We start from the raw sequence: 144,179 nt of genomic DNA, 5'->3' as shown, positions 1-144,179 counted from the left end.
TTTGAAAAATTATGAAGGAAACTTACTGAAGATAGGGTTCTACTTCTTTGCAATTTACAATGACATATGTCTCAACAATATGAAGTTCTTCCTCTGTTAATAATCTACTATGACCTTTGCCAATAGGACGACATGGGAATTTAAAAATAGACAACTTATCATCAATTTTATCTTCACCACCATCATCATTACGAGCAACTTGAGTACGCCTTGTCTGAATGGTAGGATTAAAATACATAGAAGCAAAGTTAGAAATTTCTTCCAAAATGTATGCTTCACAAATTGATCCTTCAACCTTTGCCTTATTTAGAACCTTCCTTTTCAAGTACAACATGCATCTCTCAAATGGATACATCCACTTATATTGGACAGGTCCTCCAACATTAACTTCATATGGGAGATGTATAACCAAATGTTCCATCGAATCAAAGAATGCTGGCGGGAAAATCTTTTCAAGCTTGCAAATTGTTTCAACAATAGAATGCCTCACATTGTCCATGACAGAAGCACGTACTGTAGTTGCACAAATCTCTCTAAAGAATAAGCTAAGTTCTGTTAAAACACCCCATATAGGTTTTGGCAACATATCACGGAATGCTAAAGGAATTAGTCTTTGCATAAAAACATGACATTCATGACTCTTCATTCCATAGATTTTCCCCTCGTCTAGATTAATGCAACGTGATATGCTAGATGCATACCCATCTGGAAACTTTAGTTGTTTTATCCACTCACACACCATTTTTCTTTGATCAAAACTCAAGACATATGTTTCCTTTGGCTTTCTATACTTCCCATTCTCGACCACTAGCTCTAACCTAGGACGTTTACATATCAACCTCAGATCTTCTCTTGCATTAGTAGTGTCTTTCGTCTTGCCCTTTATGTCAATAACGGTGTTGAAGATGTTATCAAAAACATTCTTTTCAACATGCATAACATCCAAGTTATGTCTAATTAGATTAGTGGACCAATAAGGCAATTCCCAAAATATGCTTTTTTTAACCCAATTATGGGTTTTACCAAAGTTAGGTTGTTTTTCTTTGTTTGATTTCAAGCCAAAAGTAATTTTTTGAAGTTGATTCACTTTGTTTAAGACATTTGTGCCATTCAATTGTTGTGGTGGCAAAGAGTTTTCCACTACTGACTTCTTGAAAGAGTATCGGTCACGACGAAATGGATGATCAACAGGCAAAAATCGACGATGGCAATCAAACCAACAAGGTTTACAACCATTCTTCAACCTAAATGATTTATTGTTCCCCATACAATAGGGACAAGCAAATTTCCCATGAGTGCTCCACCCAGACAACATTCCATAAGCTGGAAAATCACTTATTGTCCACATCAATGCCACTTTCATAATGAAATTTTGCTTTTTACATGCATCAAAGGTGTTAACCCCAGTGTCCCATAAAATTTTTAACTCGTCAATTAAAGGACGAAGATAGACATCTAAACTTTTACCAGGTGACTTATTTGGTCCAGGAATCACAAGAGTAAGAAATATGTATTCTCTTTTCATGCACATACTAGGGGGAAGATTGTAAGGTGTCACAAAAACAGGCCAACATGAGTATGGGTTACCTGAATTATTGAATGGATTAAAACCATCTATGCAAAGTCCAAGCCTAACATTTCGTGGATCTTGAGCAAATGTAGGGTGTGTATGATTAAAATTCTTCCATGCCTCTGCATCAGCAGGATGTGTCATAATTGATTCATCTTGATGCACTCCATCTATATGCCAATGCATATATTTTGATGTATTTTTAGACATAAAGAGGCGTTGTAGTCTTGGAATAATAGGGAAATATCTCAACATTGAGTAAGGCACATCCTTGTTTTTTGTAGATACCTTAGGTTTAAACCGTGGTTCTTTACACACCAGACAAACATTTTTATCACTATTTTCTTTGTAATACAACATGCAATGATTACGACATGCATGTATCTTCTCGTATCCTAATCCCATCTCATGAACCATTCTTTTTGACTTGTATAAATTTTCAGGCAACCTTTCTGATTCTGGAAGCATACTCTTGATTATGGCAATCATTCGATCATAACAACTCACACTCATGTTAAACTCTGACTTCAAGTTTAGAAGTTGTGTTACAGCTGACAATTTTGTATGCTTCTTGTAACCATTCCATAAAGGTTCATCCGCATCCCTTAACAAATTAAAAAACTTTGCAGCTGAAGGATTTGGATCCTCTTCTACATCTTCTACTTCAGGATTTAATGTACCATTAGCAACATCCATAACCATATCCACATAGGGATTTTTGTTCTGATTAACACAATCATGGACAACAGATGTTGATGCACAATCCCTCCATGTCTCCTCACCGTGAAGGGTCCAATTCATGTAACCATCGACAAATCCATGGTGATACAAATGTTTTTCCACATTAAATGTAGTATCCCAATATCGATTCCTACATTTTGCGCATGGACAAGGAATGCGCCCTGATACATCGACAATTTTCGAGTCTCTTGTAGCAACTCGAATGAAACCATCAACCCCTTGTCTGAATTCTTCATTTACAATGCCGAAGCAATCAACTCTTCGCAACATCCAACTTCGATCGGGTCTCATGATCCCTATAGTTGCTTTAATACATTAAAATAATCATGCTTTCAAGAAAGAACACAATGACATAACAAGAAGCTAAATTGGCTTCTTCATAGATATAAATTGTGTTGTATAGGGTAGCGTTAGAGACAAAGAATATAATATAATATCCTCAATTGGGAATTTTGGATTTTCAAGGAAGGAGAAGCCAAACCAAAAGGAAAATATGTTACAGTATTTGAACGCCCTAGGTTAAAGGGATTCTTAAAGAAACTTAGTGAATTTGCTAAATTGGTGCTATTTACTATTGGTCTAGAAGGTTTGTTCCAAAATATTAAAAAAATACTAAATTACAACTAAGATAAAAGGGGAAAAGAGAAGATGGAGGGAAGAGGTTTAAAGAGAGGAAAGAAGCAAGGCATTCAGGAAAAATAATTATGAGAGAGAAATAGTGAGACGGTGGGTGGATGGGATTGGGAAATTAAGAATACTGGTGGGAGGGCAATAATTTGGCCACGTGAAAAGAGTAGTTTAATGAGATTGGTTTATTTGAAAAATATTTAATTAATTGATTAAATAAATAATTAATTCAAAGAAAATTAGTGAATATTAATTAATTAGTTGAGAAATTAATAGAAGAATTGATTGGACTTTATAATTTTAATTAAGATAAAAAGTAAATTTAATAATTTAAATAACAAGTTTATAATTATTTTAAATCATGGCAAACATAAGTACCACCCGACAGTTAAAGCAAACATATCATTGCACTTAAACAAAGTAGCCATTAAAAATAATACAAAAGCAACTTAACAAGGACTAAGAATATGCCTACACATGGTTAGGTGTAGAGTTTAATAATGTGACACCTCACACATGTACCCATAACAAAAGATTATAAGAGAAACATAAGGATCACCAAATTAGATGGATAAAAGTATACCTTTGTTGGCGAAGTTTCTCAGCCACAGGATGTTCTTCCTCCTTTACTGGTTCTACTGTCTTACCCTTCTTGTTAGTAACTTTATCAGAAGATTTTTTAGAAGCTTTTTCAATAGTTTTTACAACAGGTGCCTGAGAATATTATGCAAAGTAACAAAAAAAATTGGCAATTGATAACTAAAGAAAGACCATATTTATAAGAAATAAATCATTTCATTAAAGAAATCCTGAAATTCAATTTTAAATATACTTAAAAAATTTTAAATATACTTAAAAAGGTAATCATTGTTAAACAACTTGCATTAATTTTAGTTTTATACACCCCGTCCTTTCCTCTAAAAGATAATAGATAGATGAAACAAGCATAACAATAAACTGCAGATTTGAGTAAAAATAAATTATACTTGATAGTTACCGATAAATTATATAAAAAAATAATAATTAATAGCTATAGCAATTTTGATATTTTAGTAATCAACAAAATATAAAAGATTAATAAATTTAATACACTTTAATTCTCGCTTTCAAGTACAACATCATTATATTAAAGAGGTTTGTAGTTTATAAATTACATTATTGAAAAAACCCAAAACAACCCATGCCAGGACCAAGTTTGTACTAAATGGGATAAACTCATAACTTAGCTTCAGGACTAAATTGCTATTAAACATCAGATATCATATGCTTAAAATGTTTTGTCAATGTTGAATGTCATTTAAATTTAGGAAATGAATGAAAAAGCACCAAGCTTACCTCAACAAGTGTAGTCAGTCCAAGTAATTTGCATATCTTAACCATTTATTTGATGTCAAGATCAAGCAAAACAGCAGCAATTAAAAGGACTGCATCTGCACCTTAAAATCCCAAGTTAGTTGGTTTACCTTAAAATACTTTGCATCCGTTAAAACACTTAGGCATGCTGCTCTACCTTTCTCATAAGCTTGAGCAATTTCAACCTACCACAAAAATAGGACCGTAAAAATGTTTCCTAAACCTCAGCCAAAGTAAGCTTTGATTCAACACTCCAAGAGTAAGTAAGGGAGGAAACCCAACACTCCAAGAGTAAGTAAGGGTTCCTTGCGCGCACAGATACAACAATAATGCCAACTTCACCGTACCTTTCAACTCTTTTAAATTTTTTATTTGATAAATTTAAATAATTTTTATCTTTATAAATATTAAATTATAAATAAAAATAACAACAAACTAAATAGAAATAATACTAATAAAAATATACAAAAAGATATACTATTAAAATTCTAATATGGTATTATTTTAAATTTCAAAATAATATTAAAAAAGATAAATATAAGAAAAGAAATTATACACAGTAATAAGTTGTTATTTTAGTTTTAAAAATAATAAAATACTTATATTTGAAAAAAATTATACACAATAATAAGTTGTTATTTTAGTTTGAAAAATAATAAAATACTTGTATTTGAAAAAAATAAAAAATAAAAAATGAAGTGAAATATTTACTCTATGCAATCCGTTTTGTTTTAAATCTCATGTATTTATTACTTTTAAATCTTATAATATTAATATTGCTTTTTAATTTGAATAATTTTAAATAAAAAATTAAATTAAGTTGATTAAAATTTTTATAATTCAAACTACTGAAACGAATATTACTTAATCTTATACGCGTTTTATATTTTTTTTTTGGAGAAAAAGTAAGTGTATTTTTTTCTTTACACAATCATGCAATATTTATTAATTATAGAAAATACATTAGTAGTAAAATAAATACTTTAAAAAGTAGTATTTCTTTTCATAACATTATAATAAAATTTTCATTTAAGATTTATTTATATATGATATAAATGTACTAAAAATACAATTATATAAAAATAAAATAATATTTGGAACAAAAAACTTATAAAAACGAAAAGTATTATAGCATACTGATGTGGCGAGAGAGAAGAAAATAGAGTTATGTTTATTAAAAAGAAAACTCTCTCTCTCTCTCTCTCTCTCTCTCTCTCTCTCTCTCTCTCTCTCTCTCACACACACACACACACACACACATATATATATAATTTAATTTAATTTAATTTAATTTTCCTTATCTCCAAAACTCTCTCTATATATATAGAGAGAGAGAGAGATTTATGGAGAAAAGGTAAATTAAATTAAATTTATTAAAAAAGGTGGAGTAAAAAAAAAACATGTTGAGCAAAAAATCCCTATTTTGGGTAATCTCTTATTTGCGAGGGATTAGCGACAATACTTTTCCCTCACTAATTTGCGAAGGATTTGCGAGGGATTTGCGAGGGATATACTTATAACTCATTAGCGAGGGATTTGCGACAAGAAAAATCCCTCGCTAGATGAAAAATTCATTTTTTTATTTTGGGTCATAATTTGGAGAGGGATTTGCTAGGAATTTGCGAGGAACTCAGCTCTTCGCTAAATAAGCACTAACTTTAGTGGAGGATTTGCGAGGAAATAAAGGTTGGTCGCAAAATGTTCCTATTTAGCGAGGGATATAAATCCAAGCTATTTGCTTGCTAATTAGTGAGGGATTAGCGACAACACTTTTCCCTCACTAATTTGCGAAGGATTTGCGAGGGATTTGCGAGGGATATACTTATAACTCATTAGCGAGGGATTTGCGACAAGAAAAATCCCTCGCTAGATGAAAAATTCATTTTTTTATTTTGGGTCATAATTTGGAGAGGGGTTTGCTAGGAATTTGCGAGGACCTCAGTTCTTCGCTAAATAAGCACTAACTTTAGCGGAGGATTTGTGAGGAAATAAAGGTTGGTCGCAAAATGTTCCTATTTAGCGAGGGAATTTAGCGAGGGATATAAATCCAAGCTATTCCCTCGCTAATTAGCGAGCAACTAGCTTGGGTTTATATCCCTCGCTAAATTCTCTTGCTAATCCGCAAAATTCTTTTAGTGACTTTTCTACTCTGAAGCATTATAAATAAATATTTTTTAAAAAAAACTAATTAAATTAAATATATATTATAAAATAATTAATCATCACTTTAAAGAAAGAGGATTGAAAATTCTTTTAAAATAAAAAAAATATTTAATAAAAGGTAACCAAATAATGTATAAATTCAAAAACAAGGCACAAATCGTTTATTTACACAAACTTCCAACTTAAAACATAAAATGACATAAAAATGGAATAAACGCTATTTGTAACTAAGGAATGCATAAATCTCTCTAATTGCGATGTAACACCATCAAAGCAAGATCACGAAACAACCGTCAAAGCACTAGACTTCGCCTTCATCAAACTCATTGTGACACCCTCTACCCCAACATACATATAGAAAAATTATAAAAATAACATAAAATTCTTCATCATTAATAACCAAATCTCCAACCACATAAGGCAAAGAGTTCACATTCATAAACTTAATCTAAATAACATGTCAGGGAAATTACAAGAAAATAAAACTGAGTTTTCAAATAGTTTAATGGAAATAGCATCCTAAACTAAGCCTAGCTATGCCCTGATGTCACATATCCTATCAGAGCATGCCCAACTGAAGCCTAAGCCTCATCACCAACATCCTCATGTTGATGATCAACTGCAACACAATTTAAACACAAACAAAGAACAACAAGGGAGTGAGAAACATCTCAGTCGGTTCCAGATGTAGAAATAACAGTTAGGTAACACTCACATAAATCATACATACACAATCATTCATTATGCAAGGATGTCATGGACTCGACACATAAATGTATGCATGTGGCGCTAGTCACGTATCTCATGATCACATTTATCATCATATTATCTCATCATATCATTATGTTACATCGTGGGTGACCCTAAGGTACACCTTGTTAGCATGTTACATCACCAGTGACCCTAAGGTACACCTTGTTAGCATGTTACGTCATAGGTGACCCTAAGGTACACCTTGTTAGCATGTTACATCACCAATGGCCCTAAGCTACACCTTGTTAGCTTGTTACATCACCAGTGACCCTAAGGTACACCTTGTTAGCATGTTATGTCGTGAGTGACCCTATGGTACACCTTGCTAGCATGTTACATCACCAATGACCCTAAGATACACCTTGTTAGCATGTTACATCACCAGTGACCCTAAGGTACACCTTGTTAGCTCATATATGCACATGATGCATGTCACACGTTCACAAACTCATGGACTCATCACTTCACTTGTCATGGAATTTCATGTCTTATCACATTTCACATTCTCATGGTCATAACTTATCTCATCTCATCATATTTCACATCCCCATAGTCATAGAGTTCGCATTAGCACATTCTCATTCACATCATGTCTCATGTCATTTGTTCATATTGCACACAGTCTTATTCATAATTGTTCCTTATAGGGTTTCGCATAGGAACCCACATAGCACTATAATTCATATCAAAACATATTCATTTTCAAAATCAATCACATATTCATACATCACATCCAATAAGGAACACAACAAAAGAATCAGAAAGCAAAACAGAAAATATTCCTATTTTGCCCGTTTCTCCTAGGGTTTCCCGTAGGAACCCATAGAGCACTCTAATACATATCAAAACATGATCATTCTCAAAACTAATCACATATCTACACATCACATCTAACAAGAAGCCCAACAGAACAATAAGGAGGAAAAATAGAAAACGTTCATATGTTGCCTGTTCCTAGAAGTATGCATGCAGGAAAGGGATTGGGGGCCAATCCTACTACCCAACAATTATTTCCACACCCCCGAGCAAGGTTTCTCACTCCCTCCTTACCTGGATAAGTAGAAGATGAAGCTAGAGCGAAATCTGGTTGATCTCCTTCTCCTGGTTATCCTTGGTCTCAAGAGAGTGTGTCCAGAAACACTGTCAAAATGCTCTATTTATAGATTTCAAGAGTGGCCAGAACGGCCCGTTTCAAATCCGGAACGGCCCATTATGGATCCTTTCATCATGTGTTAAATTCTCATCTGGAACGGCCCGTTCTAAAACCAAAACGGCCCGTTCTCAACTAGGATTACAAGCCTTTTGGGTGGTTTGGAACGCCCCGTTCCCATCTAGAATTTGTAGGCCATTTTAGTAGTTTGGAACGGCCTGTTCCAGTTTGTGAACAGGCCATTCTGGACTACTAAATCACGCTTGTATTAGTAGTTTGGAACGGCCCGTTCCAATTTGAAAACGGCACATTCTGGCTACTAAGTCACACTAAAAATTACTAAATTACCCTCATCAAAAAGCATGAAAACTGGGGTGTTACACTCATCTTTTTGTACTTGGTCTACTCTTGCAATGAGAATCATCACAAGCAAAACACAACAACAGACATAGGGAGTAAGAATATATTTCATCCATGTACAACACTTATAAGGCATAAGGATAGTGCTAAGAGTACATACATCATACTTAAACCTCATATATACACCTATATTCATCTCCAATATCCAAGGCAATATTCATCTCAATAACAATAATCATTCTACATGCATATGGTATCAATCTCCTCATCATTGCCAACTTAAGGCAGCCTAGGACTCATGGACTAGATCACCACATATTGGATGACCCTCTCAATCCACTCTTAACTAGGGGATATCTACCAAAATCCAATTGAAGCATTATAGTCGGCCATGGTTACCTCACACCCTCCATTAGAGGCTCCTTATCATAACACTATCAAGGTCTAAGTAGATGACTATAGAGATCCTCGTACATAGATTCACACTACCTTGCCAAAAAGGTTTGAATGCATGGACTCCATACATAACAATGCCACATTACAACAAATACAATGACCACTTGGTGATTTTATCGCTAGACTGAATAGTCTAAACTTCTCTACAACATATAAAGCTTTACTTGGATTTCATCATTGTCATTTGTAGCTTAGTCTTACACATCTCATCATATCATCACCATCACCATCATTTCATACATCATATTATCACATACATCATCATCATAACATCATCTCACATCATAACATTGTATATTACCTTTATTCAAACTCTCATCATCATCAATGATTATCATCTCACATATTGTCATTCACCAACATGTCAAATATTACACACAATATTTTGAATTCAAACATCAACATTATATATCATATCATTTACAACCACCTCATACCACATAGAGGCAATTAAAGAATAAAACAACTCACCAATATAACTCACAAAATTATCTCTTCTAATCTTAAGCTTTTATGACGTCATGTGGCCTAAACTTGATATTTACAATTGTACCTATGTTATTAAGTTAATCTTAATTTTATTAAAAAATTTAGATAATTATCTAAAACTTCTATGTTGACCTCAAGTGTTTATTTTACCATATACTATTTTTAAAAATCACAAAATTGCAGTATTTAGGCTTAATTATGAAAACTTGACCTTTACTCACTAATTTGATCATAATATATGTTCTATACCTCATTTTTGATGATTTCAATTGTAACACCCTGATTTTCACAAATTATATGAAGGCTCAAGGCCCAAATAATGGTGATTTAGTAGCCTAGAATAGGTCATTCCCAAACTGGAATGGGTCGTTCAAAACTACTAGAAAGGCCTATAAATCCTAGTTGGGGACGGGTCGTTCCCAAATTCAATTGGATCATTCCAACCCAGGCTGTTATGAGTGAAATTCGAACCCAGAACGGGTCGTTCCACTTTGGGAACGGGCCATTCCAAACATGGCCGCCATTCCAAACATGGCCGTTATGAGTTAAACTCAATCCCAGAACGGGCCGTTCTGGCTTAAGAACAGGTCGTTCTAGATGTGAATTTTACACATAACGAATGAGTCCAGAACGACCCATTCTAGATCTGAAACGGGCCGTTGTGGCCACTCTTGACGTCTATAAATAGCATGCTCTAGCACTCCCAAAAGCATATATATTTCACTTCTGACTTCTTTTTCTTCTACACTCTCTAAAGACTAAGGGGAACCTAGAGGAGGAGACCAGCAAGATCCTGCTTTAGTTTCATCTCCTGCTTATCAAGGTAAGGGGGGAGTGAGAAACCTCGCTCTATGTGTGGGAATGTATGTTGGGTAGTGGGATTGGCCCCCAATCCTATGTTTGTTATATGCTCATGTATGAAAGGTTTTTCCCAATTGTATCTGTTTCATCTCTGTTTCTTCCTGAATGTTCTAATTGATGTAATTAGTATGTATGTATGTATGTATGAGTAGTGTTTGTGTTTGGATTATAATTGCAGACTTTGGTGTTCCTATGGGTTCCTATGGGAAACCCTAAGGGAATGCATTGGTGATTGTAAGAGGAGATTGTTTGAAGAGGCAATTATATGAATAAATTGTATTGTTTTAAATGTTTATTGTATGAATTAGAGTGCTCTGTGGGTTCTTGAGAAAACCTATGAGAAACAGGCAAAATATGAATATTTTCTATTTTGCTTTCTGATTGTTCTGTTATGTTTCTTGTTGGGTGAGATGTACGAATATGTGTTTAATTTCGCAAAAAAAAACAAGTTTTGATATAAATTAAAGTACTCTGGGGAGACTATGTGAATATGATGAGATAATGTAAAAGTGAATATGAGACATGAGATATGAGGATATTGTTGAGATTGTTGAAGCCTGAGCTTGATGAGATCACCTTTGAGGCTTAAAGAGTTTTGATGATAACAAATGTGTGCCAAGGACAACAACAACTTAGAAGGCAAAAACAAAGTCAAAAGAAAGTGCTATGTAATAGGAAATAGTTTATAAAGTTGTTTTGATTGAGTTTATTTGTTGTGTGTGCTGTGTGCATAAGCTAAATCTATATCTAATCTGATTAGGGAGTGTATGATGATGAGTTTAAAGTTTAAGAAGTTATTTTGAGACTTAAAACAAAGTTTTGAAAACTAACTCAAAATAATCAATTATCATTAAATATAATCGATTATTCCAGCAACAGACAAAATGGGATGCCTTGCTGCAATAATCGATTATTTGTGAAATAATCGATTATCCCAGAAATGACTCTCTGGAATAATCGATTATCCAGCAAAATAATCGATTATATTGTTCTTGGTTGGTTTCTAGAAAACCTGAAGAACAAAATAATCGATTATTCTTTAAAATAATCGATTATCTGGTTCTGAAACTTTTATAAATAGTTTGAACTTTTTGAAACTTCAGAACAGAGTTAGAATTGAGAATCAAAATTAGAAAAGCGTTTTTGTGAAGTCTTTGTGACAATCTTGGAGAGTTTTCTTTGTGAATCCAAGAAGAAAAACGTTTGTGAAAAACTTTGAAAGGATCATCATCATCACATTCTTGAAAAGGAAAAGATTAAGATTTGCTTCTGAATTCCAGGTGAATTCGTTCCTTAATTCTTTGTGAATACTTGTAAATCTTGAGAGGGTTTCTCAAGTGGTAAAGAATTCTTGTAGTGGGTTTCTACAAGGGGTGCTTTCTTGGGGTCAAGAAAGTGGTTATCTTGAATGTAGGAGTATATGCATGTGTGGTATGCTTGTAAACCTTCTTCATTAAGATAGTGGAACAAATCTTGATCAGGTTATGATTGAGGACTGGATGTAGGTCACATGTGGAGTGGCTGAACCAGGATAAAATGTGCAATCTTCTCTTACCCTTATCTTTTACTTTGTGTAATATCTTGATTGTGCATTAAAAGAAGATTGTTCTTGATTAACATGTGTGCATGAATAATGTTGGTTTAAACTGAATTAAAGCATTACATATTGGTGTTAACTTTGAACCTCATTATTGTGTAATCAAGAAAACATATAGGTTTCATTCTTCTATAACAAGTCTTTAAGAAACTTCATTGAAAATTCATTTTTAGCAAAGTTTAATTGAAATAAAGATCCTAAATACTCTGAAAATTTTTAAAGTGTCATAGAATCCAATTCACCCCCCTCTTGGATTGAGCCATTCTTTTCTAACAGATATGTGATAATGAGACATGATAATGTTATATGATAATGAGACATGATAATGTGATATGAGAATGCATAGAGTCTTGATTTACATGCATCATTTGCATAAATTTTTTTAAGGCACTACAAGAAAAAGTCAAATTTCCCACGGATTATTTCCCACGGAGCAAAATCCGTCAGAAATTTCCCACGGATTTAGATCCGTGGGAAATTTCCAATGGAATTTCCCACGGATTTTTACATGAAGGAATTTCCGACGGAATTTCCGACGGATTTAAATTCGTGGGAAATTTCCGACGGAATTTCCCACGGATTTATATCTGTCTGAAATTTCCGACGGAATTTCCCACGGATTTATATCCGTCTAAAATTTTTGACGAAGTTTCCCACGGATTAAAATCCATCTGAAATTTCTGACGGAGTTTCCCACGTCTGAAATTATTAAATAAAATTTAAGCTAATTATTTTTCAAATATAACCAATCCTAATCGCATCAATACACACAACAATGCACTATATAATGTTTTCATTATTATATGGGTGTTTTCAAAATATAAATAAGATAAATATAAATCAAAGTGTGTGAGGTATGACTTATATTACCTATATATAATTATATGTTTAGGTTATTATAAATTATAAACTAATTAGCGTAAATGTGTTTTTTGTTACTTATCTTGAAAAATACCAACACATGATGTTCAAATTTAAGAATAACACACATCTTTTCTTTAATTTTTAAAAATCACTCATCTCTTTGAAAATAACGTTATTAATTAAATAAGGGGGAAAAAGTTAAATTATGTTCTGCAAATCATATATATGTATCTATCATTTATTTCTAAGTTACATCCAATACTATGTCATTTTGATGAAAACTTTCATTGATCTTCAATTTTGAAAATAAGATTTTTTTCAATTCATTTTTAAAATTATTACTTAAATTTAATATATTTTTTTAAATCACAGTGTGCATGATATTTAAAATAAATTTCAAAAAAGTTGAAATAATAAAATAAGAGATCAAATCTCATTTAATTATTGATATTTGTATTAATAAATTATTTTCTCTTAATAGTATATAAACAGTATTATCTTATATAAGTAGTTGTATGTGCCTCTTAAATAAATAAATAAGAAAATTAATACTCACTTAAAAATTTGAGAAGAGATATATGTATGACGTTATTGAGAAAAACTTCAAGTAGGGGTTAATGAAATTTTTTCTAGATTAAATCTTCTTTATTTAAAACTTAAAACATTAAAGTTAAAATAATTACACTAAATAATTATTTTTGTTCCTAATAATTGATTGATTTAAAAATCTCTTTAAGTTGTAGTAATTTCTTAAATTTACATTTTATTGATTTCTGAATTTTATATTTAAGTAAATCAGTAAAATACAAAGTAACGAGTATAAATATGAGTATTTAAAACTTCAATGAATCTATATATAGAAAGTAGAGATAAAGACAGAGAAAATGAATAGAAGAAAAATAGTTAAATATATAGTTGTTTGATTATCTATAGTAATAGATAAAGGGTAATATACGTCATCTTGTAACTGATTTTGTCTAATTTTATTTGTAATAATATGATTATATATTTAAATAGTTTAATTTTAATAATTTTTTAAGTATATTTTTGTCTTTCACTTAAAATATTTGAATTTCTATATTTTAATTTGAATTATTTTTTAAGTATATTTTTGTCTTTTTGTCTTAAATTTTTGAATTTCTATATTTTAATTTTAATAATTTTTATTTCTATTATTTATTAATTCTTTTCATTTTAAATATTTTATAACATTAATAAAATTTTATAATTTTAATCTCTCTAATTTTATCTTACTTTTTATTTTATAAATATAATTTGGATTATTCATTTTATAATTAAATTAAATTTTTTAAATTTTTTATGAGTTTACATTCTAAGAATGTATTGAAATTCCTCAATATTTGATTATTAGATAGTAACAATATAGATATTCTGATTATTAGACATTATGTTATAATTCTACTACTGATCGTACTATATGTTATTTTTAAATTTGAACTCCTAAACTTTATTTGTTATGTATGATATTTTATTTTGTATGAATGAATTTGTTTTGATTTACATAATTATGATTGATTTAATATCTTTAAATAGGATAATTATTTAATAAAATTTTGAATTTAAAAAAAAATAATTTTTCACAGAATTTCCCACGGATTTATCCGTGGGTAATTTCCCACGGACAAATCCGTGGGAAAATCCGGGGGAAATTACCCACGGACTAATCCGTGGGAAATTACCCACGGATAAATCCGTGGGAAATTCTGTGAAAAATTATTTTTTTTTAAATTCAAAATTGAGGAGTTTCAATACATTCTTAGAATGTAAACTCATAAAAAATTTAAAAAAATTAATTTAATTATAAAATGAATAATCTAAATTATATTTATAAAATAAAAAGTAAGATAAAATTAGAGAGATTAAAATTATAAAATTTTAATAATGTTATAAAACATTAAAAAAGAAAAGAATTAATAAATAATAGAAATAAAAAATTATTTAAATTACAATATAGAAATTCAAAAATTTAAGACAAAAAGACAAAAATATACTTAAAAAATAATTCAAATTAAAATATGGAAATTCAAATATTTTAAGTGAAAAGACAAAAATATACTTAAAAAATTACTAAAATTAAATTATTTAAATATATAATCATATTATTACAAATAAAATTAGAATATATAAAATAAAAATCAGTTAAGGGTATGATTATCTATTATTTTTTAGACAAAATCAGTTACAAGATGACGTATAACTTTATATTAAATGTGAATTTTGTAAATTCAACTGTTAAATTAAAAATATTTTACTCTTAAATCATATATACAAAATTTTATATTAATCAAAGATGATTTCTTATAAAACAAAATTAAATCTGTTGAAAAATTTATATTTTCGATGAGAAAATTTTTTGTAGGAAAAGCTATATTATTGATGAAATATTTCAGACAAATTTATATTTGTCGAAAATGTAAGAACTGGTTTTAAATTTGATATGAAAATATTATGATATTATTAGATAAGATTTTAAGTTAGTATTTTATTAATAGTTGATAATTAAAAAATAAAACAAGGATAAATACATTTTTTGAATTTTATATGTTTGATTTAAGATAACTTATAAAATAACTCTTTGGTAAAGTTATTCCGCTTAGTAACTCATGGCGTGTGTTGAAATTTATCGATCTAATTAATTGTTAAATTAAAAGTTACTAAATTTTACTAATAATTAATATAAAAAATTAATTAGTTTTGGAATAAATTATTTGTGAATTAACAATATAATTGAAACATTAATTATTTTAAATTATTTAACTAAAATCTTATTGAAAATTTACTATATGATCTTAATATTTTTGTATAATTAATATCTGGTTTTACTATATGATCTTAATATTTTTGTATAACTAATATCTGATTTTAAATTTGATATGAGAATATTATATATAATTAGATAAGATTTTAAGTTAGTATTTTATTAATAGTTGATAATTAGAAGGAAAAAAAAACAAGGATAAATACATTTTTGAATATTATATGTTTGATTTAAGGTAAATAAATATATTAAATTAATTAATAATTTATTTAAAATATTAAAATTTAATTTATAAGTATGTATTAAATAAATATTTATAATTTTTTAAATTATATTATCATTATAAATTATAAAATAAAATAATTTAAATTATAATTTTAAATAAAAATAAGTAGACGTTAATTATAAAAGTAAGTACATATAAATAAATAATAATTAAATATATTATTATTATTAATTATTATTATTTGTAATATAAAATTATTATATATTATTATTATAGTACAAATATGAGATTGTATATTTGAGAATGACTTAAATGAATTAATTTGTACAAGTTATACTGACAACATACATATACATTTCGATAGCTTACTCATAAGAACTTCACAGTTAAGCGTGTTTGACCTGGAGTAGTACAGGGATGGGTGGCCTTCTGGGAAGTTTCCCAGAAATTGCATAAGTAAGGATAAAACACACTAAACAATGAAATATCGTGAAATAGAACCCTTGAGAGGCCAAATATGAGGGTTGTTACATTAATAAATTTATTAAAATTAAAAAAAAAATTATAATTTTCGGGTAATTTCCCACGGATTTATCCGTGGGAAATTACCCACGGATAAATCTGTGGGAAAATCCGTGGGAAAGTTACCCACGGATTAAAATCCGTGGGAAAATTTCAGACGACCAATTTACCGACGAATTAGTGTCCGTCGGTAATCCGTCGGAATAATGCCTCATTACCCACGGATTTTGGGCATTTCCCACGGATTTTTGCCGTTTGAAATACCGAATTTTCTTGTAGTGAGGGTATGATATGGAATACACCGCCAGGGAAGGCCCCTTTGTGTAAAAGCTTGGGGACTAGTCCTTGGGGATAGCTCGATTTGGAAGTCCTAGTCTCGCCCATTGTGTGCATTGGATGTATCTTGCGCAGGCTTAGCTATCCCGATTAGACCCTGGTAGTATGTCCTTCTAGTGAGAGTGCGCAGAGGGTGTGACTCGGCATGTACTCCTAGACTACTCTCATGTATTGCTAGTGGCAATACACCATGTGATATGTGTTATTGGCGCCACATGCATGATAATATGTAGTCCGTGTCCATTGCATGTTCATTTTAATGTCTATATTAAAGTGATTTTTTAATGTCTTTGATGAGTGGAATGATTGTTGTTAATCTATCTATGTTATGTACATATATACATGTTTGTTTGTGTTTGGTTATCCGGTGTGTATTCCTACATCGTGAGCTAGAGTGAGATGTTTCTCACTCCCTTTTCTTTTGTGTTATTTTCCTTTGCTTGTTATACAGGTGATTATCAGCATGAGGCCGAGGATGTTGGTGAAAAAGCTTAGGCTTCAATGTTGGACTTTGTTCTGATAGGACATGTGACATCGGCGCATAGATAGGATTAGATTAGGATGTTGTTCTTATTATTTTGGAAACTTTGGCATTATATCTTTGTAATTTCCGTTGATTAAGTTATTTGTTTAAGTCATGGATGTGGTACTCTCTATCTAAACACGTTTGGTATTTCAATTATGAAAGATTGTGTTATTCAAATTTTATTATTTATGTGTTATGGTATGCGGGGTAGAAGGTGTCACATCAGTGTCATCGAAAAGCTAACGTCCAAGGCTACATTTCTTATGAAGACATCAAAAGGTAATTCATATTTTAAAAGGATGCACAAGCATGCACAAATTAAGCATAGGTGTGCTTTACTAAAATCAAGCATGCACGAGCATGGTTCATTAAGCAAAAATGTGGTTATTCCCTCAAGTTTGGCCACGCACAAGCGTGCTTTCTTAAGCATAGTTGTGGTGCTTCCTACACTGGCATGTTCCCTTAACCATGGTCATGCTTATCAGTCTAGAGTCATATATGTAACACCCCAGCAACCCGCATGTGGATATTGTCCGCTTTGGCCGCAGCCCTCACGGTTTTGCTTCTGGCAATGGCACGCATGCCACCCCAAAACGCGTCCACACAAGGAAGGTATCCACACCCATATATATGGCATGCTTCGTTCTCCTTCCTAACCGATGTGGGACTTCACAATCCACCCCCCTCAAGGGAGTCCAGCGCCCTCGCTGGCACACCGGCCCGGGTCCAGGCTCTGATACCACTAAATGTGACACCCTTACTACCCCAACATATATATATATTGTAATAATAAAAACTTATAAATAAATTTTTCAATTTCGGTAAAAGGGTTCACATGAGAATCTTAAAAAAAATTATCCTTCAATAACCACAATAACAAAAAAAATGAAACGCAAGAGTTCTCAAATTACTTTCAAAATAACATTTACAATAAAAACCTATGTTCTAAACAAAATCCTTTTTGCCCCGATGTCACAATATCAGAGCATCCCGATATATCAACCGTTGGCATTCTAGATACCACTCGTAGCTAGATCTTCCTCACCTAAAATATCCACAAATCGCACGGTGAGAAAAGAAAACATCTATATATATAGCACATAAGAAAAGATAATATATTATTTAATATTCGTAAATATTTCAACATATCGTATTTCAATCAATCATGCATTGTCATCACGCCATAATTCTCAATCAAACCAATATACACAAATCTTGCACTTCACACTATGCCAAGGTCACGCTACCCATTTAACAATCTCGGGCCGTGCTCACCCCTGATATAACACTGTGCCAAGGTCACGTTATCCTTATCTTAGGACCGTGCTCACCCCTGACATGTTAACCAAGGTCACGATACCCACGTAACAATCCAGAGCCGTGCTCACCCCTGATATAACACTGTGCCAAGGTCACGTTACCCCTAATCTAGGGCCGTGCTCACCCCTAACATGTTAACCAAGGTCACGATACCCTTGTAACAATCTCGGGCCGTGCTCACCCCTGGTCATAGGTGTTACATTTGGTATCAAAGCAGGTCGATCCAATCGACCGTGAGTTATGAGTCTACTATGCTTGTTTGGTAGATAATTGATGAAATGATTGATTGTGAATTTTGTTGATATGTTAGTTTATTACTTATAGTTTAATTGTTAACTTTTCTGGTGATCAGAAAAGTAATGGCAGGAGGTAGGAACGATCGTGCAATCGCTGATGCTCTACAAGCGATGGCTCAGGCTCTTGGTAATATGAACCAACAATCAGAGATAGATTGGTTGGAGAGATTCCAACGAAAGAATCCACCAAGCTTCCGTGGGGGTTATAATCCTGATGGAGCTGCTGACTGGATATTTGAAGTGGAAAAGATATTCCAAGCTATGGGGTGTCCTTTGATACAGAAGGTGACTTTGGTTGCCTTCATGCTTTCTGGAGAGGCTGGCATCTGGTGGCAAGGTGCTCTGCAAAGAATGATAGCTGCAGGTACCCATGTGAACTGGGAGAATTTCAAGCAGCTATTCTTGGAGAAATACTTTCCCCGAGATGTAAGACATAAGAAACAGGTGGAATTCCTTGAATTGAAGCAAGGAGAAGATTCTGTGGCTGATTATGTGACTAAGTTTGAAGACTTGGTTAGATTCTGCCCTATGTATGATGGTGTGGGCAATGAGGAGGAAAAATGTGTGAAGTTTGTGAGTGGTCTTCGCCCTGAGATTAAACAAGTTTTCAATTATCAAGGGATCACTCACTATCATGAATTGGTAAACAAGTTCCGAGTATATGATGAGGACAACCGTGCTAGGGTAACTCATTATAAGAGTGGAGGACCCATGAGGAATAATAAGTTTGGTTCATCTAGTAAGGGTAAACCTTACACCAAGTTTGCCGGGAATTCGAGTTCTAAGGTGAATAATCAAGGTTTTGTGCAACAAAGAAGCCAAGGTCCCACGACTATCCAAACTTCTAGAGGAGGGAGTGTGGGTTCTGTTTCACACTACAATTGCTACAATTGTGGGAAGCCAGGTCATAGGGCATATGAATGTCCGTTACCTAGAGAAATAACGTGCTTCAAATGTCAAGAGAAGGGACATAGAGCTCGTGATTGTCCCAAGAACAAGACAACAGAGGTTGGAGGGAGTGCTAGCAAACCTCGAGCGACAGGAAGGGTGTTTGCCTTGAGTGGTGCTGAAGCTTCGCAATCCAAAGACTTAATCCAGGGTATGTGTTTCATTAATGGAACTCCTCTAATTGTTTTATATGACTCTGGTGCGACTCACTCTTTTATATCACATGCGTGTGTGTCCAAATTAAAATTTCCTATTTCTTCCTTGTCTTTTGAGCTAATAGTAGAGACACCAACTAGTGGTTCAGTGTCTACTTCTGAGGTCTGTTTAAAATGTCCTTTGATTATTGAGGGTAGAGATTTCATGGTTGACTTAATTTGTTTGCCTCTAAGTCAGCTAGATGTTATTCTGGGTATGGACTGGTTATCTTCCAATCATGTCCTTTTGAATTGTGCTGATAAATCTATTGTCTTTGGTGAGCCTGTTGAAAAAGTGAGTAAGGATTATTTGACTGCCAACCAAGTTAAGTTATCTTTAGAAGAGGATGCCCAAGTGTACATGTTGTTAGCTTCTTTGAATTCTGAGAGTAATGTTTTGGTGAATGAACTGCCCGTTGTGTGTGACTTTTCGGATGTCTTCTCTGATGATATGAATAGCTTACCACCTAGAAGAGAAGTAGAATTTTCCATAGACTTAGTACCAGGTACAGGACCTATTTCTATTGCACCTTATAGGATGTCACCCGTAGAGTTAGTGGAGCTTAAGAAACAAATAGAAGACTTGTTGGAGAAGGGGTTTGTGAGGCCTAGTGTATCACCTTGGGGAGCACCCGTACTATTAGTTAAGAAGAAGGATGGTAGTATGAGATTGTGTGTAGATTATCGCCAGTTGAACAAGGTGACTATTAAGAATAAATATCCATTGCCTAGGATAGATGATCTTATGGACCAGTTGGTGGGTGCTTGTGTATTTAGTAAAATTGATCTTAGATCGGGTTACCATCAGATTAGAGTTAAGAGTGAGGATGTACCTAAGACTGCATTTAGGACTCGTTATGGACACTATGAGTATCTAGTAATGCCTTTTGGTGTGACAAATGCTCCTGCAATTTTTATGGATTACATGAACCGAATTTTTCATCCGTATTTGGATAAATTTGTAGTTGTCTTCATAGATGACATACTAGTTTATTCCAAGACTAAAGAGGAGCATAAGGAACACTTAAAGGTAGTACTTCAAACTCTTAGGGAGAGACAACTTTATGCCAAGTTGTCTAAGTGTGACTTTTGGCTAGAGGAGGTGAGTTTCTTAGGACATGTGATTTCAAGTGGAGGTATAGCAGTAGACCCATCTAAAGTTGAGGCGGTACTTAAATGGGAGACACCTAAGTCAGTTAGTGAGATTAGGAGTTTCCTTGGATTGGCTGGATATTATAGAAGATTCATAGAAGGATTCTCTAAGTTAGCATTACCCTTGACAAGTTTAACCAGGAAAGGAGTTGTGTTTGTATGGGATAGTAAATGTGAGAGTAGTTTCCAAACCCTTAAGGAGAAGTTGACTAGTGCACCTGTTTTAGTGTTGCCTGACCTTAGTAAGACTTTTGTGGTTTATTGTGACGCTTCTAAGATGGGTTTGGGTGGAGTGTTAATGCAAGAAGGAAAGGTTTTATCTTATGCATCTAGGCAATTAAAAATACATGAGAAGAATTACCCCACCCATGATCTTGAATTAGCGGCTGTGGTATTCACACTTAAGATTTGGAGACATTATTTGTATGGTTCAAAATTTGAGGTATTTAGTGATCATAAGAGTCTTAGGTATTTATTTGACCAAAAGGAATTAAATATGAGACAAAGGAGATGGTTAGAGTTCCTTAAGGACTATGATTTTGATCTTAGTTATCATCCGGGTAAAGCTAATGTGGTGGCTGATGCATTGAGTAGGAAATCTTTGCATTTGTCTTCTCTTATGATTAGGGAGATGGACCTTTTGGCTCAATTTAGAGACTTGAGTTTGACTTATGAGGTGACCCCTAGAAGTGTGAGACTAGGTATGACTCGGGTGACTAGTGAGTTGTTGAGGGAAATTGGAGAAGCACAGTTAATGGATTCATTTCTAGTGGCTAGACATGATGCTATAGGACAAGGTGTTGGAGGAGAATTTACCTTGGGTGTAGATGGAGTGTTAAGATTTAAAGACCGAGTGTGCGTGCCTAGTGACCCTACACTTAGACGTTTGATCCTAGAGGAAGGTCATAGGAGCAAGCTTAGTTTTCACCCAGGAGCAACTAAGATGTATCAAGACCTTAGGAAGATATTTTGGTGGCCTAGGATGAAGAAAGATATAGCTGAATTTGTGAGTGCCTGTTTAGTGTGTCAGAAGGCTAAGATAGAACATCAGAAACCTTCAGGACTACTTCAGCCTTTGAGTATACCCAAGTGGAAGTGGGATAGCATTTCTATGGATTTTGTAGTTGCTTTGCCTAGGACTAGGAGAGGGCATGATTCTATTTGGGTTATAGTTGATAGGTTGACTAAGAGTGCTCATTTCTTACCTATTAACATTAGGTATTCTCTAGAGAGATTAGCTGGACTGTATATTGATGAGATTGTGAGATTGCATGGGATACCATCTAGCATAGTTTCAGATAGAGACCCTAGATTCACCTCTAGGTTTTGGGAGAGCCTACAACGAGCTTTGGGGACCCAACTTAGACTTAGTTCAGCTTACCACCCTCAAACTGATGGTCAGACTGAGAGGACTATTCAATCTTTAGAGGATTTGCTTAGAGCCTGTGTGTTGGACCAAGGGGGTAGTTGGGATACTCTTTTACCTTTGATAGAGTTTACCTATAATAATAGTTACCACTCTAGTATAGGTATGGCACCTTATGAAGCCTTATATGGTAGGAGGTGTAGGACCCCTTTGTGTTGGTGCGAGCCTGGTGATAATATTATCTTAGGACCTGAGATTGTGCAACAAACCACTGATAAGGTTAGATTGATACAAGAGAGGATGAAGACAGCTCAGAGTAGACAGAAAAGTTATGCTGACAAGAGAAGGAAGGACTTAGAATTTCAAGAAGGTGACCATGTGTTTTTGAAAGTCACTCCGTGGACTGGGGTTGGTAGGGCATTGAAATCCAGAAAACTTACTCCTCGATTTATTGGTCCTTTTCAAATTCTAAAAAGAGTCGGTAGTGTTGCCTACCAAATTGCTTTGCCTCCTAATCTATCAAATCTCCATGATGTCTTCCACATTTCCCAACTTCGGAAATACATCCATGACCCTTCGCATGTGATTGAGTCGGATCATCTTGAGGTTAAGGAGAACCTAACTGTGGAAGCTGCCCCGGTGAGAGTCGAGGATCGAATGGTGAAGCAACTTAGGGGTAAGGAAATTCCTTTGGTGAAAGTTATTTGGGGAGGAGCTGCACCTGAAAGTGCTACTTGGGAGTTAGAGGAGAAGATGAAAGCTTCATATCCATTTTTATTTGCTTCAGGTAATTTCGAGGACGAAATTTCTTAAAGGAGGGGAGAATTGTAACACCTCAGTTTTTATTCCACTTTTTATTGAGGGTATTTTGGTAATTTTATAAAGATGATAGGGGTGATTTAGTAGCTTGGAACGGGCCGTTCCGGAATTGGAACGGGCCGTTCCAAACTACCAAAAAGGATATAATTTAGTAGCTCGGAACGGGCCGTTCTGGAATTGGAACGGGCCGTTCCAAACTACCAAGTTGTGTGTGAGTTAATAGCCCAGAACGGGCCGTTCTTAAGATGGAACGGGCCGTTCCGGACTATTAAATATGCCTTTAACCCTAAATGAGAACGGGCCTGGAACGGGGCGTTCCCAAAATTATGGCCGTTGGGGGTAATTAATGCACACCAGAACGGGCCGTTCTGGTTTTGGAACGGGCCGTTCTGGATGTATTTTTTAGCCACGTTTTAAGGGTCCGGAACGGGCCGTTCCGGATTTGGAACGGGCCGTTCCGGCGTAAAAAGCCTATAAATAGAGTTGTTTGCCACTCCCAAAAAGGCACACCTCTCATTTCTGATTTCTTTTCTTCTGCTTTCTCTCTTCTTTTTCCTCCTTTCTGCTTCAGAACGAGGGGAACCCAACGAGGGGGACCAACCAGATCTAGTGTAGATTCAGCTTCTTCATATCCAGGTACGGGGGAAAAAAGGAATTATTTATATATAGAGTTACATGAGGGAAATTGGGTAGAGGAAGAACCCCTTAGAATTATGAGTAATTTTAGAAATATTTCTGTTTGAAGAATTATTGGCATTATTTGATTCTGTATATATTTAGGACAATAAATATATAATTTGTTAGTAAAAATGATGCTGTAGGAGGGAGAACGAAATTATAGAAAAGTGCCTGTAGGTTAGGTTTTGGAAAAATTAGATTATTTCTGTTTGAGGAATTAATTATACCATTAGATTCCGTATGTGCCGAGGATTAGAAATATATATTTAAATCGTAAGAATGATGATCTGGGAGAGAGAACAAAATTGTAGAAAAGTGCCTGTGAGCTAGGTTTTGGAACAATTAGGAGTTTTACTGTTTATGTTGAAATTATATTAAATTGGTAATTTCGTTGTTTGTTATATTAATTTATGAATATCATTGTTATATTATTTAATAAAAATTGATGATTTAAATGTGAATTACTTGATACGTGTGAAACCCATTATTTTGGACATATCTGATATATGTACGAAATTAAATTATGAGATGTTGTGTGGAATGTGAATGAGATGTGGTTGTGGTTCTTCACACCTATGACCAGGGGTGAGCACGGCCCGAGATTGTTACAAGGGTATCGTGATCTTGGTTAACATGTCAGGGGTGAGCACGGCCCTAGATTAGGGGTAACGTGACCTTGGCACAGTGTTATATCAGGGGTGAGCACGGCTCTGGATTGTTACGTGGGTATCGTGACCTTGGTTAACATGTCAGGGGTGAGCACGGTCCTAAGATAAGGATAACGTGACCTTGGCACAGTGTTATATCAGGGGTGAGCACGGCCCGGGATTGTTAAATGGGTAGCGTGACCTTGGCATAGTGTGAAGTGCAAGATTTGTGTATATTGGTTTGATTGAGAATTATGGCGTGATGACAATGCATGATTGATTGAAATACGATATGTTGAAATATTTACGAATATTAAATAATATATTATCTTTTCTTATGTGCTATATATATAGATGTTTTCTTTTCTCACCGTGCGATTTGTGGATATTTTAGGTGAGGAAGATCTAGCTACGAGTGGTATCTAGAATGCCAACGGTTGATATATCGGGATGCTCTGATATTGTGACATCGGGGCAAAAAGGATTTTGTTTAGAACATAGGTTTTTATTGTAAATGTTATTTTGAAAGTAATTTGAGAACTCTTGCGTTTCATTTTTTTTGTTATTGTGGTTATTGAAGGATAATTTTTTTAAGATTCTCATGTGAACCCTTTTACCGAAATTGAAAAATTTATTTATAAGTTTTTATTATTACAATATATATATATGTTGGGGTAGTAAGGGTGTCACAATATAATTGCATCAAACTCAACTAATTCCCACACAATTATCACCCTCTTCTTCTCTATTTTGCATCATGAAATTATCGATTTGATACTAATATAATCATTTCAAAATTAAACATCATATTGCAATAATTTTTAGAGTTTAAACAAATCACACCAGACCCCCAAATCATACATATAACCTTAACCCTCAAACAATTAAATTTCACACATGATCAATTCGGCCAAAAATTCATATTATAGGTGTTAAACGAAATCCAACCAACAACTTAAAAGGCTTAGGGACTATCTTACTACTCATTCCCTCATATGTGCTCATAAATGAGACATTCTCTCCCTTTTACATAGAGTGACAATCTTCGTAGCACTCCCACTAGGTTTTCCTTTATTGTTGCTCTTAGGATTTAGAACAAATGCACATGAATGACCTACCCCTTATTTTTTCTTGTTTTTAAATAAGCTTTCAGATTGGACTTAAGAGTCCAACCCAAACCTCCTTTTTTCACTACAACCCCCTTTTAGTTTATTTTAGTTAATAAAATATTTTAATTATATTAATAACCCAATTAATTTAATTAATTAAGTTAGAAAATATAATTATTTTATTAAACACTTGTTTTTATTTTATTTATGATTAAATTAACATAATATTTTTATTGTAGTAAAACATTCTTTTTAACTCAAGAATGTTAGATTATCACCTATCCCATAAGAACAATTTGATGGAAACTTGTATAAAAAACATTTATGAAAAATCATGTTTCTTAAGAATGTTATTTTTTAGATGATATATCAAATGTGAGAAGCTAACATTCTCAACTTCAGATTCTTGACAAAGTAAAAGCAGATAGTGTACAAACCATTGCCTATATTTTGTGAAAATGATTATGAATTTTCTATATATCTTTAGAAAACCCTTATATGTGTTCCCTATTCTTAGTTAATTTTGATCTCAACTCTAATAACCCTAAACAACTTAATTTTTAACTTGATATATTACATCGGTTATTTCATTATCAAAGTTGTATAACACACATTATAAGTGGTTAAAAGTTATAACATAAATTAACACCTAAACTTTTAACCAATGTATAGTATGGAACTTTTGACAGGAGTTCTTGTTAACTCAGTTTCAAATTAAGGTAAGTTGTAGTTCATAAATGTTTTATTTGAATTTCATACATGTTTAGCATATACAAGTGCTCATTTGAAACAACAACACTCGACTTCCTCGAGATGAATTATCTCGCATGAACCTCCTTTCTCAAAGCCTTTTTTACGACAACTGTCTGGGCATGCCCACGGATCGAGTTGTGCGCATTCGTCTGATCCTTTTTGGCATATTTGTTTTTCTCCTTCTCCTACATATTCAACATAGTTAAATAAATAAATAAAAAATATCTTTGTTTTTTTTTTTTGCAAAAATCATTCTTTAGATATACATTATTCATGAGATCTATTTATCTGAATGACATCTATCTTTATAATTAAAAAAGAAAGTTATAATTTATTAGAGAAAAAAAAACTTGTTTAATCATATCTAACGACTGAAAACCATGTTTACCCAATCAAAAATAGATATGCAACTTAACTATTTTCTTTTTACCTGAATCCAAAAGCAATGCGATGCATAATAGTCCCAAAAGGAAAATTTGATTGGTGCGGGAAGCCATTTTGCAATTTTCACCTCCTAGTACTTCTAAGAAGATTGATATGGGAATATTTTGAATTTTTACCAATTGTTCTAAGGATATATATACCTGTTAAAATTAAATAAAATTAATTAATTATTTAAATATAACATTTAATATATTGAATACTTTTAACATTTTCTTAATTAATTCTTTTTATTTTTGACCAAGATTTAATATACTGAATACTGTTAACGACTTAAAGGTTTTCTTAAATTTTTTTTTTTTGAATAGGCAACAATGTTTTAAAATCAATAACAAATATTTAACAAATAAAATTATTTATTAAAATATAACATATAATACATTGAATATTTCAATATTTTAATGTTTTCTTAACACTTTTTATTTTTTAAATAGTCAATAAATGTTTTAAAAATATTTGTTAATGTTTATCATATATTAATAAAATATTTCAATTGAAAGCATGTCATACTTTTCTAGAATGATTTGACCGAGTGATATTAACTCTATATAAATACATTATTAATAATATAATAATAATAATAATAATAATAATAATTTGTGTTAATGTATTTAATACTTATTTTTATAAACCACTAATAAGTAATTTTTTTGGTGTGTACCAAAATAAAATGATTCTTTTATTTGTGATTGTGAACAATGAACACAAAATTTACGATCTCAAGTAAATTGTTCAAATTTCACAATTAATTGTAAATTATCCAAATTTCACAATCACTAAAAGGAAATTTCACTTTTGGTAGTTATTAATATGTACTTTAGTGATCTTAAAGTATATCTAATTGATAGTGATTGTGATTTGATGGTGTGATGTATCTTATTAATAAGCAATATGATGTTTATTAACATCTTTTTATTGGAATGTAATAATATAACATAAAATATTATTTAAAAATAAGTAGCAATCCTTAAATAAGTTTTGTTGTTTATGAATTAAAAAATAATATTTTTTATTCTTGATTCTTTCAACAAACAATAGAGAACACAATCTCACAGATAAAAAAGTACTTGAGTCATCGATCTTTCATCACCCTTGAATAGAAAACTAGTTATCCATCATCGTTATATATTTTTCATGAATGTAATTTCTTTGCTTTTATTATTTAATATTTTATATATGCACTAAATTAATTATGTAATTTTTTTATTAGTTAAAATATTATTTAATATGTTTAATTAAATTAATATTGAATTATAATATTTAATTTAATTTTTTAAGTTGTAAAAAATGAAGTGTATATAAAAAAATTATAAAAGTGTATATTTAAAATAAAATATGAACCGTAATAAATTACTTATAAGAACCACAATAGAAGAATCTCTAAACAACTACTAAAATTTTACTGACAATTAATTAAAGGTTGGTCCTCTCAAAAAAAAAAAATAAAGGTTGGTGTATCAGAGTTAATAAAAGAATTACCAACTTTTATATTAAATGTTGGTATAAGTCCACTAAAACTAAAAGAATTACCAATCTTTAATTTTCTTTTAATTACTCATTTCCACCTACTTATAAGCCTTTATTTATTACTAGTGAAAGTTACTTGAGGGCGTATGTGAAATTCCTAGTGTCTCCCATATACACGATCACCTTAGTATATAGATTCTTGCTAGTCAAGATTATTTAGTTTGAATATTAGGGTATGGATGTTAGTCTCATACTTCCAACTTATAGCACAAGGTAACTATACAAAGATATTTAATATTTTGACCTTTTTTTTATTTTTCATTTTTTTTGGATTAATATTAACTATATCCAACCACAACATGTTAATTGGACAAAACATTTCAATTAAAAACATTTTAGATGTTTTAAAAACATTTGTTAATATTTATCAAATATTAATAAAATATTTCAATTAAAAGCGTGTAATTACATTTCTAGAATAATGAATTGACTGATATTAACTCTCTACATAAATACATTATTAATATATAATAATAATGTTAATAATTTATGTTAATGTATTTAATACTTTTTATTTACAAACCACTAGCAAGTGATTTTTTGGTGTGCACCAAAATAAAATGATCCTTTCATTTGTGATTGTGAACAATGAACATAAAATTTACAATCTCAAGTAAATTATCCAAATTTCATGATCACTACAAAAAATTAACTTTCGATAGTTATTAATATGCCCTTTAGTTGTGACACTCATATACCTTCAAGTATGATACCATTTAAAAGATAAAAATATAGCTTCAAAATTCTCATGAGTGGTTCATAAATCTCCTTTGAATCCTCACACAAACATAAAAATATAAAGACAAGCTAGGTCATCAAAAGGTAAGTAAACGAAGTAGTGATAAACAATTACAATTCAAACTTTTGAAACTAAAACAAAAAAAAATAACAAAATCCCTAACTACTTCAATCCCCGGTATCACATTGGCAGCAGAGCTACACACACCTAGACCACCCCTTTGCTCCTCCCAAGGCTGAGGGTCATCGTCTGGAAAATATACAAAACATGCCAACAACAAACAGTGATTGAGAACAATCTCACTCTAGCTATAAGGAATGGGTCGCAACCCTCGACATCCCATCCCTTCGTGATAAACAATTAGGATGATAATAGTTCATACTTCGAACTATAGAAATCACAATTCATACTTCGAACCATAATAGCAACAATTCGTATACTTCAATTTCAATAGCAACATCATCCATCTCATTCACAACACATGCACATAAATGTAATGCAATGTGCATCTACGTCTAAACGCATGGGGTACTCAACCATCATCATCATCGTTATCTTAAATATACAGTTGGTACCTAAGTCTCGAGTTAACCTGAGGCTATCAACACACCAGTGTTCCCACTAGAACACCAATAGGCTCCTACCAAAACCACAAATATGAAAGTATGATGCATGTCACCATCATGCAAATGCTTCTATAATATCACACCATGATCATCATAACATCTATGTCTATCCACATCAAGATCATCCATTAATATAAAAATCATCTATCACAAGGCATGTACGTTCATTCATCATCATATCATCATCCATCATTCGTCAACATCTATACTCATGCACATCAATTCTCATCCATCAAGATAGAAATCATCATTCATCAAGCCCATATATATATATATATATATATATATATATATATATATATATATATATATATATATATATATATATATATATATATATACACATACACACACACATTCATCATCATATAAATCAATCATAAACATCATAAAACACCATTTGAAACACCAAAATAAACTTTCAGACCATCCACACCAGGCTTGGAAACCCACGCCTGGTGACTAACCACAACAGAGAGCATTACATATCTCTCACGCCCAGCGCAATACCTCGCGATCAGCGAATAACCACAAACAATCATACAATTTATAAGTGGTTAGAATTAATTTTACATCTAGAAAGTCTCCAATTTTAACGCCTACGACTCTTATCCCTTTAATTAAACAACTAAGATCCTTTCTCTATAATTCATTGAATTCATCTCCCTTAGGGTTCCAACCACTTCCTATAGAGCACTCAATTAATTATATAGAAACATATGATTATCAAATAAACCACATATTCTGAATCCACTCATCAAATCAAATCAAACGCACACAACATCTCATCAAACAAAAAACTTATGGGATTGGGGGCCAATCCCTATAGGGTTCTAACTCCCTCCTACAAAGAACTCAATTCATTATCTAGAAACCTCTGATCTTCAATTAAATTACATATTTGGAATCTACTCAGTAAATCACATCAAACACACATCTAATTTCATCAAATAGAAAACTTATGGAATTGGGGCAAATCCCTCTAGGGTTTTAACTCCTTTCTATAGAGCACTTAATTCATTATCTAGAAACATTTGATCGTCAACTAAATTGCATATTTGAAATCTACTCATTAAATCACATCAAACGCACATCTAATTTCATCAAATAGAAAACTTATAGAATTGGGGGTCAAGGGTTCTAACCCCTTCTACAAAGAACTCAATTCATTATCTATAAACATCTGATCAACAATTAAATTGCATATTTGGAATCTACACATTAAATCACATCAAACGCACATCTAATTTCATCAAACAAAAAACTTATGGAATTAGGGGCCAATCTCTCTACCCTTCATATTAGGCTGGCTCTCCCCTCTCTTCTTTTCGGCGGCTACCGTCCCGGCAGCCACCGCCTTGCCGCGTGCCTTACCCTTGCCTTTGGCAGGCGCAGAGGGGGCGGCATCCTTGTTACCAGCCATCAAGAAAATCAAAAGATTTGAAAAGAAGGAGAAAAGATTTCAGAAGAGATCGAAGTACCTGGTACTCCTTTGATAAACAAAAAGACAGAAACGAGAGGAGGAAAACTCGGTTGCCGGAGAGGGCGACGGAGGAAAACGGAGATGGAAGAAGCAGGAAGACAAAGAAAATCGGCATGCTCAAGAAGCCAGAGGGGAAAGAGAATGCAAAGAGTAAAGTGAAAGGAGAAGAGGCGCGAGAGTGAGAAAAGGGGTTCCAAAAAATTCAAACGGCCACAACACGTGTCAGCCAAGGGACAAAACTGGCGACGCATTTAATGAGCCCCATTATGACAAGAACGACCATCATTGCTTAACCGTCACTCCCCATTAACACGCCGCCTGCACGTTTTCGAGAACGATGCAACGGTTACGACACATGGCATCTTGACAGACAGGCGTGTTAGAAAAGAATGGCCAAATCCAAGAGGGGGGGTGAATTGGATTCAATGACCCTTTAAAAATTTTATCAGAGTTTCTGGATCTTCACATTCAATTAAAACTTTTCTATGACAGAATTTTCAAAATGAAGCACTTCTCAAGACTTGTTATGATAATATGAATGCAATATGCTAACTTGATTACAACATTATGAGGTTTACTAATAATGTTCAATTACAGATTTAAACCATCAAGAATTACATACACTTGTTAATCAAGTTTTATCTTCTTTAAAGCTCAACCAAGAAATTGCAAAACAAGAGATAAGGTTGAAGAAGATTGCACAAGTCTTTTATACTGGTTCAGCCACTCCACATGTGACCTACATCCAGTCCTTAATCACCACCTGATTAAGATTTTTCCACTATCTTTAAGCAAGAAGGTTTACAAGCAAACACACATGCATATACTTCACTACTAAAAGATAATCACTTTCTTGACCCCAAGAAAGCACCCCTTGTAGATCCCACTACAAGAACCTTAATCACTTGAGAAACCCTTCTCAAGATTTTCCACAAAGATTCACAAAGAAACAAAAATGAAACGAATTCACCTGGAATTCTTGAACAATTCTTTGTCTTTCTCTTTCAAGGGTATGATGATGATGATGATTTTCACAAGTTCTTTCACAAATGTTTTTCTTCTTGGATTTTCACAAAGAAACCTTTCCAAGACATCACACAGACTCTCTAAAGTGTTTTTAGAAGTTTATTATCAGTTCTTACTCAATTGTCTTTTGTTTCAAAATAGTTCAAGTCTATTTATAAAAGTTCAAACCCAGATAATCGATTATTTTAAAGAATAATCGATTATTTTGTTCTTCAGATTTCTGGAAATCAACCAAGAACAACTTAATCGATTATTTAGCTGGATAATCGATTATTCCAGAGAGTTGTTTCTGAAATAATCGATTATTTTGACAAATAATCGATTATTACAGCAAGGCATTCCACTTAGCCCATTTGCTGAAATAATCGATTATATTTAACAATAATCGATTATTTTGAGTCAGTTCTTAAAACTTCATTTTAAGTCTCAAAATAATTTTCCAATGTTCTCAACTCATCATCATCACCTACTCCCTACTTGATTTTAGACAAGATTTGCTCAATGCACAAAGCACACACACAAGTATACACAAAAATAAAAATTCATCTCCTAAGTTCTATTACATAGTCTTAGATCATATCATTCTCTTGACTCTTCTTTAACTTTGTTTTTGTGTTCTCCAAGTTGTTGCATGTTGTGATCATCAAAACTCCTTAAGCTTCAAGCTCTCCTAAGCTCAACAAGGCGTACACGAAAGGTCACGGCCCCTTGGAGAGCTCGGTCTTAACTCCTCGACCCATGACTTTCGGAGCTCGGGGGGCTAGTGTACTATCCGTACCGCGATGCCGAGCTCGAGCTCGGCATCACAGCGTAGGACGACCTCGGACACGCGCTGGGAGACCTCGGCCAAGACGAGGTCCGCTATCTAAATAGGTCATAACTGATCTCAGGCCCAAGGCCCAACAAAACCCTAATCCACACAAAGGTACGTGCATTACTTATACGAAACTCATACACCCACAAACACTAACTTTAGCATTGGAGTCTCTTTTGCAGGTACCACCCCCATCTTGGAGCAACCAGCGTACCCGTGAAGGAGGCTCGCCGATCTTACCCAGCAGATCGTCCCCTACGATCGGTCTCCGGTAAGAACAATAACCAAAAAGAAAAATATTAGTACACCAAGCATTGCATAAACTTAACAATTATACACTACACCGTCTAGTTGTAAGAAGATCATGAAAACATCAAACACTTCAGAAATTACATAAACTTAGTACACCAAGCATTGCATAAACTTAACAATTGAAACAAAACAAGATCAAATTGAAGAGACAGTGAGAAAATCCTGATATAGGTAGTGGCTCATGCAAAGTTCCAAAACAAATAAATTACATGTTCCAAATATTTGGACTATTTCCATAATCCTTAGCTATAAACCAACACTACGACTCCATTTTTTTGTCTATTTTGTTTTACTCTGCCAACCTTCACCAAATCCTACATGACATAACTAATCAGCAAAACTACAAGCACATGATAATCAATTATAGCAAGTCCCCTTATGGTACAAATCGAACTTCAAAGACAAATAGAAAAAAAAAAATTCCATAATTTTTTTTTATTTTCTTTCCATACCCGAAGCTGCCAAAGCTAGCATTAGCAACCATCTTCCATAGTATCCACAACCATGTTTTATTTAATAAGACAACAAAAACACAAACACGCCACTTAGTTATGGCATTCAAACTCCAGAATATTCAATAATAACAATTCAATAGAAAGATCAATAAAATAGGAAAAAGTGTAAATGCAGAAGTAAAATATCAAATCACCTGCAACTGTTCACGAATAGTAGGAACATATGAATAGAAATGCAATCTTTGTCCCAGCATGCAGACAAATAGATTTTGTGACCTGGTTATGAAGCAGAGGAAATTGTTTATCAGTGAAGTGAGATTAAAAGAAAAAAAGAAAAGAAATAGTTTGTAGAATGAAGGAGCAAGAAGAAAAAAGGGGGAAATGGTAAATGAGAATAAATAGGGAAAAGCATGAAAAGCGGGTACACCCCCATTCCCATTCCCATTCCGTTTTATTTATTCATCAAGCACCGCCAGAGAGGATGAAGCGTCCAGCGAGCGGTGAAGGTGAGGGTGAGATGAAGAAGGCGAAGAGAGGATGAACAAACCTTATGTTCGAGATGCTGAAACACATGGACGCGCAGACGCTGGGGATGGCAGGTTCGTGAGGCTTTTCGTGAACTAGAAATTGTTTTTTTTTATTTCTTTTAAATTGATTTTATAAGTTTTTTTTAATTTCATAAAAGAATTAAGGCACATATAATTAACTAAATAAAAAATTATTGAACGTTCTGGCGGTTTAAAACTACCAGAAAGTGCCAACACTGTAACGATTACCATTCCTGCGGTTTAAAACTGCCAGAAAGTGTCAATAATTTGTAGCATTTGCCATCCTTTCCACAAATGTAATATTTTTTTGCGATTTATGGAAACTGCAAAAAAAATTTGCCAATAATTACTTATTTTTTTAGTGATAATGAGAAAATAATTCCATTAATTATGCAGGAATCAAACTGATTTTTTTTATAACTTTTCATTAATTCTCTTTTTCCAAACGAACAAATTACCATTATATAAGGTCAACCAAAAAAGCTTGTCCATCAATACTAGCAAACTACTAGACACTAGTGCAAAAATAAGCTTTTACGTCACCTAATTTACGTCGAAAACACGAAAACCCGACGTTATAAAAGTGCGGTGGCATGTAGCGTAATTTTGTTGAATTATTTACGTCGACCCTAATTGGGTCCGACGTAAATTTTAACATCTATGTCGGTTAAGCATTGTGTCCGACATAGATGTTAAAATTTACGTTGGACCTAATTAGGGCCGACGTAAATAACCCCCATATGCTGTTAAAAGGTGAGGCGCACTAGTTAAATTTCAAAATTTTCATGGTTGTTCCTTCTCCCGCGCCTCCTCCTCCTTCTTCTGTTTTTCTTCCTTCTCCCGCGCCTCCTCCTTCATAGCGTTCATCTGCACCTTCTTCTGTTTCTTCTTCGCGTGGTCATGGGCTTCTCCCGCAGTGATGGAGGACCATCCTTGGTACTTCACTTCATGTGAGACCCATCACATGGTTCATGGCTATGGCCAATTTGAGTAGTATAGAATTTATTGCTTTATTCCAATTTTACCCTTGTATTTTGGGGTATTTTAGTCATAGGATTTATTTTCTTTGTATTTCCCATTTTACCCTTGTATTATGGGGTGCTTTAGATGATTAGGGTTTTAATTTTGGGCTAGGGTGTTACATGAGGACGTGACGCATTTTTGGTGAGCATTGGACCTATTTTTGGTGTTAGAAAGGCTTAGGCCCAAGTGGAGGGCAAAGGTTGCATGGACTTATCATGCACCTAGAAATAGCCAATCTAACCCCTTAGATTCCATCCTTGGCCACCAAGTAGCATCTAGGGTTCATTTGGCATTTCATTTGGAGTGCATTTGCCTTGTGAATTTCGGCCATGCATTGCTCCAAATGCAACCCTAGATGCCTCCTCTCCTATAAATACCCAACACCCCACCACTTGTAAATACTTTGGATTATATGATATTGAGTGAGCCTTTTGTGCTTCAAAATCCATCCTTAGTCATTAGGTAGTTTCGGCTAACCTCCTCCTATCTCCACCCTTGGAGAATAGGAAACCTAGAGTGGCCTCCACCTACACTTGGAGTGAACCAACTTGAGCAACCATACACCAACCCCTCTAAACACTTCCGCCCAAACACCTCCTATTCATGCCTATCTTCATTCCTTCACCATAACCCTCCCTTTGTCTACCCTTTGGTGAGCTTAGATCAAGGGCAAGGTCTCCTCCCTTCACACTCTACATCAATCATGGAAGAAGGAAGCCATCACGCACCTTCTCCTTCATGGCGTTCTATGAGGTAGCATCTTCCATCAAGATTGTGTTTTTTGTGATGTTTTTTTCGTTATAATACGCATATTTTGTGGGTATAAGTTATTGTGATGTTTTTTTTCTAAGAGGTTCGAGTTTTTGAAGCTGTAGAAGGAGAAGGAAGTGATGAAGTCCAGTTTCGCAGAACGCACTCCTGGGATTATCAAGCAGAACGGGCCGTTCTGCTGCACTTGTTTCCTTTTTTTTTTAAATTTTGTATGACTTTTTACGTCGGACCTTGGCATGTCCGACATAAATTTACGTCAGTTTTCGCGCCCCGACGTAAAATTTACGTCTCCCGCTTCTACGTCGGAAGTTTTTCTGACGTAAAAACCCCTAAATAACCGACGTAAAATGCTTATTGTGTACTAGTGAGAGAAAGATATTATATAAAAAAAGCAATTGCAGAGAACATGGCCAATTGTTTTTCCTCATAATATGTTCTTCACTTCTTCTCCTCATTTTATTCACATTGGGTAATTTTGCAACACATATTCATATTCTAGGATAGTGCTTGTGCTTATGTAGAAGAAGCTTGTTAATTATTATTTACATAATAATATTGTTGATATTATAATTACTTTATAAGTTCTAATCCTTTATGCATATATATTGAATGATGGTTTTTGTGACATAGGAACTGTGATGGCTAGAGAGGTTAGTGATGGCAAAGGAGGTAAAGGATTATGTGAGACAGCATTGCCCTATATAGGATGCGTTCTCAATCGATGCATTGCTGATTGTAAAGCCAAGTATCCACGCAAAAATCCTACTGGATTTTGTGTTGACTTTGGTCAGCCCAATAGTGTATGTCACTACAGTACCGTTGTTAGACAATCTTTTGAGGATATATATGTATTTATTTGAGGATGATGATTTCAAATATAATAAAACTTGAGTTATTGTTAACTTATATTTATAGTTTCTGTTCTTTTTCTTCCTTTTTTTATCATATTAGTTAGCTTGTTTATTTATTTTTCTTTCTATCTCTTTCTTTCAATTATCCCAAAAATAAGAAAAATATTAAATAATTCTAAAGCACTATAAGATTGTATAACACATTATGTCAAGATTAATTAAAATCGTGTCTTATACTATATAATAATTTATCCATATATATATATATATATATATATATATATATATATATATATATATATATATATATATATATATATATATATATAGTTAGTGTGTCTTATGGAAATCATAGAAAGGAAAAAGAGAAAAGAGAAAGTGTATAGAAGACCAGTTGGTGTTAAAGTCTCGCATGTATCATTTTTATTGTAAAAATCTGATAAAGGATAAATAATTCAAACTCGTATTTAATTTTTATAAAATATAATCAATTGTTTTAATGGCTATTCAACTCACGCTGGCGCAAAACTTTTGACTTCTGCCAATGGTTGTTGGAAAAGAAAATTAGGTTGTCATTATTCAAATAATAATCTTACTAATTAATGACAATTAATTGAGTAAAAAAAATAGAAATAAAAATTCTTGGACAAAGAAAGAAATTTTGTACTTAAAAATATCCATTGAATTAACACATAATGATGTGAAGTAACACCTTAATGAATTAAAAATGAAATCCTTCTAGAAAAAACACTAATTCAAGTCGCATAAAATGAAATCTACTTAGCAATTAACCATTCCAAAAATTTTAAAAAAATTATAGCACCACTTTCTTTTTCTTAAGTTATAATTGTACGGCCATTTGTTTTTCTTGAGACTTAAGGTTAGTTTTTTACTAATATTTTATTTGAATATTTTTCCTATAAAAGATAACATACTTGATGATGTTTTCGTATGAATTTTGTATAGCCAAGTCAATCAAAGAAAATGAATTAGTGGTGCATCAATTGAGTGATTTAAAAATAAAAAAAACCTCTTCCTCCCTTCCCTCTTTCGATTCCATTGTTTGTGAGTGAATGATATTGTTATCCTACTATTAACAATTGGCATCGGAGTTTGAAAATCTGTGGTAGTGTGAGTGAAAAGAAAATATTTTGAGTGTGTGAGGAATAAGGTTTTCACTTTGTCAAAAGAAAAACAGAGTTGATTATATTTTTTTTAGAGAGATATGGCCATCGGTTAATATTTTATTTGGTCTAGTCCCAAACTAGATGAAAAATTACATATATATATATATAGTCCTTATGCTACCAACCAACGAGTAAATTAATTATCTAATATGGATAAATCTAACTTAGTCCAATATATACAATAATATTAGACACTTTTAAGTTTTAGCAAGAGTTTTGCCTCATAGTATTATATATATATATATATATATATATAGGTATCGATACGTAATTTTTTTTTCTCTTGTTTACTTAAATATTAAGCATGTGTTATTGTGTTTGGTCAATTTTTTTTAAACTTAATTTCTCATTGAGTCTTCACAAATATTTATATCTTATGATTGAGGATGGGTTTGGGTATCGAACGGATCAAAGATCTTCCTTTGTGTGATATCATTTTGGAATCGGATAGCCTCTCAAGTCACGTATACAAATTTTTTAATGGAAGATAAGATTGTCGTCCTAGATTCTTTCATCAGCGTGTTTTGACTAATGTACCTGTCTGAAGAACACACTAGTAATCTTCTCGTACTCTGAAGGTCAAACAAGAGCTCCGATCGAATATTCCGGTGAGAGGGGTGGTACCTGCAAAAGGCACTCTAACGCTCAAGTCAGGACAAGCACAAATATCGATGGTAATTAATGAATAGTGACGTTACCTCATGACGAGCTATTTATACTGACATTTATGGGCCTGATCCCCGTGGGCCTTGCAACATGCTTACCGTATTAGGTAATACGTCCTAATCGGTTTATCGGTGTAATTAACCCTTAATTATTGATTAAGGGTAATATTTGAGTACAGGCCGATCCTGGTGGCCGATTGGGTGTCGGCCACCAGGTTTGGCCATTCGGTGGCTGATAGGATTTCGACTATGCGGTGGCCGAACGCCTTTACCCGTACACTTGCCCCCAGCCTTGGAGAAGGGCGATCCTTCTTCAAGGGTATATGGAGGTTGTTGGCTAAGGGTAAGGCGAACAGTTTTCATAATCTGAACCATTGGATCTAAAAAATTGGATGGTTATATTTTTTAAAATTTGAAATTTTCCGTGCTTTTCCTTGGCTATATATAGTCATGAGTGGTAGGGCCTTTCACGCGAATTTCTTTCAACCGAGGTGTGGCAGCCGAACCACCGTGAGACCGAATCAAGCGTGCCGAGCGACCTTGTGTAGATCTTTGAAAAATTTGGTAAGTGTTTAATATCATGGCTGACGCTTCTGACAGCTCTTCGGCTAGCAGTTCTAGGTCATCCTCGTCTGAAGGGTCGTCGTCCAGTGATTCCATTCGTCCAAGCACAGTTGAGTCCCTAGTGCATGCCGCAAGGCCTGATGGGAATGCATCGTCTTCGGGGGAGACTTCTACTAGCGGGAGTCCCGAGGTTCAGCCCAAAGCGAGGCGTGTGTCAAATCGACAACGGTATGGGCCGTCTGAGGTACTTGGCTACGAGTGGGTGAATGGGGAGGTGACATCATACTACTCGCGCTATCAAGACACGACCATGATCACCAACCTTCTGGAATATACCAATTGCCTAAACTTTGATGCTAAGGAGGAGCCGTACCCCATCGGTGTTCGGTCATGCCGAAACAACGTCTTTCCGAACCCTGACACAGTCTGCCTCGACCAGCATGGTGCAAAAATGGAGTCATTTTACATATATGATTGCCTCGTTCGGGATCTCATGGTGAAGTTGCCTTTTGACGAGTTCACGATGGGTGTGTTGAGGGTTTTGAATGTTGCCCCGACTCAGTTACATCTGAATAGCTAGGCCCAATTACAAGGTTTCAAGCACCTATGCCGATACATTTGCATTAAGCCATCACCACTCCTTTTTCTCTACTATATAATAATTTATCCACATATATATATATATATATATATATATATATATATATATATATATATATATATATATATATATATATATATATTGTGTGTCTTATGCAAATCATAAAAAGGAAAAAGAGAAAAGAGAAAGTGTATAGAAGACCAGTTGGTGTTAAAGTCTCGCATGTATCATTTTTATTGTAAAAATCTGATAAAGGATAAATAATTCAAACTCGTATTTAATTTTTATAAAATATAATCAATTGTTTTAATGGCTATTAAACTCACGCAGGCGCAAAACTTTTGACTTCTGCCAATGGTTGTTGGGAAAAGAAAATTAGGTTGTCATTATTCAAATAATAATCTTACTAATTAATGACAATTAATATTGAGTAAAAAAAATAGAAATAAAAATTCTTGGACAAAGAAAGAAATTTTGTACTTAAAAATATCCATTGAATTAACACATAATGATGTGAAGTAACACCTTAATGAATTAAAAATGAAATCCTTCTAGAAAAAACACTTATTCAAGTCGCATAAAATGAAATCTACTTAGCAATTAACCATTCCAAAAATTTTAAAAAAATTATAGCACCACTTTCTTTTTCTTAAGTTATAATTGTACGGCCATTTGTTTTTCTTGAGACTTAAGGTTAGTTTTTTATTAATATTTTATTTGAATATTTTTCCTATAAAAGATAACATACTTGATGATGTTTTCGTATGAATTTTGTATAGCCAAGTCAATCAAAGAAAATGAATTAGTGGTGCATCAATTGAGTGATTTAAAAAAAAAAACCTCTTCCTCCCTTCCCTCTTTCGATTCCATTGTTTGTGAGTGAATGATATTGTTATCCTACTATTAACAATTGGCATCGGAGTTTGAAAATCTGTGGTAGTGTGAGTGAAAAGAAAATATTTTGAGTGTGTGAGGAATAAGGTTTTCACTTTGTCAAAAGAAAAAACAGAGTTGATTATATTTTTTTTAGAGAGATATGGCCATCGGTTAATATTTTATTTGGTCTAGTCCCAAACTAGATGAAAAATTACATATATATATATATATATATATATATATATAGTCCTTATGCTACCAACCAACGAGTAAATTAATTATCTAATATGGATAAATCTAACTTAGTCCAATATATACAATAATATTAGACACTTTTAAGTTTTAGCAAGCGTTTTGCCTCATAGTATTATATATATATATATATATATATATATATATATATATATATATATAGGTATCGATACGTAATTTTTTTTTCTCTTGTTTACTTAAATATTAAGCCATCACCACTCCTTTTTCTCTACTTCTACTCGTCCAGGCCTTTCATATTGGCTAAGTGGTTGTCGTTAAGCCAAGTGGGAGATCGGCAGTTACTAGATAGTTTTACTTCCTCGTATTAGAATTTCAAGGCTGGATTTTTCCGAGTGACCATCCGCTTGAACGGGCGACGTTTTTTCTTTGGCGAGGACGATAGGAGCTTGTTTCCTTTGTACTGGACACGTGCCCCTCGGCCCTACGATGTGGTGCCGAAGAAGATTCTTTCGGCCGAAGAGCGGAAGGACTTAAAGTTACTACTCCGTCTACCTTGGCATTTGCCAACAAGATCTTTGATTAACTTGGTTGAATCTCCCCAGTGGGAGAACGACCTGATAGGTATGCTATCTGTCTTGTTTCGGCTGTACGCAAAATTCCTATTGATGTTTACTTAATCATTTTTGCAAGAATCATGGTTTCCAGTGGTGTCGACGAGTTCAACATCCGAAACCTGCTTGCCGAACGAGTGAAGCAAGTCAAAGAGTCCGGAGGCGTTGGCACTTCAACCGTCGCACGCATCCCCGACCCAACCAAGATGACCGAGTGCCTCCTTCCCCGGAACGCAAGCAGCGAAGGGGAAAAAAGGGAAAGGAGGCCGAGAAAGGGGGTCAGAAAAGAAAAGGCCATGAGGAGTGTCAAGAGAATCCAAAAAAGTCGAAGCACGTGGCCGAGACATCATCACCAAATCGGACAGTGATTGTGGTGCCCCCCACTCTGATGTCCTGTGCCTTTCTGGGGGATGACATATCGGCCGATACACTGATTCGGCCAGATGCTGTGTCAGCCCATGGGCAGGAATTCTTGGACCATTTAGATACCGTAACCAAATGGAAGTATTTCTGCAAGGTGCAAGCACGTTCTTTGGCTCTCGCCCATCATCTGGTGATGGAGCCTATCAGCGAGCTGATGCATCTGAGACAAAGAGTTGAAGAAGCCGATAAAGCTACGGCTGAAGCCCTTTTGGCTACTCAAGATATTACTGCTAAGAATCGAGATCTTGCTGCCGAAATAGACACGCTTAGGAGGGAAAATGACACCCTTTGTCTGGACCTTCAGAAGGCGGCTAATGAAGAGCGTCGTTGAATGGAGCAGACAGGTACAACTAACATAAATAAATAAAAGTTTTATCAAATTCAAACGGCATGGATAAAATATTTACTAATAATTATTTTATATGTACAAACATTTTTTTTACTAACATTTAATATTTATCATTATTATTATTTTATATCTATGGTACTTATAAGATGAAGATTGTCATCTATTTATATACTCTTTAATTGTCTTATTTTTAGTTGATATGAAACTTGAGTTTTTCCAATACACCGGTTTCAAGTTTAAGTCTATCACTATTGAGTTTGTTATGTGAATAAATGGTGAATGATGTGATATCATCTAAGAATAGTGAGTTATGAGTTAATTCAATCCTATAAAACTAAATTATAACTTATAAGGTAATGATTATCCTCTACTTACATATTCTTTAATTGTCTTATCTTAAGTGGATGTGAGACTTAAATTTTTCCAGTAAAATGAATTAAAAATAACTCTTACTTTTACACTAGCCATTTTTAATAATTACTCTTATAAATATATTTTTTAGTGACGATTATTTATGAGTCATTAATGTTTTTATTAGATAATACAATATAGACAATTAATTTATTACCATTAAATAATTATAGATAATAGTAAATTTTGGTGTAGTGTAAATATATTTTTAGTGGCTATTATTTATTAGTCATTAATATTTTTATCAGATAATAAAATAGAAGCAATTAATTTATTATCATTAAATGATTATTGCTAATAATAAATTTGGTGTAGTGTTGTTTGTTTTTATGATCTCTAATGGAGATTAGTCACTACTTCTAATGATAAATACTTTATATTAATATCATGAATATGGAAGAGAATGCGTTGAAAGGGGAATATCCATATTATATACTCTCACAATCTCTGATGGTAATTAATTATTATTTCTGGTAGTGAATACTTTGTACTAATACAAAATAGACTATGTTAAAAGAAAAGTACTAACCTTGTATATATTCACGGTCCTTGATTAGTCGTTACTTCTGATGTTTATACTTTATACCAATTTAAAAAAACAAGTTTCTGTATCAATTCTTCTTTAATCGATATATAAATTATATTTTATATCTGTTAAAATAATAATTGATGTAGAAAGATGTTTTTTTTTTTAATTTAAAAAATGTTACTACATTTTTAATAAATTAATTATAATGTTACTACATTTGGAAAATATAAAAATATTCAATAATTTTGCGTAAGAATTAAAAATAGCCTTGTGATTCAAGTCTATGCTTTTTTGTTTTTTTTTTCTTTTGTTTACAAGTGTCACAAAATAAGCCTTACAATTAAATACTCTTGGCAATAGTTCATAAGCATGATCTACATGTTTGGTTGCCTGTGTTGACAATAGTTCTTTGAAAGAGAAATATACTATGTTAATAGTTTGTGAACGATACGCAATATTTCTGAACATTATTCACATGTAATTTTTATATGATGCGTAAAATGATACAGAGAATAATATTTTCATGACTAGGTAATGATATCTTGAGGATCCTCGAATCAAATCCTATCGTTTATTTAGTGATTAGTGAAAATTTAATAATATCAAATTTATATCATAGAAAACAAAAATTTATATTATAGAAAACAAAAATTTGGATCCGATTCTAATCATGTATGTTGAGTTAGGATGGTTGATTGATATGTAATTAAGTACGTAAGATGCGACTAATTCAATATTTGACTAAATACAAATATCCTGATTATTATTCATGTAGTTCACACAAATATGCAAAAAAGCTAATCATATAATTAAAGTTAATGGAGGTTTATCTGGTACTGTTATTATTTTTTAGAATAGCGAGGTCGCTTAAATAATAAAGTGAAACAAATTGAAGAGGAAATCATAAGAGGCCTTATATGAATATATTCACGATGAGTATTTCTCTCTTTTAGTACAAAAAATTAATAAATTAATTAATGACGAAAAATGACTTTACCTCGCTGCTCATGGGATTGCTAAATTTTAGTAACGGATTATTTTAAATTATATATATATATATATATATATTCTTCACCAACTTTAATTTTTTTAGTAGTAATATTTTCTATTAGTTTATATTTTTAAACAATTTAATCGATATTTAAAAATCATTACGCACAAAATATTATATTATAAATTCATTGGTCTAAGTAATATTAAATTGTCTTTCTAAGTAAGATTAATTATGTTAAAAGTGATCAATTATATTTTCTAACAACTATTAATTATCAATAAAGTCGATAAATATTTTTAATTAATTATAATATTATAAAAAAATTATTATATTAAAAATTAAAGCAATCTCATGTAGAGTTACATTTTTTTTCTCTGATTTTAAAAGTTGTTTTCTATTTGAAAAAATGGTTAAAAAAAACTTTTCATTCCTTTAAAATTAGTCCAATTTAAAAAGGTGAAAAAGTGAAAAATGGAAATTGACGTAATATATACATTTTAAAATATATTAAAATATGAATACTTTGATTACTTTCAAGTTGTTGTTCAATTTTAACTAAATTTGACATATATGATCTAAGAGATATGAACTTTCAATCTAACAGTTGAATTTTCAAAATTCACATTTAATATAAAATTATTAAGCATTGTAACACTTAATAAAAATTACATCGGTGTCGTTTGAACTCTCTTCATATATATATATATATATATATGATTTATCTATTTAGTAGTAGTTGGATAGGGATTGTAGAAATTTATTTTTATAAAAAAAAATTGCATATATAAGTTATGCTACTTAATTAAGTTGAATTGTTGTAGGTGTTATAGTAGTATACATTAGTAAACAAGTTGTATTATCGAATATTTAATTAATCAAATAATTGCGAACTGTGACGTCACCCACGACAATCTAGACTTTGAAACAAATTAAAAAATTAATTAAAAATGCGATTTCAACCTTTAATTGATAGGATCAAACTCTCTTAATTAGTTCATAAGAAGGAGAGTTTGTGTTTTGATGAAACTGAACGACAAAAGCTCTTTGAAAAGTTAATGGCTTCTTTGCATCTTGGGTCTTTCCCTGTATCCTTTTCTGTTCCTGCTGGTAAGCCATGAAACTTGTTCCATTTTTTGTGTAATATTTCTGAAAATTCACTAGTACAAAAGAGGTGTACTACGTCGGATATTTTAGGCTTTTTACGTCAGAAAACGTACCGACGTAGAAGCGGGAGACGTAAATTTTACGTCGGGGCTTCAAATCCGACGTAAATTTACGTCGGAAATTACGAAACCCGACGTAAAAAAGTCGTAAAAAAACAAAAAAAAAAAAAACTTAAGAACGCAGGCAGAACGGCCCGTTCTGCTTGGAGAACGGCCCGTTCTGCTTGGAGAACGGCCCGTTCTGCTTGGAGAACGGCCCGTTCTGCTTGGAGAACGGCCCGTTCTGCTTGGAGAACGGCCCGTTCTGCTTGGAGAACGGCCCGTTCTGCTTGGAGAACGGCCCGTTCTGCTTGGAGAACAGCCGTTCTGCTTGCAGAACAAGCCATTCTGCTTCGTAGAATAACAACAACAAAAACGTCCACTACCTACACAAATAAAACAACCAAAAAATCGAATAAAATAGATAACCAGAGTAGCAATGCTAAGTAGAAAAGTGCTAACGAAACCTTGTTTCATACCTGAGGAGCAGCAACAATGTGCAAATGAGTAACAAAGAGTTCATCCCTCTGCAAAAAACAAGAAAACGATTCAGTAACAAAGAAGAGGGAGAGGGTTTACAGAGAAAAAAATGAAAAGTGATGAAAAGTGAATGCGCGCGGTGTGCCTCGCGCTCTCTTATTCAAATTTGCGTCTTTTTTACGTCGGACCTGGTAGGGTGCGACGTAAATTGGACTTTTTACGTCAGACCTTCCCAGGTGCGACGTAGATTGGACTTTTTACGTCGGACCTTACCAGGTGCGACGTAAAAAAGTTCGCAAAAATTACAAAAATGCCACCGCATTTTTTTTACGTCGGATTTTCATATTTCCGACGTAAAAGGGGTGACGTAATATGCTTATTTTCTACTAGTGATTTAAGATGTTTGTTCATTTTCTGAAAAGAAATTTGCTGCGACTAACGTGAAGAGACATTATTTGCAGTTGGAAGTTATGGGAGGACTAAAAAATGCGCCAACAGTTACTATACAAGTATGTTTATTTATTTATTTCCATCTCTTTGGACAAAAAATTTATTGCAATGTTTCATTATGTTGATTTTGTTCACCAGTACCTTTAAGAATCCTTCAGTTTTTTTAAGAATGTGAAATAGAAGGGCTCTTGCTCTATCAGTTTTTCTATAAGGAGTAGACAGCCAATGAGCCAAAAAGGAAATTTTACACATGTAATTTGTTTTTGATTTGTTTTTTACTTTTTCACATACATAAGTGGTTATAGATTAGATAATATTACTGATTTAAATTATTTAACTTTTTAATTATCTTCCAATCAATTTAGTTTAAAATTTAAATATGGTCCAATCCAATATAATTTAATGCAATTTGGATTTTATTTTTTTTGGTTCTCTTCAAAATATTAAATAAATTGTAAGATGCACAATAAACATAATAAAAATAATTAAAAATATCACGTATATTATCTACAAGTCATTATATGTATAGATTTTTTTTTTCAAAACTTGTATGATATTTCTATTTAAAGTAATCAGAATTATAAACTCTCCTACTCATAAGCATAACTTTAAATAAGTCAGATAAATTTGTTCAATTTTTTTTTTATGGGGAGGGGGTGATTTTTATAATTTGCTAACTGTTTTTGTTACAACCTTAGCCCCCAAATGTAGTTTTTATAAAATATTAATTATAGTTATACTAAATAAAAATAGTTAAATTTAATTATTATGAAATAAAGGAAACTTTAATAATAATAAAAAAAATATAAATAGGCAAAAACTTTTACAAAAGTTCCCACTTCTAAAACTTAAACAATAATATAAGTATATAACCAGACATATAGATCAAAATAGCTAATCCTATTACAATGTCAGTCTAAAATAAGCTTTAATAATCAGTTATTTTTTTTAAAAAAAATCGCTTGCGAAATCAATTTTAAAATATTCGATGTTGTAGGAGTGACTATTTAAAATTGGGATATAATCAATTTTAAAATGTTAAAAGACAACATAAACCCATCGAAGCAATCTGCGGTGGCGCAATCGAACGCATTTTTTTTTTCACCAAACCTTGCCACACACACCATAATTTAAAAGTCACATAATTTTTTTTTAATGAAATGAAGCAACTCATGATGAAACTCGTCCTTATCATCGTTGCGAAGGCCACCAAAGCATCTCTAACATCCTTAATGTCTGCGATACTTGAAAAAATGGGAGTGAGATGGGGTTGGTGAAGAAACTATGATATCTTGATCCGTGGAGGATGGAAGAGACAAAGAACGTGGAAATCTACCAATTTTAAATCCCCTTCTTAATATATTAGTTCTGATTTAGAAAACAATTTTAAAATTGGGTATTAGTATACCTGATTTATATTAAAATCGGGTTTCCTTTATCAATTTTAATAGTATCTTCTAAATCGGTTATATCACAGCCGATTTAGAAAGTATTTGCTTTAATTTTAATTTTGTCACCGTGTTAGATATAAAATTGAAAATCTAGCTTTCTAGTAACCGATTTTATATTCATGATATTAATCTAATTTTCTACTATTGCAATCTAATCAAAGCAATCTCATAAAATAAAAGTGAAAGTTTAAACTTTTTCTCTATTAGATTTAAACTCATGTACCTAATTTACACCTGAAATGACATTTAGTCCAAATCAAGAACTTACACAAAAAACAGAGGAGTTAGAATGTCTCATACATGTTAAAAGCACATATAGAGAAAGTAAGGTAGATTTAAACACTCACAACCATCATAGCAATACACAAGCAACAACAATTCAAAAATACTTATGTGGACTTGTGCTCTTAACTCTGTATATATGTAGTGTCATTCTCTTCACATAAAACACTTGCAACTATGAGATTGTCCTAAGTACACAAACTAGATCACCACAATGGGTGATGATTTCAATCCACTCTCAACTAGGAAGAAGCAAGGTTAAATGAATCATTTGGTTACTTTCTTCGTTTTTCATGTTGTTTCCTTTTTCTTGTTATATTATTATTTCTCCTAGTTGTTCTTTTTATCTCTAGGTCGTAAACCGAGTCTTCAGCTAGAACCTTAACTCGTATAAACATGAATTATGTAAACTAGAATACACAAATCAGCACAAGATAATAAATACTAAAGAACTATACAAAGACAAAAAGTAAAACTTAATAAGCTATGAACATGAAAATGATAGATATTTGGACACAAGTCCCCAACAACAACACTTGAGACTTGTTGATCCTTTGCCAAATATATCAATATTAATTTATAATCATATCAATATTAATTTATAATTAGTAGTGAGTATGACTCATCTCCACGGGAACTTGGCATAGATTGACCAAATTTTAGATTCAAAACCAATTAAGCATAAATTACTATCCACATTTCTATTGACATATGACACAAATTTTTTTTTATAATTTATAATTCAAACTAAATAAGATGCAACAAGTATTAAAATTGGACTTAATTCAATTTATTTAGACGGTTGAGATAAAACCTTACCAACCAAGATTTAATGTACTCCTTAATCTAAGACACATGCTTTGCTCATATTTATTCCAAAAATTTAATTGATATATATTTCTAATCACCGATTCCTTGATATTTAGTTCTAAGCATCTTCATAGATCATCTATCCCTTGCATGACTAATGAAGAAAAGTTGCATGAATTTCATTAAGTTATATGACTAATGAGTTGAACTATATTCCTAGCAATTCATTAGGTGATTCAATTTAGTTATTGATCTAAAGACCTTCTTCCAATCAATCAAAGATCATAGATTATGATACAGACAATCAAGATGAGACAAGCATTAAGTGCATAAGAGAATCACTAATGAAAACTAAATAAAGGCTAAGCATAAATGTATTGATCAAGAGAAATACATATGAAGGTTGATTACATTTGATCCCAAGAAATAAGAAAGTTTGTTACTCATACTAAAGAGTGCCAACTCAAGGTTACAAAATGATCTCATCACTTGATTTAACTTCCACTCTTCAAGACTAGAAATGATGGGTATCAGTTCCCTCCTAGCACCAAGCTTCAATCCCAGAATGAGAGAGAGAGATAGAGAGAGAGAAAGAAAGAGTTAAAGTGTAGAGTGATATGCCTTTGAGGTCTGAATCTTTCTCCTTTTATAGCACAAGTAAGATGTCATACTTTAGGTCAAAAATCGCTTAGTTAAATAATTTCATTGGGTGAATTTGAGGTTTCTTCACCTTAGGGTAACAAATTCCCCAAACAAAAGAAATTTTGCTAACCATTTCATCTAAACAAAGAAAAAGGCTAGAGAATCAATTTAGATGTTTTATTTTAAATAGATAATTCATGTAAATTTGAAATTTGATTTTAATTTTATAAGTTAAGATAATTATCTACAACTTTTATTTTGATCTCAAGTGTTGGATTAACCATCATTTAAGTCTAAATTTGATAACTTAACCTTGGCTCACTAATTTGATTATATCTTGAGTTTTAAACCTCCTTTTTGAGTACTTCCAACTCTATTAGAAAACTCATATTCAAGACTACAATTATTATGAAGACCTCAAAAGCTATTTCAACAATTAAAATTGAGCAAAACCATGGTTAAACTTAGGATGGCTATGTTAAAAAATTTTAGAAACTACACAAGCTTGCTCCATTTAGCATAAGCATACTCCTTTAGCATAACCATGCTTAAATTAAGCATGGTCATGGTCACCCCCAACACAACCTTGGTACCTCCTAAGCATAATTGTGCGATAAAAAATAGAGCTCTAAAAGTGCAAACTCAATTTTGAAAAGACAAATTCTTTTCTCCAATTCTTACTCTAACACTATGAATTTCACAAAGTGTACTAGATTAACACTTAAGAACCCTAAGAAGACAAATAATTTAAGTTTATCTCAATCAACAAACCAATTTATGAAATTATACAATTAAGCATGAAGATCTTGTTTTCAAAAAATTTTGGGGTGCTTAGAATCTCTTTAGTCATATAAAAACCTAAAAAAGCTTAAGGATCACCGTGTACTATCCAAAATTCTTAACATATGCCCATACATGAGATAATTTTCATTCTCCCTCTTACCTTAGATGGTGATGTTTAAATCTATAGGGCGTGATCTTAAGAATCCAAAAGTTGCTCCTCAAGTTCTTTAGTCAAGTTCTCCTCTACAGTTCCTCTCAAGATTTAGGAAGCAAAAACACATAAGTCCTAAAGTGTAATATTTTGATCCCTCAATTTTAGTCTCTTAAAATACTAAGTGTTGATTTAGGCTTTAAAATCCAAACTCAAACTTAACTTTATACTACCACAATCCAACCAACCCAAATATTTTATTATCTTTCTATTGTAGACACCCAATTTCGTCCGGGGGCATACAAATAACAAGATAGGACATCAGAGGGCCCAAAGGCCCAAACCAATTTTTTAGTGGCCCGGAACGGGCCGTTCCCAAGTCCGGAACGGGCCGTTCTCAATCAGAACGGGCCGTTCTGGGCTTCTAAAAAGCCTAAAAAAATATATATAGGTTGGAACGGGCCGTTCTAGACCAGAACGGGCTGTTCCGAACCAATCAAGGGGGCTTAAAATCTGTACCCCAGAACGGCCGTTCTGAAATCAGAACGGGCCGTTCTGGTTCCCTGGAACGGGCCGTTCTGGTTTCAGAACGGGCCGTTCTAGGGTGCAAATGTACTGCATAACGTTCGGATCCGGAACAGGCCGTTCCGAATCCAGAACGGGCCGTTCCGAATCCAGAACGGGCTGTTCCGGCCCACATCTGATGTCTATAAATAGAGAATCTCGGCCAGCAGTTTGGGGGGCTCCAAATTTCGTCCAGAGCTCGAAATTTCTCTGTTTTTCTCTCTTTTTCTTCCTCTTTCTTTCTCTTGTATTTCTTGAGATATTGTGAGGTATTGTAGTGTGAAAGGATGCCACAAAGCACCTAGAATCACCATTAACAAAGCTTGATACGAGGTATTTCAATCAATCTTCTTCTCTCTCCTTTATTTTTTTATCTTTGTTTCTTATTTTTGATAAACATTATTATCATAAACGCAATCATGTAGATATTTTAGGGTTAATCGTATAATTTAATTTTTCAATATGTAAATAATTATCAATAAAAGGGGATAAATATCTAATTCATTATTTCTTATCGCATTAACTTCATCATAGGGTACCGATTTAAGGCGCTGTAAGGGTGCTTAATACCTTCCTTACACGTAACCGACTCCCGAACCCAATTCTGGTTATCAAGACCATTATTGGAGCTTTTAAAAATCTTTTCTTTTTCCAAGTTTTGAGTAAAACATTGGTGGCGACTCCATAGAACCTATTTTCAAAAACCATTGATTAAGGATTAATCTGGTATCCGGGCATTCCTTACTTGATGAGATTTTCAAAAGGATGTCTAAACCATAGGTCGCAAGATCGGAAATTTTCGGGTTGCGACAGATGGCGACTCCACTGGGGAAGTTTAAAGAGGGTCAGGCCCATTTAATTGATGAAGTTAATAAAATAAAAAAAATAATAATTTAAATATTTTTCCCCTTTACCTTGTCTGTTTTCTTTGTTTGGCTTTGATATCTGTTTGCTTATTTAAATTCCGCACCTATTTGAAATAAAATTGTACACAAATCTTTGCACACAACAGTTCCCCCTACACCCGGGGGCATGAGGGTATTAACCATAGGGAGTGGTTGACGTACGACCGGCCCAAGTTTGGCCTTAGAGCCTGCGAGCCTTGTCGGAAATCACACTCAAGGTGATAACCGGTTACTCTAGCCTGAAATACTGTGACAGACCTTAGAGTTTGCCAGGTGACGGCGATAGAGATACTGGGTCCCTGTAATGGGGGCACCTTGGGGGCCTTAAAGACCAGTGAGATTAGAACCGTCCTATACCACACACTTTTCTTGACAGGGATCACAGACCAAGGATTTGAACACAATCGTTCGTGGGTGTACATTGATTGAGCATGTGTGTGTGCATTTGTTTGTACTATTTCTTCTAATAAGAGTGGATTGGAATTTTAAAATGAGCAAATAGATAATAATAAAATAATAAAAATAATAATAAAAATTTTATACCCCTTCGTACATTCTTAGGTCAGCATTCCATTAACATCATATAGATAGTTTCCTTTTTGTAAAAAAAAAATCAATAAAAGAAGTCTCTTATTTACCATGCATCATTCCCTTTTAGATAATAGAAACATGATAAAGATTAGGCAAAAAAAAGATGACATGCATTCTAGATTAGCTCATTAATTTCATTCATTTTATTTTATTAGCTAAGGAGGATTAGGTTGCAGTATGTATAGAAAGTTAAGAGAAGTGAATGCTCTAATATACGACAGTACCTGTTCTCTAAAAAAAAAAGCCCAAATCGATTTTAAAAAATACTATAGTGGGGCACTTGCTTTAATACTGTCAAAATCTATTTGAGCATTCACATATAAATAAATCAATGAGACTGATATTTATTATTCTCAACTTTTTATACATTCTGCATTACATTCATTTAGAGCATATCCCTCCTTGAAAAAGAATAAATGAGAATAAAAAGGGAAATTAACCTGTGTGCGTTAGTCGGAAGTAATGGAAGCAAACCGTGCATAAAGAGTTTAGGGTAAATCATCAAGATTCCCTAAGAGGACAAAGCCGTGTCGTGCAACCGTGAAATCTAGGCGGAATAGGGATGGACGAACCCCCACTCCTAACGAGTTGTAAGAACCTGAGGATGACGAATCTCTCAAACACTGAGGCAAAACGATTAGAGCTTTCTCGAAAGGTGATTTCAAAGAGAGAAGCATTGCTTGTTAAGAAGCTGCTAGAATGAAAACCCACAAAGGGCGTTCTAGGCAAAAAAAAATAAAAATAAATAAATAAATAAAAACACTGTCTGTTCGAGCTGAAAATTGAGAGACAGCTTGAACTTTCCTCTCGAGATTTCATAGAAAGCTCTATCATCGCTTCTACCTCTTCCTACATCTCAGGAAAGATATGGGTTGAGAAAACCTTCATGAGAGAAGAAGCCAAAGGCCCTCCCTCTACACAAAATCTTCTGAAGCGCCACATCCAAGCAAGTGAAGGACTAGCTCTACAGTTAGATGACCTAAGCCTCTCTAAGGGGCAACCTCCTTCTTTTCCTTTGTGTACGAATCACGAACTTGGGGCATGCCCGGGCCCTCAAGCTACATTAAATGGGCACGTGTAAATTGACAATTATATTTTAATGCCATACACTTTTCTACTTCATTTCTCTTCTCCCTTTTATCTACTCTAAGCCTCGTCATCAAACCTTAAATGAACAAGTACATTTGAAATAAGGACGTCGTCAGAAACAATGGCTTAATACGCAATAAAAAAAAACACATAAAGATCAATCGAATTGGGCATGACTTGTGGATAAAAGTCCAAATGAAATCAGTGCAAGGGGCATCCCCCTTTAATGAATGAATGAAAGATGATCACAAATGCTGCAAAGACAAAAGCCTGGCAGGAAACCCACTAAGGGGGCTGCACAAAAATTAGGGCAAGGTCCGCTAGGAGACTCACAAACAAAAAGGGTAGCCTAGGCAAAAGTAAGGATCAAAAGAAAATGTCCGCTAGGGAACACATCTCAAGTAACCTAGGCAAAAGTTAGGACAAAGTAGCATCCCGAGCTGAAAACTGAAAGGCGGCTCGAGAAGATCATTTAATCAATATGCAATCCCAAGTCATCGCTTAACTTTGAAGGAAATAATAAGCTAACGCAGAAAATGATTTCCTCACTTTGAATGTGCTTGGTCATCAGCCTAAACCACTAGCCTACCTCGGCCAACCATTCTTCTATAAACCATTTTTGAAAAAAATCCTTTCTACCAAAACTTTTACAAAAAAATATATATGTATCCTCTTCCTCTCTTTCCTCTTGACCTATATGGCATTAAGATAAATTTGAGAGATACACGGAGTATGCACAGTGAAAACTCACAAGGAGAAGATGGAGGTGTCCTAGAACAGAGTCTAGGTACACCTAATCTAAGAGCTAACATATCATATTCGGTACAAGCAAGAGGGCAGAACTACACAAACCTCAGGTTCAAGAAGCAACACTGAATTCGACAGGGCTAAAGGCTAACAGTCCATGTCATTGATCAATGCGCATAAATTAATTTCTTGAAAGTAAAAATAGATTTGCATTTTAAGCATTAGCATAGAAGCATCACTGCATAACATGCATATGGCACAAGCGTGCACAAAAGGGTATAAGTTCATTTAAAAAAAAAAAAAAAGAAATTTGAAAAAAATCCAATCCACTTCTGCTTTGCATGTTTTTTTTTTTTTTTTTTTTTGCATTCTTGCATTCTTTGTGTGTGTCTATCCATCACTTGCTGGAGGAATCAAGAGGCCGAAGCATTCATAAAAGCTCAACAATCAAACAAGAAAGCCTATAAGCATGAAGAGGCCATCGCGCCCTACTCCTCAACCGAATGAAGGATGATCTAAGAGAATGCCAAGACCAGGAATGACTTCCTAACCAAAGCCAGGAGTGGCTTCCAAAATAACACTCATCAATAAAGATTCAACAAATAACATCATCATGTGATCCCTCCACCAATGATGACAACAAAAGATAAAAAAAAACAGAAAAAGGCAAGCTTCATACATGTTGAAAAAAGTCGAAGCATTTATAAAAATAGCAGAAAAAGGAAAGCTTCAAACATGAAAGAGCCGAAGCTAAACAAAAATGAACTTCAAAAAAAATCTATCACAAGCAGCGCCTGGAGAGGCATCACAATACTCACGTGGTAGGGGCAACACTGGAATCCCCGCCAGCCATCCACTTCTCTGCCCACCAACACAGGGGCACAACAAACATCTCCTGCCCATCCATTTAGGGGCAGTCTTTCATTCCACAACGATCAATGAATCAAAAGGACTCAGCATTTCGCCTGGAGAGGCATCACAATACTCACATGGCAGGGGCAACACCAGAATCTCTGTCAACCATCTACTCCTTTGCCCACCAACACAAGGGCACCACTTATCAACAATCCTCGTCAAGGGGCAATCACATCATCAACACCAGCAGACGGCCTGGAGAGGCTATGAAAATACTACGGCCAGAAGAGGCTACGAAAATACTACGGCCTGAAGAGGCTACGAAAATACTACGGCCTGAAGAGGCTACAAAAATACTATGGCCTGAAGAGGCTACGAAAATACTACGGCCTGAAGAGGCTACAAAAATACTACGGCCTGTAGAGGCTACGAAAATACTACGGCCTGTAGAGGCTACGAAAATACTACGGCCTGAAGAGGCTACGAAAATACTACCACAACAACGAGGGTACCGCCGAGTTCCTCGAAATTGAAACCGGGATGCCGCCGAGCTCCCACCATAGGTTGGTTGAAGCCTTAAAATCAGCCAAGCTTGATCGAGAGCCGCCGTTGAGCCTCTCAAATCAGTGAATGACAATGAGGGTACTGCCGAGTTCTTCAAAGTCAAAATCGGGATTGCCATCGAGCTCCCACCTGTGGGCCGGCTGAAGCCCTAAATATCAGTCCAGCCTGGAGAGGCTGAGCTCATAATATACTCCTTCTTCAACAAGCAACAAATAAAGGCACACATTATCACAATAGAAACAATGGAGCTCCTACTTGAAGACTGAAGATCAGGTGTATAGTTTATCAACCTTGAGTACGCAATCAATGCTCAACTGCTCTAAAGGGTGAGGATACGAGCAAATACATCTGTCCAAGGGAAGCAACGCAGAAGCACCAACACAGAGACGGGAAGAAGACCCGGACGAAATGTCTACGTCTTTACTTGCCTTTGGAAAAGCAACACAGCTATTCCAAAGGACAAGTAAAGAGGGGCAGCTGTAGACACCCAATTTCGTCCGGGGGGCATACAAATAACAAGATAGGACATCAGAGGGCCCAAAGGCCCAAACCAATTTTTTAGTGGCCCGGAACGGGCCGTTCCAAAATCGGAACGGGCCGTTCCCAAGTCCGGAACGGGCTGTTCTCAATCAGAACGGGCCGTTCTGGGCTTCTAAAAAGCCTAAAAAAAAATATAGGTTGGAACGGGCCATTCTAGACCAGAACGGGCCGTTCCGAACCAATCAAGGGGGCTTAAAATCTGTACCCCAGAACGGCCGTTCTGAAATCAGAACGGGTCGTTCTGGTTCCCTGGAACGGGCTGTTCTGGTTTCAGAACGGGCCGTTCTAGGGTGCAAATGTACTGCATAACGTTCGGATCCGGAACGGGCCGTTCCGAATCCAGAACGGGCCGTTCCGGCCCACATCTGATGCCTATAAATAGAGAATCTCGGCCAGCAGTTTGGGGGGCTCCAAATTTCGTCCAGAGCTCGAAATTTCTCTGTTTTTCTCTCTTTTTCTTCCTCTTTCTTTCTCTTGTATTTCTTGAGATATTGTGAGGTATTGTAGTGTGAAAGGATGCCACAAAGCACCTAGAATCACCATTAACAAAGCTTGATACGAGGTATTTCAATCAATCTTCTTCTCTCTCCTTTATTTTTTTATCTTTGTTTCTTATTTTTGATAAACATTATTATCATAAACGCAATCATGTAGATATTTTAGGGTTAATCGTATAATTTAATTTTTCAATATGTAAATAATTATCAATAAAAGGGGATAAATATCTAATTTATTATTTCTTATCGCATTAACTTCATCATAGGGTACCGATTTAGGGCGCTGTAAGGGTGCTTAATACCTTCCTTATACGTAACCGACTCCCGAACCCAATTCTGGTTATCAAGACCATTATTGGAGCTTTTAAAAATCTTTTCTTTTTCCAATGTTTTGAGTAAAACATTGGTGGCGACTCCATAGAACCTATTTTCAAAAACCATTGATTAAGGATTAGTCTGGTATCCGGGCATTCCTTACTTGATGAGATTTTCAAAAGGATGTCTAAACCATAGGTCGCAAGATCGGAAATTTTCGGGTTGCGACATCTATAAACACTCTTATTTTATTAAAACCATCCTTAGTTTAATTTATAAGCCTATCTAAATATAAACAATCCAACTAATAAAATAAAATATATATTATTTAGTTATATTATTTTATTTTTGAAAAATGGATGTTATAACTCTCCCTCCTTTATACAAAATTTGTCTATGAATTTTACGTGTAATGAACAACTCTAGGTAAGACTCCTTTATCTTGCTCTTAAGCTCCCATGTAACACTTTCAGTATTAGGTCCTTCCAAAATAACCTTAAATAAGAGAATTTCCTTTTATATAAGTTGTTTAACCCTTCAATCTTTAACTCTCATTGGTAAGGTTTTAAAGGTTAAGTTCCTTTTTACCTTAAGATCATCCAACTCAATCACATGTGGCAAACCATGGACATATTTACAGAGTTGAGTCACATGAAAGACATTATGGAGATTTAAGAGGTTTGGAAGCAAAGCAACTCGATATGCAACTTCACCTACTCCTTTTAAGATTTGATCGGGACTAATGAAACAAGGTGTAAGTTTTTTAGATTTTAAGGCTCTACCAACCCAGTTCATGGAGGGACTCTCAAGAATACATGATCTTCTTGGAAGTTTGAGTCTTTTTTCTCTTATAAATATAACTTTTCTGCTTACTTCGAGCAATTTTCATCTTCTCTTAGATTATCTTGACCTATTTTGTAGTCTATTGCACTACATTAGGCCCTAGCTCAAGGTACTCACTAGGTTTACACAAACACAAGGGTGTCCTACACCTCCACCTATAAAGGTCTTCATAGCGTGTCGTCCTAATACTATAATGGTAACCATTATTATAGGCAAGCTCTGCCAAAGGCATGGTACTATTCCAACTATTCCCTCAATGTAACACATATGCTCTCAATATGTCTTCTAAGGATTGGGTGATTCTCTTAATTTGGCTATCTATTTGAGCGTGATATGATGAATCAACCTAAGTTTGGTCCCCAGGGCTTAGTACAAACTTGAAAGTATTTGGTATTCCACCTTAGCTTTTTGGCACACAACACTAGTACACATAAACTCATTTATCTCATTTTTCATATTAGGTTACCAAAACATCTTCATAAGGATCATGATACATGTTAATGGTACTAGCTAGTGTGAAAACTAAGCTTACTCCAATGATCTTTCTATTAACTTCCCAAGCTTAGTATTTCTAGGCACACGAATCCTAACTTTAAACCTTAACACTCCATTTTTTCCAAAATTAAAATTACCCATTTCTCCTTTCTCTATGGCTTCTAGCATATCTACCAAAAATTGATTAGTCTCCAGACCTTCACTAATCGTCTCATTTAATCACTAGTGGCCTTCAACATTCCAATCTCACATTGTTAGGGTAATTTCACAAGTTAAGCTCATATACCTAAAATCAGTTATCAAATCCATCTCTCTAATAATTAATGATGACACATGTAAGGATTTTTTACTTAAGGCATCAACTATCACATTGACTATACCCAGGTGATATCTAGGCACAAAGTCATAATCCTTAACAAATTTTAATCACTTTCTCTACTTATGTTCAACTCTTTTTGATCAAACAAATACCTTGTAGACCCCTAAAATTGTCCGGGTCGGAAATAAAGCTTGAAGACTCTTGAAGACTGAAGGAAAGTCAGCCAGAAGGACTCATGGAAGGCCCTAGGAGGATTCTCTGTAGGTCTAGAGGTCTTATAATAGCTCAAAATAAGAAAGTGGAGGGAATGAAGCCCAATACGGCCTCCCAAAAGTTCAGTACGGCCGTATTGAACATTTTAAACTACAATACGGCCGCACTGAACTCAATACGGCCGTATTGAAGTTTCTGAACTTCAATACGGCTGCACTGAACTCAATACGGCTGCACTGAACTTCAATACGGCTGCACTGAACTCAATACGGCCGTATTGAGGTTTTTTGAACTTCAATACGGCCGTACTGAATTCAATACGGCCGTATTGTAGTTCAAAACTTCAATACGGACCGTATTGACCCCCAGAGGCCGTATTGCGCCTCATCCCTATAAATATGACGTCAATTGGACGTCATTCTACACTTTTACACTGAGTTTTAACCCTCTTCTTGAGTATTCTGGGTTTTTTTGAGCAGTGCTCTGCCTAGAAATCACTCGGAGAGTTGATCCGACAAAGTTCTCGAGTTCTGAGCTTTTTGCTTGAGTCTCGAACTGAGTCGAAGGGAAATCCTCCGGATTTCCATAGTTAAAATTTTCTAGGAGGGAGCGAGCGGGCTTGTAGAGCGAGGGAACGCCAAAAAGCTTCCCAGTTTTACTTGAATATAAAAGCACGCTTCAAAGGTTTCTTGTTAAGACCTTCCTTTTACTGCTTTCTGTGTGTATATTTAACTGTCATCATGTAGATAGTTAAGTTATAATTGTTTAGAATAAATAGGGGTAATTTAGTAATTTCGCACTATTATTTTTAGAAATAATCTGTCATAGGGAACCCGAAAGGGGCGCTGTGGGGTGCTAACACCTTCCCCACGCGTAACCAACTCCCTTACCCGACTCTGGTTGTCATGGCCGAAGTCGATTTTTGAATCGATTGCCTTAAACTTCTTTTTCCAATGTTTTGAGTAAAACATTGGTGGCGACTCCATGAACCCTTCCTTTTTATGAAAACCGCTAATCCATGGAGGGTCCCGCTTGGGATTAACATGGATTGGTGAGCCTTTTAATAAAATTGCTCGTTTGACAAGGTCTCAGTTTGAGAATAAGTCATTCTAGCAATCCATATTTTTAAACAAATAAAAGAGTCCAACCATCCTTCGCGAATGCCGAAAGCCCGTTTCGGGCCGGTGGCGACATACCTAAGACTCTTGTGATCAATTAAAACCTCAAATCTTAAACCATATAGGTAATGACTCCAAAGTTTCAAAATGAAAATTATAGCAACTAACTCAAAATCATATGTAAGGTAGTTTCTCTCATAGGTTTTCAATCACCCAAAATTAATAGCTACAACTTTACTCTCTTGCATCAACCACCAGTGCAAAATCAATCTTTTATGTCACCATTTTCTCGTCAGTCATAAAAACACCCAACATAAAAAATACGCGGTGACATTTTTGAAATTAATCTAAACTTTTTTACGTCGGACCAAAGGGGGGTTCGACGTAAAAATTAAAATCTACGTTAGATATGAAGTAAAATCCAACGTAGATTTCAATTTTTATGTCTGACCCCTTTTGGTCCGACGTAAAAAAGTTATTTTATTCCCCCAGCACCTTCATCTTTTTCGTGCGCGCAAGTGTTTTTACATGTTTTCCTCTAGCGGTTTCCTCTGACAATTTCTGGCAACGACAATGATAGTGAGCGGTGACGACAATGACGGTGAGCGGTGACGACAACGGTGGTGAAACCCATTTTTGATTCTAAACTTATCTCTCCAATTGGATTGAAGCATTTAGGCATTTTCACGAATTGAGGTTAGTGCTTTCATGTGTGTGTTAATCTTTTTTTGTAAAAATGTTGTTTTACTCCTGCACGCGAGTGTTCATGACACTGTTTTCCTCTCCAACGATTTTCGGCAACAGTGGTGATAGACCTTTGGGTGTTTTCCGTTCACGGTGCACGGCGGCAAGACCCATTTTTTATTTTAGACCTATCTCTCTGATTGGATTGAAGCATTTGAGTATTTTTTGGACATGTTTACGGATTTAGATTTATTTTTTATTTATCTATCAACCATTTTACGTTGAGCATGGAGATGTCCGACATAATTTTACGTCGGCTAAAACACTTGATGTAAATTTACGTCTCCCGCATTAACGTCAGACTTTTTTCCAACGTAAAAAATCTAAAATAACAGACATAAAAGGTCTCTTTTGTGCTAATGAACATGTCTCCTAAACCTATTTTAAATGCTATAGGTCAAAGTGAATCAATTTTTGAAACCTTTTTTCCTATTTGAAAGATAATCAATATTGACTTGTTTACTTTTATTTTATTTTACCTTTTGATAGTAGTTTAACACATTAAAACTATAGTTCATTATGATTTATTAATGATAATCTAATTTTAAATGATATTGGTGTAGCGTTTTATGATATTTTTATTATTTTTAATTTGGTTAAAACTCTTATTTGGTCCCTTATAATATTTTTTTGTTTTAATTTAGTCCCACTTTAATTTTTAGTTTCAATTTGGTTCCCAATAATTTAAATTATTGCAATTTCGGACTTCCGTCCAAATGATTTAAACGGAGTTAACTGTTGGCCACGTGGATGCCACGTGGATGCCACGTAGATGCATACGTGGATGCCAAATCTCATGAATACACCTGGAACCAGAATGGTCCGTTCTGAAACCAAAACGGCCCGTTCTGATTGAACAAGTTATGTGTTAATTTAATTTGCAACTGGAATGGGCCGTTCCAAATGCAAATTTAAGACACCATGTGTGCATCAGAACGGCCCGTTCCAGAATGCCAACTTCATACATGTGTTGATCAAAATGCCGCAATGTAGTTCAAAAATTGAAAATAAAAATTCATAACATATCATAAATTCAAAGACAGAAACATGGTTGAGAAACTGAAAATAAAAATTCAGAACATAACATATACTAAAAAAGTTCAAAGAAATTACTAAGAAAGGAAATCATCTGGGTAACGCTGAAGGAAAACCCTAAATCACAAAAATTTAGGTTGTACCTCCTCAAGAACAGGTTGTTATTGTTGGGGTACATCATCAATGACTTCAAGGGAAAACATCGTTTCGTTTCATCCTTGACTGTATAGTGTCAATTTGGTAGTAAGTGGTTCACTCCAGTTTGACTAACAATGAAATAAAACCTGCTACCATTGTCCTTAGTGATACACTGCATCGTCCTTAATAATATAATGTATAGCCCAAATGTTTAGCAATTGAAGTTATCAATCCCCATTGACAATATTACCAAATCTAGTGATTGAAATGCCTTGTAAATTGGGTTTTTTTTTTCTTGCACGATTAACAACATGGGTTCTGGAACCAGAACGGCCTGTTCTGAAACCAGAACGGCCCGTTCTAGTTACACTATTGGTGTGTAAATTTTGCATCTGGAACGGCCCGTTCCAGGTACAAAGTTTACACACCAAGAGTGCAATCAGAATAGGCCGTTCTGGTTTCAGGTGTATTCAAGAAATTTGGCATCCATCTACGTGGCATCCACCTGGCATCCACGTGGCCAACAGTTAACTTCGTTTAAATCATTTGGACGGAAGTACCAAATTGCAATAATTTAAATTATTAGGGATCAAATTGAAACAAAAAATTAAAGCGAGACTAAATTGAAACAAAAAAATATTATCAGGACCAAATAAAGGTTTTAACCTTTTAATTTTAATGCAAATATTTTTAATCATGTTGTACATATGTAATTGTTGGATCGAGCGCTTACCACTAGGCCAAAAGTTATAGCTGATAGTCAGGGCGCAACTCTTTTTACTTAAGAGCGCAGTAGCCCAAGCGCCATGATTCGACAGTGACTTGGCCCACCTAGCCTCCGCCACGGGACAATTGATGCAACCTGCAACAATCTCCCCCTCAGCAATTGCCCCGCTAGGTATCGAACTCATGACCTTGGCTCTGATACCAATTGTTAGAAAAGAATGGCACAATCCAAGAGGGGGGTGAATTGGATTCAATGACCCTTTAAAAATTTATCAGAGTATTTTGGATCTTAATTTCAATCAAAACTTTTCTATGACAGAATTTCCAAATGAAGCTCTTCTAAAGACTTATTATGAAAATATGAATGCAATATGCTCACTTGATTACAACATAATGAGGTTCAAAAATAATGTTCAATTACAGATTTAAACCATCAAGATTCACATACACTTGTTAATCAAGTTTTATCTTCTTTAAGGTTCAACCAAGAAATTGCACAATGTAAAAGATAAGGTAGAAGAAGATTGCACAAGTCTTTTATACTGGTTCAGCCACTCCACATGTGACCTACATCCAGTCCTTAATCAACACCTGATTAAGATTTGTTCCACTATCTTAAGCAAGAAGGTTTACAAGCACACACACATGCATATACTTCAACACTAAAATTAACCACTTTCTTGACCCCAAGAAAGCACCCCTTGTAGAACCCACTACAAGAAACCTTACCACTTGAGAAACCCTTCTCAAGATTTTCCACAAAGATTCACAAAGAATAAAAGGAACGAATTCACCTGGAATTCTTGAAAAAATATTTATCTTCCCCTTTCAAGAATATAATGATGATGATCTTCTACCAAAGCTTTTCACAAACGTTTTCACTCTTGGATTTCACAAAGAAAACTCTCCAAGATGTCACAAAGACTCACAAAAACGTTTTTCACAAATTGATTATCAGTTCTAACTCATGTTTGAAGTTTCTCAAAGTTCAAACTATTTATAAAAGTTTCAGACACAGATAATCGGTTATTTTAAAGAATAATCGATTATTTTGTTCTTCAGATTTTCTGGAAATCAACCAAGAACAATATAATCGATTATTTAGCTGGATAATCGATTATTCCAGAGAGTTGTTCCTGGGATAATCGATTATTTCGGCAAATAATCGATTATTACAGCAAGGCATCCCATTTAGCCTATTTGCTGAAATAATCGATTATATTTAACAATAATCGATTATTTTGAGTTAGTTCTTAAAACTTCATTTTAAGACTCAAAATAACTTTCCAATGTTTTTAACTCATCATCATATACTCTCTACTTGGTTTAGATAAGATTTGATTATGCACAAAGCATAATAAGCACACAAAATATAAAAACACATTCAAAACAATTTATTTCCTAAGTTCTATTACATAGCTTCATTTCATAGCATTTTCTTGACTCTTCTTTAACTTTGTTTTTGTGCTCCAAGTTGTTGTTGTATACTTGTTGTGATCATCAAAACTCTTTGAAGCTTCAAGCTCTCCTAAGCTCAACAATCTCCCCCTTTTTGATGATGACAACCCATGATTCATATTGTATCAACCCAATGCTATTGTGCTTCAAAAATTTTCAGCCATTTGTGCCTTCAACTCATTCCAGCCTGCACAATACACACACAAGCACAATACCTGCAAAACAACTATACAACACCATACCATTTGAAAAAACAACTATACACATACCATACTACCATTTCTCCCCCTTTGGCATTATCAAAAACAAAGTAAGCCAAGTTTTTCAAATATAAGCCATGTATAGAGTATGTCCAGCAATAACCAAAATGAAACTTTGATTCAGCAAACCAAACCAATCATATGTGCACCATTTAGCCATAGTTCAGACCAAATCAAGTCAAGAAAAACATTACCACAATATTAAAAACAGAGTATTCCAATCAAAACCAAAATAGCAACTCATATGCTCACAAAATAGAGCACTTTTGCATCAGTCAAGCAAACCATAACATGATACCATATTCAGACCACCAAATCAGCAAAAGAAAATCCAAATTTCATCAGAATGTAAATTGTTCAGAACAAAAAAATCTTACAACCAAATTGAAATTAATTGTTCCAAAACAGAATTAAAAGTCCTAATTAAAACTAATCAAAAAACAGAACACGGATCAATCCTCATCGTCCGGAATGCCAAGTTGGGTCTTGATCAGTCTCACTTCATAATCCAAATCATCAAATCTGTCAAGAATTCCAGAAAACAAGGACTCATGCCTTCTTGACATTTCCATCATTGCATCCATCTTGTTGATCATTATTTGCTCAAACGGTGAGAATGGCTTCAGTTCTGGTTCAGACTCCCTTCCAGGCTCAGCTTCCACCTGTGGTGGCTGATCCTCATCTTGAGACGGAACACCGTCTTCATCTGTTGCCGGCTCCAGTGTAGGGGGTACATCACCTTTAAACACCCACTTGTCTTCTTGCTTGAGCATCCCCATGTGATGCAGCGAAGACTTTTCTATTTTGTTCGAAGCATGCAACACAATTTTTCTTTCACCTGTCAAATCTACTCCAACATTCTCAAAAATTTTAGATAGCAAAAGAGCATATGGAATCGGTCCGTCTTCCTTTCTCCTTGCTTTCCATATACAATCGTTTACTACTGACACCCAATCAATTTTAATTTTCTTCTTAATGACATGCATCAACAAAATGTCATCCCTTGACATTTGAGCATGATTGTGTAACCTGGGTTTTAACATCCAAGCAATAATAAAAGAAATTAAACGAGAGTTATTCATACCTCCCGCTAAGAATTTCTCGTAATTGGTGTTCAGAGGGTTCCTTTGGCAATCCTGGAATGTGGTCAGCTCCTCAAAATCCCCAAAGTTGAAGGGTTGGGGTTTCTCCTTTCCGGTGCCACTCAGACCCGCAGCCGCTTTCAATGTCGGTCCATCCAACCTGATCAGCTTCCCTTTGACCACAGATTGCATAACCCCTTCATTAGTTGAGGCAAAGCAGAGAAATAACCTGATTAACTCAGGATAGTAGGGTCCATCCATCTCTAAAAATGCCTTCAGCTCCTGGTGCTCTAGAAGGGTTGGAAAGCTAAAACCCTCGTTCTTGAACCAATCAAGCTTCAAGGTCTTTAGAGGAATGATTCTCCGACCGGCGTACCACTCAAAGTAGTATTCTTGAGCTTTCTCATCCGCAAACCACTTCGTAATTAGCTGCCCAGAGGGAAGAGGACGCTTGCTCCCCCTCACTTCAAGCTTCTTTGGTCTTTTGGATGAAGATGCCATGGATGGGTCTTGAAGAAAATGAAGAAGAAGAGAGATTTTGAGAGAATTTGAGAGGGTTAGGGTTTTAAGAGTTGAGAGAACATGAGAGAATGAGAGAAGAGAGGTTGTGGGAGGTGTTTTTATGCCCTAGCACGTTCTGGGTATAAGAGTAATGGGTAGTTTAAGAGTTGGCGCGTAGATAACCGTTTTAGGAAATTTTAAAAGAACCGCCCAGATAATCGATTATTTATGCAAATAATCGATTATTTGCATCAGTAAAATCTCTTAAAAACGAAATCTGATATGGATAATCGATTATTTTCAAGATAATCGATTGTTACAGAGGGTAGTTTCTCCTAACACAACCCAGATAATCGATTATTTACAGAATAATCGATTATTCCAGTGACTCTTCAGATTCCACTACTCAGATAATCGATTATTTCCCAAGATAATCGATTATTACAGTGACTCTTGAGTTCCTTCTTACCAGATAATCGATTATTACCCAAATAATCGATTAATTTCAGAGACTCTTGAAATTCTTCATGTTCCAGATAATCGATTATTACCCAAGATAATCGATTATTTCCATGAATTACTTAAGATAATCGATTATATCTTAAGATAATCAATTATTCCAGAGAAGTTTTGCTTCTCAGAAATTTTAACATTTCTTAAATTTTACCAAGTCTTATTTGTCACTGATACTTTCTTCCACACATATCTTACTTCCATTCTCAAAGCATAATCAATTCAAACTTGATTCATTGATTATTCCTAATTCAATTCTCAATTGGTTGAATCTTTCTCTTGGTAGAGGTTTTGTAAAAATATCAGCTAATTGCTTGCTTGTTTCCACAAACTCTACAACACAATCATTCCTTTGAACATGATCTCTCAAAAAGTGGTGTCTTATTTCAATATGTTTTATTCTTGAGTGCAACACAGGATTCTTGGTCAAATTTATTGCACTAGTATTGTCACACCTCAAAGGAATTTTGTTCAACTCAACTCCATAATCTCTTAGTTGTTGTTTCATCCAAAGAATTTGAGCACAACAACTTCCAGCAGCTATATATTCAGCCTTAGCTGTACTCAAAGCAACACAAGCTTGCTTTTTACTATGCCATGAAACAAGTCCACTACTTAGCAAGTGACAAGTTCCACTTGTGCTCTTCCTATCTAGTCTACACCCAGCATAGTCTGAATCTGAGTAACCTATCAGACTTAGTGAGACTCCCTTTGGATACCACAACCCCACATTTGTTGTACCTTTCAAATACTTAAGAATTCTCTTCACACTCTTCATATGAGATTCTTTAGGATTAGCTTGGAATCTTGCACATAGGCACACAACAAACATTATGTCAGGCCTACTTGCTGTCAAGTACAAGAGCGATCCTATAATGCCTCTATACTTTGAACTATCAACAGCAATTCCTTTCTCATCTAAGTCAAGATTGCAATTGTTTGATATTGGTGTGGCAGCCTCCTTACACCCTCCCATACCAAACTTTTTCAGAAGTTCATTGCAATACTTGCTTTGACTTATGAAAATTCCATCATGCATTTGTTTAACTTGCAATCCTAAAAAGAATGTAAGCTCTCCCATCATTGACATTTCAAATTCTCCTTGCATGATTTTTGCAAATTCTTTACATAGAGAGGTATTTGTAGATCCAAACACAATGTCATCCACATATATTTGTACATACATTGTATCATTTTTAAACTTCTTGACAAACAATGTATTATCCACCTTTCCTCTTTCATAATCACTCTCAATTAGAAATTTGCTCAGCCTATCATACCAAGATCTAGGAGCTTGCTTCAAGCCATAGAGTGCCTTTTTGAGCTTGTACAAATGATTAGGATTCTTGAAGTCCACAAAGCCAGGTGGCTGTTCCACATATACTTCCTCTTGTATAAATCCATTGAGGAAAGCACTTTTCACATCCATTTGATAGAGCTTGAAATTCTTTATAGAGGAGTAAGCAAGAAGTAATCTAATGGCTTCTATCCTTGCTACAGGGGCAAAAGTCTCATCATAGTCAATTCCCTCTTCTTGATTATACCCCTTAGCCACTAGTCTTGCCTTATTTCTTAGAATTATTCCAGATTCATCAAGCTTATTTCTGAAAACCCACTTAGTTCCAATAATTGGATGATCTTTTGGTAATGGCACTAAATCCCACACTTCATTTCTTTCAAACTGATTTAGTTCCTCTTGCATGGCCATTAACCAATGCTCATCTTTAAGTGCTTCATCAACGTTCTTAGGTTCAACTTGTGACACAAATGCAATGGTGTTGCAAATATTTTTAATTGCACTCCTAGTTGAAACACCCTTACCAATGCTTCCAATTATGTTGTCCATTGATAAGTCTCTTGTGGTTTTCCATTCCTTAGGCAATTGTTCACATGTTTCCTTTGCTTTCTCAAGTGATTCACTCTCCTTAGGCACTTCATTAGGTTCATTCTCCAATAGGGATTGATCAAGCAACTCATTTAAATCTTCAATTTCAATTTGCCTAGACTCTTGCTTATTTGACTCATCAAATACCACATGGACAGATTCTTCTACAACTAGAGTTCTCTTATTATAAATTCTATAAGCCTTACTATTTGTAGAGTATCCTAGAAAGATTGCTTCATCAGCCTTTGCATCAAACTTTCCAAGTTGCTCTTTCCCATTGTTCAGCACATAGCATTTACACCCAAACACTCTAAAATATGAAATGTTAGGCTTCTTTCCTTTGTATATTTCATAGGGTGTTTTCTTCAATATAGGCCGAATTAGAACTTTGTTTAACACATGACAAGCAGTGTTAATAGCATCAGCCCAAAAATATTTTGGCAAGTTTGTTTCATTCAACATTGTTATAGCAAGTTCTTCTAAGGACCTATTTTTCCTCTCAACAACCCCATTTTGTTGAGGTGTCCTAGGTGCTGAGAAATTATGGTTTATACCATGTTCCTCACAGAACTTTTGAAACATCATGTTTTGAAACTCACCTCCATGGTCACTTCTTATAGAGGTGATGTTTGAGCACATCTCATTTTGAACAAGTTTGGCAAATTTTCTAAAGGCATTAAAAGCATCATTTTTGTTTGCAAGAAACATAACCCATGTGTATCTAGAATAGTCATCAACAATTACTAAGCCATAGTAGTTTCCTCCTAAGCTCATGGTTCTTGAAGGACCAAACAAATCCATGTGAATTAATTGCAAAGGTCTAGATGTGGAAATCTGATTTTTGCTTTTAAAGCTAGCCTTCACTTGCTTGCCCTTTTGACAAGCATCACATAGTTTGTCTTTTCCAAACTTGAGTTTAGGTAGACCAACCACTAACTCTTTCCTACTCAATTTATTCAAATGGTCCATATGAATATGTGCAGCTCTCCTATGCCAAAGCCATATGTTTTCTTCTTGAGTTATTAGACACTTAGTGTTTGACATTGTTATAGAGTGTTCTAAGTCAAGCATATATATATTGTCAATTCTTTTACCAATGAATCTGATTTCTTTACTCTTTTTATCACATATCAAGCAACATGTATCATCAAATTCAATTTTAAAGCCTTTATCACTCAATTGACTAATACTCAGCAAATTATGTTTCAAGCCATCAACAAGCAAAACATTTTCAATCAATGTTTGAGAGGAGGGATTACCAACATTGCCATGGCCAAGAATTTTTCCTTTATTATTATCACCATATGTAACATACCCTTCATTCTTCAATTTCAGATTTGTGAATTTTGAAGGATCTCCAGTCATATGCCTTGAGCAGCCACTATCAAGATACCAAAGTAAATTTTTGGCCCTCAAGCATTCCTACAACAAAAAATCAGAGGAAAAATTTAGGTACCCATGTGGAGGGTCCTTGTAGGTTAGTTCTCAGACTTTGACTCTTCTCAACCCAAATCATTTCTCCATTTGGAACTCCATATTTCCTAGAATAGCAGTTCTTAATTGTATGGCCTCTTTTGCATCAATAAAAACAAGTTGTTTGTCTAGAAAAGTTGCTTTTGAATTTTCTAAAATTTTGATTTTTCACAAAAGCTTCTTTCTTTGACTTAAATGGCATGCTCATACCTTGGTTAAAACCAAGTCCACTCCTATCAAAAGTGTTTCTTTGTTTTCCCAAAAGAATGTTCAAGTTTTCATTTCCATTAGTGAACCTTGCAAGAGTTGATTTCAAATCAACATTTTCTTTTTCAAAAATTTTGCAATGTTCACAAACATCCTTTGAGGAGTGAGCTTCACTAAAGTTAAACATAGTTTGAAGATTTTCATGCTCATGCTTCAAATCTTCAAGCTCTTGTTCAGCTTTAATTAAAGCATTCTCATACCATTTCAGCTTGTTTTTCAACTTTGAATTTAAGGCACCTAATTTGACAGCTTCTTCATGAATTTGTATAAAAGCTTCTTGGAGCTGATCATAATCCGGATTGGATTCAAGGTCAGAGTCACTTACAATTGTGTCATGGTCAGTTCCAGCCATCAAGCACAGGTTATTCTCCTCACATTCAGATTCATCACTTGATGTGCTTGAGTCATTATCTTCCCAAACAATGTAGGCTCTCTTCCCTTTTCCATTTTTCTTAAATTTCTTCTCCTCTTGTTGCTTCTTCAAGAGATTTGGACACTCAGCTTTCATGTGTCCCGGTTTACCACATTCAAAGCAATTAAAGGAGGATGTGCTTGCTTCCTCTTTCTTGTTTGTCTTTTTATTGAATTTGTAGGGGGAATTCTTCTTTCTTCTCATGAACTTTCTGAACTTCTTTACCAGCAGATTGAAGTTCTCGGTTTCGGAATCATCGGAGCTTGTTTCTTCACACACCTCTTTACCTTTGGCAGATTTCAGGGCTTTCAATGACACTCCTTTGCCTTTCTTATCTTGCTGCTCATGTTCATCAAATATGTGCAGCTTTTGCTCATGCTCCCTCAACTTCCCAAAGAGAGTAGCTAATGTCAAGGAGGTCAAATCCTTTGATTCTTAAATGGCTGTCACCTTTGCTTGCCATGATCTGTCCAAGCATTGCAGCACTTTTAAATTCAGCTCTTCCTTCTCAAATTTCCTGCCAAGGTCAACAAGGTGATTTATAAAGTCTGTAAATCTCTTTTGAAAATCAGAAATAGATTCACCATTTTGCATTCTAAACAGCTCATATTCTCTTATGAGAGTATGCTTTCTTGATCTCTTCACATCACTTGTTCCTTCATGAGTGACTTGCAAAGTATCCCACATTTCTTTAGCAGATATGCATTGTGAAATTCTAAAAAATTCATCAATAGACAATGCTGATATTATAATGTTTTTTGCTCTCTTATCATGTTGGGCTCTTTTCTTTTCCTCATCACTCCACTCACTCCAATGTTTTTCCTTAAGCTCACCATCATCATCTTTTTGCATAGGTATATAGGGTCCATTTTCTATAGCATCCCATACAGCAATATCAATAGCTTCAATGAAAATTCTCATCCTAATTTTCCAATAGACATAGTTTTCACCATTGAAAACAGGAGGTCTATGAATAGACACACCCTCACCATAGGGTAAATTGTTGTTGGCCATTTTTGAAATCTTGAATAACTCTCAAGAACCTTGCTCTAGATACCAATTGTTGGATCGAGCGCTTACCACTAGGTCAAAAGCTATAGCTGATAGTCAGGGCACAACTCTTTTTACTTAAGAGCGTAGTAGCCCAAGCGCCATGATTCGACAGTGACTTGGCCCACCTAGCCTCCGCCACGGGACAATTGATGCAACCTGCAACAGTAATGTTGTACATATGTAAGTTTGTATTTTTTAAAAATTTCTTTTTACCAATATGGTTATTATTATTTGGTAGGTCAACTTATTAAAACAAAATTTGGTAGATTAACCCACTACCATCAAGGAATGGTTAGGATTTTCAACCCACTTAATCAACTAAGTCAACTTGTCCCGTCTTTTTTGTGTCCACTACAAAAATTAAAAGCATAATTACAATTACTTGGATTGTTAAAATACTGAAGAGGATTTGTGATAAAACTAGTATTTATTTTTTTTACCATCATATTAATGAGAGTATCCTTAGACTTTGTCTGAGTTAGTCTCTATCTAAATTAAGATTATATTTTCAACGTCAATTTTTTTTTTTTTAAGTAAATCAAAGATTTAAATTCCAGACTTTAAGACTTAAAGACTAATCACAAAATTTAGACCAAACTAACATTTTTTACAATGCTATTAGAGTTTGATTAGATAATTTTTTTTTAAAATAATTTGTATAAAAAGAAAATAAGAAAATAAGCAAGAAAAATGAAACTAGTTTTTGCATAAGTTAAAATATATAAGTTAAAAATATGTTTCTGAAAACACTAATATAAAAGAATATTTAAAGATTAGTTTATCCATAAATTATGGAAAAAATTATTTTATTTTTTCTTCTCTTGTAAATGATTATAAAAATACTTATTGGAAAAATACTCTTAATTAATTGTGTCAATGTATTGCAGACAAGATTTGTATTCATAAAGAAGCAAGTAGTGATTTTGTGTGTGCTCTTTCCAAGAACATGAACAATGGAAATCATATATGTTATTATAATTTTCATACTAAATTTTGCTACATGTGTTTATTTTTTTAATAAACTATTAAATTTTCCCTCCAAATATTATTCTCTTTTCTAAATGGTTCTTATAATATGAAGAAACTATAATTTTGATTCCTAACATAATGTAATTTGGAAAAAAAATTAGAGATCAATTTGAAGACTTTTTTCTTTCAATTTTTTTTAATAATTTGGAATTATTTAATATATGATTTCTGATAGTTCTAGAAATACTTAAATATATATATTTTAAAAAAAATTAGTTCAGAAATCATTTGGAAAATAGAATGATACTTCAAGAATGAAATTGATGGTTTACTCTTAATATTTATCCTAAAAGTAAAAAAAAAAAAAAAAAATCTCTTTCCAATCTGACTGCTACTAACATTCAACATTTTGATATTATAGGTTGTTACGTAACAAAAGCTTCATGGTGTAAAACTCAGAAAATCCATAATGAATATAACATTGAGAGGCGTCAACAACATCATATGAAGCATCATTATAGATGCATTGAGGTAGGATCCTCAAGTCAAGAATGTGCTAGAAGTTTTGTTGTGAATGCAGGAGAATCATTTGAATCTGAACCTCAAATTGCCAATCCTAAAAGCTTTTGGGGCTCTACCAAAGATTTCTTGTATGCTTTTTACAAATTTAGTAGGCCGTACGCAACGATTGTTACAGTTAAGTCAAACCTTTTTTCTTGCATTAATCTTTTATATAATATTAATCTAATTCTTTTGTATGAACCTATACCTAATTTTAGGGGGAAAAATTAGAACTATTTACTTATTCCGATTTTAGGGAAAAAAAAGCTGTTACATTCTGAATCTTTTAGAATGATTTACTTAATTAGTTTTCGTGTGTACAGGCAATAAACATAACTTCTGTATCTCTCCTTGCAGTCGAGAAATTATCAGATATTTCTCCAATATTTTTTATTGGTTTGTTGAAGGTGGGGACTCAAATTTGTTGGTTATTTGAAAATGTCCAGCATATGCCATTTGACTCTAACTAACTTCATTAATTAATATTTGTGAATAATTAATTATATTTCAGGCCTTGGCAGTTTTCTTTCCCATGCACATATACAATGTAGGCGTGAATTACTTGGCTGACTTTGAAATAGACAAGGTATTAAACTTACTAGAAATGAATAACATGCTTATAGTTCATGAATTTGTTTTTCCACTTTTGGACTTCTTTATATAGGTATACTCAACTCAGACCAATTTTGAGTTTTGAAAATTATACTTGGTGTATTTTTATATTGAAATTAGTTCACATTCAAAATTGAGCTTATGCTACTCACTTTTGCCTAATATTTTGAAACCTGTAATTTCTTTTATAAAGTTTGATATAAATAAATTAGAATATATTTTTATTAAAATTAATACGTGATAAACAAGCAGGAAAAATATCTTTATATGGGCAAGGATGAAGTTGTTGTTAAAGCAGTAGAGTTACTTTATCCAATCAAAATATATATATATATATATATATATATATATATATATATATATATCAATCTTTTAATAAATCGATTGTTAAATTAAATATTCTTATTAATGAAGTTTACAATTTTCAATAAAATTTTAAAACTATTTAATAATAAATAAATTTTATTTATTGTTTAATATTTTTAAAATATAAATGAGTCAATTATAGCATTACCTAACTACAAATCTTCAATTTATCTAATTTGTGTGTTTAGTTTTTGAAATAACATATAAAAAGATTAACCATTGGGTCATTAAACTTTAATACATTAAAAGAGTTGTTGAGACAAGTAATTTTTTTTTATATTGATATGATTTATTTTGAAAATATAAATTTCAAAATATTTTTGGCTTAATTTTTGAATACTAATTTCATTTGAATATTTTATCTAACTTTATGTTAAGTAAATCCCAACTTGGTCACCAGACGAACCTTGGGTGGGAAAAAAAATGTTCATGTACAGATAAAATCCGTAATAGATTCGATTTAGATAGTTAAATAGGTAGCTATGAGTAATTTAAATGGATTTTCCTTGGTGATCACGATCATCCCCTGGTTCTTTCTTGTTGAAGCTAATGCTGCCCAACAAATTTCTTGGCCTTCATCGAGCATATGAGGATAAAATAGTAATTTATGAAAGATTACCCTTTGGGCATGAGGTGTTCTCAAAGCAGTAGAGTTACTTTAGTGGGTGTTGGAGTCAATGTGAATGACACTTCACTGCATCTACTGTGAGAACAGGCACAGAATAAGGATGAGTAACCAAAATTCACTTTGGTTCTATCTAAGTTTCAAGAAAAGAAGCTTAGGCTAACTAAAAATGCAGCGACAATAGCAGTTCCTCCACCCTAAACCCGTGATCGGACAGAAAAAAGCAGTTTTGCGTGTGATGAGCCAACTCATTTTTCTTATGCATATTTATGCCAAACTCAAACCTAACCTCTTGTTTATTGCATAGCCTTGGGTGAGTCAGAATGTTATCTCACCTCGTTTTAGAAGGTCTTTGGGATTCAAATTCTTTGCAACAAATGAAAGGGGAGACAAAGTTCCTAATATGTGGCCTTGTTGCGTGAATTCTCTTAAGAAGTTGGAATGCAAGTAAAGTTCTACATCATTCAAATAATAGGATAGACATAGGGATACAGATTTATATACATGTAATTGTTTCCATTGGTAGAGAAGCTTTTTGAGTAGTATTCAAAAGCAAAACTGGGAGGGCTGAGTCCAAAACAGACAATATCTTACCAATGTGGAGACATGTGTATGTTTGTGGTAACCCCTGAACCACAACAAGTGGTATCAAAGCTGATGGTTTGAATAGGTGAACGACTCGACAAGTATAATGGTTGGCAAGTGGATCCAAGTTTGGGATCTCTTGTGTCAAAAGTCTTTCTAACAGTGGGTCCATGTGAAAGAGAGTCTTCCTAGTAACATAAAGGGTTAGAAGGTGTGTCTCACTATCATGAGGTAATGATGGAGCGACGGTGCAAACACTTAGAGCGCGAGTGAGCTTTATGGCACCATTAGATAATACTCGTGGATCAATAGTTTTCGCTGTTGGGGTTAAACTATGGTCCTTTGTTTGAGGGGAAGATTATTGGGATGCAAGCAAAGTCTCAAATCATTCAAATAATAGGATGCACATGGCACTACAAGAAAAATGATGAATTTCAATAGAAAATTGCGACGATTATCCTGAAACCATCGTCGCTTTAATATTGCGACCCCTCATACGGCGGTTTCTCCCAACCGTCGCAAAATTTTTCAACATTGCGATGGTTCGTGCGATGGGGTCAAATAACTGCCACAAAATTTATCTATATTGAGGCAGTTTATAGTAAACCGTCGCAATCTACAAGATAAAAACTGAAATAAAAATTCACACAAACACATGTATACTCCAAAATTATATAATTTTACTTTCAATAAAAAATAGAAAAATAAAATCATAATGACATGTAATTACATTTAGAAATGTTAAAAAGGAAAAAAATACTTTAATATACTATATTAATTTTATTTCTCTGTCTTTTAAATTATTTTAGAATAAAAAAGTTTTATGTTAATCTTAGGAAGCTAAAAATTAATATATATATATATATATATATATATATATATATATATGTGTGTGTGTGTGTGTGTGTGTGTGTGTGTGTGTGTTACATTTTTTTATGTGTTAGTGAAATTAATAATACATCTTAATTGTGGATTAAATAAAAAATATTGAAAACTAATAAATAATTTATGAAATTTATTATTTTAATTGTTAATTAAATATGAGATATTTGATAAATTAAATTATTTTTTCACAAATATTAACTTAAAAATCACTTCTAGGTTTGAATATAATACACATATATATAATCCCTATTTAATTAGAATCTAAATGTTATTTTTAGTACAAACTAAATATTATTTTGTTCAAAAATTTCGGTAAAATTTGATAAAGTTTAGGATTAAAAACACATTTAATAGTAGACTAGACCAAAAGTAATATTTTTCTTTTGAAAGTATTATATTATCTTAATAAACTTATATTTTATTAACAATTTTACATATATTTTTGTTTAATATGAGATACACAATTATCATCAACAAAATTATATATATATATATATATATATATATATAGAGAGAGAGAGAGAGAGAGAGGAGGAATCAAATGACTCACAAAGTAACTCTTAATAAAGTTACTCCGCTCAATAACTCATGGTGTAAGTTGAATTTTATCGATCCAATTATTAAATTAAAAGTTATTAAATTTTACTAATAATTAATATAGAAAAAATTAATTATAAATTAAAACAAGGATAAATACATTTTTTCAAATTTTATATCTTAGATTTAAGATAATAAATAAATTAAGTTGATTAATAATTTATTTAAAATGTTAAAATTTAATTTATAAAAATAATATTTTAAAAGAGAAGGGTTATAATAATACCAGTGTAACTTTTACTAAGTATTACACCGCTCAACAACTTTATATTAAATGTAAATTTTATAAATTCAACCGTTAGATTGAAAGTTTTTTACTCTTAGATCACATATACAAAAATTTATATTAATTCAAGATGATTTGATACTTCATTCTTGTAAAACAAAATTGACGTAATATATACATTTCAAAATATACTAAAATATAAACATTTTGATTACCTTCAAGTTGTTCAATTTTAAAAAAAAATTGATATAAATATATAAAGTGATATGAACTTTCAATCTAACGGTTGGATTTACAAAATTCACATTCAATATAAAATTATTAAGTGGTGTAATACTTAGTATAAGTTACGCCGGTATTATTATAACCTTTCTCATTTTAAAATATATAAATTATTATTTAAACTTTTAAATTTATAATAAATAATTTAAATTGTATCATAATATTAATTTTAAATAGAAATAAGTAGATTGTTAATTATAAAAGTAAGTATATATATAAATAAAGATTAATTAAATATAATATAATTATTATTAGTAATATAATTATTATATATTTATAACGGTTCAGTCACTAGAATGAGAAGGATCCAAAGATAATATAAGTATGAGATTGTATAGTTGAGAATGACTTAAATGAATTAATTAATTTGTACTACTTATACTGACAACATGTATCTGCTTTTTTGTAGCTTATCTCATTAGAACTCCACAGTTAAGTGTGTTTGACTTGGAGTAATATAGGGATGGGTGACCTTCTGGGAAGTTTCCCAGAAACTGTGTAAGTAAGGACAAGACATGTTAAAAAGTGAAGTATTGTGAAATAGAATCCTTGAGAAGATCATAGCGACAGAATTTGAGATGTCTATAAAATTTAATAAAATAAAAAATAAATATTTAGCGTCTGATTTAGAGGCAGTTATTGCGTTGGTTTCTGTAAGAGTCGCAATTCCAATTTTACGATGGTTTGTGCAACGATTTCAGTAACCATCGCAAAATTCACTCGTGACGGACATTTTTGTGACAATTGGTGAACCGTCACAATGGTGTCTTTGCGGTAGTTCTAACCATCGCAATGTAAACCATATAACTGTCACAAAATTGTCATTTTCTTGTAGTGTGGGGACATGAATTTATATACACACGATTGTCTCCATTAGTAGAGAGGTCTTTTGGGTGATATCCAAAAGTAAAACCGTGAGGACCAAGTCTAAAGTAAACAATATGTTATCAATGTAGAGACATGTATACGTGTGTGATAACCCCCAAACCACAACAAATTTGATATAAGGATGGGAAAAAGCGAACTAGGTTTGATTTCCCTTTCCATAAAAGGTGGAGCAGATTTGAGTTCGAATTTTAAATAGACAAATTTATATTTTTAAAATTAATCTCTATTTTCACTTGGATTTTGTGGGGTTGGGTAAACCTATGAGGAACCAATCACATTTTTTTTTATAAATTTAATATACTGTATATTTTTTAAATGAATTAATTTTAGGTTAATAACTATATTATAACGTAAATTTATACTTATATATAAAAATGATTTCCTATTTTTTTTACATAATTTTTTAATTGTTTTATTCTTAAATTTTAAAATAATAAAAAATAATATTAAAAATTAACTATTCTTACAAATTCAAGACTTAAACTTGAAATCTCAAGGTTTTTGAAGGCTAAATATAACACTAATCGATTCAATAAAGATTGATAATTCCTAAATATCTTTAAAAAAAATATAAAGATACGGAATGTTTTGATCCCACGAGTAATATATAAAAAACTTAAATATATTTTCGTTATTGTAAGATAAACATGTTTAATTTTGATTTTAGTTTCTATAAAATAAATTCTGTCTTTCAACCTTTAAAATTTTGAATGTTGTTTTTGGTCTTTAGAAAATGAAGAAATTTAGATTTTGATTCTTATAATTTCTTTTGACTTTCATCCTTCTAAAATCTAAAGTTATTATTTTTAATCTTAAAGTAGATTTTAAAGTAGATAAATAACATTTATCTTAAAAATTTATACTCTTAAAGGTGTTGCATATTATTATATTGTTTGGTGGACATGTTCCTTCCTTAGTTTCTCTAAAAGATATTGTCATGTTGTCTAATGTTCCTACTAAGGAAGAGGTTCAGTTGGCTGTTTCCAGTAGGAATATGCAGATGGGATTATTGCCCCGGCCCGATGGATTTGGTGGATTTGTAATGGACAACCTATAATTTCCTACATTTTTTCCTCTACTTGTCTTAGAAAAATTGTTCTTCTCTATCACATGTTGATAACAATTCTATGTGGTAGCTTGGGGATGGTTCTTCTATTAATTTTAGGATCGACAAATGGTTCTCTTAGCCCATTTTTGACCTTATTGGCTTTTCTGTTCACTTTCATTCTAAGCTTCATGCGAGTGTTTTGGATCCTATAGTTATTTTGATGCCTGGTCTCTTCCCTCAATCTTGGGATTTTCCAAATGTTGCTCGTTTAATCCAAGATATTGTTATTGCTTTTTTATTAGAAAGAAGATGGTGCAGTTTGGCATCCATATGTTTTAAGTGATCTATCTTTTAGGGATGTTTAGGCTGAGATCCAATATTGTGGCTGGCATAACCTATTTGGCCTTCTTGCATTCCTCTAGCTCGCTCTTTCTTGGTTTGGTGGCTTTTCTATGGATAATTTCCTTTTGATGACAATTTAGTGAACAATGATTGCATTTTTGTCTGAGTTTGTTCTCAGTGTGGGATGGCTTTGGGAGACTTTCACTTTATATAAAGTGCAATTTTGCGAGGACACTTTGGACTTGGCTTGAAGCCTTGTTAAAATGACAATTAAATTTTACATCTTTCCCTTTGTTGGTCCAGGCTTCTATTTCTGTCATAGCAAGCGGGTTCAGGATGTCATTGCCTCACTAATAGTTAATCTACTGTGGTTCAAAATAAAGCTAGATATAAAAAATGACCCTTTCACCATTCTCTCTGTTCGCCATAATATTTTGTTTGTTACTACTCTAGCCAGTAATCTTAGAAACAACACCATGTTCAATTCCATGAATGATTTTGATATTCTCCAAGTTTTTCATGTTCTTGGTCACCCATCTTGGGCTCCTAGGATTAAAGAAGTAATTTGGCATCCCCCTCTTTTGGGTTGAATCAAATGAAACACCGGTGGAGTTGCTTGGGGCTCTCCTAGTTTGGCTTCGTTTGTGCAAGTATCTTTATAAAAAAACCTAGGTTTGTTAATTGGAAGCTTTACCTTACCTCTTGCTAACTTGCACTCTCTCAATTTGAAATTGTTGGTTGATATTACTACAATAGAGATCATTGCCCAAAAGGGTTGGACCACGATTTGGTTATTAGAAAGTGATTCTCTATTAATGGTTTGTGCTTTCAATTCCATGGTTGGCGTGCCCCAGTCCTTCAGAATGGGTTTGGTGTTCCTAACTATAGATTCTCAGAGTTTTCTTTTTCATGGCCTTCGATTTTGTCCTTCTCATGTTTTTGTTATTTGTTCTCCTTTTATTATATTTTTATCAATAATACTTTGTTGGATATGTATTAATTTTTGGGATGCTTTAAGTTACAAGGATGTTAAACTGATAACTTATATACATAGAAGAGAAATCTACTTATTCTAAGAGTAAATCTAATTAAAATTATTTTACTTAATGACTTATATTTTATAAAAAAATTTAATGATCCAACTATTAAATTAAAAATTTTATGTATAGATTTAATTAACAAATTTTTAATATATTTAAAAATTATTTGGTACACCATTTCATTAATTTAAATCAATATATAAAATATTTTTATGATTATCCGTTAATTTAAAATACTATATTAAATAAGGCTTAAATAAGAATGTTTTGCAAAAGAAATAAAGTATATCTTAACTAAGCCTTTTAAGCTATTTATAGTAATTACTAAAAAGAAATGGATGTTTTGAGTTGAGTTGAGCTTCCTTCACTTGTATTCTTTATAGAGGTAAACTGGTTGTTGAGACATTTAATATAATATTTAATGTCTTTCAACTCATGAACTTGTTGAGAAAATTAAAAGGCTTAATTGCATTTTTGGTCCTCCTAATTTAGTGTAGGAGTAATTTTGGTCCTCATAATTTAAATTGCTTAATTTTGATTCATAAATTTAAATAATGAACAATTTTAGTCCCACAAATAATTTACCATCCAAAATTTAACAAACGTTAATAATGTGAATTTTATGCTAAATAAATATTAATGATATATCATTTAATTTCTTATGTGTCAAATTATTTAATATTCAAATTTTACAAATTTTAAATTCAAATAACATTGAAAACAAAATGAAAAGGGTATTAATATTAATCGCAGTGAGAATTTTTCACTAAAATATAATTTTTTTAAAAAAATTTACCAAAAAAGCACTTGTACCAATTTATTTATCCAAGAAGCACCTTTCACTGTTCACGTTCAAAATTCAGTTATGGGGGAATCGAATTCTGAGCTGTTTAATTTTTTTTTTTTTGCGTTTTGGATATGAGCATGGTGTAAAACTGGATCCAGAACGGTCCGTTCTCTTTCAGAACGACCCGTTCTTCTTGCAGCCCTTGCAGAACAGCCCGTTCTCATTTTAGAACTGGCCGTTCCGGATGCAAAAATACACACATGACAAATGGATCAAAACGGGCCGTTCTGCTTGGACGTTCCAGTTTCAAAATTAACAGACTATGCGTGCAAGCAGAACGTCCCTTTCTGCTTGGAGAACGGGCCATTCCAGTTGCAATATTAACACACGACCTGAACTAAAAACAGAAAAGAAATTAAATAATATATAATTAATGTTTATTTAGCATAAAATCCATATCATTAACGTCTGTTAAATTTTGGATATTAAATTATTTGTGGGACTAAAATTGCCTATTATTTGAATTTATAGACCAAAATTAAGCAATTCAAATTATGAGGACCAAAATTGCTCCTACACTAAATTAGGAGGACCAAAAGTGTAATTAAGCCAAATTAAAATATAAAATTGACATAAAATTACTGATAAATCTTATTTAAAATACAATACTATTATATTACTTGGTGTATCAAGCATACCCAAAAGATCCTGCCATGTAATATATATAATAAAATAAAACAAGTAACTTTGTATTTTTATTTTTATTGTGTACTAATCTATTTGTTGAGGAAATAATATATTTATTTGTGCCTCATGTACTAATTGCAGATAAACAAGCCGCATCTTCCAATGGCATCAGGGGAGTATTCTTTTCGAACTGTTTCTATTATTGCTGCATCAAGTTTGATTTTGGTATTATATTTATATTTGTCCTTTCTACAAACTTTGATGTAATTCATGTTTCATTCTTGATTTTCATTGTTGTTAACATAAATTATTTTATACTAATTTTAAGAAATCAATTCGCTATTCTATTGTTGCCCAATCACTTGGTATAAGTTTAGACATGCAAATATGAATAACTATTTACATTTATTTCTTTTAAATTCATTTTAATATCTGAAATTGTATGTGAATTTAAAATTTGTCATAACAAAAATATTGTTTCTTTCTCTATGTTTAGGCTTTGGTGATATTACAAGAGTTTCCCTAGCTAGAGCTCGCTACAAACTAAGAATTCAAAGCAATTTCATTTAATCATCTTCCTTATTTTTAGAAAAGACTACCATTTTTTATAGTTGACTAATATAATGACTATCAAATCATCTCATATCTTTACAGGGAATCTTGTCCCAAAAACATTCCATCAAAATAATAATTTTCTTATTTCAATGTCCAAGAAATTAAACTAGCACAACATGGTTTGAGTGGTGAATAATAATTAATGACAAAGTATGATAGTAGTAATTTTAGTTTTTATGTACTTTTTCAAGTTATATATTGTTCAAGATAAGCTTCATTAACAAGGTTTATGATTTTATTCTCCTTATCAGAGTTATGCGCTTGGATGGATTGTAGGCTCACCACCATTAATTTGGATTATTTCCTCTCATTTTATTTTTTCAACTGCTTATTCAATGAATGTAAGTTCATTTTGATGGTATTTAAACCTTTTTCCCTTAATATAATTTAAGGCATGATTATTAGGAATCATTATACAATTTTGTTCATTTCAATATCAAAAGAGTTACGTTGGGCATTATCAAAGTAAGGGAACATTATGCAGTAAAATTCTAGTCAAAATACTAGGCAATAAATGTAATAATATAATATTTATTTTTTATCCAATTTTTTTTTAAATGTATAAAACCCTAGAAGGACTTTACACTGCCTCTATAAATAATTTCTCAATAAATTAAAACTTAATTAAAGACCTCAAATTTATTGAATTAAAGTAGTAAAATAAATAAATAAAAAAAGAGCAACCAATGTACCCTACAAATCTCAAATAACTATAACAATAATCTTTGGACAAGATGTATCAAGTTAGAAGACTAAGAATCTATAAAGGTTCCAAGATATAAACATGTCTGGTTCCTCTTCTATTATTTTCTCACTCTATTCAGTTTGAAACATGATACAATAAACTAAATTAATGAGACAAATGTCTCGGTGAATTTCTTCCAGACACTAATTTAACACATGATATACAAATAGGCATGTTCATATTTTAAACATTAACCATAAGCAATATATATGACATAAAACACGACATGAGGATATATTTAATAAGGTATTAAAACTTCATTTAAATTAACATTTTTTTTTGCTTGTGACAATTTTGAACTCATAATCTCATGGAGTGACTCCCTTATGTTGTCGTACAAATTTTCTTTACTGAAATTATCCTTTGAGGTTTAATTAATAAATTAACAAATGTGAGATAAAAATATGTGTACTTACTCTTAGTTTACATTTTATGAAGAAAATTGCGTATATTAGAGGAAGGGCTAGAGAATTCAAACTATGTGACACTAGTTTTCTTTTTCAAATATTTGACTTGAATTTTAACTTTCTTAGTTTTGACATGTTATTTGATAATGATTATATTTATTTGTGCCTATGAAATTTCTCAGTTGCCTCTATTAAGATGGAAGAGATCTTCAATTCTTACAATCATGAACTACGTAACTGATCGAGGAATAATATTTCACCTTGGATTATTTATTCACATGCAGGTGGTATTATCTATATATTATAGTTGAAATACATAATTGCAACAACAAATCTTTCATCCAAGTTTATTCATGGAATTTTAGGCTTTTGGCTAAAGTGTACTCCTCAATTTCGAATAAACGTTTGTTGGTCTCAAATAAAAAAAATAAAAAAGTCTCAATTAATTTCACTCAATTTAATGCTACCATCTCCAAAATATCACTTCATTTATTTGATATTGTATTTTCAATTACTTTTTTATTCTTAATACCAAGTTCTAAAGGATTTTAGAAAATAGGCTATTTTTTAATTGATATTGTTGGACATTAAGTGATGATAACTAATATTCTTAGTTAGTGTGAATTAATTTAGTTTTTTTCTTTGCTCATATTCAAAACGAAAGGAAGTATTTGCATAACATATTTCCTAGAAGATATATCTTAGTATTCTATATAATAGAGTAACCTTGACTATTAAGTCAAAAAAAAAATTTCTAATATATATATATATGCGTAAAATTAAATATGCAGAGCTATGTATTCAAGAGGCCAACTACGTATCCAAAATCATTGATCTTTACTATAGTATCTATGAGCATCTTCGCTATAGTTATAGCACTATCCAAGGTAAAGAGAATAAAATCTTATGTTTTCTAAAAATAAGCATGTGTCCAAGTTGTGAAAGTAAAATATACTTTTTGTTGACTTTCATCAAGGATATACCTGATATCGAAGGAGATGAAAAGTTTGGCATTCGAACTTTAGCAGTACTTTTGGGTCAAAAGCAGGTATGTTCTTCTCATATAGCATTTTTTAGGATTTAGTTGTGACCTCCTATATCTAGGTTTCCCCTAAATATGTTTATTTTTCAGGTATTATGGATTTGTGTTTCACTTCTTGAAATGAGTTATGGAGCTGCCATTTTATTTGTGGCAACAACATCTTTTTGCTTCTGGAGCAAACTTATAACGGTGGTGTTTTAATTACTTTTATAGATTATCCATATTATGGTGTTGGAATATTCTTTGTAGTATGTTACCAATTTCTATAAGTGTAATGTTTAAAGGACTTGAATGTGATTTTGATTAAGTTTATGAAATCTTGAGTTCAATTATATAGGTCAATTATCAAAATTTAGAAATTGTCTAATTTTATGCAATTGTCATTTAAAGTCTAAAAGTGTACTCATTCACTAATGCACATATAATATGTAGTGTAATATAATAAGAAATTTGTCAACCTTTGTTGCATATAGTATCTTGCCGTTATATCAATATGGTCATGACAATTAGTGTCAAATTTGTTGTTTGAAGGTGGCATTATTTGAGGAGAAAGCTTGAGCAACTCCATAAAATTTCAAATTATATTGTATTGTTACATATATGGATATATAGTGAATGTGACATGTTTGGTTATTTCAATAAAATTTAAAATTTATTCTCATTTTCAATGTGTTAGGGTTTGGGACATGTTTTTATGGCATCAATCCTTTGGTATCATGCCAAGTCCGTAGATGTCAAAAACAAAGCAGACACACAATCCTTTTATATGCTTATTTGGAAGGTAATAATTAACCTTATAAGTTCTTTATCCTTATATATGAGGAATGAATTTTCAAATCTAATATATTTAGCTTGATAAAGAACATTATATGATAATTCTTGAAAGTGAATAATCATCTCATTACTTTGGCTTTCTATTGAGAATCTATATATATATATATATATATGATGAGAGATTTGTTTACACTAGAAGTAAGTTTATTTAGACTTATTTTGTTCAATAACTTATGTTTTGCATCAAATTTCAATAATTTAACCGTTGAATTTAAAGTTTTTAAAGTATAAGTCAAGTTTGCAAATTTTAGAAACATTTAAAAACTATTTGATAATTCATTTCATTAACTCAAATCAATGTATAAAATGATTTTATGATTATCCGTTAATTTAAATTAATGAATTGATGTACTAAATTATTTTCATTTTTTTAAAATTTAGAAACTTAATCTATGCATTAAAAACTTTAAATTTAATAGTTCAATTCTTGAAATTTAACGTAAAACATGACATATTGAACGAAATAAGTATATGTAGACTTACCTTTGAAGTAAATGAATCCCAATTTATATATATATATATCTATATATATATATATATATATATATATATATATATATATATTTATATAGAAATTAACTATAAATGTCACTTCTGTAGTCAATTTTTTTTTTGGTACTTTACCCACACATCTGTGTGGCCTATTTCTCCTCAATATGTCATGTTACTACCTTCATCTAAAGTTTCTGGTACAAAAATTAAGAATGTAGTTAATATTTTAAATTTATATAATATATCATTTAAGGATATAATCGAAAAACTATTTAATACATTATTAATATTTTTAAATAACAATATCAAATTGGGTCAATTTGTTTTAGTAAAATGTTAAACAAAATGGGACCAAGAGAGATTCTCCGTCTTATTGAGAAGCAAGATAAAAAGGCAAGATGATAGAATTGCTACTTTATCTTGGTATATTAAAGTTCTTGGGACACTTAAATTATATTACCTTCCTCTGTAGTTTGAAAATTACATGTTCTTTCTCTAAAAGATGAAAATGTGTACACTTAATTTTGTTTTAATGAAAGTTAATCTATAATGGTGAGTGTTGAGCAACTTTGAATGGGCTTCATAGGGCATTTTCTTTTCTTTAGACTGCCAATGTTATCAATGTACAACTAATTTTGAATATCATATCACTAATAAAATATCCTATTACTGATTTTAGGACTTTATAGAATGAAATATATTGGGTTTGGAACTTCCCTCAAAGTCTTCATCACGTCAAATAAGGTTCTTAAAAAATTGTAGGAGTTCAAAATTGGCTAATGACAATAATAAAAGTTAAGGAGATGGAATAAAAAAAAACTACACTTTAAAGTACTGTTCATATAGAAGTGGATTATTTGTCCATATTAAGAGATAAATAACTTTCATTAGCTATAGTGAAATTTATTTTAGTAGAAAACCAACTCATTTCCTTTGGACATGCTCCACTTGGGTGCTAGACTGATTAAAAGTAAAATATTTGGTGGACATGGAGTGAAGGAAAAGAAGATAGAGGAGTGTGAAAATCTATATCAATTATTACTTTTAGAATTTTGATCATTAAAATAAGAGTTAAGAACCACTGAGATTAACGATTAGGACAAAACCTATAGTCACTTACTGACCTCTTCACAATAGTCATTTAAAAGAAAATATTTTATGGTAAAATTAAGTTAATTTTTAATTTACTTCCTTAATTAGCTTTTGTTAACTATTGATGCTTTGTTTACATTGTTTTCTTCTTCCAGTTATTTTGCGCGGAGTGCTTCATCGTACCTCTAATTAGATAAGTAGCGGTGACATTTTATACTCCCTTTGTCAGATGTCTGACCTATTACTTTAATATTCATGATTGTAAATAAAGAACTATGAATATTGAATCACAGTTTGTTTGTTATTAATTATTGATGTTATAATATCAGAGTTGTGTCAATTTCTCCTTTTTAATAATAAGAGATTAATAAATTTCAATGGCAGGTTGGGTGTGGCCAGTGGGATGAGTAGACTCCACTATATAATAAGAGACTAATCACTTATGATATCACGAAACATATCATAAAATTATTTCTTAATATTATAGTTTTCAATATTAAGGAACTTTAATAAAAAATTTCATGCAAAAAAATTGGGTTTATTGTAGTTAGAAAAACACGTTACTTCTTAAATACTAAAAATCATTAAATTTAAAAATGATTTTTTTGAAGACGAGATTATTTTTTATCGATAGACTTCTTAATAATGACATGTTTGAGATGTATTCTCATTTTTCTTTATATGTTGTTCTTTTCTTTTTTGTTGGACTAAACACGACTTTCAAGTATAAATTAGGTAGATAGTTTCAAGTCAACGGACTGGGTGACGAATCTTAGGCTTTGAATTTTATATTTTGATGAGATTGTGCTGATTAGTGTGACATTAGAGTTAGTGGATTAATTTTTGTTTTCTTTTATCTATCTTTTATCTTGATAACCTTGTTTTAGATCTTGAGTTTCTTTTACCATGTTTAGCTTTTTATTTCTTTTGAAAACTTGTAAAGGAAGACAATTTGTACTTATTTGTGATCTTATTTATATTTTTGTATTCTAAAATATAATTTGGGTTTTATACTGTAAAGTCAACGATTGTTTTTATTACTAATTATGTCATATTAAAATGTTTTGGGGTTGAAGGAAGTCATAGGATTTGAGTCATGAATTTGGTTATGTAGTAGTTATGTAAGAAGGAAAATACCCACCTTATATGCACATATAATTCTCAAAACAAAGATTAGTCATTGTTCTTGATTGTGGATATATATTTTGTACCATTACCATAGTTACAATTTATATATTTAATTACATGTACATTATAAAATAAATTAACAATTTTTATGTACATAGTTATTTTATAATTTATTTATATTATTTAATTTAGGATTAAATTTTTCTATAATAGTAAATTAATTTTTCATTGTGAAAATTAACAAAATTTATATATTTAGAGTTGTTTTTTGTTAAGGTTGAAATTGACTAAGAATGGGGAAAGATATATAAAGTTTTTTGAGAACTTGAACTTCATAAATTCATTTCTCAAAAAGTTTAGAGAGAAGTTTTTAGATAGATAAGCTCTAAATAAAAAAAAAAAAGATCCTTTTTTTTTTTCCTTCTTCTACTTTTGGCTTCATAGGAGCATTTTAGATCCTTTCCCTAAAGTAGTGTTGTGTTATGTCCGAAGGATTTTCTCCAAATGCATCTATTTTGTATGCTCTAATTTTGTGTGTGTTGTATGCTTAAACTACTACAAAAACACTATTTAACATCGCCGTATTTACATCGGTTCTAGCAGAACCGATGTAAATCATAAACGCGGTGGCAAACTTGTAAATAAATAGAAAATATAAACATATTTACATCGGTTGAGAGGAGAAACGATGTAAATATATGAAATTCTACATCGGTTTTGTTTATGACCGATGTAGAAATGACACCCTAATATTACCCTACGAAGGCACTATCCATTTACTCATGAGCAACATAAACCCAGTCGCCGCAAGCAACGACGGAGACCTCACCATGACGCAATGGGAACCTCTCTTCTTCGCTCCCACGATTGTCTTCAAGGCCACGACGCAATGCCCTTCTATTCATCTTCCATTAGATCACAAAGAAACCCTAACCCTAGCCCCAATCCTTCTCACGCTCGCCGGCGGAAGGTCTACGACGGCGATCGCTCCGGCATGGTGGTGAAAGGCCCCGGCGCAAACCTCGTCATGGGCCAAGTCAATATCCTCAAGAGAGGCGAGAAGTTAAGCCCCGGCGCGAACCTCACCCTGTGTAACCCTAACCTCCTCTTCTCGGTCCATTACGAGAGCCTCCGCATCGCGCTATGGTTCAACCACCGTGCCATCTCCTCTGCCCTCATCGAGCCCTTGCCGTTCTCCACCGAACCCGAGACTGACACCGCGCTCCAAGTACGTTCATTTACTTGGAGAATTTTTAATCTGATTTCAGTGAGTGTTAGCTATTGGCTATGTTAGCAATCAGAATTTACAGGCCCAAAAATACCTAGTGTATGTGAATAAAAGATAGTGATTTTGTTGAGACATTTATATGATTATATTTTTGTTTGGCCGCTCTTTTGGAAATTTTAACTTTGATATTCTTGTTTCTGGAAGTGGAATCTATTTCTAATTATGTATATAACACAATTTAATCTGAGTGGAAAAATGAAATTATTATTAGCTACTGGCTATGCTGAACTGAGTTACAATTGCAACTTTCAAGGGTAGATATTGTGGTCAATTAAATAGAAAGTAGTGATTCTGGGAGGGAGATGCTATTCCTTGTATTCAAACTCTTCCCAAAGTGAAAGTTACCTATGCTTGGAAAGTTGGCATTTATTGTATTCAGCTCAGGTCTTATGTGCTTTAACTTTGTCACTTGGTGTAATTAGAAGCACAAGATTGGAAATTTAAGCTTATGTTTTATGCTTACAGTTCTAGTAATTTCAATTTGAGGGCCTAGATCATATATTGTTATGGAAGAACATGATATATTATCTGACCCTGCATCTTATTTTGTGAAGAAAATTTTCCTTTAGAGGGGTACAATATTATTAAGATGAATTTATTCATTCTGATTAGTTAGTTACTCAGAAGTCATGAATTTGTGTAAATGGCAGGGTTTTCCACCATGAAAGGTGTTGGTAACTATGGTGGGGTGAATGGCAGTAATGGTGAACTTAGTCCATGCATTAACAGATTGAAGAATCAGATTAGCTTTTCACCAAGAAATGCCACTTCCCTTGGAATTTTGTCACAGATCTCAGAAATAGAGAGTGAAGACATTGATGCAACAAGCCCTGATGATGATAGAAGGCATGGAGGTAGTGATACTCAACATTATGGCCCTGGATTCCCCTATGGTTCTTGGAATGGCACTCCACAACTCTCAGAAAATCCCAGTGGCTTGAAAAGAGGGAGAAGTGGCAATGAAAAGTTATTTTCTGATGTTCAGGTATATATAGGATGCTTAGTTGCTCACTTTTCTTATTTTTCTTTTCCACTTTCATTTCAATTTCTTAACACAAATAAATTGTACTCAGAATGGAGAGCTAGGAAACCAAGTTAGTATGTTATCACATCACTTGAGTTTGCCAAAAACTTCAGCAGAGATGATTACTATGGAGAAGTTGCTTCAGTTCCCTAATTCTGTTCCATGTAAAATCAGAGCAAAGAGAGGCTGTTCTACTCATCCACGAAGTATTGCTGAAAGGGTAGGATCATTTTGTCTATATAATTTGATTTAATTAGAATGCACCAACAGTTGGAAGGTGTTTTGTCATGTTTTCCAATCATGAATTGCCTCATAAGACTATTGACTTTGATAAAAATTATTTTAAAACATATATATAAGATAATTTTTAATTGATTGACAGTGAGTTACAATATATCAGACTTTAACTCATTGTTTTTTATTGATGGAATGTAGCAATTATGAGTCACTTACCATGCCAAAACAATAAAGAAGATATTATCTAGAGCATGTTGAATTAATGAAGTAATTTGCAAAAGATGATTCTAAGATGTGATGTCCTTTTTCAGATGAGAAGAACACGGATCAGTGAAAGAATGAGAAAATTACAAGAGCTTGTCCCAAACATGGACAAGGTAAGACAGTTTTACTGATCTGTTGGACTTTATAACAGTGGGGTAATTTTTTTTTTAAGATGCTATTTGACAAATAATATTTGCAGACATGTTGGACTTGGCGCTTCATTTTGGGTTTATTGCAGGTTCAGGTGCCTAGCTCGGGTTCAGAGACCATTGAGTGTGGAGTTTGCCAGAAACCATTTCTTGTGAGTGTTCATTGAGTTCAGATAACAATAATACAGATGAAGGTGTCTGTCTATATGTTTCACAAGTTTAAATTTCAATTGTTTTACTGATCTGTCTCTTGCACATTAATAATTAATGATTGTGATTGCCTTTTTTTTTTTATCTCTGGGCTTGTTTCATGACATTTTTATCCGCATCCTTTTATTTTTATTCTTTTTGTGCTTTGAGCTTGGTGGAATGATGTGCTTTGTTAGTTGTTTATTCTCTTGGAACGGTACAATCATAAATCTTGCCCACTTGTATAAAGTAGACACGAAACATATATGTATACATGTATAGCTATGTTGAATTTACATTCCAAATTCTAAGTATTTCATTTTAATTTTCATTCTTCTCTTTATTCTTCTTAAACTTTCTTTTAATTTGGATTGCTTTTAATTTCCTTACAAAAATTTACGGTTTTATCATTGTAATTGCCTGAAATTTGATTGCTTTTCTTTAGATTTTTACATTTACTTTTCAAAGTTCATTTACATTTACGAGTATATGATTTATTTTCATTTTATCATTTAATTTCAATTGCATTTTTAAGTTTCACTTTCGATTACAACAAACAGTTTATCTTACCAATTTTTGTCAATTACTGTTGTCAATTTGACATGTAATTCAATTATATCAAAATTAAATTGAATAAATGCTTTGTTAACAAGTATTTATATTTATTCAAAACAACAGAACAGAGTTAAGTCTACAATTGAAAATGACTTCTCAATAATCAAATCAAATTTAATTATTTATTCTTATTTGTGAATCTAAAGTCATGGTCAAAATATTGAATTAAGTTTTGGACTCATACTTGTATGACTCACACAAGTCTTCGAACAAATGTCAATGTGAACACTTGAACTCCTTGCACTCATTGGTAAGTCTCCCACTGGCATGCACATTTTGCTTTTTGAACACATGATTATCATTGTTGACAAACATGTATAGATAGGATTATGCATATTATTTTCCCTTCAAATCTTCAATTTATTAATAACTATGCAGGTTTATGGTGTGTTTGGTTTTGCAGAACATGTTCAATTATCAGTTCCTTAAATTTGTATTCATTTAAAATTTGTGTTGTGAACCAGGCTTATTGTCAAGCCTTTCTATTAGCCATGTGTGATTAGTGCTTATTCAATGTAGTAGAGAAGTGAACTTCTCTCTGCATTGTCAGTAATTATTTGCAGGGTAATTTCTTCTATAAAATGAGGAAAATGTCACACACTTAGCTAATAATTATTTGCAGCTAATTTCTTCTATGATAAAATGAAGAAAATGTGACACTTCAAGTGAAACTTAATTAGCATTCTGTCGACATGGCTGCTGTTGGGAGAATAATGCAACATGAAATTTTATAAAATATGACATATTTTACATCAGTTCTATCAATAACTGATGTAAAATATGCCATATTTTACATCGATTCTGGGTGGAACCATATATTTTACATCAGTTTCAGCCATAACCGATGTAAAATATGGCATATTTTACATCAGTTATGTCAATAACCGATGTAGAAATGATACTTTTTACATCGGTTTTGAAAACCGATGTAAAATGTCTTGCACTTTTTACATCGCTTGAATCTACATCGTTTTCAAAACTGATGTAAAATGTCTAAAAAAATCGATGTAAAATGTGCCTTCTGTAGTAGTGTTATGTATGAAACATTTTCTCCAAATGCGTTTGTTTTGTCTCCTATTCTTCTTGCACATTCCTAATGACATGAATTCTTTGAATGTATGATCAATTATTGTTTTGGATTGTAATTGTATGATCCAAGGTTCCTATGGGAAATCCTAAGGGAACTTGTGATAGTTGGTGAATATATTAATTGATGTGTAAATTGAGTGATTTGAAATATTAATTGTATGTTATAGAGCATTTTTACCAATTATATATGTGTTTATACGTGTAACTAAATGTGGGTAGCTTATAATCGTTGAGGATACATGATTTTCGAGGAGAAAGGTTGTGTTCTCGTTCAACGAGAAGCCCTAAAGAGCTCAACTCACTTAGCTAGATGTTGGTCGCTTAGTGAGAAGCGCTAGAGGGTTCAACTCACTCAGCTAGATGTTGGTGGTTCAACTATGTGACACCCTCTACCCCAACATCATTAATAAACATAAACTATATTTATAAAAGATTTTCATAGAATGATATAAAACAATAAGTATCATAAGGTAGAAGATGCACATTCATAATTCATACACATAAATATTAAACTCAAGAAGTTATTATAAAACAAAGATTATAAATTAATCCCAGTAAAGGTGGCAGAGCCTCCTAGTTAGGAATTAACTTATAATCTTTTAGTAAAATTATAATATGACAAAAATACACACTTTCAACATAAATAACATAAAAATTACAAAAGAAAAATAATAATAATTTAACAATAAGTCTAGCTAATCCCGATGTCACATCCTATCAGAGCGAAACCCAAACAGAAGCCTAAGCTTCACCACCAACATCCTCAGCCTCATGCTAATTATCTGCATCATAATTTAAATATACACAAAAATGACAAGGGAGTGAGAAACTTCTCACTCAGTTGCAGATATAGAAATAAAAGTTAAATAGCACACACACACGCAGTATAATTCACATATATAATCAATCTCACATATATGCTTATGTATAATGATTTTCTTGACTTGACTCACTATTGTATGCATGTGGCGCCATACGGAAGTTTCAGAATTTATCACTGGTGACCCAAAGGTACACCTATCACTGGTGTTCATACACCTCGTTAGCATGTTACATCACTGGTGTCCCGAAGGCACACCTATCACTGGTGTTCATACACCTTGTTAGCATATCGTGGGTGACTCAAAGGTACACCTTGTTAGTCGTGGGTATGCGGCCTCAGCGGCACACCTGGAGTAATATGTGCATATGATGCATGTCATACATTCACAGACTCAACCTTTAGCATGTTACACATATCATATTCATATTTCATAATTAAGAATTATTTCAATAATCCAATTTAATAGTCCAATAGTCCAACAGTCCAAACAGTCCAACAGTCCAAACAGTCCAACAGTCCAACAATCCAACAGTCCAGAGGTTGCTTAGGTATCATATTTTTCAATAATAATATATTAAGATCTTTTAAGTAAAGTAGGAAGCTTAAAAGGTAATATAAGATAATAAGGAGGCTCAGCCTTCCATTTAAATAACAGATTACAAATTTATAAATACTTAGGAGGCTTAGCCTTCCATTCAAATAACAGATTCTAATATGTAAATAAGATATAAAACAAAACACATCAATAATACATATTCAAAGAAATAAACAACAGGTAAGGGATCGGGAGCCAATCCAACAAACAAACTATTTAACAATTATTCCCACACCCCCAAGCGAGGTTTCCCACTCCCCCCTTACCTGGGTTTACAGAAATTTGGGCAGAATCTCCTCCTCTCTATCTTTCCTTAAAAGGAATCGGAATTAGGGCAGAATCTCTTCCTCTTTCTCCTTAAACAAGGCACTAGAGCAGAACCTCCTTTTCTTTCTCCTTCTCTCTCTCTTACTTTCTCTCTCTATTTCTCCAGAATTTCCTTCTCTCTAGAATTCTAAATTTTCAAAACCTTAGGCCCCTATTTATAGAATTTTTGAAGTTACTATGCACTATGCACTATTCATTAAAATAATATTATAAATTACTATGCACTATGCACTATTCATTATTATATTCAAATTAATTAAAATTTTGAAACGGAAAGAATCCGCAGCCCACGTTTCAGCCGCCCCTTTACTGTGCAATTGCATAGTAAAATACTATTCATACATACGTATTCGTAAATAGTAAAATACGTATACATAAATAGTAAAAATATGTATACATAAATAGTAAAATACGTATACGTAAATAGTAAAATACATAAATAAAATACTTATTCACATAAAAAAATATTTCTTTTCATTGAATAAAATTTGGGATGTTACAATTCTCCCCTCCTTTTAGAAATTTCGTCCCCGAAATTTCTGCAATGGTAAACTCTTCGCATTCTTACTTCTAATTCTTATGCAACATCACTACCTTGTTGATGTACAACTTTTATCAATTTCCTCAAAGGATTTGCTTAGGGAAAGATCTTGACGAATTTATCCACTTAAACACAAACAAAATCAATTTCTTAAGCGTCTTAGACAAATCTTCCACTAGGGTCTATCTATTCACCATCTTACTTCCAAAATGGAGCATCTAAGTGCTACAAGATTCTTAAAAACTTTTAGTATGCTAACCATAAATATACAATTGCTTTACTCCTCTCTTCATCTTAGGTCACAAAATATCTTCTTAAGATTTTGGTACATCTTAGTAGTTTCTGAATGGATACTAAAGATACTCTTATGACCTTCTTCTAGGATTGCTTTATTAAATTCTAGCACACTAGGAATGCCCAACTTATCCTTAAATCTCAAAACTCCATCCACTCTAAATTTAAACTCACTCTCCATACCTTGATTCAAGTTCTCTACTTCTCTTTCCATATTAGACCATCACGCTTCCCCTGCGCCACTCTGATACATTTTAGTAACTCCTAAATAAATGTTAAGAGTACTCTTATGTCCTTTCAAGTTTTATAACTAAACATTCAACTGTGTCCTTTCTGATCTCTTGCTTATTTGGGTCACTAATAAAGGATCTAACTCCTAGTTCCTCTAATCTCATCTATTAATCTGATAGTTACTTCCAACATAAATAATTCAATGCTACTAGGGTAATCTTACACATCAAGCATAAGTTTCTAAATTCTGCAATCAAATTCAATCCTTAAATCATCAAAATAATAATTTGGTTATCATTGTAATCCAGATATTTGCCACAACATCAACACCTAAGCATTAGATACACATATCAGATCACTAATTTTACTACTCTATCTACAACCAATTCAAACTCTTCTATGATCAATTCTAAAGATCAGGTACCTAAGCATAATGTACACTCGGTATCCATATCAGTTCTCTAGTTTCACCATTTCATCTTCACCCAAGTCATAATCATATCCATCACCTTAACCTATAGCCTTATAACTTGTTACCAAAATAAATCAACTAATTATGCTCCTATAATTTTCTTCAACAATCCATTCGTTATTCATACTTAATCTCACAATACTAGAAGTAACCTTATAATCCAAACTTAAATTTCTAATTTGAGCCAAAAAGATTCATCTCTCTAATCATAATGAAAGATAAAGATTTCCTCAAAACATCAATCACTACAATGGCTTTAGCCAAATAATAAGATCAAAATTTTACTCCTTAAGAAATTTCAACTATTTCTTTTATCTCGTATTCAACCCCTTTGGTCAAAAGATATTTAAGGTTCTTATGATCATTAAATACCTCAACCATAGAATCATATAGTTAGTGTCTCCAAATCTTAGTATAAATGACAAAGTCGCTAACAAGGTTATGGGTAAGGTAATTTCTCTCATGAATTTTCAATTTCTTAGAAACATAAGCTACTATCTTTTCTTCTTGCCACAATATTCTTCCTAAACCTATTTTCAGAGACATATTTATATATCACAATAATCTTACTAAAATCTAGTAATATTAACACTAGTCAATCTTTCCTTAAGAGTTTGAAAACTACTTCCTCAATTGTTATCCCATACTAATGTAACTCCTTTCTAGTCAATTCAGTCAAAGGTAATAGTAAGTAATTCAAAGAAGTAAGCAACGAAATGATTTGGGTAGTTAAAAATATACAAAGGTTCAAGAATTCCTGATATAGATTATCCTTACGGTTGATTCCAAGGGTAGGCAAGAAACAACCTAGTGAACTGAAACATCTTAATAACCAAAGAAACGAAGGCAAAAGCAATTTTTATAGTGAGAGCAGTTTAAACCATGAACAGTTGTTAAAAAAAATTACTCACTGAATTTTCATATAAACTATCAAACAAGACTCCTGATTTTACTAATTGACTCAAGTATCTCTCACTTAAGCATAACTTAAGTAGATCTTCCTCCGCAAGAAATTTCATGGTCTAAAATACTCACCTCATACAATCCAAATTCATACTTAGATAATCTAGTTTAAATCTATTTTTATGCCTAACAACTCAAAATATCATGATAGCATATATCTACCTGACACACAGAGTTGTATTCGTCCAAATGATTTCAAACCTATCTCAAACGAAAGTTAAGTGAATAAGCTACAACTCTTTATGAAGACATAAGATTTCCAAGAGATCATCTCTTTAGCTAAAGATTCAAATATCACCACTAATAAATTCAGTGCTTACTAAATTTCTAATCACCAAGGCAGTCATAACTTGAAGTTCTAGATTTTTGTTTCATCTTATCCTAGTTCTATTGAAAAGATAATATCTAAAACCATATTCTTCATAAAGACCTCAAAATATAAATTTTGTCGATATAATACTCATACTATCATAACAAACTATAATGAGAATATTTTCGACACCAAATAGCAATAATGTATCAATATATCTAATGCCACAAAATACCTCAACTTTTTCCAAATTCACTACTTAATTTCTCATTCAAGTCTCTCCTTACTTTTCTCAATCAAAACAACTCACATGCTACCTAAACCATAAATAATTAACATACCAATAATAACACTTAAGGGAATTAACATCATTTCGATCTCTCACCATAGAGACAACCACCTTTAGATTCAACCTGCTACAACTATAGATGTCAGAAACTTCACCAATCATAAACTCTTAGTACACTCAATATATCACCTCCCATCCAAGGTTCTAATAATTCGAGTTGGCTAACACTATCATGATTATCATTCCTCTGATTACAAACTAACTTAACAATCTCAAACTCAACAATATCAACACAGGACGAACATCATCATCATAGTACACAACAAACAAGACATAGTCAGAGTACACAACAGAGTCATGATAAGCACATAACACACACGGTTGATAAAATCGACTTGCTCTGATACCACTAAATGTGACACCCTCTACCCCAACATCATTAATAAACATAAACTATATTTATAAAAGATTTTCATAGAATGATATAAAACAATAAGTATCATAAGGTAGAAGATGCACATTCATAATTCATACACATAAATATTAAACTCAAGAAGTTATTATAAAACAAAGATTATAAATTAATCCCAGTAAAGGTGGCAGAGCCTCCTAGTTAGGAATTAACTTATAATCTTTTAGTAAAATTATAATATGACAAAAATACACACTTTCAACATAAATAACATAAAAATTACAAAAGAAAAATAATAATAATTTAACAATAAGTCTAGCTAATCCCGATGTCACATCCTATCAGAGCGAAACCCAAACAGAAGCCTAAGCTTCACCACCAACATCCTCAGCCTCATGCTAATTATCTGCATCATAATTTAAATATACACAAAAATGACAAGGGAGTGAGAAACTTCTCACTCAGTTGCAGATATAGAAATAAAAGTTAAATAGCACACACACACGCAGTATAATTCACATATATAATCAATCTCACATATATGCTTATGTATAATGATTTTCTTGACTTGACTCACTATTGTATGCATGTGGCGCCATACGGAAGTTTCAGAATTTATCACTGGTGACCCAAAGGTACACCTATCACTGGTGTTCATACACCTCGTTAGCATGTTACATCACTGGTGTCCCGAAGGCACACCTATCACTGGTGTTCATACACCTTGTTAGCATATCGTGGGTGACTCAAAGGTACACCTTGTTAGTCGTGGGTATGCGGCCTCAGCGGCACACCTGGAGTAATATGTGCATATGATGCATGTCATACATTCACAGACTCAACCTTTAGCATGTTACACATATCATATTCATATTTCATAATTAAGAATTATTTCAATAATCCAATTTAATAGTCCAATAGTCCAACAGTCCAAACAGTCCAACAGTCCAAACAGTCCAACAGTCCAACAATCCAACAGTCCAGAGGTTGCTTAGGTATCATATTTTTCAATAATAATATATTAAGATCTTTTAAGTAAAGTAGGAAGCTTAAAAGGTAATATAAGATAATAAGGAGGCTCAGCCTTCCATTTAAATAACAGATTACAAATTTATAAATACTTAGGAGGCTTAGCCTTCCATTCAAATAACAGATTCTAATATGTAAATAAGATATAAAACAAAACACATCAATAATACATATTCAAAGAAATAAACAACAGGTAAGGGATCGGGAGCCAATCCAACAAACAAACTATTTAACAATTATTCCCACACCCCCAAGCGAGGTTTCCCACTCCCCCCTTACCTGGGTTTACAGAAATTTGGGCAGAATCTCCTCCTCTCTATCTTTCCTTAAAAGGAATCGGAATTAGGGCAGAATCTCTTCCTCTTTCTCCTTAAACAAGGCACTAGAGCAGAACCTCCTTTTCTTTCTCCTTCTCTCTCTCTCTTACTTTCTCTCTCTATTTCTCCAGAATTTCCTTCTCTCTAGAATTCTAAATTTTCAAAACCTTAGGCCCCTATTTATAGAATTTTTGAAGTTACTATGCACTATGCACTATTCATTAAAATAATATTATAAATTACTATGCACTATGCACTATTCATTATTATATTCAAATTAATTAAAATTTTGAAACGGAAAGAATCCGCAGCCCACGTTTCAGCCGCCCCTTTACTGTGCAATTGCATAGTAAAATACTATTCATACATACGTATTCGTAAATAGTAAAATACGTATACATAAATAGTAAAAATATGTATACATAAATAGTAAAATACGTATACGTAAATAGTAAAATACATAAATAAAATACTTATTCACATAAAAAAATATTTCTTTTCATTGAATAAAATTTGGGATGTTACAAACTAGATGTTAGTTTCTTAGTGAGAGGCTTTAGAGAGCTTAGCTCGTTCAATGAAGTAATATTGCTCAATGACTGTTAGTTGAATATTTTACCTTTGTGATCTTGATACTACATTTTTACTAAGATGTATTTGAGAATGTACATGGGATATATGAGGTAATATGAGGAATATGTGATATGTGAAGTGAGATCAGGTGTACGTTATTGCATCGAGTCTGTTTGACATGAATCAATTGCATAAAATATGTTTTTGGGTATAATATGGAATACACCGTTGGAGAAAGTCCTTTGTGTGAAAGCTTGGGAACCAACCTTGGGGATAGCTTGGTTTGGGAAGTCCTGGTCTTGCCCTTATTTGTATAGGATGTACCTTATGCGACTTAGCTTTCATGACTAGATCCTGGTAGTATGTCCTCTTAGTGGGAGTGCATAGAGGGTGTGACCTGACATGTACTCCTTGGCTACTTTACATGTATTGCTAGCGACAATGCACAAATGTGATGTTTTTACTGGTTCCATATGCATGAACATGTAGACCATGTCCAATGCATATGTATTATAATTTTAATTGTTAATGTTTATTAAGCTATGAATGAACCAAACGTGATATGATTTTATCTATGTATGTTATATTGTATGTCATGTTTATGTTTGGCTATCTAATTTGCATTCCTACATTGTGAGTTAGAGTGAGATGTTTTTCACTCCTTTTGTCTTTGTTATTTCTTTTATGTTGATTATGCAGGTGATGATCAACATGATACTAAAGATGTTGGTGATGAAGCTTAGGCTTTAGGGTTAGGTTTTTCTCTGATAGGATATGTGACATCGGGACATAACTAGGACTAGTTTAAATTTGTTTATGTTGGTTCATTTGGAAAACATTAGTTTTTAGTTTCCTAGTAATTCTTTTAGTTGCATTATGTTACTTATTTAAGATACAATGTGATTCTCTCTATTGTAAGGATCTTGAGTTATTTATTATATTTATGTTATTTAGTTTTTATATTTTTATGTGTTATTGCATGTGGGATAGAGAGTGTCACATTTAGTGATATCAGAGCTAGGTTGATTTAGACTGAATATGTGCGTTAAACGTCTTAACTACATTTTTTGTGTATTCAAATTTGTGATTTGTTGTGTGTTGTAGTATGATTGCTTGTGTGTTTTGATACTTCTTGCTTATGTTAAGGAGTAATGGTTGTGGGTGGTATCACTCGTGTTGCAAGCGTAAATGCAAGTAGAGGTGGATAGAACTTTATGCTAATCAACTAGAAACTGTTGGAAATCCTTCGTGTGAAGTTGAACCCTTTAGTTGTACACTTTGATTTTTATGCAACTTATTCTTTCTTGATATCCATTCATTTGTCAAAATTTAATTGTTTTTCTTCTATAAATTTTATCATATGATTGTTGCAATTCTAGCTCATAGTCTTACTTATATCCATATTGTCTATTTATAATGTCCCTTACAAGTTCTTGTTGAAATTTTGGTTGATCTTATTTGTTTGAGTACTCTTGGTCTACTAGATAACATTCTTAGAATGGACTGGTTATCTTTCAATTATGTCCTTTTAAACTACTTTTAAAAATCCATATCTTTTAGTGAAAGTAAGAGTGTTAAGTTTTAAAGTGCTAGTAAAAACTTGTTTAAAATAAAATGATAGGGTATACATGATCCTTGCTTGTTTGAAACTTGAGAAAGACAATGAGCTTAGTGAGATCCCTTTAGTGATTGAGTTTCTTAAGGTTTCCCTAGGAGATGTCTAACATAAAAATTGAGAGAGAGACTAAGCTTTCCATGGACTTAATACCTAGTTCTACACGCATATCTATAGCATTGTATAGGATGTCCCCTAGGGAGTTAACTGAACTTAAGAAACAGATAGAAGAGCTTTAGGAAAAATAGTTCATTATCAGTCTGGGGAGCACCTGTGTTGTTAGTAAAGAAAAAAGGATGAGAGCACAAGGTTGTGTGTACACTGCCACCAACTTAACAAAGTTACCATTAATAATACATATCCTTTACCTATGATAGACTTGGTTGGTTGTTGGTTTTCTATAGGTCATATTTTTAGGCTAGCAACATAGCATTTGCATTTTGGCTTCTGATTGACGTGGACTGTGATCACCTTTCCTGATCTAGATGGGAACACTATATCTATGTGGTGTAGAGATGATTGCTCCTAAGGCATTGATTGATAGACATCCTAATAAAACATTGTACAAAGTGTTGGCATGCACAACGATGTATCAAATTTTCACTACTCGTGACTTTGTTTAATTGTCAAAATGTGTGTGGAGGTTTATACATTCCCCAATGGCTACTTGTTCCCTTGAAAATCTTACAAAAGGCTCATCAAAGGGCAAAAGATTGGACTCTAGAATGTCAAGTTTTCTAAACCTGTTATAGTACAAGATATTAGTCGAGCTACGCTGATCAACCAACATCATGTAGTTTTCGATCTTTTCACTAATCACCATGAGGTTGTCTTGATGAAGGCCTACTCCTTAAAAGTCTTCATCTATAAATGTTATGTCCGACAGTTTGGGTAGTCAGTTAACTTCAATTGCATGTACAACTCTCACTGCTCTTGAATGTCTTTTTTAAGCCAATGAGGTGGAGTTGCACCCTACGAACTCTCCCACTATAGTGTTAATGACCTTCCTTGGTAGGTCGCATTCTTTCTCCCACCTATTTTCCTTTTGTTCTCGAGAATGGTTATGTTCTCATCGCACCGTTTTTAATCAATCAATCCTTCTCATGTCTTCCTCTTGACAATTGTTCCCCCGAAAAGCTTGGTATTACACAAATCACTTGAGGTGTTCCTGGTTGATTAGGTCCTCAATCTTATCATTCAAGGTTATGCATTCTTTAATTGAGCACCCCTTGTTGTGATGATATTGGCAAGTTTTTGATGTATCAATTTGGGGAAGTGTATTCACGCACTTCAACATGGTTAGGACCAAAAGGCCAATGCTTATTCCAAAATTTTGCACGGTGCACATTCAATGGTGTATAATGTGCGTATTAGGGACCTCAAGGTGGTCGCTTTCCTGATAGTTCAAAAGATTTGCTCCATATGACAAATTCTTTCTTTTTCCTCGATGAGGTCTTTTTGATTTCTTCTCAACCTTGCCTAATTGCAACTTTCTACAAGTTCTTCCATCTACATGTACTTCTTGGGTTTTCATCTCAACTCAGTCATGTCTTGTGGGGACTTCTTGCATAGACTATCAACAAATAGACCTTCCTTTAGGGTTGCGTTAAGACGATCCATGTCCATAGTCTTTCTTGATTTCCATGACAATCTTGTTAAATTGATCCATGATTGACCAAAAAGACTCATTTTTCTCTTGCCATAAGTTGGCGAAAACGAGTGAAGTTATTTGGTATAATTTGCTGGTTGCAAATTGAATGGTGAACATGAAGGATAGATCATTAAAGGAATCTACAGATTTGGCTAGGAGCCTGGTAAACTAGCTTAAAGCCTGACTTTTAAGAGATGTTAGGAAAATACGACACAGTGCAACATCGTCTTGGGTTGACAAGGTGACTTGGGTGAAGTACACGTCCAAATGCTTGTCTAGGTCAGATGACCCATCGTATTTCTCTAAGGGGAGATTCTTCCATTTATCTAACAAAAGGGCCTCCATGATTCTCCAAGGGAAGGCCTGTCGATAAGGTCCCACTGGGTTATCATTAGCTAATGAGTGGTGAGTTGACTTGGTGTGCATCAATACATGAGAGGGAGCATGGTATGAAGATGCCTCCTAATTAGTTGGCCAGAGGGAGACCACATCTTATTTTAGTTTTGTAGTTCCACACTTTCTTGTCGAAGGGCTAAGAGTTCCTCGACGTCCTTCTAACACATTTGGCCATTGCAACCATTTCTTCTCTCTATAGTCAAATGACATTTTCGACAAGTCAGTCTGATCTTCTACTTTGACATGGTTCTTGTCCATGTCGGGTTGAGTTAAACCAACGTTCTTCCTAGTTAATACCATGATTTGTCCATTCACTTAGTATGAAGAGTACCAATTTTTGGGCCTTCTCACTATTCGAGTCCCACGATGGATGCAAAAGTTTACCTACATTGAGGTAGCACTCTCTCTTTCTTATTGATGCCTTCACTTCTCTTTGCTCTTCAATCTAGTTGCCTATCTGTGCTGAGGGGGTGGACTTGTAAAAGACACTCCGACACTCATGTAAGTTACTCTCTCGATATATTAAATGTGAATAATGAACAGTAACTTTACCTCGAGATATGAACTATTTATATTGACCAAAATGGACTCATAACCCAATAGGTCGCAAACTAAGATTATCAATTATGTAATATGTTGCTAATTGATTCTATACTAGTGATTAAACCCTAATCGCCTTTGACATTAAGTTATAGGTTTCCGTATCTCATTCAACTATTGGCCATTGAAGGGTTGAGAGGGTCATTTGATTTTAGTGGTTGAATGAGGCCATATAACTTGAAAGGCCTATTGGTTGACATCAATTTGATGTTATCTCTTACTTGCACAGGTCCCTTGGTCACCGAGGGTGCTGAAGGGAGGGCTAAAGAGTTTGCTCATATGATTCTTTCTGTTATCGAAGGTGTCAAAGGGTTTAGTCAAGATTTTGCTCATGTGATCCCTTTGGTTATTGAAGATGTCAAAGGAATTAAGGATATGTTCATGTGATCTCTTCGGTAATTAAAAATGTTGGAAGGATCTCAAACTTGTCAATTTCTAGTAATTGAATGGCATATTCGGTATACATCCCATATCGTTCTTCTGCTCCTTACTCATCTTTTAACATGGCCTAACATATGAGTACCTAACAACCTACAAGAACAAAGAATCATCGATGAGATTGTCACTTGAGCTTGCATGTTCTTGGTTGACTCAGCTCCAGCTAATGCAACTTTAAATGAGAGAAGAAAGGCAATGGAAAATCATCACCAGAATTTAATCTCTATAAGCCTAAAGAAAAATAACAATGTTAAGGAAAATGAACAAGTATTGTTGATACCTCTTGAAGAATTGACAATGTTGGAATTAGGGCATCTAGCAATGTTCTATAACTACCAATTATCTTTCTAACAGTTAATTTATGGGTAATAATCACATATTCTTGCCATATCAAAAGAAGTAATAATAAATGGCTCTGTATAAACCCTATCAAAAGAAGTATGATGGGATTCACTAAAATTATGAATAAATTAAAAGAAATTTAAAAAGGAAAAATAAGTGATAACACTCATAAGAAAATAGTGTTTTTTCCAAAAGAAAATAATTGATGCGTAAACTCTTATTCACAAAATTAACAAATGTAATATTTTCATAGCCAGTACGCAACCTTATGCAGCAACCAGAAAAGTTGTTTCCAATATTTGAACCTTACCACTACACCAAGGCTTGCCCTTAACCATTTGCAAAATACAAATTAACAATAAGAGTAATCAAAACTACAGAATTCTTTATAGCCATATAAGCATTTGAAAATTAAAATTTAGTGCTACTTAAGTATAATATGTACAATGTTATGATAATTTCTTTTTAATATTTTTTAATGAATAGATCCATGAACACATTTGCATAATGTTTTTAAAATGTCTTTTGTGATTCAAATATTATTTCTAAGAAAATTATGAATCTATAAAAATTAGAAAAAGATAAATTTGGTAATTGAGCAAAGATAATATTTATGAACCTACCGATTGACCATGAGGACCACACTACAACCTTATGTAATAGGAACAAAGTATCTTTCATGCAAACATTACTATTGAGTGCTTACTATACATGTTTTTGTTTAGCATTTAGAACTCTTTTTGGATAAAAATGTAAACATGTTTGATGATATTAAACCTCAAAAATAGAGAACTTAAGTGAACTTAAGAAGATTAGAAGAGTAGTAGAAATTTGATGAAATCTCCCTCTTTTTGTAGAAAATTGTGGAAATCGGCATTTTGTAGCCATGAATGTGGTTTACAACTATAGTCGTGGAAATATAGAGTGCAATTAGGAACCAACATAGAGTCACAGCCATGGCTATGGATTCACAGATCGAGCCATGGGATACTAGAGAGAAAGAAAAGGTTCCAGAGAGTTACAACCATGACTGTGGATTCATAGCTCTAGCCATGAGATACTGGAGAGAAAGAAAAAGTTTCAGAGACTCACAACCATGGCTGTGATTCTACAACTATAATGGTGAAGCCTTACTTCACCATGAAGGAACTTCCACAGCCATAGTTGTGGGACATAGCTGTGGCCATGAAGATTACTTAACTATGAAGGACCTTCCACAGTTATGGTTGTGGATCATAGCTACCGAGATTGGATTAAAAATTGGATCTTTCCCCTGTTTTGGAGGCTAATAAAAAAAGGGAATTAAGAGAGAGATAGACAAAATGCAGAGAGCACGGGAAAATAGACGAACAAAGCAAAATAGAGCCAAAGAGGAGATTTCGAGGTTGGATCGCTTGGAAACAAGGATCAACTTCATTTCTTATTCTTTTTCTTTGTAATTTCTTCTTCCCTTTTGATTTTGTAATGGCCCTCACTATGAGTGGCTAGATCTTTTCGGATTGGCTTCGGTGTAACTACTAACTCTTCTTCTTCTTGATTATATATGCATTTCACTTTCATTAGTTGTGTTTGATTCTTCTCTTAATGCTTATTTCAATTTGATCATCCGTTTTATGAATTTTGGTTTTTGAACTTTGTTGGAAAACATTTTCGAAAACCTGAACTGAATCACACACTTAATCATCTCTTGTTCTAGGAATAAGCTTGAGTTGGTTAGCCACCTTTGTTCAAGTTACTGTTCTTAATGCAATGTGTTAATCTCAAAGCATAGAAGAATCATGTTTAGGATTAATCACCTTAGGACTCAATTTTGAGGGATCTGGTTGTTCTAAATAACTGTTCTTCTAAATTTTATATTGTTGCTCTATTTACTTCATGTTGAGCTAACTTTTCACCATATCAATGTTCTTATATAAATCATTAGAATATAAATTACTAATATCACAAATCCTTGAGGATGATACTAAACTACTACAACGAAGCTTGGTTCGCTTACCAAGGATAGTGAGTAATTACATCACCAATTACCAAAAGAAAAATGATTGTGGCAAGTTCAAAAGAAGATCATCTAACAAAATTACAACAACAATAAAATATGTGAAAAACATTTAAAATAAAAACCTGAAGATTATCAGCGAGGTACTCGTGCTTCGTGGAAAGTTCAATAGCGCATTTGAGATACGTTTGGCGTGCGTCAACGACCTTCTTGGGAAGCTGATTCAGCGCCTCCTTAACATCTAGATCATAGAAATGTGTATCCACGAGCTCCTTGGGAAACCAATTAAGTGTCTCCTTCACATTCAGATCGTATTAAGAATCGTACAAATTGTCGTATCGGAGCCCTAATTAGCAAAAGCTATAGCGATTTTCACAAATCAATAGAAATTAGGTTTTCAAAAATTGGAAGGAAGATAGAGAAAAAGGGAACTAACCATCTTTGCAAAGGCGTTTATGGAAGGAATTCATGTACTCAGCGATCAACTATAGTTCTTTCAGGGATCAAGAAACGATTGCAAAAATGAAACTATGGCTCTCTTCGTTTTTGTCTTCTATTCCTTTTTCTCTCCATTACTTTTTAGTTAAAGAGTTTCTTGAACAATCACGTCCATATCCTCTTTATAAATCAAAATTACCTTTCATTGACTTTCATTGTTCGTCGAAAAGGCCTTGAGCACGAGGAGAATGATCGATCAACAATATTCTTCCAGAAAGGGTTTGGATTTGTGAGATTAGAAGAAGTGAGGAGAACAATGATCATGTGCTTTTTCTAGAGAGGATTTGGGTAAAAGAAGTTTTTCAATATTACATTGGCCACTCAATAAATTGATAACAAAATACTTTATATTTACATCGTTTCCCTTTATAAAAGATGTAAGTATGTTTATGTTTTACATTTAATTACAAAAATGGCATTGCATTTTGTTTTTACATTTTTTTTATTCAAACTGATGTAGAACTTAATAGAAGAAGCTTTTCAATCCTACATCAGTCCCTTAGTAAACTAATGTAGAACACTCTATATTTACATCGTTTCCTTTAAAAATCGATGTAAATATGTTTACATTTTTCATTTAATTACAAAAATGTCATAGCAATTTGTTTGTACATTGTTTTTATTCAAACCAATGTAGAATTAACGACATGGAACAATACTTTTCTAGTAGTGAACTGAGGTTTATCATAAGGCTTCCCTTTGACTACCACTTCTCCTAGACCTAGCTAACCCATCAAAAGTCTTCACAAATTTGTTCTCACCGTCCATTCTCTCAATATTTTTGACTCTCTCCACCAATACATGAAACTCGCTGATATCCAAGGGGACTTCCATCTTTTTCAAATCATGCCTCAACCCCTCCCTAAACTTTCGACATCTCCAAGCCTTAAATGTGACCTAAAAGTAGAATCTGGCCAAGTGTTCAAACTTGACAACATACTTTTGTATTGACATATTCCTTTGATATAATCTAATGAATTTAGCCTCATTAGCATATCTAACACTATCAAGAAATTACTTTTAAAGGAACACCTTTATGAATTTTTCCCAACTCCCTCATTTTAAGCCTCCATCATTTGTTGGGTGTCATTTCACCAATACTCAACTTCCCTACTCAACATAAAAAAAGCATAGGTCACGTTCTTATCTTCAAGGCAAGCCATAGCCCTAAAGATTTTCTCCAAACCATTAATCCATTGGTTTGCCAACTTTAGACTAGTATCTCCATAGAACTAGGGGATTCCTCACTAGTGCAAAATAGACCTATGAAATTGAAGTTTTAAAATTGTTTATCAGAGAACCGATTTTAAAGATAATGTTGTGGCAATTTTATAATTATAACCTACACTTTTAAGATTGATTAAAATTTAACACATTTTGTAAGTATCTACAAAATCGAGTAAAGTTCCACCGATTTTGTAAGTCTCACTTACAAAATAGGTTATAAGTGTAATTGATTTTGTAGATTCCCTATAAAATTGGTTCTTCTAGAACTGAATTTAAAAAGGAGTTATATTTTTTCTTTATGTGAGACCCTTTTCTTTTATCAATCCTCTCGTCTTGCTCTCATGCTCTAGGTTCTGTTCATCGTCACTACTGCTTAACCCTCTACTAATCACCTTCGTTGGTCACCATCACTCGCTATCATCGTTCTTTATTCCTCCTTATCACTGCTCTCTGTTCCTCATTGTTGCCATTCATTGTTCTTAATTGCCATTACTCGCATTGTTGTTGTTGCTTGCATCTTTGCCACTCACTATTCATCATTGTTGCTGCTTGCCTCGTTGTTGTTGTTTATCGCTTCCGTCGCTGACATTTTTCCCTTTTAGGTGTGATGGAGGACCATCCTTGAGGATGCATGTGCACCCCATCACTAGTTCAATGGCTAGAAAAGTGGAAGAGGATGGAGGAGAGGCTACCTTAGCTAGAGCTATGCTCATGATGATCGTTGAGTACTGATTCTCTCCTAGGTCTATAGTAGATTAGTGTTTATTGATTTATTTTGTATTTTCCATTTTATCCTTGTATTTTGGGGTATCCTAGATGATAGGATTTTAATTCCTCCTTTTTTTAATTGAAATTTTAACAAGTATTACCTTGTATTCTTGATATAATCCACCAAATTCAATAACACATGGCATATTAAAATGTATTCTTGTATTACACAAGTTCATATGAAAAATTGGTATATTGCACTATATTCTTATATTACGGAGGTACGAACACCCACTACAACAAAATAAACTTTGAATGTATTTAATATGATTTTTAGTGGCAATAAAAGTTGTTGCAAAAGTTTTTATCGGTAGTTCCACATTAGTCATTATATGCGGTGTCGCTACAATATTTACCAATAATTATTCTCATGTCGGTAAAGACCCTTATAATGATTGGATAAATTGTACATTTTCTGTAATATTTTTTACTGACATTTAATATTTTTTGTTATTATAAAATTTTTTAAGAAATGATTCATAATAATATTTAATTATCTTATCTTTAGTCGATGTGGGACTTGTAAGATGAAGGTTGTCATCTATTTATATATTATTTCTTATTTTTTTTAATTGTCTTCCTTCTTAATTAATTATTTATCTATAATTGATGTGGGATTTGAGTTTTTTTCTTATTTTTTTAATTGTCTTATCTCTTAAGAGATGTGAGACTTGTATACTTTTTAGTTGTTTTATTTATAGTCGATGTGAGACTTGGTTTCTTCCTTATTTTTTTTTAATTGTCTTATCTCCTAAGAGATGTGATACTTGCAGGCTGAGAGTTACTCTCTACTTACATACATTTTAATCATTTTATCTATAATCGATGTGAAACTTAAATTTTTCTCAATAAATAATTATTGTTAATAGTAAATTTTGATGTGATGTAAATACATTTTTAGTGACTATTATATATTATTCATTAATATTTTTATTAAATAATAATATAGAGATAATTAATTAATTATTGTTAAATAATTATTGATAATAATAAATTTTGTTATAGTGATCGTTATATCAGTCAAGCTACAATATTTACATTTGCTAACTAATTTTGATTGATGGTGACTATAGCTTCAGTGACATCATAGATAAATTGAAATTGAAAACAATTATTCATAAAATTAGATCGAAATATTAAGTAGGTGTTTCGAGAACACTATAACTAACGAAAACACTACTGTAATACTCTTGACAAATGATTAAAATGTCAGTACTTGATCAATACTATAAAAGAATATATATATATATATATATATATATATATGAGGAGGTGATGGAAATCTAATTCCCAAGGATCCCTTTAGAAGAGGTTAGACCAAGAAGGGTGAAGGTTGATCCAAGGAGGCTCACACTTGAAGACCATTGGGCCTTTAACTAGGTCCATGGTTAAGAGGCTAGACGAGGCTTTTACAGAGGAGGTGTTTCTTAGACCTATGCTCAATATGAGTATTGAGTATGATTCCTCTTTTTAGTCTCATAGTCTTTATTGTACATACATTGTATAGTTTGATTTCTTGTACCTTGTATATAGTAGATACTTGTATAGGTGTATTTTACCTTTATATTTGTGAGGCACTTTATTTCTTTTATTTTAGGTTATCCTTTAGGAATTTAGGGTATGTTACTTGGAGACTTTTGCTCCATTTGACCTTGTATTAAGGGTCATTATTTTTTTGTATTTTTCAGTAGTAGAAGTGGGGTTACAAATAGCAAAGAGTGTAGGTGCAACTAGTAATTGGGCCAGAATTGGGCCTAGGTCAAATTTTACATATTGGGCTTGTTTTGCTCCATATTTTCCAAGGAATTGATTTAGCTAGGTATCACCATCATATGGTGAACCTAACTAAACCAACTACAAGTTTTTGGATTGGATTAAATATGGAAAAACAAGTAGGTCGCCTAGCTTGCCTTCCTTTGGCCGAAATTGCTTAGTTGCTTGTACACTTGGGAAGCTTGTGCTACAAGTTTCTAACTTAGCTTGCTTCCCAAGCTTCTAAGTTAGAAGCTTGCTCCACAAGCCTCCTAAACCGTCTAGGATGGTCAAGCTAAGCTAACCATGGTTCTCTTGAACCATAGTTAGCCTAACTCGCACCATAAGTTTCTCCCACTATATATAAACCTTTTTCTTACCTTTGTAATCACTTTTGGATGATATTTTTTAGTGAGATCAGAATTTGCACGGAAATTCTCTCTTCCAAAAGTCTTTAACCTCTTTGATATTCATTCAATTCTCTTATCCCTTCCGTAGAAGAGTGTGGTGAGAATTGAAGAGACTTATCTCTTCCTCAAAGAGTTGCGTCTTTTGAGAGGGTTCTACACCAAACCATGGTGCTTCCAAGGTCTTTTCCTCCATTGGAGACCTGAACATTTCCTAAAACTCTATTTTTTTATTAATAAGTTTTGTACTTATTGTAACATCCTGTTTTTCAAAAAATGTTATTATTATTATATGGTATTTGGCCAATATTATTTCACTACAAGAAAAATCAGGATTATCTACCGAAGAAATTCGTAGATAAGCATGAAAATTCGTAGATAAGTCTTAATTATCTATGGATTATGTACAACAAAAAATTCGTAGGTAATAAAGTCATAGATAACGTTATCTACGAAAAGTTTATCTGTAGATAACCTTATATACGAACATATCTATAGATTACTCATGAAAGTTATTATTTATGGATAAAATTTAAAAGACTTACCTACAGAATTATCTATGGATGAGGTTATCTACGGAAATATCCATAGATAACTTATCTACGAAAATTTCCGTCAGAAATTTTTGTTTAATTTTAATAAATTTATTAATGTAACAACCATCATATTTGGCCTTTCAAGGATGCTATTTCACGACACTTTACTTTTCAACGTGTTTTGTCATTACTGTACAATTTCTAGAAAACTTCCCAGAAGGTCACCCATCCCTATATTACTCCAAGTCAAGCACACTTAACTGTGGTGTTCTTGTGAGATAAGTTACCGAAAAGCATATGCATGTTGTTAATATAAGTAGTACAAATTAATTCATTTAAAGGTTTAAATAATAATTTATATATTTTAAAATGATAAGGGTTATAATAACACCGGTGTAACTTTTACTAAGTATTACACCACTCAATAACTTTATATTAAATGTGAATTTTGTAAATCCAACTGTTAGATTGAAAGTTCATATCACTTTATATGTTTATATCAAATTTTGTTAAAATTGAACAACTTGAAGGTAATCAAAGTATTCATATTTTAGTATATTTTGAAATGTATATATTATGTCAATTTTGTTTTACAAGAATGAAGTATCAAATCATCTTGAATTAATATAAAATTTTGTATATATGAGCTAAGAGTAAAAAAACTTTCAATCTAATGGTTGAATTTATAAAATTTACATTTAATATAATGTTATTGAGCAGTGTAATACTTAGTAAAAATTACACCAGTGTTATTATAACCCTTTTCTTTTAAAATATTATTTTTATAAATTAAATTTTAACATTTTAAATAAATTATTAATTAACTTAATATATTTATTCATCTTAAATCTAAGATATAAAATTAAAAAAATGTATTAATTCCTGCTTTATTTTCTAATTATCAACCATTAATAAAATACTAATTTAAAATCTTATCTAATTATATCATAATATTTTCATATCAAATTTAAAACTAGATATTAGTTATACAAAAATATCAAGATCATATAGTAAATGTTCAATAAGATTTTAGTTAAATAATTTAAAATAATTAATTTTTCAACTATATTGTTTGCAAATAATTTATTCCAAAGCTAATCAATTTTTTCTATATTAATTATTAGTAAAATTTAATAAATTTTAATTTAATAAATTTTAATTTAATAAATTTTAATTTAATAATTGAATTGATGAAATTCAACATACACCATGAGTTATTGAGTGGAGTAACTTTACTAAGAGTTACTTTGTGAGTCATTTGATTCCTCCTCCTCCTCTCTCTCTCTCTCTCTCTCTCTCTCTCTCTCTTTATATATATATATATATATATATAGATATTTAAAATTTTATTGATGATCTTTTTTAATATATATATGATTGTCAATTTTCGTAAAAAATTCTTACATTTTTTACAAATATAAATTTGTCAGAAATATTCCATCAGTAATATAATTTTTCCTACGAATTTTTTTTCCATCGGTAATATAACTTGTCAATTTTCTTGTAGTGTTCCATTTGCATTTGGGTACGAGAACAATAGTTAGTGCGTGAGAGAGAATGAAGGTTGGAACGTTTGGGTGAATATGTATTATAATTATAATTATAATATTTATTAAGAATATTTTAGTATTTTAATATTTAAAATAACATATCATAAAATAAAATATTGTTCTTATTATTATTTTTATTTATTTTAAATATTGTACTTATTTTTAAATTAAATGTTATTAAATATTTTGATATTATTATAAAAAATTGCTATGTTATTTTTTATTATCATTAATTTATAAAACTAAAAAAATTAAAATGACAATTTTTAATAATATTTATTTTTTACCAAATATTCTTTACATCACTTAGAACATAAAAACTTTTGCCTTGGATCTCGCCAAGGTTATCTACGAAAAATGTGTAGTCAATCTGAATTTTTTAATACCCATCCACCATATGTTATTTACTAAAAACTTTCGTAGATAACTAAAAATTATCTACAGAAAAATTTTATAGGTAATATTCTGTAGATAATTAAACATTGTCTACAGAAAAAATTTCTTAGGTAATATTTCATAGATAACTAAACATTATCTACAAAAAAAATTCCGTAGGTAATATTCTGTAAATAACTAAAAATTATCTATAGAAAAAGTTTCGTAGGTAATATTCCATAGATAACTAAACATTATCTATAGAAAAAATTCTATAGGTAATATTCTATAAATAACTAAAAATTATCTACAAAAAAAAATCTGTAGGTAATATTTCATAGATAATAACAGTTTTTCTTGTAGTTTTTTTTATTATAAGGGAATGTTATTTTGTAGGTTTTAAATAAGTATTTTTATTAGCATTTTAAATAATTATTCATATATTTTAAGGGATAATTTGGGAGATGATAAATTATATATTTTATTATAAAATCTAAAAGATTGATTTTATATGATATTTTAATATTAAAATTATATTATTATATTTTGGGTCAAAAATATATTAATAATAATAATAATAATATACAGGAAAAATAATTATATAGTATATGTATTTATTTTATTAATTATTTTGGGGAAAAAGTGTAACACCCTCTACCTCACATACATAATTATACAACAAATAGAGATAAATAAAAACCTTCATAAATAAAATCCAAGTCTCTAACCACATAAGGGTAAAGAGCTCACATTCATAAAACATAAATCATAGTCTAATGTAGAAATTACAAAAGGATAAAATTAAGGTCTTCAATCTAATCAATTTAACAAAAGTAGCATTCTAAATTAATCCTAACTACGTGCCGATGTCATATATCTTATCAGAGCACGCCCAACTGAAGCCTAAGCTTCATTACCAACATCCTCATGTTGATGGTCATCTGCAATACAATAGAAGACACACATAAAACAAATAGGGGAGCAGTGAGAAACATCTCACTCAGGTTAAGGTGTAAAAATAACGGTCAAGCAGCACACACACAAATCATAACAAAGCACAACACAAAATACACGTTAATCAAGCACAACTCAAGTCATACATATATTAGTAGCACATACATAGTCACTCATTATGTAATGATGCCATGGACTCGACTCACAAATGCATGCATGTGGTTCCAGCCACATATCACATGGTACATTTTCGCTAGCAATACACGTAGAGTAGTCTAGAAGTAATGTCGGGTCACACCCTTTGCGCACTCTAACTAGAAGGACATACTACCAGGGTCTATTCGGGATAGCTAAGCTGCGCAAGATACATCCCATGCACACAATGGGCGAGACTGGGCCTTTCAAACCGAGCTATCCCCAAGGACTAATCCCCAAGCTTTTACATAAGGGGCCATTCCCTGGCGATATATTCCATATCGTACCCTTAAAACATTTATGCACATGATGCATGTCACACATTCACACTTCATTGACTCATCATTTCACTTGTCATAGTTTCTCATATATCATGTCTCATTATCACATATCATCATGTCTCGTATCTCATTCACTTTTCACATTGTCTCATCACATTCGCATAGTCTCATACAAGAAACTTCTCATAGACATATACATTAGAATAACACATAAACCATACCATGAAATTATCCAATATCATACACATTCAATTTGTAATTCATAACATACGAAACATAACGGTCATAAATCCAACTTCACGAGTTCACACATTTTTTTACAACTAGCTAGTTAATATAATATTTCAATCAGTCAAAACACTCCAAATATTATCCAAAACACGAATCCATTATCAATTTTACATATAATGCCTCAAAATTCATTCGAAGATCATATTGTAACACCCTATTATTTTAATATTATTATTGAGTCTTTTCGTAAATTTATTAAGTTTTAGGGGTATTTTTGTAAATATTAATGGCATTTTTGCAGTTTTATTAAAGTTTGAGGGGTAAATGGGTAACTTGGAACGGGCTGTTCCAAAGTTGGAACGGGCCGTTCCAAGCAATAAAAGGATACTGAAATTTTAAGTTGGGAACGGGCCCAGAACGGGCCGTTCCGGAAGGAGAACGGGCCTTTCCGGAGGGAGAACGGGCCGTTCTACTGAGAGTGAGAACGGGCCATTCTGGTTTTAGAACGGGCCGTTCTGCTTTTTGGAAACGGGCCGTTCCAATTTTAGAACGGGCCGTTCCAGTTGAAAATTTTGCACAGATTCGAAGGTTTCAGAACGGGCCGTTCCGAAATCGGTACGGGCCGTTCCGGGTAACCCAGATTGCCTATAAATAGGAGGCATGGGGGGGTGAAAAATTATAACTGTGAAGGGTGAAAAATTTTAGAGAGAGAGAGAGAGAGAAAGAGGAGGGAGAGAAAGAGGAATCTTGAGGAGGAGATTCTGTCCTAGTTCCGGTTATTGTTTAAGGAGAGAAGTGGAGGTTCTGCCCTAGTTCCGGTTATTGTTTAAGGAGAGAAGTGGAGGTTCTGCTCTAGTTCCAGTTACTGTTTAAGGAAAGAGAGGAGGAGGTTCTGCCCAAGTTCCTATCTTTTCAGGTACGGGGGAAAAGGGGATTATTTATATGTATAGTACATGAGGGAATTGGGTAGAGGAAGAATTCCTTAGGATTATGATTGATTTTACAATTATTTGATTTGGAGAATTATTGGTTCTATTAAAATTATCTGTGTTGAGGTTTATAAATATGCCTAAGTGTAGGAATGATGATCTGTGAAGAAGAATGAATTGTAAGGAAAATGCGGTGAACTAGATTTTGGAATAATGAGGGGTTTTACTGTTTATATTAATTATTCTATTGATTATTATATTAATGAAAGTTATTGTTATATTACTTGTTAAGGATTAATGATATTGATGTGAATTGCTTGAGGGGTATGTAAACCCTGTTTTATTGAGCTTATCTGTTATCTATGTGATATGGAATTGCGTACGTGATATGAATTTGAGTATAAGATGAAATGATGTATGAATGTGATTTTGATTGTGGTTGTGGTGCCTCACATCGATGACCTGGGATGGCACGACCCCTGGGTATGTGGTGCTACAGGGAGGGCGTGACCCTAGCATGGTGTGGGATGAGTAAGACAATTAACACACACCACTTATGTCGTTTATGGCAGCCCTGACATAGGGTTAATTGCAAGAGATTGTATTGATTGTAATGTAATTGTGTTTCCTCACACCAAATGACTAGGGATGGCATGGCCCCTGGGTAAGTGATGCTACAGGGAGGGCATGACCCTGGTCTGGTGTGGGTTGAGTGAGGCAATTAACCTGTATCACTTGTGTCAGATATGGCGAGGTCTTGGCATAGTGTTAATTGTGAAATTGGCATGAATTATAGATGTTGAGATAATTGTTATATTGATGTGAATGAGGAAAGGTAAAAATGATAGTGTTAATTATAAAATCTAAATGGATTGTGATGGATTGATAAATTATGATACATGCTCGTAAATATTTTATTAAATAAAGAAAATATGATGAGATTTTAACATGGTGTGTTTGGATGTACTTTGCATATAGATATCTTCTTTTCTCACCGTATAATTGTGGATATTTTAGGTGGAGAGGATCCGGCTGCAAGTGGCATATAGGATGCCAACAGTTTTATTTTGGGAAATGCTCTGATATTGTGACATCGGGGCAAAGGATTTTTTAGGAGCGAAATATTCGTGTGAATTTGGTACTGTAATATTATTTTGAAAACAATTTGTAAAAACTCTTGTGTGTTATGTGTTATATTTCTGCTAATGTGGTTGTTCGAAGTTTCTCATGTGAACCCTTTTACTGTAATTGAAAGATTTATTACAATATATGTGTTGGGGTAGTAAGGGTGTCACACATATCCCTAATTTCACTTCATAGGGTTTTCCATGGAAACACACAGAACACTCTAATTCATATCAAAACTTATCTGTTTTTGAAATCAAACACATATTCACACCCAACAAACATCAAGGAACACAATAGAAAAATCAAAAGTCAAAATAGAAAACATTAAAAATTTGCCTGTTTCTCATAAGGATCTCTCAAGAACACACAAAGTACTCTAATTCATATCAAAACTTATCTAATTTTGAAATCAAACACATATTTACAATCAACATTACACAAGAAACGCAATAGAACATTGAGAGAGCAAAATAGAAAACTTTCATATTTTGCCTGTTCCTAGAAGCATACATTAGGCAAGGGATTGGGGGCCAATCCTGCTACCCAACAATTATTCCCACACCCCCGAGCGAGTTTTCTCACTCCCCCCTACCTGGATAAGCAAAAGATGAAGCTAGAGCATAATCTGGTTGATCTCCTTCTCTTGGTTCTCCTTAGTCTTCAAAGAGTGTGTCAAGGAGCAGTGCCAGAGTCTACTATTTATAGATGTCAAAAGTGGCCAGAATGGCCCGTTTCAGATCCAGAATGGCCCGTTCTGGATCCTTTCATCATGTGTTAAATTCGCATTTAGAATGACCATTCTTAAACTAGAACGGTCCGTTCTGGAGTTGATTTTAACTCATAACTACCATGCTTGGAATAGACCATTCTTAAACCAGAACGACCCGTTCCCAACTAGGATTATAGGCCTTTTTGGTGGTTTGGAACACCCTGTTCCAGTTTGGGAATGACCCATTCGCAACTAGGGTTTATAGGCCTTTCTAGTAGTTTGGAACGGCTCGTTCTAGGCTACTAAATTACCCTTATTAGACTTTGAGCCTTCATATAATTTGTGAAAATTGGGGTGTTACAAAAAGAGAAGTGGGTCAAAAGAGAAGGAAGATGGTTGAGTTGACCCAACCCAATGGATTTTTTTAAGAAAGAGGTCAGACAGAGTTAACCTTATCTACCTCATTTGCATTATGAAGGATTAGGAAAGAAAGAGAGAAGAAATAGAGAGCTCAAAGGAAGAATGCTCAAGAGGTGCTCAGAAACAATCTCAAATTGCTTTAGGATTTTTTTATTTAACACAGCTAGGTACGAGGGAAAAGAGATTATTTACAGGCAAAGTCACATGAGGAAATTGGGTAGAGGAGGAATACCGTAGGATTATGGGTAATTTTATAATGATTTTTGTTCAAGTAATTGATGATCCCATTAGATTTTGCATGTATTGAGGATTAGGAATATGCAAACAATTTGTAAAAATGATGATCAGGGAGAGAGAACGAATTTGTAGAAAACTGTCTGTGAGTTAGGTTTTGGACAATTTGAGAGTTTTTCTATTTGAGTTAAGATTCTATAAAATTGATGATTCAATCAGGTTTTATATTGATTTATAAATGTGGTTGTTATATTATTTGGTAAAATTGATGATCTACATGATAATTGGATTCAATGGGATGTGCTATGTAAGTTAGGATTCTTGTAGATTGATGAGCACCCTTAATTATATAAATTAATGAGTAACTGAGAGATTTTACTTATAGATATACCTTAGTATTCTTGTAATATCTTTATCTGTGATTAACCAAATCAATTTTTGTTTGTTGGGTTAGAAAGTAGACACTTGGGGATATAATTTAGACTTTAGATTTGTGTAAAAATGTTAAGAACTGATTGATTTGTGAGAGTTATAAATTCAGTCTCCATTCTAGTGCGTGAAATATTAAGTTTTGTGTTGATAGCCATGCGAGGTGACCTTAATGGCATTTTTAGGCTTTGTGTTATTCACAAAATTTGTCGATTTGGGTGTTAGCTTTCTAATGGATTTAGAATCACTCAAAAAATATGTGTATAAATCAAGTTATGGTCAAAATAGTAAGTGGAGGTCAAGTTATTAAGATTTACATTGCTCAAGGCGGGTATTCTATTTTAGTTTGCGTTTTTGACGTTTTGGGACTCTCTTTTTGGCATGTTTGTGATACTTTATGATTTTTTAGTGATTCTTTATAAAAAAATATGATATGATTGAATGAGTTTGATGTGGGATTGTGAAATATGGTATTAAATTGATGGATTTTGATGATGGTTGTGAATTGTATGATGTCCAGTAATGACTATTGTATGAAGAGGTATAAATGATGTGTGCTGGATGGAATGTAAATTCATTGTGAATTAAAGATTGATATGTGTGAGGAGGTTGTGAAAGATATGTGTATGACTTATTGTGGAAATGTTGGTTGTACATGTGATGTGGAATTAACTTATGGATTGTGGTGTGATGCCTTGGTACAAATGTATGCATAACATGATGTTGGGCATGTGATAAAATAGCGATGGCGTGAGCATGACATAGTGTAGAATGAGTGGCAATTAGCACAGATGTATGTCTGACACGACATTGGGCGTGTGATGTAACACTGCTGGCGTGAGCATGACATAGTGTGGAATGTGTGGCAATTAGTACAGATGTATGCGTGGCATGACACTAGGCATTTGATGTGACAAGGGTGGAATGAGTATGACATGGTGTTGGTTTTGTGATATCGTGGATATGGATGATTTGTTTATCTGTGTGATTTGGGATGTGATGATAGAATATATTAGCTTAATATTGGTGAAATTTAACATGTATGGATGTTGGAAAATTTGTGATTGTATAATATGTGGAATTGAAACTATTTGTGGTGATTCTTAGTGTGTTTCACATATAAATGTTCTCTTTTCTCACCGTACATCTTGTGATTGTTTTTAGGTGAGGAAGATTCGGACATGAGTGGCATTCAAGGTGCCAATAGTTGAGTCATGGGATTGCTTTGATAATGTGACATCGGGGCAAGAGATATTAGATTATTCATTTTGTTGTAATTGGATTTTATATTTCTTTGATAGCTGAATTTACGAACTTATATTTTATAATTTTTTTTAAAATTATTTGAAATGCTGAAAGTATTTTGGTATGTGAACCATGTTACCCATGTTGAAAGAGTTATTCTTTATTATTATTATATGTTGGGGTAGAATGGGTGTCACATTTAGTGGTATCAAAGCATGTTGATTCATTCGGTTGTGAGTCATGAGTCTATTGTGCTTGTGTGGTGTTTGATGATGTGATTGAAATGTTGATTTCAAAAAAATTTTCTATTGATTTGATGTATGACTATTGATTCGTAATAGGGGATTCTTGTGTTCCTTGCTATTTTGAGGGAGAGCAAAATTTTGAAGAACCTAGATTTGAGGTTAATGTGTGGAATGTTTTTGTTGCTTCCGTGGTTGGGTACGAAAATAGGATATTTTGGTCTCATTTTTTGTGCATGTGTCTATTTTGTGGAATTACAGGTCTAGCTGGTGTTAGGAATTGAAAAGGGGTTGGTTTGTTCAAAGATTTGTAAGTGTTTTGTTGTCACATAGATGTAGTTTCAGGTTTGGATTGCATATGAGTTTCATTTCAGTTTTTGAACCTTTAGTGTTGCACATATGAGTTGTTTTTGTTTAGGATTGTAGTGGAAAGCTTGGATCTGAGTTTGAGGTGGAAAGGAGTGAGTTTGGAAGTGTTTTAAGGTATTTTTGTGGCCTAGGACATTGGTACACTCTTTTGTTGTCTTGTACAAGGGATGTTTTCGCTGCAGTTTTTGTCATTCCAATACGAGTGCTTTATTGATAGAATTAGCTTTTGTGGTCTTCATGAAAGTTTTAGCCTTGGATGTTATCTTTCCAATGGAACCAAAATCATGTATAAAGGAGGTCGAAAACTCTAGTTATATGTGTTTTAGTGAACAGAGGTCGAGCTGTAAGCGCTGATTATATCAGTTGCGATTTTTGAAATTTTTAGCTAGGTAGATGATCTTTTTAGAATTTCATGTATTCATAAGAGTTGTAGCTTATCCTTTTATATTTTGTTATGATATAGTTTTGAGCTTATTTGGATGAGTATAATTCTCTGTGCGTTCTTTTCTTTGACAGTTATTGAAGGGATATACAGTTATGATGTTTTGAATTGTTATGTAATGTAGGGATGAAAACTGATTTTGTTATGATGTTATGAGGTGTTATCATGTGGATTGAAAGATTGTTTACGGTTGAATGATGCTATGTGGTAAAGTTGGTTCATATACATGCTATATGGTGTAAATGGTGATTGATTCATATATATGCTTAGGGATTAGGTATATATGAATGCTTAAACATAGATTCTGACATGATTTGATATGCATGTATGTTGATGTGAAAATAGATAACCTTATGAATTACTTAGTGGGTACTTATGTCTTTAACAAAATTGATCTTAGGTTGAAATATCATTGGATTAGAATGAAGGGTGAGGATATACCCAAGACAACTTTTAGGAGACGTTGTGAACACTATGAGTATTTAGTAGTATCTTTTGGTGTGACGAATGCTCTAACTATAGATGAAATACTAGTTTCCTCCAAGACTAGAGAGGAGCATGGGGAACACTTGAAGGTAGTACTTCAAACTCTTAAGGATAAATAACTTTATGCTAAGTTGTCTAAGTGTATTTTTGGTTGTATAAGGTGATTTTTCTAGGTCCTGTAATTTCTAGTGGAGATATAGTGGTAGATCCATCTAAGGTAGAAGTTGTGCTTAAGTGGGAGATACCTAAGTTAGTTAGTAAGGTTAGGAGTTTCCTTGGGTTAGCTGATTATTATAAGAGATTTATCAAGAAATTTTCTAAGATAGCATTACCTTTGACTGGGTTGACTAAGAAGGAAGTTTCCTTTGTGTGGGATAGCATTACTTGATCTTAGTAAGTCTTTTGTGGTATATTGTGATGCTTCTAAGTTGGGTTTGGGTGGAGTATTAATGCAAGAAGGAAAGGTAGTAGCTTATACTTCTAGGCAATTGAAAATCCATGAGAGAAATTACTTACCCATGATCTTGAGCTAATAGCAGTAGCGTTTACACTTAAGATTTGAAGACATTATTTGTATGGTTCTAAGTTTGAGGTGTTTGGTGATCATAAGAGCTTGAAATATCATTTTGACCCGAAGGAGTTGAGACAAAGGAAATGGTTAGAATTTTTAAAGCACTAGGATTTTGATCTTAGTCTTCATCCAAGCAAAGCCAATGTGATGGTCGATGCCTTGAGTAGTCAATCTCTACATGTATCTTCCTTATAAGTAGATAGATGGATCTTTTGGCTCAGTCTAGGGATTTAAGTTTTTCTTGTTAGGTTATCCTAGCATTGAGAGACTAGGCATGACTCGAGTGACTAGTGGCTTGTTGAAGGAGATTGTTGAAGCATAATTAGTTCATTCATTTTTTGTGACAAGACGTGAGACCATAGGAAAAGGTAGTGGAGGGGAGTTTACCTTGGGTGTAGATGGAGTAGTGAGATTTATAGACCGAGTATGTGTACTTAGTGGACCTACACTTAGGTGCTCAATCATAGGGGAAGACCTTTCATCTATTATCTTTGAGGAATAAAGAGTTTGATTTGATTAAGGGACTTATAGATTTAAGCTTGGTGTGTGAGCTTACTCCTAAGAGCATTAAGTTGGGTATGTTGAAGGTAACTAGTAAAATTGATTAATTAGGTTGGAGAAGTCCAAAAGTTATATCCTTTCTTAGTGAATCAAGTGGAGAGGATTGGTAGGGATATAGATAGCCCTTTCCGAGTAGGAGTGATGGTGTTTTGAGGTTCAAGGATAGAATTTGTATGCCTAGTAATCAGGAATTGAAGAAGATGATCTTAGAAGGACATATAAGTAATCTTAGTATTCACCCAGGAATTACTATGATGTATCTGAACCTTAGGAAAATGTTTTGGTGGCCTAGGATGATAAAAGAGGTAGAAAAGTTTGTGTACTCATGTTTAGTACGCTAGAAGTTTCAAGTAGAACATTAGAAGTTTTTACGACTTTGCAGCCTTTAGATGTCCCTGTTTGGAAGGGGGTAATACGTTTATAGACTTTGTTGTGGGTTTACCTAGGACGTTTAGGAAGAATCCTGAGTTTAATGAAGGAGTCATATCCAAACCTCTTCATTTGGGAAATTCGAGGACGAATTTCTTAAAAGGGGGGAGTATTGTAACACCTCATTTTTCAAAAAAAATGCAATTATTATTATTATACGATATTTACTCAATATTATTTTATTATTATAAAGGAATGTTATTTTGTACATTTTAAATAAGTATTTTTATTAGCATTTAAAATAATTATTTACATATTTTAAGGGATAACACTACTAGAAAAATTAATATTTGTGACGAATTTTGTGACGGAAAAAATAGCATCGCTAATAGTGACGCATTTTGTGAGGGAATTTTAAGTTTTGTGACGGACAAGAATTTATTGACTTTTGTGACAGATTTTGTGACGGAATATATTCCGTCTCTAAAAATCCGTCACAAATTCCGTCACTGAATCAAAAAAAAAATATTTGTGACGGATTTTGTGACGGAAAAATTTTCGTCTCTAAAAATCCGTCACAAATTTCATCACTAAATAAAAAAAATGTTTGTGACGGATTTTGTGACGGAATGAACTTCGTCTCTAAAAAATCCGTCACAAATTTCGTCACTAAAATGAAAAAATTTAGTGACGGATTTTTCCCTCTCAAAATTCCGTCACAAATAGGTTAAAATATTTTGTGAAAAAATTTGTGACAAATTGTTCCCTCTCAAAATATTAAATTTTATTTATGAAACTTTTATATTTAAGAATTATGCATAATTAAAGAAAATATGTTAAATTTTTTTTAAAAAAATAATAAAATTAAAAATATTTTATTTCATTAAAGGACTGAAAAAATTATGAAATTCATTTAATTAAATAAAAAACTGTCAATTTTGAACATAAGAAACTAAGACATTCATTAAAAATATTTTTAAAAAAACTTGTGAAATACAAAAAAAAGAATATTAATTTAATTTTGGCTTAATTACATTTTTTATCCCTCAAGTATTGTAATTGTGCAATTTTGATCCCTAAGATTTTAATTGGATAATTTTAGTCCCTAAAAGAATTGTAATTGTGCAATTTTAGTCCTTTAATTTTTAATTGAACAATTTTAGTCCCTCAAAAATCATAATTATGCAATTTGAATCTCTCCCATTAAAAATTTAATAATTTTAAAATTTTAATATATATATATATATATATATATATAATAATTTAAAATTATACAATTATTTGCTTATTTAAGTTAACATATACTATAATTTTTATTAATGTAACAAATGATATATATTTATTATTACTAAATAAATAAAATTTATATATTATTAATAATTTAATATTGCTAATAAATTAATATCAATAATATTTTTAGTATATTTATTGATAAATTGATAATTTGATAAATATAACTTAGTATATATTAATATACTTTTACAAAAATATAAATATAGTAGATAAGATATGTATATTTATATTTTTGTAAAAGTATATTAATATATAATAAGTTATATTTATACTTTTGCATAGTTTATTTGTTTCTCTCAGGGTTCTCTTAAGAACCCACAAAGTACTCTAATCCATACAATAAACATCTTACTCATATAACTGTCTCTTACAATTGCATTCCCTTATGGTGTGTTTGGATGAGTAATTTTACAAATTCAAGGAATTTGAAATTCTTGGTATTTGAATTACTTTGATTTCAATTTATATCATTGTTAAAATATTTTGTTTAGATAAGTCAATTTAATTTTGTATATACATAATAAGATTTATAAATATTAACCATTATTAGGCTCTAGATATCTATTTTATAAATATTAACCTTTATAGGTTATAGATATCTATTTTAATTTTAGAAGTCTACATGTCTAAACTCAACCTTAATTAATGAAAATATATTTTTATTAATATTCTTAGGGATTTTTGATTTAGTTAGATGTTAAAAAATGCCTAATACAGTAACTTTATAAATTAATGTAGTGATTAAATATTTTGCGGTCACATATTATAATTTATTTTAGTAGAAAATCTGCCTAGCAAAAAAAAAATTTACTAGAAAATCTTGTGTTTAATTTTAACGTGTGCAAAATATTTTCATATGACAAAGAAAAAGTTTCCAAGACAATAAATTTCAAACAAATAGTCAATTTATCTCCTAAAATTGAGGATTTAGACAATTTTATAATTTGCCACACAATCTATTATATTTTTCATTTATTTCATTCATTGTCAATATAAATTTAGTTATAACATTATTTCCAATTAAATTTTATTTTCACTATTTTTTTCTTAAATTGTTATATGCATTATAATTTGTCACATACTATATTATATATTTTCATTTATAGTAAAAAATATGAATTTAAATTTTAACAAAAATATTTTTTTTTAGAATTTGTTTGACCTTTCTAGATTTGTTTTGATTTCAATTTCAATGTTTACTTAAATGAGTGATGAGTATCCTCGATTTCCATATTTCTTTTAGAATTAGGCTATAAATATAACAAAAAATTTAGAATTAGATTGTTTTTCTATATTTTATCTTCTGAATTTATTTATCTTGATTTCGTTTTCAATTTTTATATAATCGGGTGATAAATATGAATAAAAAATTATATATACAACGTCATTTAATTAGAAAAACTTCAAGTAGGGGTCAATGTAATTTTTCGTAGCTAGATTAAATATTCTTTATTTAAAAATTAAAACATTATATTTAAAATAATTACACTAAATAATTATTTTTGTTCCTAATCTTGATTGATTTAAAAAATATCTCTCCAAGTTGTAGTAATTTATTAAATTTTCATTTTATTAATTGATTTATGAATTTTATATTTAAGTAGTAAATCAGTAAAATATAGGTAATGAGTATAAATATATCAGTATTATAATAAGCATAATAGTATTAAGTAATTGAGAATCATAAATGATATAATTAACATATTAAAGTATAAAATAATGCATATATATAATAATAATAATCATACAATATCACAATATTTAAAACTTTAAAAGAATAATCATACGCCTTAAATATTTAAAGAATATAATTAAAAATTAGCGTGAAGTAAGATTGAACAAGTGCCTTACTTTTTTTTTTTAAAAAATACAAAATGTACAATATTTTAGATAATATCGATTTAATCAAGAATCAACAATAAATTTAAAGTAATTAAAAAGCCCCGTAAAAAAATACGTATATTTTGTTGCCTAAAATAAAAAATTCGTGAAGTTTTTGCATGAGTGATTTCGGAAGCGGAGGCGCCAAACGAAACTTTCCAGGCAAACCCCGCGCGCGCGAACATTCAAATAGCGACTTCGATCTAATTTGGATTCCACAATCTCCTCCTCCTATTCTCGCCATTTTCAGCTCCCTAATCCCTTCAAAATGCAAACGCCAAATCCTAGTTAACGTCGTGTTTGGGATCCAAACCCACAAATGGACGTTTTCGAGTTAGCCAAGAAACTCGCTCTCTCCGACTCCAAACTCGTCGTCCAGAAAGCGGCGGAGCTCCGCCGCCTCTGCGACGTCCAGTTCGATTCCTCCGTCATCGGAGTCGTATGCCTCTTCTTTCTTCCTCTCATTTCCATTCCAATCCGTTTGATTCTGTTCTGAACCTCTTTATATGCTTTTCTTAGGGCTAGGTCGCGAAGTCTCTCATATGCTTGGAAATTGCCACCACGAGGCTCGGCGTTATCTTCGACCGATCCTCTGCGGTGAGGCTCAGCGGAATGTCCGAAAGAGCCTACATCAGATCCTACAACTCGCTCCACAACGACCTTGGCGTCAAGTTCGTTTTCGCTTTTCTTTTAATTCTTTCAGCTTTTCTTTGTTTTCTTTCTGTTAACGGAGTGTTTGGTATTTCAGGATGAAGATAGATGTGAGGGAATTGGCGATTCAGTTCGGTTGCGTTTGCATTATTCCTCTCGTTCGCGACGGTCTCAAACTGTGAGTTATCCGCCACGTGTTTGATGAAACGCCGTCGTTGTTTCGCGTTTTGCTGAATTTTGTCTGTTGTTTGTGTGCAGATATAAGGATCGGTTTGTCTCGTCGTTGCCGGTCTCTCGCCGTGCAAGCGCTGATTTCACGCGTCCTGTGTTCACCGCCGTTGCTTTTTATTTGTGTGCTAAAAAACACAAGGTCCTGTGTCCGCAGATTTCTGTAAATTGATGGATTTTGGTGGAATTGTGACTGATTTATAGCCTCTATTGTTACGTGAAATGTCCTTTTGCTTTGGTTTAAGTTGTGGTTGTGTTTGTTTTGCAGCTGAAAGTAGACAAACTTAAGTTAATTGAGCTCTGCGATACATCTGAATCTGAGTTTTCTAGTGTAAGTTCTGTTAGTGAATGTTGCGTTTGTAATGGTTTTATTGGATTTATAATGATGATTAGTGTTGGCAATTTTAAAATGGGTTGTGAATGGCTCTGCTGTAGGTTTATGTTACTATGAAGGATTTGTGCCATGATGTTTTTGGGGTGGCAAAGGAAAAGAAGGATCCTAAGGAACTGCAGTCAAATCGAGGTATACATCTTTCTCTATTTGGTTCTTCATTCTTGATCATAATGCTTCCGCGTATTACTTAAAGTGGGCTATTCTATTCATGTATTTAATAGCTATTTTTGCATTGAGCAATTTCCTTTTTGTGTCTTTCCGTCTTTCTGTAGACTTGCTTGATGTTTTGCTAAGTAAAAGGAAAGCTGAAGAAGGTGGTTCATCCGATGATGGTGCAGAGGTACTATTGTCTAGCATATATATTTATATATTTTTTAATCTTACTAGCATTTTTGTTTAATTGGAAAAATATTTTTCGCCCTAAAGATTTTTGTTCCTCAATAAATTCAACGGGCACTGCACAAATATACTGTTAGTTTATTTGTTCTTCTATTTCATTGTTTTGTATATAAAAATTCAGGGATGTACTTTCTATGCAATTCTTTCACATGTAGCTCTAAAACTTTTTAACCACTGATTGTTTTGAAGCTCAGTTTGTGCTGGCTTTAGCCTAATCTGACCCAACATATTCATCATAGTTCTCTATAGATTATTTTGTAACAATGTCTTTTGTATTGTAATGCTGGGTTTTAGTAGTAAAAAGTCAGAATAACTAAAATTTATTTGATCCATTAGTTTCTCCTTATGCTTCAATGTGGTAACCATTAACTATCATTTCCAAACATAGATGCACGGTCCCATTAAGTCAGGTGTGTCTGATATGGGGGATATGATAGCAGAGTACCCAATTTCTACTTAGCTATTAAAAAAGCCACCGAAGGTTTGCCTTGACTTTCAGTTTTCACTTTCTGGTTTTCTTAAGACACGAGATTATCTGGCTCTCCGCAACCTAAATAAGGACTATGTCTGCTCGGCTTTAAGATTATACTGAGATTTATGAGAAGTTGGTTATTGTATGGAGTCCTCTCTATTTTAGCAAAGGGTCAATTTTAGTTGATTCCACCAACTTACAGTAATTTCAATTTGGAAAAAGAACATGGAGGTTATTTCACTTGTAAATCTAATGTGTGTGAGAAGGTCAAGCTTGCTATTGGTGATTGTAGTGGAAAGGTTTGAAATCCTTTATAATATCCTGCTCTGTTATAAACTGTTTGACGAATTTTTTCCCCTGTATTTGAATTTTTGTATGATTTGATTTGGAACATGTTGCCTCTATTAATTGTATGTTTGGTAGATAGGTATAAGGTCATCACTATATAAGCAATCTAGCTTAGTAAAATTAGGTTGCTTCATGTGTATTGTTTGAAGGGGTTTCTTTGCCTAAATGTGTGCCTTGTGGATTTTGATCTCTAAATGATGAAAAGTATCATGGCTATGGATATACTCCAATGAAGCTTTATTGTCATAGTTACACTGATAGAGGTCATTCATTATTTTTCATGTGTTGTCTTGCTGATTAAGCACATCATTAAACTTGGGAACTCCTCTTGATGTCTGTATTGTTCTTTTATTGTCTGGTAATCGATTACATGTATAGGTAATCGATTACCAGACTCTTAAAACAATTGTTTCCTCAAATTTAGTCATCAAACAGTTAGCGAGGGATTCATCTCAGTTAGTGACGGATAAAATCCGTCACAAATTGTGAGGGATTTAATCCCTCTCAAATAGCGAGGGATTTAATCCCTCTCAAATAGCGAGGGATTTAATCCCTCTCAAATAGCGAGGGATTTAATCCCTCTCAAATAGCGAGGGATTCTTTCATTCTCAATCCCTCACAAATTGCGAGGGATTTAATCCCTCACAAATTGCGACGGATTTTTATTAATTTCTAAACATTTATTGTTACAAATTAGTGACGGAAATTATATTGTTTGTGACGCCTTAATTCCGTCACTAATTGTGATGGAGAAAATAATCCGTCACTAAATATTTTGTGACGCCAAATTTTGTGACGGAATCATTTCCGTCACAAATTCTGTCACTAACTTATTTGTGATGGATTTTATGAAGTTTAGTGACGGATTTTTTCCCTCTCTAATTTTAATTTTTCTAGTAGTATAAGTTAAGAGATGATAAATTATATATATTATTATAAAATCTAAAAGGTTGATTTTCTATGATATTTTAATATTGAAATTGTAACACCCCATTTTTCTTATTTCAATTTTATTTTATTTTTGAGGGTATTTTGGTAAATTTTATAAAGGTATAGAGCTGATTTAGTAGCTTGGAACGGGCTGTTCCAGAATTGGAACGGGCCGTTCCAAACTACAAAAATGTATGTGATTTAGTAGCTGGGAACGGGCTGTTCCGGAATTGGAACGGGCCGTTCCAGACTACCAGATTGTATGTTAGTTCGTAGGCCAGAACGGGCCGTTCTCAAGTTAGAACGGGCCGTTCTGGACTATTAAAAATTGCTTTATACTTTAAGTGGGAACGGGCTTGGAACGGGCTACGGCAGTTGTGAGTAATAAATGCAACCAGAACGGGCTGTTCTGGGTGTGATTTTTGCCCACGATTTTGGGGTCCAGAACGGGCCGTTCCGAAATTGGAACGGGCCGTTCTGGCAAAGTCTGAGGCCTATAAATTCAGTTGTCTGCCACTCTGAAAAGGCACACCTCTCATTTTCTGATTTCTTTTCTTCTGCTCTCTCTTCTTTTCCCTCTACTTTCTGCTTCAGAACGAGGGGAACCCAGCGAGGGAGACCAACCGGATCTCGTATAAATTTAGCTTCTACGTAACCAGGTACGGGGGAAAAAGAAAATTATTTATATGTAAAGTTACATGAGGGAATTGGGTAGAGGAAGAATCCTTTAGGATTATGAGTAATTTTATAATTATTTCTGTTTGAAGAATTATTGGCATTATTTGATTCTGTATATATTTACGACAACAAATATATGATTTGTTTGTAAAAATGATGCTCTAGGAGAGAGAACGAAATTATAGAAAAGTGCCTGTAGGTTAGGTTTTGGAAAAATTGGATTATTTCTATTTGAGGAATTAATTATACCATTAGATTCTGTATGTGTTGAGGATTATAAATATGCTAATAATTTGTAAGAATGATGATCTAGGAGAGAGAACGAAATTATAGAAAAGTGCCTGTAGGTTAGGTTTTGGAAAAATTGGATTATTTCTGTTTGAGGAATTAATTATACCATTAGATTCTGTATGTGTTGAGGATTATAAATATGCTAACAATTTGTAAGAATGATGATCTGGGAGAGAGAACGAAATTGTAGAAAAGTGCCTGTGAGCTAGGTTTTGGAACAATTAGGGGTTTTACTGTTTATGCTGAAATTATATTAAATTACTAATTCTATTGGTTATTATATTAATTTATGAATATCATTGTTATATTATTTGATAAAAATTGATGATTTAAAATGTGAACTGCTTGATATGTATGAAACCCATTATTTTAGAACTATTTGATGTGTGTATGAAATTGAGTTATGAGATGAGACGTTGTATGGATGTGAATATGATTATGATTGTGGTTCCTCACATCAATGACTAGGGATGGCACGACCCCTGAGTAAGTGGTGCTACAGGGAGGGCGTGACCCTAGCATGGTGTGGGATGAGGATGACAGTTAACACCACCACTTATGTTGCTTATGGCAGCCCTGACATAGGGTTAATTGGAAGAGATTGTATTGATTGTAATGTGATTGTGGTTCCTCACACCAAATGACTAGGGATGGCACGACCCCTGGGTAAGTGATGCTACAGGGAGGGCGTGACCCTGGTCTGGTGTGGGTTGAGTGAGGCAATTAACCTGTATCACTTGTGTCAGATGTGGCGAGGTCTTGGCATAGTGTTAAATGTGAGATTGACATGAATTATGGATGTGGAAATAATTGTAAGATTTGTGTGGATGGTGAAGGATTGATGTAATTGAGATGTGAAAATGATGCATGATTGATAGAATTATGATATATGGAAATGCTTGTAACACTACAAGAAAATGACGATTTTGCGACGGTTATATGGCCTACATTGCGACGGTTAGAACTGCCGCAAAGACAACATTGCGACAGTTTGGGAACCGTCGCAGAATTGTCCGTCACCAGGCAATTTTGCGACGGTTATCAGAACCGTTGCACAAACCGTCACAAAATTGGAATTGCGACCGTTTCATCAACTGTCGCACCAAATGCCTCTATATTAACATTGCGACCCTTTCATCAACTGTCGCATCAACTGCCTCTAAATTAATATTACAACCCTTTTTTTACCTGTCAGAAATTATAATTTTTTTTTATTTTAATAAATTTATTAATGTAACAATCCTCATATTTGGCCTTTCAAGGATTTTATTTCACGATATTTCACTGTTTAGCATGTTTTATCCTTACTTGTGCAATTTCTGGGAAACTTCCCAGAAGGTCACCCATCCCTGTACTACTCCAGGTCAAGCACGCTTAACTATGAAGTTCTGATGAGTAAGCTACCGAAATGTATATGTATGTTGTCAGTATAACTTGTACAAATTAATTCTTTTAAGTCATCCTCAAATATACAATCTCATATTTGTACTATAATAATAATATATAATAATTTTATATTACAAATAATAATAATAATAATAATAATAATAATAATAATATATTTAGTTATTCTTTATTTATATGTACTTACTTTTATAATTAACATCTACTTATTTCGATTTAAAATTATAATTTAAATTATTTAAAATTTTTAATTTATAATGATAATATAATTTATAAAATTATAAATATTTATTTATTACATACTTATAAATTAAATTTTAATATTTTAAATAAATTATTAATTAATTTAATATATTTATTTACCTTAAATCAAACATATAAAATTCAAAAAAATGTATTTATCCTTGTTTTATTTTCTAATTATCAACTATTAATAAAATACTAACTTAAAATCTTATCTAATTATATATAATATTCTCATATCAAATTTAAAACCAGATATTAGTTATACAAAAATATTAAGATCATATAGTAAATTGTCAATAAGATTTTAGTTAAATAATTTAAAATAATTAATGTTTCAATTATATTGTTAATTAACAAATAATTTATTCCAAAACTAATTAATTTTTATATATTAATTATTAGTAAAATTTAATAATTTTTAAACTAACAATTAATTGGATCGATGAAATTCAACACACACGATGAGTTATTGAGCGGAATAACTTTACCAAGAGTTATTTTGTAAGTTATCTTAAATCAAACATATAAAATTCAAAAAATGTATTAATGCTTGTTTTATTTTTTAATTATCAACCATTAATAAAATACTTACTTAAAATCTTATCTAATTATATCATAATATTTTCATATCAAATTTAAAACCAGTTCTTACATTTTCGACAAATATAAATTTTTCTGAAATATTCCATCAATAATATAGCTTTTCCTACAAAAATTTTCTCATCGAAAATATAAATTTTCCGACAGATTTAATTTTGTTTTTATAAGAAATCATCTTCGATTAATATAACATTTTGTATATTTCAATTTAACGGTTAAATTTACAAAATTAACATTTAATATAAAGTTATTGAGTGGTGTAACACTTAGTAAAATTTACACTGATGTAATTATAAACCCCCTCATATATATATATATATATATATATATATATATATATTAAATGTGACTTTTACTAAGTATTACACCGCTCAATAACTTTATATTAAATGTGAATTTGGTAAATCCAACTGTTAGATTAAAAGTTCATATCTCTCATAGATTATATATACAAAACTTTATATTAACCCAAGATGATTTGATACTTCATTTTTATAAAACAAAATTGATGTAATATATTCATTTCAAAATACACTAAAATATAAACAATTTGATTACCTTCTAGTTGTTGTTCAATTTTAACAAAATTTGATATACACTTATAAAGTGATATGAACTTTCAATTTAACGGTTAGATTTACAAAATACACATTTAATATAAAGTTATTGAGCAGCGTAATACTTAATAAAAGTTACATTGGTATAATTATAACCCCCTATATTATATATATATATATATATATATATATATATATATATATATATATATATATATATATATATATATATATATATATATATATATATATATATATACAGGGACGGATGCACGTTTGGAATAGTGGGCACTTGCCCCACTACTATTTGACATATACATAATTTTTTATCTAAAAAAATAATATATTTTAAAAAATAAAAATTATATTCTAATAAAATAAAAATATAGATTCAGAAAAAATGTTTATTTATTTTATATCTGTCAAATTTTTGAAAGAAATTAATTCTCATGTAATAAAAAAAATTTCTTAATAATGAATTAATTTTTTAAAAAAGTTTAATTATAATATATATATGTATATATATATATATACATATATATATATGTCTTAATATTCACATATATAATGTAATATATTAAAATAAAAAGTTTTTTGATAAAATAAAATTTTTACCATGCATGTTTATCTTTTGTGTTTTTTATTTATTGTATACGTGGATTGAAAAAATCAAAATAGTAAAATTGTATATATTGATTAAAAAAATCAAAATAAGAAAAATCAGAAGATTTATGTTCCATTTAGAATTGTTATTATAAGATATATTTTAAAATAAATTATCATCTAAAAATATATATTAGATATTAAAAACATATTTATATCATAAATAAATTAAACTGGATTTTTATAAAATTTAACATATTTATTTTTATATTTTTAATAGTGTTAAAAAGATGGACATTTAAAATAAAATTTATAAAATTTAACATTGTAAATTATTCAATAATATGTGATGTGATAACTCAAAAATTAAGTTATAAAATGATAATTATATTTATTTATATACTCTAACACATCTTACATACAAGATAAATTCATAAGTTTGTTAAAAGATAAATTTATATTCTAGTCACGATTTTGAAATTATATAAAGAAAAAAAAATCGTGTACCTCATGTTAAAGAAAGTATATATAAAATTGTTAATAAAATATAAGTTCATTAAGATAATATACATAATACTTCAAAAAAAAACTTTTAAATTCTAATAAAAAAAATGCTAAAAATTTTGCGACGGTTTATGACTAATTGTCGCAATGTTAAATTTGCGACGGTTTATGATTAACTGTCGCAATGTTAAACAAATTTTGCGACGGTTTACGATAAACCGTCGCAATGTTGAACAATTTTGCGACGGTTTATCATAAACCGTCGCAATGTTAAACAAATTTTGCGACGGTTTACGATAAACCGTCGCAATGTTGAACAATTTTGCGACGGTTTTGAAAAATTGTCGTATGAAGGGTCGCAATATCAAAGCGACGACGGTTTCTAGATAACCGTCGCAATTTGTCCGTCGCAATTTATCATTTTTCTTGTAGTGTAAATATTTCATTATGTAATGAGATTACATTGTTGTGTATGTGCTTTACATATGGATGTTTTCTTTTCTCACCGTACAAATTGTGGATGTTTTAGGTGAGGAAGATCCTACTTCGAGTGGCATCTAGTATGCGAACAGTTGAATTGTGGGGATGCTCTGATATTGTGAAATCGGGGCAGAGGATTTTTTTAGAACATATGTTTTTATTTGGAATTGGAATTGTAAATGTTATTTTTGAAAACAATTTATAAACTCTTGCGTTTCATTTTTATTATTGGGTTATTGAAGGATAATTTTGAAGATTCTCATGTGAACCCTTTTACCGAAATTAAAAAATTTATTTGTAAGTTTTCATTATTACAATATATGTGTTGGGGTAGTAAGGGTGTCACATTTAGTGGTATCAGAGCAGGCCGATCCAATCGGCCGTGAGTTATGAGTCTACTATGCTTGTTTGGTAGATAATTGATTGAATGATTTGATTGTGGAATTTGTTGATATGTGCTATGATTGATTAAGTTTGTTTATTACTTATAGTATAATTGTTAACTTTTCTGGTGATCAGAAAAGTAATGGCAGGAGGTAGGAACGATCGTGCAATCTCTGATGCATTACAAGCCATGGCTCAGGCTCTTGGTAATATGAACCAACAACTAGAGATAGATTGGTTGGAGAGATTCCAGCGAAATAATCCGCCAAGCTTCCGTGGGGGTTATAATCCTGATGGAGCTACTGACTGGATTTTTGAAGTGGAAAAGATATTCCAAGCTATGGGATGTCCATTGATACAGAAGGTAACTTTGGCTGCCTTCATGCTTTCTGGAGAGGCTGGCATCTGGTGGCAAGGTGCTTTACAAAGAATGATAGCTGCAGGTACCCAAGTGAACTGGGAGAATTTCAAGCGGCTATTCTTGGAGAAATACTTTCCCCGAGATGTGAGACATAAGAAACAGGTGGAATTCCTTGAATTGAAGCAAGGAGAAAATTTTGTGGCTGAGTATGTGATTAAGTTTGAAGACTTGGTCAGATTTTGTCCTATGTATGATGGTGTGGGCAATGAGGAGGAAAAATGTGTGAAGTTTGTGAGTGGTCTTCGCCCTGAGATTAAACAAGTTTTCAATTATCAAGGGATCACTCACTATCATGAATTGGTAAACAAGTGTCGAGTATATGATGAGGACAACCGTGCTAGGTTAACTCATTATAAGAGTGGAGGACCCATGAGGAATAATAGGTTTGGTTCATCTAGTAAGGGTAAGCCTTACACCAAGTCTGTTAGAGATTCGAGTTCTAAGGTGAATAACCAAGGTTTTTTGCAACAAAGGAGCCAAGCCCCAACGGCTAGCCAAACTTCTAGAGGGGGAAGTGTGGGTTCTGTTCCACACAACAACTGCTTCAAATAGGGGAAGCCAGGTCATAGGGCCGTTGAGTGTCGGACGCAAAGAGTTATAACATGCTTAAAATGTCAAGCGATGGGACACAAAGCTAGTGAATGCCCCCAGAATAGGAAAGAAACAACACATGTTGGAGGGAGTGCTAGCAAACCTAGAGCGTCAGGAAAGGTGTTTGCCTTGAGTGGTGCTGAAGCTACGCAATCCAAAGACTTAATCCAGGGTATGTGTTTCATCAATGGAACTCCTCTAATTGTTTTGTATGACTCTGGTGCGACTCACTCTTTTATATCACGTGCGTGTGTGTCCAAATTAAAATTACCTGTTTCTTCCTTGTCTTTTGAATTAATAGTAGAGACACCAACTAGTGGTTCAGTGTCTACTTCTGATGTCTGTTTAAAATGTCCTTTGATTATTGAGGGTAGAGATTTCATGGTTGACTTAATTTGTTTGCCTCTAAGTCAGCTAGATGTTATTCTGGGTATGGACTGGTTATCTTCCAATCATGTCCTTTTGAATTGTGCTGATAAATCTATTGTTTTTAGTGATCCTGTTGAAAAAGTGAGTAAGGATTATTTGACTGCCAACCAAGTTAAGGTATCTTTGCAAGAGGATGCCCAAGTGTACATGTTGTTAGCTTCTTTGAATTCTGAGAGTAATGTTTTGGTGAATGAACTGCCTGTTGTGTGTGACTTTTCGGATGTCTTCTCTGATGATATGTCTAGCTTACCACCTAGAAGAGAAGTAGAATTTTCCATAGACTTAGTACCAGGAACAGGACCTATTTCTATTGCACCTTATAGGATGTCACCCGTAGAGTTAGTGGAGCTTAAGAAACAAATAGAAGACTTGTTGGAGAAGGGGTTTGTGAGACCTAGTGTATCACCTTGGGGAGCACCCGTACTCTTAGTCAAGAAGAAGGATGGTAGCATGAGATTGTGTGTAGATTATCGCCAGTTGAACAAGGTGACCATTAAGAATAAATATCCATTGCCTAGGATAGATGATCTTATGGACCAGTTGGTGGGTGCGTGTGTATTTAGTAAAATTGATCTTAGATCGGGGTACCATCAGATTAGAGTTAAGGGTGAGGATGTACCTAAGACAACATTTAGGACTCGTTATGGACACTATGAGTATCTAGTAATGCCTTTTGGTGTGACGAATGCTCCTGCAATTTTTATGGATTACATGAACCAAATTTTTCATCCGTACTTGGATAAATTTGTAGTTGTCTTCATAGATGACATACTAGTTTATTCCAAGACTAAAGAGGAACATGAGGAACACTTAAAGGTAGTACTTTAAACCCTCAGGGAGAGACAACTTTATGCCAAGTTGTCTAAGTGTGACTTTTGGCTAGAGGAGGTGAGTTTCTTATGACATGTGATTTCAAGTGGGGGTATAGCAGTAGATCCATCTAAAGTTGAGGCGGTGCTTAAGTGGGAAACACCTAAGTCAGTTAGTGAGATTAGGAGCTTCCTTGGATTGGCTGGATACTATAGAAGATTCATAAAGGGATTCTCTAAATTAGCATTACCCTTGACAAGTTTAACTAGGAAAGGAGTTGTGTTTGTATTGGATAGTAAATGTGAGAATAGTTTCCGAACCCTTAAGGAGAAGTTGACTAGTGCATCTGTTTTAGTGTTGCCTGATCTTAGTAAGACTTTTGTGGTTTATTGTGACGCTTCTAAGATGGGTTTGGGTGGAGTGTTAATGCAAGAGGGAAAGGTCGTATCTTATGCATCTAGGAAATTGAAAATACATGAGAAGAATTACCCCACCCATGATCTTGAATTAGCAGCTGTGGTATTCACACTTAAGATTTGGAGACATTATTTGTATGGTTCAAAATTTGAGGTGTTTAGTGATCATAAGAGTCTTAGGTATTTGTTTGACCAAAAGGAATTAAATATGAGGCAAAAGAGATGGTTAGAGTTCCTTAAGGACTATGATTTTGACCTTAGTTATCATCTGGGCAAAGCCAATGTGGTGGCTGATGCTTTAAGTAAGAAATCGTTGCATTTGTCTTCTCTTATGATTAGGGAGATGGACCTTTTGGCTCAATTTAGAGACTTGAGTTTGACTTGTGAAGTGACCCCTAGTAGTGTGAGACTAGGTATGACTCGGGTGACTAGTGAATTATTGAGGGAAATTGGAGAAGCACAGTTAGTGGATTCATTTCTAGTGGCTAGACGTGATGCTATAGGACATGGTGTTGGAGGAGAATTTACCTTGGGTGTAGATGGAGTGTGCGTGCCTAGTGACCCTACACTTAGACGTTTGATCCTAGAAGAAGGTCATAGGAGCAAACTTAGTTTTCACCCAGGAGCAACTAAGATGTATCAAGACCTTAGGAAGATATTTTGGTGGCCTAGGATGAAGAAAGATATAGCTGAATTTGTGAGTGCTTGTTTAGTGTGTCAGAAGGCTAAGATAGAACATCAGAAACCTTCAGGACTACTTCAGCCTTTGAGTATACCCAAGTGGAAGTGGGATAACATTTCTATGGATTTTGTAGTTGCTTTGCCTAGGACTAGGAGAGGGCATGATTCCATTTGGGTTATAGTTGATAGGTTGACTAAGAGTGCACATTTCTTACCTATTAACATTAGGTATTCTCTAGAGAGATTGGTTGGACTGTATATTGATGAGATTGTGAGATTGCATGGGATACCATCTAGCATAGTTTCAGACAGAGACCCTAGATTCACCTCTAGGTTTTGGGAGAGCCTACAACGAGCTTTGGGGACTTAACTTAGATTTAGTTCAGCTTACCACCCTCAAACTGATGGTCAGATTGAGAGGACTATTCAATCTTTAGAGGATTTGCTTAGAGCCTGTGTGTTGGACCAAGGGGGTAGTTGGAATAGTCTTTTACCTTTGATAGAGTTTACCTATAATAATAGTTACCACTCTAGTATAGGTATGGCACCTTATGAAGCCTTGTATGGTAGGAGATGTAGGACCCCTTTGTGTTGGTGCGAGCCTGGTGATAATGTTATCTTAGGAATTGAGATTGTGCAACAAACCACTGATAAGGTTAGATTGATACAAGAGAGGATGAGGACATCTCAGAGTAGACAGAAAAGTTATGCTGACAGGAGAAGGAAGGACTTGGAATTTCAAGAAGGTGACCATGTGTTATTGAAAGTCACTCCGTGGACTGGGGTTGGCAAGGCATTGAAATCCAGAAAACTTACTCCTCGATTTATTGGCCCTTTCCAAATTCTAAAAAGAGTCGGTAGTGTTGCCTACCAAATTGCTTTGCCTCCTAATCTGTCAAATCTCCATGATGTCTTCCACATTTCCCAACTTCGAAAATACATCCATGACCCTTCGCATGTGATTGAGTCGGATCATCTTGAGGTTAAGGAGAACCTAACTGTGGAAGCTACCCCGGTGAGAGTCGAGGATCGAATGGTGAAGCAATTTAGGGGTAAGGAAATTCCTTTGGTGAAAGTTATTTGGGGAGGAGCTACACCTGAAAGTGCTACTTGGGAGCTATAGGAGAAGATGAAAGCGTCATATCCATTTTTATTTGCTTCAGGTAATTTCGAGAACGAAATTTCTTAAAGGAGGGGAGAATTGTAACACCCCATTTTTCTTATTTCAATTTTATTTTATTTTTTAGGGTATTTTGGTAAATTTTATAAAGGTATAGAGCTGATTTAGTGTAGACCCCTAAAATTGTCCGGGTCGGAAATAAGACTCGAAGACTCTCAAAGATCAAAGGAAAGTCAGCCAGAAGGACTCCCAGAAGACCATAGGATGACTATCTGTAGGTTTAGAGGTCTTAGAGTAGCCAAAAATCAGAAAGTGGGAGGTTTGGAGCTCAATACGGCCTCCTTGGAGTTCAGTACGGCCGTACTGCACATTTTGTACTACAATACGGCCGTACTGAAACCAATACGGCCGTATTGAAGTTTCTGTATTTCAATACGGCCGTACTGAATTCAATACGGCCGTATTGAAGTACAAAAACTCAATACGGGCCGTATTGAACCCAGGGGCCGTACTGCGCCTCATCCCTATAAATAGGACGTCATTTGGACGTCATTCCACACTTTTCCACACAGTTTTGACTCCCTCCTTGAGTATTCTGGGGTTTTTGAGCAGTGTTCTGCCCTAGAAATCTCTCTGGGAGTCGATCCGACAAAGTTCTGGAATTCCGAGCATTTAGCTTGGAGATTCGAACTTAGTCGAAGGGAAATCTTTTGGATTTCCATAGTCAAAAATTATTTTTAGGAAGGAGCGAGCGAGCTTGTAGAGGGAGGGAGTGCCAAAAAGCCTCCTAGACTTCATTGATATATAAAAAGCACGCTTCAAGAGGTTTCTTTTCTAAAAATCCCTTCTTTTACCGCTTTCTGATTGTTGCATATTTAAATTTATCATCATGTAGATATTTAATTTACAATCGCTTATAATAAATAGGGGTAATTTAGTAATCTTGCGCTATTATTTAATAAATAATCCGTCATAGGGAACCCTAATGGGGCGCTGTGGGGGTGCTAACACCTTCCCCACACGTAACCGACTCCCTTACCCAACTCTGGTTGTAATGGCCAAAGTTGATTTATAAAATCAATTGCCTTAAATCTTTTTCCAATGTTTTGAGTAAAATATTGGTGGCGACTCCAAGAACCCTAATTTTTGCGAAAACCACTAATCCATAGAGGGTCCCGCTTGGGATTAATATGGATTGGTGAATCATTTAATAAAATTGGTAGCTCGACAAGGTCTCAGTTTGAGAATAAGTCGTTCTATCAATCCACCACTTTTCAAAACTTTAAAAAGAGTCCAACCATCGTCGCGAATGCCAAGGTCCGTTTCGGCGGGTGGCGACATTTAGTTGCTTGGAACGGGCTGTTCTGGAATTGGAACGGGTCGTTCCAAACTACCAAAATGTATGTGATTTAGTAGCTGGGAACAGGCTGTTCCGGAATTGGAACGGGCCATTCCAGACTACCAGATTGTATGTTAGTTCGTAGGCCAGAACGGGCCGTTCTCAAGTTGGAACGGGCCGTTTTGGACTATTAATAACTGCTTTATACTTTAAGTGGGAACGGGCTTGGAACGGGCTACGGCAGTTGTGAGTAATAAATGCAACCAGAACAGGTCGTTCTGGTTTGGGAACGGGCCGTTCTGGGTGTGATTTTTGCCCACGATTTTGGGGTCCAGAACGGGCCGTTTTGGCAAAGTCTGAGGCCTATAAATTGAGCTGTCTGCCACTCTGAAAAGGCACACCTCTCATTTTCTGATATCTTTTCTTCTGCTCTCTCTTCTTTTCCCTCTACATTCTGCTTCAGAACGAGGGGAACCCAGCGAGGGAGACCAACCAGATCTCGTATATATTCAGCTTCTACGTATCCAGGTACGGGGGAAAAAGGGAATTATTTATATGTAGAGTTACATGAGGGAATTGGGTAGAGGAAGAATCCTTTAGGATTATGAGTAATTTTATAATTATTTCTGTTTGAAGAATTATTGGCATTATTTGATTCTGTATATATTTACGACAACAAATATATGATTTGTTTGTAAAAATGATGCTCTAGGAGAGAGAACGAAATTATAGAAAAGTGCCTGTAGGTTAGGTTTTGGAAAAATTGGATTATTTCTGTTTGAGGAATTAATTATACCATTAGATTCTGTATGTGTTGAGGATTATAAATATGCTAATAATTTGTAAGAATGATGATCTAGGAGAGAGAACGAAATTATAGAAAAGTGCCTGTAGGTTAGAGGATTATAAATATGCTAACAATTTGTAAGAATCATGATCTGGGAGAGAGAACGAAATTGTAGAAAAGTGCCTATGAGCTAGGTTTTGGAACAATTAGGGGTTTTACTGTTTATGCTGAAATTATATTAAATTACTAATTCTATTGGTTAT

At 32.9% G+C, this 144,179-nt stretch overlaps 4 protein-coding genes and 3 long non-coding RNA genes across 12 annotated transcripts in view; 4 read left to right on the top strand and 3 right to left on the bottom strand.

Moving 5' to 3' along the window:
- LOC145956862 (uncharacterized) overlaps positions 1 to 1,372 on the bottom strand; it is a 4,740-nt gene extending 3,368 nt beyond the window's left edge. Inside the window, exon 1 of the transcript XR_014433167.1 lies at positions 1 to 1,372. This exon is cut by the window's left edge and continues 152 nt beyond it. The gene's annotated coding sequence lies outside the window, so the exon portion shown is untranslated.
- A 27,334-nt stretch (positions 1,373 to 28,706) lies between these two features.
- Positions 28,707 to 40,374, bottom strand: LOC145956861 (uncharacterized). The gene is made up of 3 exons (XR_014433166.1): positions 38,996 to 40,374; positions 34,273 to 34,949; positions 28,707 to 29,611 (listed from the first exon to the last, which is right to left on the bottom strand). It is a non-coding gene; the product is annotated as an uncharacterized LOC145956861 (long non-coding RNA).
- Positions 40,375 to 40,473: 99 nt separating this feature from the next.
- Positions 40,474 to 42,898, top strand: LOC145956860 (uncharacterized). Its single transcript, XR_014433165.1, has 2 exons — positions 40,474 to 40,981; positions 41,664 to 42,898. It is a non-coding gene; the product is annotated as an uncharacterized LOC145956860 (long non-coding RNA).
- Positions 42,899 to 45,702: 2,804 nt separating this feature from the next.
- LOC145956858 (naringenin 8-dimethylallyltransferase 2, chloroplastic-like) lies at positions 45,703 to 88,214 on the top strand. 3 transcript variants are annotated; one of them, XM_083072639.1, is made up of 13 exons: positions 45,706 to 45,801; positions 46,838 to 46,885; positions 73,538 to 73,812; positions 74,001 to 74,084; positions 74,189 to 74,263; positions 82,789 to 82,872; positions 83,514 to 83,603; positions 84,597 to 84,698; positions 85,206 to 85,301; positions 85,391 to 85,462; positions 85,547 to 85,645; positions 86,133 to 86,237; positions 88,030 to 88,214. In XM_083072639.1, the coding sequence occupies exons 1-13, from the start codon at positions 45,750 to 45,752 to the stop codon at positions 88,069 to 88,071; spliced, it is 1,224 nt and encodes a 407-aa protein (XP_082928765.1). In that variant the 5' UTR covers positions 45,706 to 45,749; the 3' UTR covers positions 88,072 to 88,214. The 3 variants fall into 3 exon arrangements, with proteins under 3 accessions (XP_082928767.1, XP_082928765.1, XP_082928766.1); XM_083072641.1 differs by lacking the exon at positions 85,547 to 85,645 and having other exon boundaries at positions 45,703 to 45,801; XM_083072640.1 differs by lacking the exons at positions 45,706 to 45,801; positions 46,838 to 46,885 and adding an exon at positions 72,282 to 72,327.
- A 133-nt stretch (positions 88,215 to 88,347) lies between these two features.
- Positions 88,348 to 102,000, top strand: LOC145956859 (transcription factor bHLH130-like). 4 transcript variants are annotated; one of them, XM_083072642.1, is made up of 5 exons: positions 88,348 to 91,275; positions 91,364 to 91,534; positions 91,863 to 91,928; positions 92,015 to 92,158; positions 101,733 to 102,000. In XM_083072642.1, the coding sequence occupies exons 1-4, from the start codon at positions 90,934 to 90,936 to the stop codon at positions 92,129 to 92,131; spliced, it is 696 nt and encodes a 231-aa protein (XP_082928768.1). In that variant the 5' UTR covers positions 88,348 to 90,933; the 3' UTR covers positions 92,132 to 92,158; positions 101,733 to 102,000. The 4 variants fall into 4 exon arrangements, with proteins under 4 accessions (XP_082928768.1, XP_082928770.1, XP_082928771.1 ...); XM_083072644.1 differs by having other exon boundaries at positions 92,054 to 92,158; positions 101,733 to 101,999; XM_083072645.1 differs by lacking the exon at positions 101,733 to 102,000 and having other exon boundaries at positions 92,054 to 92,257.
- LOC145956857 (uncharacterized) lies at positions 94,365 to 100,965 on the bottom strand. The gene is made up of 2 exons (XR_014433164.1): positions 95,542 to 100,965; positions 94,365 to 94,639 (listed from the first exon to the last, which is right to left on the bottom strand). It is a non-coding gene; the product is annotated as an uncharacterized LOC145956857 (long non-coding RNA).
- Positions 102,001 to 128,082: 26,082 nt separating the features above from the next.
- On the top strand, positions 128,083 to 137,158 carry LOC145956856 (origin of replication complex subunit 6-like). The gene is made up of 8 exons (XM_083072637.1): positions 128,083 to 128,592; positions 128,673 to 128,824; positions 128,902 to 128,982; positions 129,063 to 129,174; positions 129,301 to 129,363; positions 129,468 to 129,555; positions 129,699 to 129,766; positions 136,988 to 137,158. The coding sequence occupies exons 2-8, from the start codon at positions 128,766 to 128,768 to the stop codon at positions 137,141 to 137,143; spliced, it is 627 nt and encodes a 208-aa protein (XP_082928763.1). The 5' UTR covers positions 128,083 to 128,592; positions 128,673 to 128,765; the 3' UTR covers positions 137,144 to 137,158.
- The last annotated feature ends 7,021 nt before the right edge of the window (positions 137,159 to 144,179 follow it).

The sequence above is a fragment of the Cajanus cajan genome, chromosome 4, assembly GCF_000230855.2.
Source record: "Cajanus cajan strain Asha chromosome 4, NIPB_CcT2T_4, whole genome shotgun sequence".
Classification (NCBI taxonomy): domain Eukaryota; kingdom Viridiplantae; phylum Streptophyta; class Magnoliopsida; order Fabales; family Fabaceae; genus Cajanus; species Cajanus cajan.
This window is presented reverse-complemented; position numbering and strand designations above follow the sequence as displayed.

What these genes read in the sequence shown, in the direction of transcription:
- LOC145956858 (XM_083072639.1), top strand. Translation starts at nt 45,750, where the DNA reads ATGGCTTCTTTGCATCTTGGGTCTTTCCCTGTATCCTTTTCTGTTCCT. An exon ending in CGTACGCAACGATTGTTACA is followed by an intron (nt 73,813 to 74,000) that starts GTTAAGTCAAAC and finishes TCGTGTGTACAG; the next exon opens with GCAATAAACATAACTTCTGT. An exon ending in CTGCATCAAGTTTGATTTTG is followed by an intron (nt 82,873 to 83,513) that starts GTATTATATTTA and finishes TCTCCTTATCAG; the next exon opens with AGTTATGCGCTTGGATGGAT.
- LOC145956859 (XM_083072642.1), top strand. Translation starts at nt 90,934, where the DNA reads ATGGCAGGGTTTTCCACCATGAAAGGTGTTGGTAACTATGGTGGGGTG. An exon ending in AGTTATTTTCTGATGTTCAG is followed by an intron (nt 91,276 to 91,363) that starts GTATATATAGGA and finishes AATTGTACTCAG; the next exon opens with AATGGAGAGCTAGGAAACCA. An exon ending in CACGAAGTATTGCTGAAAGG is followed by an intron (nt 91,535 to 91,862) that starts GTAGGATCATTT and finishes GTCCTTTTTCAG; the next exon opens with ATGAGAAGAACACGGATCAG.
- LOC145956856 (XM_083072637.1), top strand. Translation starts at nt 128,766, where the DNA reads ATGTCCGAAAGAGCCTACATCAGATCCTACAACTCGCTCCACAACGAC. An exon ending in CACAACGACCTTGGCGTCAA is followed by an intron (nt 128,825 to 128,901) that starts GTTCGTTTTCGC and finishes TTGGTATTTCAG; the next exon opens with GATGAAGATAGATGTGAGGG. An exon ending in CATCCGATGATGGTGCAGAG is followed by an intron (nt 129,767 to 136,987) that starts GTACTATTGTCT and finishes TGGATGTTTTAG; the next exon opens with GTGAGGAAGATCCTACTTCG.